Below are 144,179 nucleotides of genomic sequence, written 5' to 3' on the forward strand. Positions count from 1 at the left end.
ATATATATGTGTGTGTGTGTGTGTGTATATATATATATATATATATATATATATATAGAGAGAGAGAGAGAGAGAGAGAGAGCCAGGCATAGCTTTTCATCTCAGCTCTTGGAGACAGGTAGATCTCTGTAAGTTTGAGGCCAGTCCTGTCTACTTAATGAGTTCTAGCACATTCAGGGATATACAGAGAAACCTTGTCTCAAAAAAAAAAAAAAAAAAAGAAGATACATATAGAAACCTAAAAAGACAAATAACAAATAACAGTTCTAAGTAATTCCTGAGTTTTGTCTTGGATGAATAACTTTGATACAACAAACTGAGATTAAAAGAGCCATTGACACAATGACTGTTAAAAATCATACAAACAAAGGAGGAACTGAAAATACACCAACATTAATTTTCAGGATGAAGAGACCCTACAGAAAATATTTACACATATTTAAGGACCATCTGAAGCAAGATCCCAGTATGGATTTGGCAAAAGTAGATATGTGAGTTGTCAGAAAATGTAACAATCACTTTCTGTCTTGGCCAGGTTTTCTATTACTGTAATGAAAAACCAAGACCAAAAAGCAAGTTAGAAGGAAAGGATTTATTTGTTCCTTTTGTAGTCCATCATTGAAGGAAGTCAGGACAGGAACTCAAGCAGCTCAAGAACCTGGAAACAGGAGCTGACTGGCTTGCTCCTGATGGTTTGCTCAGCCTGGTTTTTGTTTTTTTTTTTTTGTTATTGTTGTTTTTTGTTTTTTGTTTTTAATAAAACCCAGAACCACCAGCCCAGATACAGCACCACTCACAATGGACTGGTTACTCCCCTATCAATCTCTAGTTAAGAAAATACCCTAATCTGGTTGGTGGTAGCACATACCTTTAATACCTGCACTTGGAAGGCAAAGGCAGACAGATCTCTGTAAGTTTGAGGCCAGCCTGGTCTATAGAGCTGGTTCCAGTGAAAGACACCCCCACCCCTGAAGAGAGACCCTCACCAAAGTCTCGGGATAATAGCAAACCCCCAAGAACTCACAAGAGACCAAGCTTGATGCAGACCACATGAGGCTTTATTCGGGGAAAGCCAGAGCTCTGGGAATGACTCGTATCCCACTCAGGGGTAGAGGAGTCAACCCCGAGGGGAAAGGGGTCCCAGTTTTTATAGGCCCTCAGGGGGCAAAGGAGAAGGAGGGAGTAGGGAATTTCCTGATCTAAACTATATCTATTCTCAAGAAATGGGTATAGGAGGAGTACAAGGAAAGAGTCTGGTGCAGGTGCAGCAACTCCAGATTGGCTCCGGCTGTGGTTGCTGGGGAGATTTTCTGACTCTTCTCCAGCAACCAATATCACAAACACCTGGCAATGGGCTTCATCAGTGGGCACACACATGGGATCAAGGAACGGTCAAAACATTGGCAGACACATGAGTTCAAGGAGTGGACAGAGCACTGTGCACCTCTATTTTTCTAAATCAGTGAAGCTAGTTCTGCTAACAATGAAATCTATTTTGCCAATTTCAGGACTTGTGACCTTTTATATTTTGTCAGGATCTTTCAAAGGCTGGGGGAAGGACACAGAAATGTTTACATAATCCAGGCCTGTCAATGAAATCAGAGAACCCAGCCACAAAGATTGCTCAATGGATAGAAGAACTTTTTGTGTGACCACACTGACTTGAGCTTAGTTTTCTGACCTCACAAGAAAGATAGATTCCTAAACACGTCCTCTGACCTTCACATATGTACAGTGGCACACACTTACAGGTGTGTGTGTGTGTGTGCATGCACACACATACATGGGGGTGGAGGGAGGGAGAGAAGAGAAAATCTGAATTTTCATACTAATTTGGACAAGAACTAGTAGTCTTACTTTTTAGGTAAATATTTTTTTGCTGTAATGATCTTTAAGAATATTTTTTTCAGCCGGGCGTGGTGGCGCACACCTTTAATCTCAGCACTCAGGAGTCAGAGGCAGGCAGATTTCTGAGTTCGAGACCAGCCTGGTCTACAAAGTGAGTTCCAGGACAGCCAGGGCTATACAGAGAAACCCTGTCTCAAAAAAACAAAAAAACAAAAAACAAAAAACAACAAAACAAAAAAAAGAAAGAAAGACAAAAGAAAAAAAAAATTAGGCCTTTAGGCCCAGGCTTGTGAATGTGACCTTTGTGACCCACTGCTCCAAGGCATGCTAATTATAAAACAGATAGCTGGCATTCCTTCACCCACCTGCTTCCTGGGTTCAGGGAGTGTTTGTCCAAAAAAAAGGTCACCCTGACCATTGCTGGATCCAGCTATGCAAATGTGCTATTGTTAGAGGCTCATAGAAACTGTCTTGAGAAATAACTCGCACAATTACCAGGTATTCCTTGTGATTCTTGTGACTTTTACTCCCTTGTGACTCTTAACTAGTATTTTTGGTATTTTCCAACAACACCCTCCCCACCCCCTTCAGTTGTGGTTTCTTCCTTTAAATAGCCCCTTTCCCAGCTACTTGGTGCCCACAGTCCTCTAACCCTGCGTGGTATATGACTGTGGGCCCCAGAGCATGCCTGGAATAAAGTCTTTTTGAGGTTTGCATCAGGACCGTTTCTTGTGAGTGATTTGGGGTGTCACCTCTCCTGAGTCAGAACGTGGGGGAGTCCTCCTGTTGTGGGTCTTTCAGTACTGGGGCTGAGTGACCAAAACTTTTGGATTTAGACTCCATATTAGGAAACCTGACCTAAGGTTAAACTCAGATTAATAACGGGCCTGTACCTAACACCAGTTTCCAGGTTACCTCCCAACAAATCTGCACCTACAGGTTACAAGCCTGCCCCTGACACTTCACTAACAACCACCAATCAGGAAGAAAGTATAAGTTAAATTTATGGTTTGGCTCCCAACACCAGCCAATTAATTATGTTAAAAGCCATAATGCCCTCCCACCCCCAATCAGATGTGTACTAGGCTAGATAACCTCTTTCTTGCTTTTATAAATGCTTGTGTAGGGCTGGTGAGATGGCTCAGCAGGTAAGAGCACCCGACTGCTCTTCCGAAGGTCCGGAGTTCAAATCCCAGCAACCACATGGTGGCTCACAACCATCCGTAACGAGATCTGACTCCCTCTTCTGGAGTGTCTGAAGACAGCTACAGTGGACTTACTTAAATAATAAATAAATCTTAAAAAAAAAAACTTTAAAAAAAAAAATAAAATAAATGCTTGTGTAAAACTAGATCCAGGGATCTACCTTCCTGCTGTGTCAGGGTTGGCAGGGTGCACCAAGCTAGAGCTTAAATAAAAAGAGACCCTTATGCGATTACATCTGAATCATCTCCTTGGTGGTCTTTTGGGGTTCACAAACGTTTCCTAGCTCAAGAGGTGCTTAATATTTTTGTTTGATTTTGGTGTGTCCATTCATTCTTCAGGACCCACCCAACTTAGGTTGTTTTGGAGACAGGGTAGGTTGTCTGGCCAGCAAGACTGTCTATCTCTGCCTCCTTAACACAGGATTACAAGTACATGCCACCCACCATGCACACCTGTTTTATAGGTGCCTGCAGGTTGGAACTCACATCTTTGTACATGCAAGGCAAGCACTTTATGAACTGAAGTGCCTCCCAAGCCCCTTAATAGGTTTTATTGTATTTTTTCCTGATTGCATGCCTACTTTTGACAGTGAAATGCTTTGTTGGTTCTTGTAAACAAATACAGCCCTGATGACTGTTTGAGTAAAGGACAGTCAATTGGGCGTATGAGTCTCTGTGAAAAGGTACATTTAAGTAACACTGCTGAAGTATGGTGATGTGATTAACTAAGAAGCAGCTATGACAGAGATCATGTGCTGAGACCAGAACTCCATGAAACAGAAGCCACTGGGATAAAGAGACAATTCTGGTACTTGCACCTAGAACCTCTCACATTTAAAAATCCTGTCGTCCACTGTCTTAGTTGAGGTTTTGTTGCTATAAAGAGACACCATGACAAGGCAAGTCTTATAAAGGAAAACATTTAATTAGGGCTTGCTTACAGTTTCTGGGGTCCAGTTCATTATCATCATGGTGGACGATGGTGGTGCACGCCTTTAATCCCAGCACTTGGGATTAAAAAAAAAAAAAGAAAGAAAGAAAGAAAAGAGACAAATAGACAACATTGTAGCATGACCCCAGCCAGTTCTGAGGTGAGTTTATTTTTTTCCAACCTACTTTTATACCATTTTAATTACACTCAAGTAATTAGGTCAGTTCTAGGTTAAGGAACAAGCAAGACAATAAATACAAATAGTCAAGGAACAATCAAAGCAACAAACAAGAATACCATGAACACTCCCGTGAACACTGTTTCTAAGGGCTTATCAGGATGACCAAGATACCTAAGCCTACTTCCCTGTCCTAGCCCAAAGTCAGATTCTTGACTTAAGCCTATTTCTTTGTTCTAGCCTAAAATTAGATTCCTGCCTGAATTTACTTCCTTGTCAAGGCACAATGTCAGATTCCTGCCTGGAGCCCATTTCTTTGTCCTTGGCCAATGTCAGATTCCTGCCTGGAGCCCATTTCTTTGTCCTTGGCCAATGTCAGATTCCTGCCAATAAGCTCTCTACAAGGGAGGTTCAGGAATGAGGGGCAGACAAAACCTTGAGATGGGGCATTACCTCTTCCAACCTTTTGATCTTGAAACATAACATCATTTACAAAAGTTCACACTCTGCACTGACTAGTTTTTTCAACTTTTCACAAACTGGAGTCATCACAGAGAAAGGAGCCTCAGTGGAGGAAATGCCTCCAGGACACGCAGGGCATTGTCTTAACTAGTGACCATGGGGAAGGGCCCAGCCCACTGTGGGTGGTGCCATCCCTGGGTTGGTAGTTCTGAATTCTATAAGAAGGCAGATGAGCAAGACGTGAGAAACAAGCCAGTAAGCAGCACCCCTCCAGGCCTTCTGCATCAGCTCCTGCATCCAGGTTTCAACACTATTTGAGTTCCTGTCCTGATTTCCTCCAACTATAGGAAGTATAAACCAAATAAACCCTTTCCTCCCCAACTTGCTTTGTGGTCATGGTGTTTTGTCATAGCAATAGACACACTCACTGTCATAGTCAGGGTTTTACTGCTGTGAACAGACACCATGACCAAGGCAAGTCTTGTAAGGGACAACATATAATCAGGGCTGCCTTACAGGTTCAGAGGTTCAGTCCATTATCATCAAGGCAGGAGCGTGGCAGCATCCAGGCAAGCATGGTACAGGAGGAGCTGTAGAAACATCTTCATCTTAAGGCTGATAATAGAATACTGGCTTTCAGACAGCTAGGACTCAGATCTTAGAACCCACACCCACAGTGACATACCTACTCCAACAGGGTCACACCTTCTAATAGTGCCACTCCCTAGGCCAAACGTATCCAAACCATAACACTCACACTCCAGAACTGCAAACAGATTACAAAAATGTTAGTTGGTGACAGGCTTAAATAACCTCCGCTTGCCTCAAACTCACTAGATAGTCAAAAGTCATCTTAAATATCTGATCACTGGCTACCATCTCCAGACTGTTGGAGTTAGAATTGTGTATGACTTCTCCCATGCTTATGGATTGGCAGGATTAATATAGTAAAGATGGCCATCTTGCCAAAATCTACTCAGTGCAATCCCCATCAAAATTTCAACTCAAGTCTTCATAGATTTAAAAAGAGCAATTTCCAAATTCATCTGTAATAACAAAAAACCCAGGATAGCAAAAACTATTCTCAACAATAAAAAAACCTCTGGCAGAATCACCATCCTTGACCTCAAGCTGTACTACCAAGCACTTGGGACAAAAACTGCATGGTATTGGTACAATGACAGGCAGGTAGATCAATGGAGTAGAATTGAAGAACCAGAAATGAATACACGCACCTATGGTCACTTGATCTTTGACAAAGGAGCTAAAACCATCCAGTGGAAAAAGGACAGCATTTTCAACAAATGGTGCTGGTTCAACTGGTGGTTAGCATGTAGAAGAAGGCAAATTGACCCATTCTTATCTCCTTGTAGAAAGGTCAAGTCCAAGTAGATCAAGGACCTTCACATAAAACCAGAGACACTGGAACTTATAGAAGAGAAAGTGGGGAAGAGCCTCGAACATACGGGCACAGGGAGAAAATTCCTGAACAGAACAGCAATGTCTGGTGCTGTAAGATCAAGAATCGACAAATGGGACCTCATAAAATTGCAAAGCTTCTGTAAGGCAAAGGACACTGTTAAGAAGACAAAAAGGTCACCAACAGATTGGGAAAGGATCTTTACCAATCCTATATCTGATAGAGGGATAATATCTAATATATACAAAGAACTCAAGAAGTTAGACTCCTGAGAAACAAATTACCTATTAAAAAATGGAGTACAGAGCTAAACAAAGAATTCTCAACTGAGGAATACTGAATGGCTGAGAAGTTCCTGAAAAAATATTCAACATCCTTAGTCATCAGAGAAATGCAAATCAAAACAACCCTAAGATTCTGCCTCACACCAGTCAGAATGGCTAAGATCAGAGACTCGGGTGACAGCAGATACTGGTGAGGATGTGGAAAAAGAGGAACACTCCTCCATTGCTGGTGGGATTGCAAACTGGTACAACCACTCTGGAAATCAGTTTGGTGGTTTCTCAGAAAGTTGGACATAGTACTACCTGAGGACCCAGCAATACCTCTCCTAGGCATAAACCCAGAAGATGTTCCTACATGTAATAAGGACATGTGCTCCACTATGTTCAGAGCAGCCTTATTGATAATAGCCAGAAGCTGGAAAGAACCCAGATGTCCCTCAACAGAGGAATGGATACAGAAAGTGTGGTACATTTACACAATGGAGTACTACTCAGCTATTAAAAACAATGAATTTATGAAATTGGTAGGCAAATGGATGGATCTGGTGTATATCATCCTGAGTGAGGTAACCCAATCACAAAAGAACACACACGATATGCACTCACTGATAAGTGGATATTAGCCCAGAAACTTTGAATACCCAAGATACAATTTGCAAAACACATGAAACTCAAGAGGAAGGAAGACCAAAGTGTGGATACTTTGTTCCTTCTTAGAATGGGGAACAAAATACCCATGGAAGGAGTTGCAGAGAAAAAGTATGGGGTAGAGACTGAAGAAATGACCATCTAGAGACTGACTCACCTGGGGATCCATCCCATTTACAATCACCAAACCCAGACACTGTTGTGGATGCCAACAACTGCTTGCTGACAGGAGCCAGATATAGCGCTCTCCTAAGAGGCTCTGCCAGTGCCTCACAAATACAGAGGTAGATGCTCACAGCCATCCATTGGACTGACATAGGATCCCCAATGAAGGAGCTAGAGTAAGTATCCAAGGAGATGAAGGGGTTTGCAGCCCCATAGGAAGAACAACAATATGAAGTAGCCAGTACCCACAAAGCTCCCAGGGACTAAACAACCAACCAAAGAGCACACATGGTGAGACTCATGGCTCCAGCTGCATATGCAGCAGAGGATGGCCTAGTCAGCCATCAATGGGAGGAGAGGCCCTTTGTCCTATGAAGACTGTATGCCCCAATGATGGGGAATGCCAGGGCCAGAAATCAAGAGTGGGTGGGTTGGTGAGCAGGGGAAGGGTGGGAAGGGGAGAGTGTTTTTCAGAGGGGAAACCAGAAAAGGGGATAACATTTGAAATGTAAATAAAGAAAATATCCAATAAAAAATATGTAGTGATTTAAAAAATAAAAAAAAGAAAAAAGAAAATATCTAAAAAAAATTAAAAATAAATAAATAAAAAGAAAAGAAAAAAGAAACAAACAACCATAAAAGAATTGTGTATGACCATACCTGATTATACAGGGTTAGGGCTCTGACCCACTGCTTTTCAGAAGTTAGGTGTGCACTCTACCAACTCAGCTACATCTAGTCTCTCACAGTGTTTAAGGAGTTTGGGTTGGGCTACCAAAACAAGAGTGGATCCGGATGCACAGGCCCAAGTGAGCACTGCCATCTAGTGGCGATGAACTTTACCCATCCACCCATCCTTTATACCTGTACAGCCTGTGTCTGGTCCTGTTTTATAGCAAACAACAAACCACAGACAGTGAGATTTCCACCCCACAGGGACATAGCAAACGTCTCACAGTGATTCCACCCTTCAACAACTGGCCTAGTTCAAGTGCATCACATTTGAAAGACATAACATACTGACCCATGGTTTGCTCTTGCTTGCTTGTTTGCTCACTGAGAAAGGATCTCATTGTGCACCCCAGGATAGCCTAGAACCTGCCTAACCATCCTACCGCAGCCTCCAACTGTGACCATTAAAAGCACGAACCAAACTAGTTCCATATTCACTAAGCAGTTCTGAAGAAAGACAGCTTGTAGGCCCCTCCAAGCATGGTTATCTGTGCCACCCCAACACCCTCCTCCAAGCTTCTGTTTAATGCTCATGGGCTTTTTGCCATTGAATACAAGGAAAAATAAAATAAACCTCTGGAGATATTTTAGAGTTTTTGGTTTTTTTGTTTTGTTTTGTTTTGTTTTTTTACAAAAACAAAAATAGACCAAAAGTTCAAAATCTTTCCTTCTGAACGTTCAATAATTGCCTATGCCATCACCCCGTGACAACGTGTATGCTTTGTGAGTGTGCCTGCATATTGATGCACAGAGCCTGGACTGAAGCCCTGCTACACTATTCTCCCTACCCTGCCTCATCCCCACCCACCCAAAACAAAACCTAAATCTACTCAAATAAATCAGCAGTAGACTTGCAGGATAAAAGATAAAGAGATTTATTAGCGTACATGGCATGGAAGACATAGAAAATATCAAACTCATAGGCAAGGGCTAGGTACCTGAAGTTAATATACTGCCTAGGAAGAAATGGGGCTTTAAGTTCTCAGAGGGTGAAGGTCACACACCACTGGTGCACAAGGAAGGAAAGGCAATGTGCTCCGGTAGGCATTGAACCTCTCAGATAATGTAGATTAGAACTTGTGTCATCAGGACAATCTCCAGACATAGTGTAGGTACTCTCTTTCTGGACCTCAGTAAGGCAGATACAGGACCTGGAGAAAGCCTGTTTGCACTGCCTTGGTCTCCACTGAGGCAGATGTCCTCTGAGGTCCTGCCTACAGAATGGCAGCTTTTCAGAGCAACTCCAGGCCTTCAGCCATCTAGAACATTTTAGAGAAGCACAAATTGTGTTTGCTATTCTACCCTCTCCCCACATTCCTTTGCAATTCCTTTTTGGTAGAAAAATGGAGTAGGGGAAGAAGGTTGGAGAAATGGCTCGGTGTTCAAGCACACTGGCTGTGGCTGGGCGGTGGTGGTGCACGCCTTTAATCCTAGCACTTGGGAGGCAGAGGCAGGTGGATTTCTGAGTTTGAGGCCAGCCTGGTCTACAAAGTGAGTTCCAGGACAGCCAGGGCTATACAGAGAAACCCTGTCTTAAAAAACCAAAAAAAAAAAAAAAAAAAAAAAAAAAAAGAAAGAAAGAAAAAGAAAAAAAAAAAAAAAAAAAGAAAACCACTGGCTGCTCTTGCAAATGACCCCAGTTGAGTTCCTAGCACCAAACAGGGGATCCAACAGCCTCTTCTGGCCTCCATGGGCGCTTGCATGTACAGACAGGCATGTCTTTCTGGAGAACAAAACCATCAGGAAAACTCAAGCATATATGTCTCTAAGGTTGATTTTCATATTAATTTAAAGATTAACAGTTGTTTGTTGAGAAAGCACTCAGAAATGACTGCTACATGATGTAGCCCTGTCAATGAAGAGATATTCTCCTGGGGTGGTGCATACACCTGTTGTCTCAGTATTCAAGAGGTAGAGGGAGGACTGCTACAAGTTCTAGGTAACAACAACTACACAGTGAGACCCTAAAAAACAAAACTTGGAACGTAAGGGAAGGAGGAGTTAAATGGCACGCAATGCCTAGTTAATATAAGTACACTGTAGCTGTCTTCAGAAACACCAGAAGAGGCATCAGATCTCATTACAGATGGTTGTGAGCCACCATGTGGTTGCTGGGATTTGAACTCAGGACCTTTATGGAAGAGCAGTCAGTGCTCTAAACCGCCGAGCCATCTCTCCAGCCTTACTACCTTTGTTTGTTTGTTTGTTTGGTTGGTTTTTGGTTTTGATTTTGTTTTTTAGAGACAGGGTTTCTCTGTATAGCCCTGGCTGTCCTGGAACTCACTCTGTAGACCAGGCTGGCATGGAACTCAAAAATCCGCCTGCCTCTGCCTCCCGAGTGCTGGGATTAAAGGCGTGTACCACCACGCCCGGCCTCACTACCTTTTTTAAAGTACATTTTTGAAATGCCAGGGATCAAACCCAGGGCCTTGCATATGCTAGGCAAACCGATCACTACTGAACTACATTTTAAGCTTTTGAGGTTTTGAAATAGGGTCTTGTTACGAAATCAAGAAACTCAAATACATGTAGTCCTCCTGCCTCAGCCTCTCAAGTGCTATACTGCAAGCATGAACCACCATATCTGGCTGTGTTTGTGTTTGGTTTGTGATTTGGGGTTTTGTTATGCTGATGGTAGTTGTGGTTTGGTTTGCTGTTTTGTTCTTTTTTGTTGAGGTTTTGTTTTTTATTTTGGTTTTTTTCCTGTTTGTTTTGTTTTGTTTTGTTTTGTTTTGTTTTGTTTTTAACAGGGTCCTGATGTATAAGCCAGGCTGGCTTCATTTATCCCACTTTTACTCTTTTGAAAGCAACCTTTTCTTTCCAGTCTCCCACCAAGACCTCCAGACCTCCAGACGTTAGAGTTCCTTATGTTCAAAATAAATAGAGCCTTGTTCTAGCTATGATAGAAATGATAGGGAGCAGGGAGCCCTTTACTGCTATATGGTGTTGATTTGCATTTGAACAAAAAAGAATGAAGCTTTGGGCCTGTAATCCCGGCTGCAGGCAGGAGGCTTATTGTGAGTTTAAGTACAACCAGGGCTATCTAGTAAGACCCTGTTTCAAAAAAGAAAAATTAATCTTTTTAAAATGAAGTTTTATCTGAGATGCAGGAAGCAGCAGATGGCTAAAGCATTTCTTTCCAGAAAGACACCCTTCCCCCACCCGACCCCCTCCCCACAGGAAGTCACCTCCTCACCTCCTTCTTTTTTTTTTGTTTGTTTTTTTTTGTTGTTGTTGTTGTTGTTGTTTTGTTTTTGTTTTTCGAGACAGGGTTTCTCTGTATAGCCCTGGCTGTCCTGGAACTCACTCTGTAGACCAGGCTGTCCTTGAACTCAGAAATCCGCCTGTCTCTGCATCCCAAGTGCTGGGATTAAAGGCATGCGCCACCACGTCCAGCGTCACCTCCTTCTTGTAAGAGGAAAAAACAGGCTCCTGTCCCCAGGTGGAAAGGCCTCAGCTTGCCTGTGTTGGAATTCAGAGCTCTCAGCCAGAAACTCCAGCCAAACCTGTCCTCTACCCCAGATTCGGGCAGGTTGAGACAAACAGCGTTCTCTAAGAAGAGTGAAATAAAACAAGGTGTACCTTGGAAACACCCATGCCTGAGGTCTATGGCGAAAAAGCAGCAACTACAGGGATCCTCAGAGGGAAGGTTTGAACTGAGTTCGTCCAGCTTCCCATTAGCTTGGGTTTTTATTGTTGTTTTTTACAAAAAGGCTCCTGATTTAGCTCGAGATGGCCTGGAATTCTACCCTCCTGCCTCAGCCTCCTGAGTGCTGGCCTTACAAGTGCGTGGCAGTGTGTGTTGGCTTAAGCCCCACTATGGAAGGCAGAAAGGCCGAAGTGCTTGACTCAGAACTAGCAAGTCTACAGAAATCTCTTCTCATATCAGAGCATCATCGTTTTGTTTGTTTGTTTGTTTGTTTGTTTTGTTTTGTTTTTCCAGACAGGGTTTCTCTGTGTAGCCCTGGCTGGACCAGGCTGGCCTCGAACTTAGAAATCTGCCTGTCTCTGCCTCCCAAGTTCTGGGATTAGAGGCCTGTGCCACCACTGGCCGGCAAGTGTCACCCTCGCTCTAGATCACAAACTCTCAGGCTCACCAAGAAACAGAATTGTCATCAAAACAGGGGATTCAGTGTAAAATGTTTCTTTCTTTCTTTTTAAAACTGTTCATTGGTGTTTTGCATGCATGTGTGTCTGAGGGTGTCAGAGCCCTGAAACTGGAGCTACAGACATGTGAGCTAGCATGTGATTGCTGGGTATTGAACCTGACCCTCTAGAAGAGCAGTCAGCGCTCTTAACTGCTGAGCCATTTCTCCAACCCAAGTGTAAAATTCTTACCCAAGGACAATGCGAGGTTTGTTTGTTTGTTTGTTTGTTTGTTTGTTTTTTCCGAGACAGGAAGTGTTCTTTATGTTCAGAGTAAATAGAATCTCCCTTACAAAATGTCACTCAGCACATGCAACCAATTGCCCAGTGATTGCTCAGTGGTTAGAGCACCAGCTGCTCTTGTAGAAATCTTAGGTTCAGTTCCCAGCACCCACACGGTGACTCATGTGATATGCACCAATACACAAAGGAAAACATTCACACACAAAAAATAAAATTAACTAAGTCCTTTAAAACCAGGGGGTATCCCGGACTTGCTCTCCTTGCATTTCGTTCACTGCCCTTCAGGGAAACCGTGATTTGAACCTGTATGTGGTGCTCTCTGTGGTAGGAAGGGCAGTGAGAGCTGGCCCAGAGGCCTGACCTCTGGGGTCGGTGCTTCTCACATTACATTATACTTCCCAAGCCTTTGAAGTTAGCATAGCCCTCTGTTAAGTACTTGGCAAACTGTAAAGCTTCCATCTGTGAAACCCTGGGCTCCCCCTTCCGCTCTCATTTACCTTTCACCTACTTTAAAAGAAACCACTCATTGTTTGAGAGGGAAAAATCCAATTTGTCCTCCCAAAAGTCATCTAGGAGGATTCATTGCAGTGCTGCCAGGGGGCTCGAAATGAGCTAAGGAATCTCGCCGGGGCAGCACCTTAAGCTTCACCGTGTAGGACTCTATCTATTCGGGCAGTGTTAGTACATTTTCTTGTGTATTTCCATTTGTTTCTGTATTAAAATAACGCCAGAAGATGTACAAAGATGTAGCAAGTTGCCCTGTAGCTTTTTTTTTTTTTTAACAGACTTAGCTTTCAGGCTTATTTGATATTTCCCAGATTTTCTCAATTGGAGAAGGCAAGAACTATTTTAAATATCCCTTAAGGGCTTGGGCTGTTGGTCAGTGGGACAGCACTTGCCTATCATACACAAGGCCCAGAGCTTGATTACCTCAGCACCACAAAAAAATAGATAATTAGCAAATTATTTAAAATATAAAACAAAAGACCTGTTTCATGTTTATCGTGGATGCCATGGGTGATATGAATAACAGAGAAATCATTTTGTTTTGTTTGAGAGTCTTCTCAGAGGTAGGCTGGCCCTAAATTTCCTGTCTTGATAATTCCCCTGCCTCCATCTCTGAAGGATGAGAATTACGGGCAGGCATCACCATGCCTGGATCTTTGTACAACATGAAGTAGACATTTCATACCTAGTGATGTGGCTGAGGGTCAAAGCATCCACCCACGTCCTGTCCATCATCTCCATGGGATGGTATATTTTGCGTGGCTCTGGATCCTTCTGGAGTCAGGGCCATGTGGAATGCAGTGGATCTCTGGGCTCCTGACTTTGATGTTTATAGCTTGGTCCTGCTTCCTGCTTGATCTTGATGTACCCAGATGTGAGCAAGTGGCCTTATCTCCTTGCTGCCACAGCTAAGAGGCCCTTCCAACACTGCCTTCCTGGCAGTGGCAGCCTGTGTGGTCAAACCATGAACCCAGACACAGCCTTCCTTAAGCTGCTCATTGGGCTTCTCTGCTGGACACACTGTCTGCAGCTGTATCACTCACACCTCACCCTGGAGCCTCTGCATTTTTAATGCTCCAGCCCCTGCCACTGAGGTTTTGCTTTCTACCTGCAATGCCTCTCTCCCTTAGAACATTCCACGAGGTTCCTGTTGTCTCTCATGAGTCAACTCAAATACCCCCTCCCCATTTATTACTTCCAGGTCTCCTACTTAAGTCAGCTTAGCTACTCTTTTGTCCTTGGGACCACAAACTCCTAAACATGCCTACAGAAGGGTCCCTCACAGTTCTCTGTAATTACCGATTTCTGTTTCTGTCTAGACTCTAGAGTGAGCTCCAGAGAATAGAGAGGGAACTGTGGTTGCTGTTGATAATATTTTAAGACAGGATTTCACATATCCAGGCTGGCTTTCAATTCACTATGTACCTGGGGATTATCCTGAACCTCTGTCCTTCCGGCTTCTACCTCCCAAATGCTAAGGTAACAGGCCTGGGTCACCAGACAGGACAGGGTTCGAGTTTCTCATAATGAAAATCCCATGGATTAGTCAGCACTCTCAGCTATGATGAAAGTGCTTAGGAAGCCGAGAGACAAGTACCCCCCACCCCACCCCCACCCCCGCTCTCTGGCAGTAGGAAGACTTCCAAAACAGTTCCCACTTAGCTTTAATCAGGAATCTCTCAGGAAATTCCACATAAAGAAAATACTACGTGGAAGTATTTGAGTCTGTATGAAAACAAACCAGGTCTTAAAGTGAGTTGTGGATCAGTGAGAGGTCTCAGAGGATGCTTGCAACTCAGCCTGAGAACCAGAGTTCAATCCTTGGAAGAAACCACATGGTGGGAAGAAAGAGTTGACTTCCTCAGGTTGTCCTCCACATGCATGCCAGGACACACCCACACACATACACACACACACACACACACACACACACACACACACACACACACACAAAAAGATGCAATGTAATAAAAATAAAACCTTTTAAAAGACAAAAACCAAAACCAAACAAAGCTTGGATCACAGCCAAGACTGAGCTCCTAGCCATGAGGGTAGCGGACAACTGAAAGATTATTGAAAGGATAGGGACACAACAGATTAAGATTATCACGCCAGTCTCAGGAAGAATACTTTCTCAAATTTGTGGTTCCTAGATCATATGTTGTCACATAAAATCACACATACATGTGTAGGTTAGGTTTGAGAACAGACATGATGTCATCAGCCGGGAGGTGTGGAACAAAGAGCTGATGGAGTTGGGGAAGGCATGTTCCATCTGTGTATCTCCTAGAAGAAAACAGATAGAAATGTTTAAAGAATAAAGAAAGATGTGGAGCTAAAACCAACATGTATTTACTACAGTGTTCTCTGGTAGAGTTTCAGGTAGTAAGCTATATGATGAGGATTCTGTTTTAGATGTCACTGGCCACTGTAGAGAGCAGATAAGATTACGGTACAGAAGGAGACAGAGGGGGGAGAAAGAGGGCATGCCAGATCATCCTACTGTCGGACAGATTTCAGTATGTCCACATGCTGGAGGCTGCTGGGGGTGAGGTCAGGTACGATTGACCCTCACTTATTGTTTCTGAGGAAACAGTGCCCAGGCCTCTAAGGTGATTTTCAATTGCATTTTTGGAGCATTACCCATCTGTGCTTTGGGACGGACTATTCTGGGAGCTAGAGCCCGAAGCCCCTCAAATGCCAGTTATAGTGAACGTTACTGTGAAGACAAGCATATATTTAGTAGTAGGAGTAGTAGTAGTAGTATGAATGTTTTGCCTGTATGCAGGCCTGGTGCTCAGGAAGGTCACTTCATGGCCCCTGGAATTGGAATTACAGATAGTTCTGAGCCACTATATAGGTGCTGATAATCAAATCTCTGGAAGAGCACATTATATATCTAAAGGAATCATCACTTTGCTGTAACAAATCAGCTGTGTACTGCTACCAATTTACTGCTCAGTAGGAATGGAGACCAATTCTTACACTTTCTTTGCCTGTCAACAAGTACAAAAGCTATCTCTTTTAGTAAATAACAAAAGCTGGGCTGGAGGCTGGGTGTGTGTTGGTAAAGGGCTTGCCCTGCATGCACAAATTGCTGTGCTTGAGCCCCAACACTGAATAAACTGGACATGGTGTCACACACCTGTAAGTTTAGTATTACAATGGGAGACAACCAGATGTCTAAGGTCATCCTTGCTTGGATAATTAAAGCTTCACTGAGGATATGACAGTTGATAGAGTATTTGTGTCCACAAAGCCCCAGTGAGGCAGCATAAACCAGGCTTGGCGGTTCATGCGTAAAAGTCTAGCACTAAGGAGGCTAAGGCAGGAGGATTAGATGTTTGATGATATACTGCTGTGGTGGTTTGACTAGGTATCCCCCCTCACCCCATAAACTTTGAATGCTTGGCCCACAGGTAATGGTACTCTTCAGAGGTGTGGCCTTGTTAGAGAAAGTGTGACACTGTAGGGGCAGGCTTTGAGGTCTCCTATGCTCAAGCTATGCCCAGTGTCATCCACAGCCTCCTTTCTGCTGCCTGTGGATCAAGATGTAGAACTCTCAGCTCCTTCTCCAGAATATTGTCTGCCCCCCTGCTGCCATGATTTCTGCAGTGATGATAATGGACTAAGCCTCTGAAAATATAAACCAGCTCCAATTAAATATTTTTCTTTATAAGAGTTGCCTTGGTCATGGTGTCTCTTTACAGCAAAATAAAAGTTAATAAAGACAACTGGGCTACATGAGACTCTGTATTATAAACACCAAGTAGACGATAAATCACAGTGTTCTTGTATCTTTGGCCATGAGCCTTGCCTTCTCTCAGAGAAGTCATCTCTCAGACCAATTACAGCATCCTTAAGTCTCAAACAACTGGAAGAGGATATGGAAAATGTCGATCAGGTATAAATAGGTAAAAGCCTGAAGGAAATGTATTTTACTGCCTTTGGGCTTAAAATAATTAGTTATCATTACACAAACTGTTTCAGAAGGAATATAATTATATCCAGTGCTTACAGTAAAAAGCTTCTATGTTCTCTGGAAGCAAGATTTTGGCTTACCCTTAAAGTAATTTACACTTAAGAGGCCTTATCTGCTGCCCTGTCCCAGGATCAGTCCCTACAGAAGCTTCTGACCCCAAGGCTAGTAATAACAGTCTTAAGTTACAATATAACCTAGATGGGATCACACTGACTGTGATAAGGAAATGAATGACTGCAAAGCTGTGGCCAGACCAGCTACTGGCAGGAGACAGCCTGTTTAGAATCAACTTGAGAAAACTGGAGCAGAAGACAGATATGAGAAGTTAGCTCATTAGCCCGGAGCAAAATAAAGGACTCAATAACTAGAAAACATAGCCAGGAGGTGTGGCAGACACCACTTGTGTGGTTTAAAGAAGTAAGGAAAAGTTAGGGAGTCGTGCTACACACTACATGAAATCAACTTTGTTGGAGAACACACTTATTTGTGTCTACCTCTTCATGCTCCAGTAGCGCCACAGCCTGGGGATTCAGCCTTCAACACATGGTCCATTGGGGATGTTCAAGAGCCAAAGCATGGCAGAGTGAAAGCAAGGCAGTGAGGTGAAGCAGAAGGCGGTAGTAGAAGTTTAGAAAAGTGGACTTTAATGAAGTTGCTAAAAAGAATATGCTGCCAAGGCTGACTGGGACGTCATGTACAGGAAGGCTGTTACCAATGGCACAGTATTTGCCAAAGTTATATAAGAAATGCACTAGTGATAGGGGACTAGCCTCATGCCTATGGTTTGAATATGTCTCCTTCCAAAGTCAGGTGTTACCAATGTGATAGCAAAAGAAGTGGGACCTTTAAGGTCATGAGACCATTACAGCTCTCTCCTTGTGTGTGAGACTACTAGAAAAGGTTTCTCACCATTTTCAACTAGCTTGCCTTTTTTTTAAAGATTTATTTATTATTATACATAAGTACACTGTAGCTATATTCAGATGCGCCAGAAGAGGGCATCAGATCTTATTACGGGTGGTTGCAAGCCACCATGTGGTTGCTGGGATTTGAACTTTAAGGAAGAGCAGTCAGTGCTCTTACCTGAAGAACCATCTCACCAGCCCAACTAGCTTCCCTTCATCTTCCCCCCAGGAGGATCACAACATTGAACTGGCCTGCACTGCCTTGAATTTCTTTTCCACAGCTGCAAGAATCAGCATCTGCAAACCCCTGTGACTATGAGTCAGCTATTTTGCTGTAGAAGCACTGACTGACAAGCTTCAGGGAGTTCAGTGATGGCTCTGCTGGACAGGACTGATGCAGAGACAAAGGATCTTTACAGAACAAAGGATCTTTCAGAACCCTGAGGAGGTTAGACCCTGAAGCAACAGGGTGGGGAGGCCTTCCTAGTAAGAAACAGAACTATGTTATTACTGTAATGACTGACAAGATCAGTAGGAATAGCCAAGGAAGCCCAAGCTGGGGAGTGACAGAAATGCTTAACAGAACAGTCTCCCCAGGGGCAAAATGCATGGATAGGCAACAAGGGTAAACCCTAGCCCTGCAGTTCAAAGAATCAATGTGAACAGAAAGGAAGCTGAAGCTGGTCATGGAGAAAGTCCCAACTCCTCTCTCTCTCTGTCTCTCTCTCTCTCTCTCTCTCTCTCTCTCTCTCTGTCTCTCTCTCTCTGTCTCTCTCTCTCTCTCTCTCTCTCTCTCTCTCGATTTATTTATTTATTTATTTTATGTATATGACTACTCTGTCATTGTCTTCAGACACACTAGAAGAGGGCAACTTATCCCATTACAGATGGTTGTGAGACACAATGTGGTTGCTAGGAATTGAACTCAGGACCTCTGGAAGAGCAGTCAGTGAACCATCTCCCAAACCCATTTTTCTTTCCTTTAATGGTGCTTTGTCTGCATGTAAATCTGTATACCTCATAAAGGCATCAGCCCCCCTCCCGCCCCCCTCCCGCCCCCCTCCTGCACCCCTCCTGCCCCCCTGCAAACTCTAGTTATGGATAGTTATGAGCCACTGCAAACTCTAGTTATGGATAGTTATGAGCCACCACAGACAGGGGTGCTGGGAATCAAACCTGGGTCTAGCATCCAGTGCTTTTAAACACTGAACCTGAAAGTAAGAAAACTAAATTCAAGACTTCAAAGCCCTAGCCAGAAAGTTTATTCAAGGTCCATGACTCATGCGGCTTACTAGTTAGGAGGGTTTTTTGGGCTCAGAGCAAAGAACAAAGGCTGCAAAGTCATTCCAGGAACCAACTAGCCATAAAGATAGGGAAGACATACAAGAATGTCCAGACTGGCCCGGCGCCTCCCTATCTCCTGCCCTTCTGACCTAAGTTAAATGTTAACCAGACGCTTTGCTGTTACCTCGATCTGCATGTACAGTCCGCTGATGTTTAAATGGACCAATCATGTGAAACCGCGCCAATTCCTCCCCCAGCCCCAGACCCTTTTCTATAAAAACCCCTAGCTTTCAAGCCTCAAGCCTCGTGGTCGAATCCACTGTCTCCTGCATGAGATACGTTTTGACCCGGAGCTGTGCCATTAAACTACCTCGTGTATTTACATCAAGATAGTCTGTTCGTGATTCTTGGGTGGACACTGAATCAGAAGTTGAGTGGGGGTTTCCCCACTAGGTTCTTTCAAACCATCTCTCTAGCCCCTGCATCAGTCTCAACTTAGAGAACCCTGACTGATAGAGAGAATGTGTCCTCAAGAGGCCTTGCCTGATGTACATTAATGGCAGAGTACTTGTCTTCATAGCAAGTTCTAGGCCTGGGCTACATGGAATTCTGTCTCAAAAGGGGGAAGGGGAAGGGAGTAGAAGAGATAACATGGGGGAGAGAGGGGATGTTGACAGTGGCTGAGAGTACAGAGTGCAAGCACACAGTGTTGGCCTTCAGAGTGTGAAGAATTCATGGTGAGACACCCCCACCATCCCGCCACCCCAGGAGCAAATGCAGGCATTAGGTGCTTTTGCTGTTAAGGGGTTGTGTATTTTCTCTTCTAGTGGCTTCTATTTATTAGTGAAAAAGGAATAAAAGTGACTGGCTAAGCACTGGTTTTATGCTCTGAGGGCTACCGCTCCACTGAAGCACTTGGAACAGAGCCATAACATACTCAGGCACAGCCCAGACACCAAGATTCAAGGTAGCGAGGGAGGTGAGAGAGAATGTGGGACTCGGGACCTTGCCAGGATACTTGATAAGACCAAGCTGGTCTGAGTTCCCAGTTTCTGGGCACTTGCCTGAGACTTAGGCAACTTCCTGCTCCCTGCCAGATACCTGGCCTGGAACATGTGCTGCACTCCCATGTTGGTCTTGTGTCCAGAACAGAGTTTTCATGTTAACGAGGTACCTAGAGGCCCGGAAGGGTTTAGCCAATCAGTTTCCCTCCCCAGGCACTCCTTCCTGCAAAAGGTATTTAATCTCTGGTCCACCCTGAGAAGATGGCATCCATTTTCCACAATGAACAGTCAATAAATGGTATTGATAAACATGGACTGTCTCTTTCATTGAGAACCCCAGTGGAGAGGATGGAGAAAGCCTTTGTCAACAGAGCCACAGCCTAAGTTTCCCATAGAAGGCCTCTCTGAGTGTCCAGTCAACTGCCACCAAGCTAAAGACAACTACCAGTAAGCTAAGCTGGAGCTCCCATTCTCTGTCCCCCACCCTCACCCCCACCCCAGCCCCTGCCATGAGCTAGATATTGTCCTCAGCTTGCAGTGTCAGACTCCCAATTCCTCAGGCAACTCAGTGATGCCTGGATGTCCAGGGGTTTAGGAACCCCCGGTCCTGGCTTCATGGCGGGCCCATAAGCACCCCCCCCCCACACACACACACTTCGTTCCTACCTTCTCTGTGCAGTTTTCTAGGGACTCCAGTCTCTGATGTCTATAGCATATACTTCTTAGATGAGAACTGAGCCTATCCCTAGATATGATAATGCCTAGCATGGTGAGGGTAATGTGTCCTAGGCACCTATGTTGATTCCGTAACCTATGGAGTTCTCCAGGAAGGAGAGAACTCTTCTTTTGCAAATGAAAAACAGACCCTAGAAGCCTGGGGATTAAATGGCAAGAGGTGATTTATCTCTGCAATAAGTCAAGCTGTTAACCTTGCTGCCTGTGAGCGACTTTAACTTATCTCCGAAAATTAACTAAATTTAAGTCATCTTTAAAATATTGTCTTCTGCTAAATAATTACCCTCAAATTGTAGCCTATCCTCAAGCCATCTTTCTTACCTCATATAGGGGTGGCCTAGCTGTTTGATTTTGCTGTTAAGTCTTTCCTGAAGTTACATTCGGATCCAGGTGGTATCTAGTCATAGAAAAGCTTGCCAGTGATGGAAGGATTTGCTTCCAAACCATCTCATGTTTATACCTGCCATGTTGGTGCTCCAAGCTAGCAAAAGACTCCAGTCCCCTGCCACCTAGAACTCAGCATGGAACAGCTTTAAGTATCCACATAGTACAGCAACTGATCTTCCCCAAAGTGAGCAACACAAGGAGGGAGGGGCAGAACTCACATTCTCTGCCTCCTAAGATCCAGTTCTGAAATATCCTATGGGTCACATAGGTCAGCCCCGTTTAGTGTGGGAGGAAACTACAGAAAGCGTGGACACTGGAGGTGAGACTCCCTTGGAGGCCAGTCTAGGAATCTGCAACCACCTCACTCTGAAACTACTCTGTCTCCCCCCCAAGTCTGTTTCAGAGCATTCCTTAAATCTACTCAGTTCTGAGGCTGTAGAGACGGCTGGGTCAGGAGCACTTGCTGCTCTTGTGGAGGACAGGACCTTTTCTGATTCAAATCCCCACACCATGGGTACAATGTCTGGATATGGAGTTCCAGAAGGTCAAGCTTGCACACAGTTGCATGTATGTATACAATCTTTTTTTTTGGGGGGGGGGCGTGTTTTTGAGACAGGGTTTCTCTGTATAACCCTGGTTGTCCTGGAACTCACTTTGTAGACCAGGCTGGCCTCGAACTCAGAAATCTGCCTGCCTCTGCCTCCGGAGTGCTGGGAATAAAGGCATGCACCACCACGCCCGGCTGTATGTATGCAATCTTTTTTTTTTTTTTTTTTTTTTTTTTGGTTTTTTCGAGACAGGCTTTCTCTGTGTAGTCTTGGCTGTCCTGGAACTCAGAAATCCGCCTGTCTCTGCTTCCCAAGTGCTGGGATTAAAGGCGTGCGCCACCACCGCCTGGCGTATGTATGCAATCTTAACAACAATTGTTTGTCTCCCCAATTTATGTGTTTTGTTGATTCTGAATGGCATTCTGAAGTTCATATGTGATACTCAATCTCCATATGTTGAAACTGTGGGAGACAATGCTATGGTTTGAATCTGAAATGTCCCCCAAGGGATCTCACATGCTGGAATCTTGGTGCGTGATCCTGCAGTGCTCAGGGAGGTGATTTGGTTATGAGGACTCTAACTTCATCAATGGATGAATTCACTGTTAAGCTGATTAATTTGTGTCCTAATTAGAAAATAATGGAGACTTTGGAAGGTCACTGGGGCACGTACACCTTCTCAAATAACATAACCATATCTTCACAGAAAGATTTATTTAAAAGGAAATTGTGAGGTATCCATGAGCAAAACAGAGGGCTGACCTTACCCAGGGGGTGAGGAAGTGTGAACTTGCTTAGTTTGTAGACTTTCATGGTGAGAATCTAGAGGGACCGCTGGCCTTTCCTGTCTATCAAGTCTCTATCAAGACTAGCCAAGTGATTTCCAAAAGTGTGAGACAGTAGCCAACTTCTTGGTTTTCAGATGTTTGGTTCTGATCTTGCCTTTGACAACTTGGCTAAAGTTAAATTTGATTTTTGGCAACTACCCCACTGTCTTAGTTAGGGTTTTACTGCTGTGAACAGACATCGTGACCAAGGCAAGTCTTATAAAAAACAACATTTAATTGGGGTTGGCTTACAGATTCAGAGGTTCAGTCCATTACCATCAAGGTGGGAGCTTGGCAGTAACCAGGTAGGCATGGCTCAGGCAGAGCTGAGAGTTCTACATCTTCATCCAAAGACTGCTAGTGGAAGACTGACTTCCAGGCACCTAGGGTGAGGATCTTATGCCCACACCCACAGTGACACACCTACTCCAACCAGGTCACACCTATTCCAACAAGGCCACACCTCCAAATGGTGCCACTCCCTGGCCCAAGAATATACAAACCACACCCACTCTCTCTTTGAAAAAAATTCATTTCAATGCCTGGGACATCGGCTCCATAGTCAGTTAGTGTAAATGAGCTAAAAAATTGTATCACTTGTGTGTAAATTAGAGAAATTATTTTTTCTCATTCACTCTACAACAAAAGGTGCTAAAAACCCAACAAAGAGAACCAAGAAGATGGCTTAACCAGGAAAACATCATAATAGCATGAGCACATGAGTAAACAGTCAGGTTTAATGGTGTGTATCTGAAACTTCAGTGCTGGGGAGTGGGGACAGAGGCAGATCCCAGAGCTCTTTGGCCAGCTGGCCTTGCCAAATCTGAGCTTCAGGTTCCATGTACACATCTGCACTCACTGACCAATGGATTTAAATGGGAACAAAAGTATTAATTATTAGCTAATCCTGAAAACGGCTGTTTCAAAAGCAGCATGTGAGGGTGTATGGTGCATCATTGAAGTAAGAGCATCTCAACTCACCTATCATCTAACAGAATGCCCAGGAGAGGCCTAACTATGCTAGCTTGCTTAGGGCTTCTAATCCAAGCCAGCCTGCTAGTCCAGGCCTGTGGCAGCTTCCTACTGCAAAGTCTGATAACACTTCCCATGGCCTCCTAGCTTTCTGAGCCTAGGAACACGACAAGCTGAAGAGAGTGGGGGAAAAAAAGTCTACAAATGGGGTAGTTCAAGGAAGAAAGTATAAAGATTTTTGTTTATGCTAAGAACTAAGGTTTACTTTTGGATTTAACATCTTAAGGTTATAGAGGAGCCATTAAAGCCAAACTCAGTCCTCAATATAGGGGAGAACTGACCATCTCATTAGTATCTGAGAATTTAGAATTATATAGTCTTACCTCAAATTTTTCCATTTGCTTTTTGAGATGCCAGAGGAAGTCATGTGACTCTTAGGTAGTATGCTAATGACTGTTTTATTTAGTACGGGGTGGGGGCTGTGGGGGTGGGGGGAGGATATCACATTACTTTAAAAATGCCAGATTCCGGGCTATGTTTTTGTGGTTTTATAAAGTAGGTAGTAGTCTTAGTAGCTGGATCAGGCCTTGCATATCCATATGACATCTAAGCAGGGAGATCTCAAAAACCTTCCTTAAAATCAGACCCTCTAAGACCCTCAGAGACCTCTTTCTGCTTCAGAATAACAATCCACAGTAAACGGTATTTACCATGCTTGTTTGCAAGGAGACCCAAACACACACACACACACACACACACACACACACACACACACACACACGCGCGCGCGCGCGCGCGCGCGCGCGATTCAGGCAAGTGGGTGGTTCCTGTTTGCATTCCCAGCATTTGAATTGGGATTGTCATGACTCTGATACAATGTGAATTGTCTTAATGAAATGAAACAAGATAAAGCTCTATGGCCCACATGCTATTATTTAGGTAGGTCTTTGTTCACAATCAGGCCTTTTCCAACTTCATTGTCTTCTTGATTCTTCATGGAAGGGCTTCTGTGTCAATTTGAGAACGGATTAGGCACAGGTTGGGGCGCGGCCAGAGTTCCCGCACCCTCCCATCAGTCCTGCCAGTTGCTTCCTCTAGGTGTACTTGTCTGACTCCTTACTGGACAGTAAGCCTGTGTAGTTTTCTGGCTGTTCGATCCGCAATTTTGGAAACAAGTGGATCCTTTGAGCCAATTGTTGATTCTGGAAGTATGTGGAAAAAAATAAACTAGCACTAATAAGTACCTGGCAGGGCTATGCATAAAGACAAACTAGATTATTTTTTCAGTCATCAAACAGCTGCACAAGGTAAGGATCAAATTAACCTCATTCTATGCGCAAGGGACACAAAAGCGGAATTACAGAAGTCTCAGGTCATTACTATGCCCTTCCCATAGCCAGGAGGAGCTCTACCGAGCTGGCCAGACGACTGGGCTGCTGAGGCCCTGCGCATGCGTAGTGCACAGGATTCCCCACCCCCCCTTCCCCCGGCACTTCAGGATGCCCCGCCCATACAGAACAGGGCCGCAGAGCAGAGCCTCCCGCAGGAAGGATTGACACAGAAGTCTTGCCCAGGCATACGGGAAATGCTATGAGAAACCAGGAAACTAGTCACAGTAGCCAGGAGGCATGGCAAAAAGTCACCCATAAATCTGAGCATGACTGTTTCCTCTCTATAGATGCCAAGCTGACAGACCTAGGTGCTGGAAGTGACTTCTCACTTATGGCAGAGGATGACTGTAAAACTCTAACCTTCCAGGGCAAGTTTTTTTTTTTTTTTTTTTTCCCTAGAATATTCACATGAGGTTTATTGAGAGAAAGAAGGGCAAGGTGGCAGTAGAAAGAGAGGAGGGGGGAGAGAGATCAAGGGAACATTTCTTTATAAATGGATGGTGAAATAGTCACAGGTAAAGGTGGGAGGTGAGGCAAGTGAATTCTGGGAATATGGTGGCTGTTGCCTTGACAACAGGTGTGTGGGTTGCGCCTATGCGATGTCACGGGTTTCGGAGGTCCTTAGAACAACATACCTCCTTTTTATTATTATAAAGAGAAGGCCGGGCAGGAAAAACCAAAAAGAAAAAAAAGATAAAGAGAAGAAAAGAAAGGGGGGGGGATGAGGGCGTCGCGTCTCTTAAGCTGCTTCCTGATGTCTAGGGGCGTCGTCAATTTTGGGGTGTAGCTGACTTTCACCATCGGGATCCACTTGGTAAACATTCACATCAGGTTCCTCTGTGGACAGAGTATCTTCTGTAGGCAGCAGCTGGTAATCCTGTAATAAGAGCTGATTAATAGTTTGATTAGAATTTTTTTGTATTTGTTGTTGGAGGAATGTAGAAACAAGATTAATGAGGCAGGGAGTGGATAAAAACACCAGGAGGATGACTAGAAAAGGCATTACAAAAGGAAGGATCCACTCCCATAGACGGTTTTTTAAAATCCCAGAACTGGAGGTCTCAGGTTGCCTTAAGTTTTTTGTTTTTGTTTTTTGATTTTTTTTTTTTTGAGATTTATTTATTTAGTTTATGTGAGTACACCGTAGCTGTTTTCAGACACACCACAAGAGGGCATCTGATCCCATTACAGATGGTTGTGAGCCACCATGTGGTTGCTGGGAATTGAACTCAGGACCTCTGGAAGAGCAGTCAGTGCTCTTAACTTCTGAGCCATCTCTCCAGCCCTCCCTGAAGTTCTTTATCTCTGTCTCCTGGATTTTCTCACTGTCTCGGATTGGTTGATATAGAAACAGCATTCTTCAAGGAGGAACAGGCAAAGTCCATCTTCTTTAGCTATCAGGACCTCTAGCCCCCATTGGTTCTGAAGCACCATGGCTGCTAAAGAATCCATCTGTTTCTGGATAGTGAGCACAGTTGCAGTCATTTCTTTAAGATTGTTTTCAAACTGGGAAGTGAATGTATTACATTGGGTCATCGAAGTCGTTATCCCTGCAGTTCCAGTACCAAAACCTATGGCTATTCCCATAGCGACCAAGAGTGGCACGACCTGAACTGCCCTCTTATGCTGGGCAGCTATCAGATCTACAGCTGGGATTGGCAGAGGTTCGTTTCCCTGGATTACTCCTAGTTCAGGGAAAAGGAGTACCAACGTGCAAACTCCTGACCAGCTGGAGGGTAGGCATTCTATGAGGGTGTGGTAAGGTATGGGGGAAGGGGACGTCTCAGTGGGCCCATGCTGAGGCATCCCTGCCCTGAGCGACCATGTACACGATGGTACAGTATAGAGTTTATTTAGGGCATGGGGAGGGGAGTTAGGAGAGTAGTAGAGGCAGAGAAAGGCAGAGAGAGGGAGTAGAGAAGTAGAGGCCAGCTATGACCACGTGGAAAGAGGGGAGAAGTGAATGGGGACAGAGGGGGACCAAGAGAGCAAGAGGCAAGAGAAACGCAAGAGTAAGAGAGAGACGAGGGGACAAGAAGCCCCTTTTATAGTGGGCCAGGCCTACCTGGCTCTTGCCAGGTTACTGTAGGGGTGGAGTCCAGACAGAATACCAACAGCAATTCCATGGGATTTGACCCCCGCAGGCACCTGGCATACATGTGGTATACTCTTATACACAGGTGAAACTTTTTGATTATGAATGAAAGCATTATATTAACATATATTAGCAATGGGCCTCTTGGGCTCTTGATTTTAGTTGAGCCTAACTGACCTTAAAATAGATTGTATCAGGAGAAATGCAACACTCCCTCACATAGAGCTCACTTATCTCTTGTCTACGCTAGACGGAGGCTTCTTGAACTTTCCTGCCTCCGACCCCACATGACTGTGAGATTGTACCAAACCCAGGCATATGGTATATAGACTAAGTATGCAAACCAAACATTTGCCATAATAAATCATAAAGATATTTACTTCCAGCAATGCTGTGGTGTACATAGACTTTTGCTGCTAATTAAAGATGAAACAAGTAAGCATCCTTATAATGTGTTCGCTTATTTTTTCATGAAGAATTGAATCCAAGCTGAGTATTTCCTACTCTACCTATAGAACACAATCAACATTTCTCTTAAGTTGACCCATATTTTAATTTTGTAGTTGTTAATCCTGAGAATGCTATTTTGCATCAATACATAGTACAAAATGATAACAGTAAGTTTGGGTCTATTTCAGAAATTGTTGGAAAATATGTCCTAGTCTCAAACAACAACTTATTGAATAGTTTTAAGAAACTCAAGTCAGCAGCTCAAAAAGAAGCTTTTAAGATCAAATATTCAAACACTACAAAAGCTAAAGACATATTAATAAGATGATTACATTCTGAGAAATGATGGTAGAAAAATATCCAAAGCCTTTACATTCTGTAAGAAACTATAATGCTTCTAATAAAGCAGATAACTTTGTATGCACAGTAGAAATACTGCAATTCAACTCATAGCCTGTGGTCATTGCCAGTCTCAGTCTTCGTGCTTCAAGCCAATCACTGGCATTGAGGGGTGTGACTGCCTTGCACAGTGCAAAGTGTGCAGCTTGCACACTTGTGCAAACACTACCACAGATGCTACACAGGTGAACTCTGTCAGAAACACCTTGGGTTCCTTATATGGCTCATCTTGAATCTTTGGACAAAGAGTGTTCAGACACCTTTCATTGCTGGAGACTTTTGGGTGCCCCTCACATTCAGTTACGCAGTGAGCCGGCGTGTTAAGGAGCTGCATTTCTTTGACGATCTGTTTCCTGGGTGGAGACAGTCACTTCCTGAGTCAGCCAGGTGTGTGAAGAAGCTTTGGGGTGCAGTAGCTGATAGCAAGGAAACCCTCTTCCCTTATGGGGGTCATCTCATCTTGTGGACCACAGAGAATAACTCTAGAATGCACCAGAGAAGTCTCAGCTTGAGAACAAGGAGGTTGCACTTTCTTTGTCTGGTTTCCAGCTAGAGCATCTTACTTCTACCATGCCTTCCCTCACTTCTTCCACATATATGTAAATATAACTGATTCAGAAAATAATCTGGTTTAAGTGTTTAGATTCAATACAGAGATCTGTATTAATCATATGTCTATAATCTTACTAGGGGGAGATTGAAGAGGGTATGAAACTGCACCTCAACCTGGGCTATCAAGCAGGGCCCTATGTCAACAAGAAACAAAAACAGGAGGAAGAGGGAGCTGAAGAAGAGGCTCAAGGTTAAGAGACCTTGGTGTTCCTGCAGAGCACCGTGGTTCAGTTCACAGCACTCAAACCATGGATCATAATTGTCTGGAACTCCAGTTTCAGAGGTTCCAACGGCCACTTCTGTCCTCCTTGGGAACCAGGCAGGGACTTGGTACACAGGTATATTATGCAGGCAACTCTCTCTGTCATTGTCGCTGTCTCTGTTTCTCTATCTTTCTCCCCAGAGACAGAAAGAGATTGATTGATTTTCTCTTTATCTTTGCGTGTTTTCTAAATCCTGAAAGTATAGGAACTGGGAACAGTTTTAACAGTCAAACTGCTGTATGATTCGTCCTTTAAAAGAAAAAAGGGGCTGGAGAGATGGCTCAGCAGTTAAGAGCACTGACTGCTCTTCTGAAGGTCCTGAGTTCAAATCTCAGCAACCACATGGTGGCTCACAACCATTCATAATGAGATCTGATGGCCTCTTCTGGTGTGTCTAAAGACAGCTACAGCAGGGTGTGGTGGCACATGCCTTTAATCCCAGCACTTGGGAGGCAGAGACAGGCAGATTTCTGAGTTCGAGGCCAGCCTGGTCTACAAAGTGAGTTCCAGGACAGCCAGAGCTATACAGAGAAACCCTGTCTCGAAGAAAAAAACAAAAAAACAAAACAAAACAAAAGACAGCTAAAATGTACTTAGAATAAAGAAATCTTTAGGCCTGGGAATGGAATGAGTGGGATCGACCAGAGCAAACAGAGGTCCAACCCAAAGTTATCAAAAAAGACAAGGAGGGACACTTCATACTCATCAAAGGTAATATCCCCCAAGAGGAACTCTCAATTCTGAATATCTATGCTCCAAATGCAAGGGCAGCCACATTCATTAAAGAAACTTTAGTAAAGCTCAAAGCACACATTGCACCTCACACAATAATAGTGGGAGACTTCAACACCCTACTTTCATCAATGGACAGATCGTGGAAACAGAAACTAAAAAGGGACACAGTGAAACTAACAGAATTTATGAAACAAGTGGATTTAACAGATATCTACAGAACATTTTATCCTAAAACAAAAGGATATATCTTCTTCTCAGCACCTCATGGTACCTTCTCCAAAGCTGACCATATAATTGGTCACAAAACAGGCCTCAGTACATACAAAAATACTGAAATTATCCCATGCATCCTATCAGATCACCATGGACTAAGGCTGATCTTCAATAACAACATAAATAATAGAAAGCCAACATTCACGTGGAAACTGAACAACACTCTTCTCAATGATACCTTGGTCAAGGAAGAAAGAAAGAAAGAAATTAAAGACTTTTTAGAGTTTAATGAAAATGAAGCCACAACATACCCAAACTTTATGGGACACAATGAAAGAATTTCTAAGAGGAAAACTCATAGTCCTGAGTGCCTCCAAAAAGAAGCTAGAGAGAGCACACACTAGCAGCTTGACAACATACTTAAAAGTTCTAGAACAAAAGGAAGCAAATTCACCCAAGAGGAGTAGAGGGCAGGAAATAATCAAACTCAGGGGCTAAATCGACCAAGTGGAAACAAGAAGAACTATTCAAAGAATCAACCAAACGAGGAGCTGGTTCTTTGAGAAAATCAACAAGATAGATAAACCCTTAGCCAGACTCACTAGAGGGCACAGGGACAGCATCCTAATTAACAAAATCAGAAATGAAAACGGAGACATAACAACAGATCCTGAAGAAATTCAAAACACCATCAGATCCTTCTACAAAAGTCTATACTCAACAAAACTGGAAAACCTGGACGAAATGGACAAATTTCTGGACAGATACCAGGTACCAAAGTTAAATCAGGATCAAGTTAATGATCTAAACAATCCCATATCCCCTAAAGAAATAGAAGCAGTCATTAATAGTCTCCCAACCAAAAAAAGCCCAGGACCAGATGGGTTTAGTGCAGAGTTCTATCAGACCTTCAAAGAAGATCTAATTCTAATTCTGCACAAACTATTCCACAAAATAAAGCAAAAGGTACTCTACCCAATTCATTCTATGAAGCCACAATTACTCTGATACCTAAACCACAGAAAGTCCCAACAAAGATAGAGAACTTCAGACTAATTTCCCTTATGAATATCGATGCAAAAATCCTCAATAAAATTCTCACTAAACGAATCCAAGAACACATCAAAACAATCATCCATCCTGACCAAGTAGGTTTCATTCCAGGGATGCAGGGATGGTTTAATAAAGGGAAATCCATCAACGCAATCCACTATATAAACAAACCCAAAGACAAAATCATCTCGTTAGATGCAGAAAAAGCATTTGACAAGATCCAACACCCATTCATGGTAAAAGTCTTGGAAAGATCAGGAATTCAAGGCCCATACCTAAACATGATAAAAGCAATCTTCAGCAAACCAGTAGCCAACACCAAAGTAAATGGTGAGAAGCTGGAAGCATTCACACTAAAATCAGGGACTAGACAAGGCTGCCCACTTTCTCCCTACCTATTCAACATTATATTTAAAGTCCTAGCCAGAGCAATTAGACAACAAAAGGAGATTAAGGGGACACAAATTGGAAAGGAAAAAGTAAAAATATCACTATTGGCAGATGATATGATAGTATATATAAGTGACCCTAGAAATTCCACCAGAGAACTCCTAAACCTGATAAACAGCTTCAGTGAAGTAGCTGGATATAAAATTAACTCAAACAAGTCAATGGCCTTTCTCTATACAAAGGATAAACAGGTTGAGAAAGAAATTAGGGAAACAACACCCTTCTCAATAGTCACAAATAATATAAAATACCTTGGCGTGATTCTAACTAAGGAAGTGAAAGATCTGTATGATAAGAACTTCAAGTCTCTGAAGAAAGAAATTAAAGAAGATCTCAGAAGATGAAAAGATCTCCCATGCTCATGGATTGGCAGGATCAATATAGTAAACATGGCTATCTTGCCAAAAGCAATCCACAGAGTCAATGCAATTCCCATCAAAATTCCAACTGAATTCTTCAATGAATTAGAAAGGGCAATCTGCAAATTCATCTAGAATAACAAAAAACCTAGGATAGCAAAAACTCTCCTCAAGGATAAAAGAACCTCTGGTGGAATTACCATGGTTGACCTAAAGCTGTACTACAGAGCAATTGTGATAAAAACTGCATGGTAATGGTATAGCGACAGACAAGTAGACCAATGGAATAGAATTGAAGACCAGAAATGAACCCACGCACCTATGGTCACTTAATCTTTGACAAGGGAGCTAAAACCATCCAGTGGAAAAAAGACAGCATTTTCAACAAATGGTGCTGACACAACTGGCGGTTATCATGTAGAAGAATGTGAATTGATCCATTCCTATCTCCTTGTACTAAGGTCAAATCTAAGTGGATCAAGGAACTCCACATAAAACCAGACACTGAAACTTATAGAGGAGAAAGTGGGGAAAAACCTTGAAGATATGGGCACAGGGGAAAAATTCCTGAATAGAACAGCAATGGCTTGTGCTGTAAGATCGAGAATCGATAAATGGGACCTCATAAAATTGCAAAGCTTCTATAAGGCAAAAAGACACCGTCAATAAGACAAAAAGGCTACCAACATATTGGGAAAGGATCTTTACCTATCCTAAATCAGATAGGGGACTAATATCCAATATATATAAAGAACTCAAGAAGGTGGACTCCAGAAAATCAAATAACCCCATTAAAAGTGGGGCTCAGATGTAAACAAAGAATTCTCACCTGAGGAATACCGAATGGCTGAAAAGCACCTGAAAAAATGTTCAGCATCCTTAATCATCAGGGAAATGGAAATCAAAACAACCCTGAGATTCCACCTCACACCAGTCAGAATGGCTAAGACCAAAAATTCAGGTGACAGCAGATGCTGGCGAGGATGTGGAGAAAGAGGAACACTCCTCCATTGTTGGTGGGATTGCAGGCTTGTACAACCACTCTGGAAATTAGTCTGGCAGTTCCTCTGAAAATTGGACATAGTACTACTGGAGGATCCAGCAATACCTCTCCTGGGCATATATCCAGAAGATGTCCCAACAGGTAATAAGGACAGATGCTCCACAATGTTCATAGCAGCCTTATTCATAATAGCCAGAATCTGGAAAGAACTCAGATGTCCCTCAACAGAGGAATGGATACAGAAAATGTGATACATTTACACAATGGAGTTCTACTCAGCTCTTAAAAAGAATGAATTTATGAAACTCCTAGGCAAATGGATGGACCTGGAGGGCATCATCCTGAGTGAGGTAACCCAATCAGAAAAGAACTCACATGATATGTACTCACTGATAAGTGGATATTAGCCCAGAAAGTTAGAATACCCAAGATATAAGATATAATTTGTGAAACACATGAACGAAGACCAAAGTGTGGACACTTTGCCCCTTCTTAGAATTGGAAACAAAACACCCATGGAAGGAGTTACAGAGATAAAGTTTGGAGCTGAGATGAAAGGATGGACCATCTAGAGACTGCCATATCTGGGGATCCATCCCATAATCAGCCTCCAAATGCTGACACCATTGCATACACTAGTGAGATTTTGCTGAAAGGACCCTGATATAGCTGTCTCTTGTGAGACTATGCCAGGGCCTAGCAAACACAGAAGTGGATGCTCACAGTCAGCTATTGGATGGAACACAGGGCCCACAATGGAGGAGTTTGAGAAAGTACCCAAGGAGCTAAAGGGATGTGCAACCCTATTGGTGGAACAACAATATGAACTAACCAGTACCCACCGGAGTTCATGTCTCTAGCTGCATATGTATCAGAAGTTGGCCTAGTTGGCCATCACTGGATAGAGAGGCCCATTGGTCGTGCAAACTATATGCCTCAGTAAAGGGGAACGCCAGGGCCAAGAAGTGGGAGTGGGTGGGTAGGGGAGTGGGGGGGGTGGAGTGTATGGGGGACTTTTGGGATAGCACTGGAAATGTAAATGAAGAAAATACCTAATTAAAAAAAAAAGAAACTAGTCCAATGAGCTTTCAGGTTAAGATTCATATAAACACTTGGGTCATACTCCCTGCGGTGCGTCGGCTCACTGGAAATATTTGGCTAAATGACAAACATGTGACTGAAAGTCAGATTCAGGATTTGGAATGAGCTAGGTCCCTTCATATGCTCAAACATCCATAGTACTTTAGCAGGTTCCCACAGCCAGAGACTTCAAAACTGGGGACCCTCAGAGAACATACATTTTCAAGGAGGTTTATCTTTGTTGAATTATAACCAGTCTAAAGCATATTAACCAAGCTGTTGGTAAGAGTTTTTAAAGATAAATCAGGAAAGTTTAAAAAATGTATTCTTCTCATTCTCACTGCAGAGCCAGCACCTTCTCCCAAGCGGACACTCATCCTCTCCTTCCTCGTTCTTCGAGACTCTGACTCATACCCTTAGCTGAACTGGAACTCACTATGTAGACCAGGCTGGCCTTAAACGCACAGAGATCCACCTGCCCTACCTTCTGAGTCCAGGATTAAAGAATTTCTTTCCTTTAAACAAAACAGAACAGAAGCTTTCTTTGAAAAGATTATTTTTTTAATGAAGTATTTCTTTAAAAATTTATTTATTATTATACATAAGTACACTGTAGCTGTCTTCAGACACCTGAAGAGGGCATCTGATCCCATTACAGATGGTTGTGAGCCATCATGTGGTTGTTGGGAATTGAACTCAGGACCTCCAGAAGAGCAGTCAGTGCTCTTACCCGCTGAGCCATCTCGCCAGCCCTAGATTAATTATTTTTATTTTATGTATATGAGTGATTTACTTGCATGTGTAGTGTACTATGTCCATGCGTGCCTGGTGCCTGGGAAGGCCAGAAGACAAAGTCAGATCCCTTGCAATTGGAGATGTATTTGAACCACTATATGGGTGCCAGGAGCCTGGGTTCTCTTTGAAAGTAGTCCACATTCTTTTTCTTTTTTGTTTTTTTTTCGAGACAGGGTTTCTCTGTATAGTCCTGGTTGTCCTGGAACTCACTTTGTAGACCAGGTTGTCCTTGAATTCAGAAATCCTCCTGCCTCTGTCTCCCAAGTGCTGGGATTAAAGGTGTGCACCACCACCTCCCGGCAGCAGTCCACCTTCTTAACTGCAGAGCCACTTCTCCAGCCCCACACTTTCCTTGTATAAAATACTACTTAAAAGTTAATTTAAGATACCCTCCCTGAATGTATCAATTGTCAACAGCTGACTGAATAACCTTGAAGAAAGCTAGTCACCATCTCCCTGTCCTTCTCCTAAACCTACTAACTCCAAACAAAGCGAACTAAGCTTCTATCACGTTTTAAAGCTTACCTCCATGCGATAATTCATGATTCCTTGTAGTTCTATTCCCGGGGGGTTCAGAGTCCTCTTTTGGCATCTGTGGGCATTGCACACACATGGTATGGAGACATATGTGCAGGCCAAACATTCATACACACAAAAATGAAATACAATTAAAGTGTTTATATATGTGTATTCTTTATTTTAAAGACTTATTTATTATTATTTTATCTAAGTACACTGTAGCTGTCTTCAGATGCACCAGAAAAGGGCGTCAGATCTCATTACAGATGGTTGTGAGTCACCATGTGGTTGCTGGGATTTGAACTCAGGACCTTCAGAAGAGCAGTCGGTGCTCTTAACCACTGAGCTGTCTCTCCAGCCCATGTGTGCATATTCATACATATATGTGTGTATGAAAGTGTGTGGTGTGTGTGTATGTATATCTAAACATATATATGTACACAAACATACACACACACCTCTCCAAAAATTGGCTCCTTGTGTAGGCTACATTGGAAGACTGCCATAGGCATCAAACTCTCATGAATTCTTTATTTTTTCATGATTTGTCTGCAATACCTAAGTGTTGGTTCTGAGGCCATTGGTTTTAGGTCAGAGTGGTGTTCTTCTAGGTTCAGTTCCCAGACCTACATCATGGGGCACAACTGTCTGTAACTTCAGGTGCAGGGGACACCGCTGTCTTCCGAGGGCACCAGCAGCAACGTGTAAACATCTCATACAGACACACACCTACACGTAATTTAAAAATAAATCTTTAAAAACATCAAAATAAAAGCAGAAAAGTACAGAGAGGAGGAGGAGGAGGAGGAAGAGGAGGAGGAGGAGGAGGAGGAGGATGAGGAGGACGAGGAGGAGGACGAGGAGGACGAGGAGGAGGAGGAGGGATTCCATGCTGGAAAGTAGATACACTCCTGAGGGATGCTGTGCTTTCTGCTTGACCTGAACTGATGCCAGGCGGGATCTGGGGGTGAGTGACTCTTGCCCACCTTTGTGTCCTTAAGTGAAAGAGGCCTTGTGAAGTCAGTTTGTCATTCTCACCTATGTGCAAAGGTGGGGCGGCCTTCTTGTCTGCAAACCCCCCCCCCCATGACCACTGCTAATTGAAGCTGAGATACCAGGAATTCCTTGGGGTAGTGCAAAAGAAATAACTCAAAGCTTGGGGTGGAGGGTAAGAAGGTTGGAGAGTGGGGGAGCTGTGGGGATGGGGCTAGGGCACCCTGCCACCCCTCTGGCCTTGGATCTGGAAAGACTCTAGGTCATTAGATTACTTCCCCAGCCCAGCACAGAGTGAAACTTATGTAAATAGAAATCTGTGTCATGCGTGGAAAACAAAGAACCTTGGAGTGAACTTTGAACTGACACCAAGATCTTGAGAGACACTGGGAAGAACAATCCAGCTTCTACCCCAGTTCCTTTCCAATGGGACAAAACCCATGATGCACCACTGGCAGAGGTCAGGCTGCAGGCAAGATGAGCAGCATTACAGATGCAGGTAGCAGGGGAAATGTGGTTCTCAGTGTGGTCTAACCCATGAGAACTGGCAGCCCTCTGTGGTCTACAGGCTCCCTACAAGCAAATTGTCCTGTGAAACAGCTCAGTGTGAGGGCACTGGAGAACTAAAGGCAGGAGGATTGGGAATTCAAAGCCTAGGCTACACAAAGATATATAAGACCACTATTCAAACTCAAACCAACCAACTATAGCCACCACAACAAAATACCCCAAACCACTCTAATTTTAAACCAAGGCCCATGCACAGCTTCAGCTGTTGCCCATCGGCCCCAGTGTCCCCAGGCCTCCATCAAGTTCCCATAGTAAAGAATTACATTAGCTAATTTTCTCGCTGCTGTAACAAAATACCTAACAAAGGCAGTTTGTGGGAGAGAAAGCTTGGTCTGACTCTGACTCTGACTCTGGGAGAGGAAAGGCCAACTCTCCTGTTTGTGGAGACAGTGTGTCTGCAATGGGAAACCTCATGGCAACAATGTAAGATCATGTGACAATCTTGCCATCCTTGGGCCAGAAGATGGGAGATGAATGCTGTTCAATTTGTTTTTTGCTCTCTTTGTGTAGTCAAGGTCCCTCGGTCCATAGGATGCACCCCACCCCCTCTTCCAAACACACATTCAGGGTGTCTCTTCTCTGCTCAGGTGAAGTTTTCTGGAAATGCCCTCAGAGATACACCTAAGGTGTATCTCCATGGAGATGCAAAATCTCATTATGCTGATAATTCCAATTCAACAGCTCAATTACGCTGCCAATGTGAAGAATAACAGGGCAAGTCTCACCTGCCACCCTTTCAGAGGGCTGCTGTCTGATGTTATTGCTAACAGTTATCAGAGAGAATGGGGAGAGATGTTACTCTGGACCTGCTCATCATGTCTTTTTGTTATCTCTCTTTTCCCACACCTGGTCCACCTTCAGGCTCTGAACCACTGGGATGGTGCTGGCCTCTATGCATCTGTTCTCTTTGGCATTTCTAATCCGAATTCATTGTCCTTCAGCAGGCAAGGCAATCCTTTTGCTGGGCTTGAGACAGGGTCTCACTCTGCAACTCTCGCTGGCCTGCAACTCCTATAGAGTAGCTTGCTCCCAGCCTCCCATGAATGCTATACAAGTGCTCTACCACATCCTCGCTCTCCCCAGAGATCTCTTTTGAACTATCTTGTAGGTATTCACCACACACTGGCTGAATAAAATACTAGCTTCTCCTATGGCTCTACCTCTTCTCAGCATAGGGGATGGTAACTCAGCACCATGACTCCCTGTCCCATCTTCAAGCTCTTCTAGAATGTCTGGCAGTGTTCTCAGCACCCCTTTATCAAGGCTCTTCTTTTCTTGAATAATACAATTTATTCTTTCAGAATTTTGTACAGGTACACTGTATTTTGATCGTACCATACCCCTCAGGCTTCCCACAGACTCTAGCCCTATTTGTCCCCTCCCAACTTTATGTCCTTTTCTCGTACAAGATGAATCAGTGTAGAGCCATCCATTGGAGCACAGCCACAGTGGTCACACTCTGAGAGAGAAGCGGCTCTTTCCCCCACACATCAGTTGCTAGTAGCTCACAGCAAGAGGTGAGGCCTCATAGTTGCTTTCTCATTTCATTTGCAGTTTTCCTGGCTTGATCTTGTTCTGCCGTGTATTCACAAGTGCAACAGCCACATCGCTTCCAAAGGACAGCATCTCATATCATTGCTTGCTGTCTACCTCACCTAGGTTCCTTCTGTCCCCACTTCCTGGTGCTCACTGAGCCTTGATGAGATTAATATAGATGTTTAGGACTCAGTGCCAGCCAGGGCTATCTCAGACTGTCTTAAAAATAAAATAATAAAAAGTTTTGAAAGAATATGGACAGCTTGTAAGTTAATATTTTTAAATCTCTTTTCTAAAATTACATGATGTTTGTATGTGGGTATGTGAAGTCCAGAAGAGGATGCTGGCCCCTTGGAGAAGAGTTATGGGTGACTGTGAACCACCTGATGTAGGTGCTGAGAACTTAACTTGTGTCCTCTGGAAGAACAGCATGCACCCTTAACCTCACAGCCACACCTCCAGCCTCTTGAAGCCTTTTGCTTTGGTCACAGTCAGTATCTGAGGTGCTGTTTTCTGCATATTTCCCCTTACCCCAGAGGGAAAGTCTGAGACCAGTTCCCAGTGGGTAGCACATAGTGGGACACCAACCTGACTGTACTAATTTATCATTTTCAGTAGCACAAAAATCAGAGCAATGAGAACTAGAAACCGGCAGGCCTGGGGATTCTGTTTCAGTAGCTTTGGAAAACTGATGAGTCAGTAATTTTTAGTTCAAATCAGTGTTAAAATTCTACCGCCATGCCCCCAAGACATGGCCAATAACTGGCCTCTCCACTCCAGGCCAAGATGTGGCCTCCCTCAGGAGCTTGTCCCGGTGAAGCTGGAATATAGGAGAACTGTGTTGCTCAATGGTTTGGATCACATCCTCTGCATATCCCAACCAGACTTTTATAGGCTGTGAGCAATTTACTGGAACTCAAGATTAGGAACATGTGACTTCAGGTTAGTCATCTGGCTACTCCTGAACATATCTTTACATCTCTTATAAACTCCAAGACAAGACTTAGTGAATGTTTAAGGCCTGCTCTTACAGAGGATGTGGGATTGGTACTTATAGCATCTCTATCAGGAAGCTCACCATAACTCTAGTTTTGGGGAATGCGTTGTTCTCTTCTGGCTTCCACAGGCACCTGCACTCAGGTACACATACACATAAAATTATTAATAATTTTAATTAAAAATAAGAAATTCCTAAGGCCTCCTGGGCAGTTGATAGCACAGGCCTTTAATCCTGGCAGAGGCAGAGAGGCAGTGGCAGAGCCAGGTGGATCTGAGTTCTCCAGGACAGCCTGTGCTACACACAGAAAACCTGTGTCTCAATAAACAAACAACAAAACCCCATAAACCCGAACATCTTGGCCAGAGACCAGCAGTTGCTGGTCAGGTCATGCAATGGCTCTTTGAGTAAAGGTGCTCGTTGCTAGGCCTGAGGACACTGAGTTAAGCCCCAGGATAGAAGAAAATGACTCAAAGTTGTCTTCCAGGGGCCACATGCATGCACACAAAGAATACACGTGTAAGTTGGTCACCTACACATCACTTAGGCCCTCCTGAGGCTCAACTTACTTTGGGTATCTGTTGAAACTCTGTCCCAGGAGCTCAACTTTGTATGTGTCTACCTATGTAAAGCAGAGAGGGTATCAGGTGTCCTGCTTTCCTTCCCTCCTTATTCTCCTAAGGTAGCTCTTGAGACAGTCTCTTACCGATCTTGGAGCTAAGCTAGTACCCAGAAAGCCGCAATCCTCCCATCTCTGTCCCCAAAGGCACTGGAGTTGTAGATGTGCATGTGGCTGCTGCAATTTTGAACTGAGGTCTGAGACAAGTGTCTATTACCTGCTGAGCCCCTCCCCTGTCCGAGTTTACATCAGTAGTGTACTTAAATGCAAGCTGCTGGGGGGGGGGGGATGATTTCCGTTAGGATCCCTCGGGACGGAATCATTGCCTTTGAACAGTTGGGCTCAGTAGCTTGTGCAGGCAGCAATGAAACCTCCCAGTGCTTATTCTAGGGGCTGGCATGCTTCCAAAGGGAAATTCTCTTTGCCACGTAGCAAGGCTACCACTGTAATTCTGTGTAGGGGAGATGGCTCAGTGGTTTGGAGTGCTTGCTTACGCAGGATTGAGGGCCAGCTTCAGATCCTCAGCACTCAAGTCAGACTTGAAGGTCAACAGATGTCTTTAGTGGAGGTAGAAGGCTGAGGCCTGTTGGGAGACAGTCTCAGTGTTGCCCAGAGTAGTGTCACAGTTGTGAACTCTGGCAATCCCCTGCCTCTGCCTCCTGTATAGCTGGGATTACAGGGCAGCACCCGGGTGCTCCACACTAATTTTCAACTCTGGAAGCAGCTAAGCTCTTAAATTGCAAAACAAACACTGACATACATTTAAAGTGCCAGGGGAGGCCCCAGAGGAGGACGCCCTCTTCTGGCTTCTTTAGGCAGCTGCACATACTTATCCAACAGATACATAAGTTACAAATAAACTGGGGTAGGACCACAGGGAGGACACTGCCAGAGCCGCATGAATCAGCATGAATGTGCCAACCCTGGAGTCAGAATAGCTTCCATATTTCCTCTCACAGAGCCCAGTTTAGGATGGTTGTTAGGGTCAGGGAGAGAGGTTGGCACGCCTTTAATCCCAGCACTTGGAGGGCAGAGGCAGGCAAATTTCTGAGTTCGAGGCCAGCCTGGTCTATAGAGTGAGTTCCAGGACAGCCAGGGCTACACAGAGAAACTGTGGCTCGAAAAACCACCCCCCCCCCAAAAAAAAAACCAAAAACATGGAGAAGCTGGTGGTGGTGCATACTTTTAACTATAGCCCTTGAGAGGTGGAGGCAGGTGGATCACTGTGAGTTGGAGATTAGCCTTGTCTACTGTTGGAAGAGTCAAAAAATGGTGGACAGTGAAGAGTGTGTGGCTCCAGGAAAACAGACAGAAGGCTTTTGACCTCAGAGGCATTTTGTTCCCTAGATTGTTTTTGGACGTGATTTCATGCCTTCTGGGACATTTACATTCAATTCCTAAGACGTTTAATTTTGTTGGCTGTCAGATCATAGCTAAAGAACCCAAACTGGTCAGCACACCCTGAACCTGCTCTGGCCTTCTGCCCTGCTTGCAAGCCTTCCCAGACATAACTTCCAGTCTGTGTCCCGGTTGTGTTTAAGTTGCTCAGTCCTAGAAAAGGGCTGCCACGCCGAGTGTTTACTGTGTATGTGCTTGCTGAGCTTTTACATGGCTTCCTAAACTCAACCACCCTCCTTGGAGCACTGCTTTGTTTCATCTGGGTATAAAACTCTACTGAAACCAAAGGAAAGCTGTCTACAGCATCAGGCTGTAGCTGTCGCCTGCCCATTCTTTAAGGTACTCAAATCCTAGGTCTTGAAGACATAGACCTGCATGGGTCAACAAAAGTTGATAGTCTACGGCATCGGCATGAGTTCCAGGACAACCAGAGCTACACAGAGAAACCAACCCGGGCTTGAAAATTCAAAACCAACCAAACCAAAAACCAACTTGGAGATTTTGGAAAGAATCGACAGCAATGATGAGATCCTTATAGCCATAATCCTTATAAACACCATGGCTGTCGACGGGCGTGCAATCCCAGCACTCGGGAGGCAGAGGCAGGCGGATTTCTGAGTTTGAGGCCAGCCTGGTCTACAGAGTGAGTTCCAGGATAGCCAGGGCTATACAGAGAAACCCTGTCTCGAAAAACAAAAACAAAAAACAAAACAAAAACCATGGTTGCCAAGATAAGATTCATCTTGTCCCTAAATGCACAAGCTCCAGAGCTGTCACAGATACTGCCTCAACTTTGAAGTTTCAAAACCAAATGGTACGGCTTCTCAAGTATTTAACTCATTAACGTTCTTTTTCAGTCTTCCACTGAAAAAGTGGAAGTGTTTTCTGTAAGGCACAATTTTTTTTTGCTTTTCTTTTCTTTTCTTTTTTTTTTGGTTTTTCAAGACAGAGTTTCTTTGTGTATCCCTGGCTGTCCTCGAACTCAGAAATCTGCCAGCCTCTGCCTCCCAAGTGCTAGGATTAAAGGCGTGCGCCACCACTGCCTGACTAAGGCATACTTTCATATTAACACTTATCACAGCAACATCGCACATTCCACAGCTGCTTCCTTGGGACCTTTTTTTCCTTCTCTTTAGAAGTTAAGTCTCTGCATTTAGGAAACAGTTATGAAACAGAACACTGCTTGCTCTGAAACCCCAACCAAACTCATCTTTTTTCCCCCAGAGAGACTCAGAAGTCCTAATTGAAAAGAACACAAATGTAAAAAAGTTGACACATTTTAAGATTATAAAAATTGGTTTATTGTAAAAGAAATTCAAGAATAACCAGTTAAGTTCTTACCTGTATGCTACCTACTACAGCCAGGAAGCATTAAACACTGCTGGACACAACAAGAAAGACTACGTTCAGGCCGTGATTCAAATTTAGTGAGAGTCAGGGTGCTTAAATCTCCCACAGTCAGCATGGAGGGTTTGATAAGGTCAGAGAGCACTGTCAGGCACCAGGGGCTGCTGGACATTGAGGTATAACAAGGCGCACCATGCTGAGGGAGGAGGAAGACGGCACATCCACCTTGTGGGGGAGGTTAAGCAGCTGCAAACTTAGGAACTTCTTTACTGAGAGCGAGATAAGTCTTTACTGAAGAGAAACAAGTTCATAAAAGCTTTTCTATATCATAGCCCGGTAACCTTTCAACAGCTCATGCCCACCTCCCCTCCCCCTCCCCACACTACAGCTAGTCTGCCCACAGAAGACGCCATCCTTTATTCTGCAGCTGCTGGCCAATCATAGGCGCTCGGCACGCCTATCATCTGCCCATTCCCCACGCACTGTTGTGGATCATCCATCTGCTCAATTGTCAACTAGAGTAGAATTTCATCTCTGTTCTACAGTCACTGCATCCTCCGGGAGGCCATTTCCCCAGACTTAATTCAAGGGTGAGTCTTCAACTAGTTTCTAATTAAAAGCCTTAGAGTCAATGGCCTCAAATGACTGACCTATGAATCACATATAATACACTGATTGTATTTTTTGAGCACTCAAAGTACTGAATAAAACTTTTCTACTTCATTCTTGTGCTATACTAAATCAAAGGGCCAAAAGATTTCTATCTTCCTAAGCTGAGGATTTTATAGTAGCAGCTTTAGCCAGGGGGGAAAATTGTTGTTCATTATGAACCCTTGAAAATAAGGGATTCTTCTAGAAGCACTCAAAGACCCTTAAATGACAGAGGTGCTAGCTGGTGCCACTATAATTCATAACCAACTATTACTTCATAGCTTATACACAGAGTTAATTCATGCCTATTTTGTTCCTTTAAAAAATACTCTTTGGAAACCATTATTACTCCTGGAGACACATACTCTAGTAATCTTGCAAAAATAAAGCCATAATCATGCTTCATTGTAGCTCTGCTCAGTCCAACTACCCCACACTTGCTAGTCTGATCACTTTACCTATGACCTCGCAGCATTCTGCACACTACCCCAGGGTCCACTCAGCAGACACGGGAGGAGGTTTCCTAAGCATGATCTTGTAGGTGACACTCAACCTGACCTCGTGGATTATCAGTCTCAGTATCTGAGTGTACACCCAAAGCTGAGGTGGAGGCAGAAGGCAGGCCTGCCTCTCTAAAGCTTACAGCTCAGACACTACATGGCATGAAATCAGGCTAAGGGAAGTAAGGCCACTCACTGTTGGCTTCTGTTGTCACCACAGTGCACAGAGGGCAAGAGGCGCCTCTTGGCTTTACCCACTAGAGCCCTTTCTATAACACTGCCCACCCTCCCTCAAACACCTGCAATTGCTCCAACCAGAATTTAAAGTATTTGTGAAACATAAACTACTGTGTCTAAATGTATATGTTCAAGGCTACCATTTAAAAAATAAACTGGAAAGGAAAGAAATGTTTATAAAGATATATTCTGCTATCACACTACCATAGACATAATAAGAGTGTGTATATATGTAGAGAGGAGATAACCAAGATTTAAGATTTAAATAGGATGTTAAAAAACCAAGAAATACAGATTTCCCACCAAAAGAATGGTATTGCCCACCCCAAGCTACAGCTATAAACGAATTCATTAATTTGCCTACGTTCCACCAAGACCAACCACAAAAAAGGGGGGGGGGGCAGAGAAAAACCAACCAAAACACCCACAGAAAATATTCATTCAAACCTAATCTAGAGTATGTGGTAATAATTAATATATTTCTATGGAAGCTGTCTCATGCCTCATAAGCGTCTAAGATAAGACCCAGGTCACTATGGCCTAACGGCATCGCTAACAGAAGAATGGAAAGTTCACCAGTCTTCAGCGTGGGTCCCCTCCGTCCTCCACGAGATCAGACGCAATGCCTCTGGCTTGTTGGACCCAAGGCAGCTGAAGAAACCACCTCTTGAACAATGTTCTAGAGCATTCAGTTCCCAGTCTGTGTGTTCAGTTAAAGTGATGGTGAAAGGACCACCGGACAAAAGGCAGAACATCCATTATCCAGCAGGCCATCCCCCAGCAATCCCAGAGAACGTAGTTATCATAGCAGAGTTAACAAAGGAATCTGTCTGCGGTTCGGGTTCTTTAGAGCCGGCCGTGAAGAGGTCAGCAACCAACGTAAGAGCAGCGACGGGCAGAGAAAAGCGGAACAACGATGGACACTGGTTCATCTGTTTTCTGTGTTAGCCAGAGAACCCCCACTGACTTATCTGAATTTCAGGCGTGCACATCTTAGGCTCTGTGGATCCCTCACAGACTCAGAGTGGCTCCCTGCAGCTCTATAACCACGTGAGAAAGCTTTCTTTATCTAGCTTGGTGGCAGCCAACACAGACTCCACGTCCAAGATTTCGGAACTCAGCGCTTCCTGCAGACTGGGCATCAGCTCCTCCCCTTCTATGTTCATTGCATCTCCTTCCAGTGTGCCAAGGTCCACATTTGTCCCAGGGAGGGCTTCCAGGTAGTCGGGGAAGCGGCTCTGCTGTGACGGCAGGGTGCTTTGGCTGATGGTGTCTCCTAGTTTTGAGGAGGGATGAACAAATGTTCTGTGAGAAGCGTCAGAGCTGCCTGTGTGAGCGTAGCTATACCCACACCAACTGAAGCACACAGTGTCAGAGCTGCCTGTGTGAGCGTAGCTATACCCATACCAACTGAAGCACACAGTGTCAGAGCTGCCTGTGTGAGCGTAGCTATACCCATACCAACTGAAGCACACAGTGTCAGAGCTGCCTGTGTGAGCGTAGCTATACCCATACCAACTGAAGCACACAGTGTCAGAGCTGCCTGTGTGAGCATAGCTATACCCATACCAACTGAAGCACACAGTGTCAGAGCTGCCTGTGTGAGCATAGCTATACCCATACCAACTGAAGCACACAGTGTCAGAGCTGCCTGTGTGAGCGTAGCTATACCCATACCAACTGAAGCACACAGTGTCAGAGCTGCCTGTGTGAGCGTAGCTATACCCACAGCAACTGAAGCACACAGCGTCAGAGCTGCCTGTGTGAGCGTAGCTATACCCATAGCAACTGAAGCACACAGTGTCAGAGCTGCCTGTGTGAGCGTAGCTATACCCACAGCAACTGAAGCACACAGTGTCTACCTTAGAACACCACACACAGAGATCACTTGGTAGCAATGCCAAGTCTCACGCGTCTCACCACTTCACAGACATGCAATATAAATATACAGCCTGGCTGCTTATCACAAAGTGTTAACTGACAGGCTATGAAACTTCCTTGGAATATGCAGCAGTGAAAAATGAAAACCACGCCTTCTTTCTTTCTCCTAGAAATGCACCACCATTTCTAGGTAGTCAGCATGTCAAGATGCAGCACCTTTTGTCTTAAGTTGTACTCCGGGACACTAACATTAAGCACTACAGACTCATACAGGCAACAGAAGAACAGCATTCCCAGGAGTCCTTGAAGACATGTGACCTCCCCAGACTTCTTTCTAAATTTCTTGCACTTACTGCCCAGAGCGCTTTTATCTATCCATGATATTAGCACTTCTTGGAGCTTTTGCCAGAACTTATATTCAGAAAAACAAACAGCCTTAAGTGCTACAAGGGGGCTGAAGAGGTGAGACATGACAGTTGGTGAGAGGGGCCAGGATGGGGCTAGGATGAGGTAGGCCCAAGTGGCTCCTAAACAGGATTTCTGATCTATGTAAACTCAGAGGAAGCAAGCGACAAGTTCTCAAAATCTCACCTTCATGTGTCAGATAAAAGCCGGCATGAAAGACTTCTGACACTGTGGAGAAAATGCATCCCTGTTCTGTGCTCTCCTCAGCCAAGGCAAGGAGGTCTTAGCTCCTCAATGCTTGTACAACTATTTCAACCATAAAGTCTAAGCCCCCTCCCCCAAATATGGTTTGCTAGCCCTGTAATACCTTAAACAACTCAGCTGAACCCAAAGTATTCAGAGAAAAGAAATAAATAGTGGATCACAAAAACGTATTAAAAATTAAGAACACAGATCTAAAACAAAAGAGTTCTAATAGGCCCAACTAACATGTTAAAAGAAAACAGGGTCAAACAATGGGCATGGTGGTGAGTGTCTGAAATCTCAGCATTCTGAAAGCAGAGCAGGAGGGTCACAAGGTCAGCATGGGCCACGGCAAAAACCTCATCTCAAAGGAAAACCCAGTGTGTCAGCTTGTGCCTGAATCCTAGAACTCAGGAGCCTCTAAGCTCCAGGCCAGCCTGTCCTAGCTACACTGTGACCCTGTCTAAGAAGGAAGGGAGGAGAAACACAACTAGTGATTATGTGCAGCCGAAAGGGAATCAATACTTGCCTGTATCCATTTCATCCACACTGTTGAGGAAGTCGTCTGGGGTCCGAGGGATGCTGTAGCTGCTCATGCTGAGGCCGCTGTCTGTGCTCTCATCTCGAGAGTGATAGGTGCCACTAGGAAAACAGTGAGAAGGCACGGAAAAGTTCAATCAACTCAGGGCAAAAATAAAGATGTGTTAAGCATGACCAAGATTGAGAGGAACAGCCAACAATCCTTGCCTTGCAGTGCCTCTGCAGAGCCCAACAGCCTCTGTACTGGAATCGGACAGATACACTGATCCTAACTAAAGTGGCAGCTGCTAAAGACAAAGCCATCTAAAGGTTCTGAGCTTGGAGAGAAAAGAAAGTGACAAGTCCCATTAACTATTTTGAAGCTTGGGGTCTCCAAGGTCTCAAGTCCCTCGGCCGAGGGGTCAAACCTGCATTAGGCTCATGCTCACTTTCCAGCTCCCAAGACGCCCAAGTTAAGCCATGGACAGCCCAAAGAAAGAGCCAGAATGTCTTTTTGACAAAATAGTCAACTCACTGGAGATAAAATTCCCACAACTAGATCTTCTTGCTTCTGTTGGGGGAGGGAACACCCCAACACCTCAGCACAGCTAAGAGGCCCAAGCTTCAGAAGAGAAGGGAGGTAAAGCAGAGAGAGGGCCTTCAGGAGAAACAGGAGGCAGCATGCATTGTTACTTAAGGCTGAATGCAAACTCTCAAGATTGATTCAAGAGCAGCAGAAAACAGCCTTGAAGCTTCCTGAAGAGGATACTTTCCTAAGTTATGACTGAAAATAGCTGCTATCAACTGGAAACCTAAATTCTACTAATACTAAAACCAACCAGCAAACCAGTAACCCCCACAACTCCAAGGGCAATCGCTACTCTTACCGGCTTCTGACCACAAATGTAGACTGGCTCTCTCACATGATGGACATTTAAAGTGTTTGTTAAAAAAAACAAAACCCTTACCAGATCCCAGCCCAGCAGTACAAATGTTTGATCCCAACCTTCTTCCTAATTAACTGTTCAATGCATTTGGTCCGTCCTCTCCTTCACTCTACATGATAAACACTGTTTTATGCCAACGACTCTGAAAAATTCAGCAGCCTCATATAAATCCAAGAAACATAAACTTGCCTGAGACTGTTGGTATATAACACAGCCATGTATATATTAGCCCAGGATGCCTGTTAGCTTCTACCGTGAATGGCAGGGACACTGTTCCCACATAGGGACACACAACAGACATTTGAGTCTGTTAAGCAGGTGACTTTAGACAAACCCCACCCCCAGTCCCAGAGAAGGCACAGAGGAGCCCACTGTGATGTACAGATAGTTCTTATTGTTTTCTTGGCAAAGATTGCTCTCCACTGAATCCCAACTAATTAATGCTGGCCCCTCACGCCCCTGAGCATCTAGGATAACCTGGCAGGCACCAGAGCAGCTCAGGGGACAAGGGGTTAAGATGTTTAAAAAATATAAACACATACACCATGGAACCACACCCCTGAGCTGTAGCAGCAGCAGCTGAGGGAGTGAAGAAGGGCCACTAACGTTATGTTTTAAAATTTTGGGTGGAGCATAGCATTCCCCCATCCTTCACTAACATCCTTGGGGGTAAGATGCTGTCTCTGCTTGCTTTTACAAAAAGGCATTCACTCTATCCTTCAAGACTAATTTTTACAGGCAGAAATAAGCATGTTGTGGCTTTGACCGAGATCCCTGCACAAGCCTGAACAGCTAGTCCCCTTTAATCCTTAGCTTTGACTGTGCTTGGCACCTGTGGAGAGATGGTTGACAGCTATGGGTTTTGGCCCACACGGATGTTCTACACAGCCATAAATCTCAAAGCAGAACAACAAAGCAAGGGTCTGTTCCAGATACTGGCCAGCATTCTCACTAACCTGTTAAGAAAGGGATCGGAACTATTGGTTGTCATTGTTCTCAATTCCTGAGACATCCCAGGAGAAGACACTGCATTCGGAGTCCCTCCATCCTGCTCCAGTGTAGGCAACTGGCTGCGCAGAGCTAATTCCTTAAACAAACAAACAAACAAAAGTAAAGAGAAAGTCTGCTGATTTACAAATTTATTGTTAGATTTAAAAGAGATACACAATACCACAAAAGGGGTAAATAGACACAAAAAAGGTAAAACATTAACATATATTTAAAATATTTTCTAATTAGAATAACCAATTTCTTCTATGCATTTTAAGTGCATAGAAGAAAGTAAGCTGGCCAGGCAGTGGTGGCGCATGCCTTTAATCCCAGCACTTGGGAGGCAGAGGCAGGCGGATTTCTGAATTCGAAGCCAGCCTGGTCAACAGAGTGAGTTCCAGGACAGCCAGGGCTACACAGAGAAACCCTGTCTCGAAAAAACAAACAAACAAACAAACAAACAAACAACCTGCAGACACTAACCCTCAAACACACATATAATTTATTCCATCTTACTATTCTTTACTTGCAAAGACCCCCAAATTTTCCCTTGGGACAGTTGGGCTTTAATGACAATTCTTAGATTTTGTTATTACTTACCGGCTCTGAAGGTTTGGGGCCAGCAGTGAAAACAGAATGGAAAGAACATGTGTGATTTGCTGTTAGACACCAGTCCCCCAACTCCCCACTGCTCACACCAAGTCTTACTGTCTTAGGGACTTCCTCCCAGAACTAAATAGAGCTGTGTTCTCTCCTCTGGGGACGGCGAGTCTGGGTTAACATTTCTTCAGGGATCAAACAGTGCTCAACAGAATCCTACCTGGAAATCTGCCTGCCACAGGCTGATGACAGGCCTCAGAGGTGCTTCATTCAGACATTGTGGACCAGGGTCTCTCACCAGTGCCCTCACCACCCTACCCTATAAATCGTGGGTTTGTTTCCTAAGCAGATGTCACCCCTGCTTGTTTGTGCACAGGCTTTTGCACTTGGTAACTGACTTGCAAGATGGAGTTTTCTATAAAGCATGCTTCCAGGTCTCTCTGCAGTTTCCCAGGCCCAAGGCTGCCTTTAAGGCACAGCTTCCTCCAGCCCCTCGAGCCACATCTTCACTCAGGGCCCAAGCCAGCAACACTTCTATTATACGTAAGTACACTGTAGCTGTCTTCAGACACTCCAGAGGGCGTCAGATCTTGTTACAGATGGTTGTGAGCCACCATGTGGTTGCTGGGATTTGAACTCCGGACCTTCGGAAGAGCAGTCGGGTGCTCTTACCCACTGAGCCATCTCACCAGCCCCCCAGCAACACTTCTTACTCTACACAGCACTGCTATGGTGTCTCCTCTCTTTTATTCAGGCTTATTTACATCCTCTGGCCTAACACCCTTCACACTGGGGCTTCTTACCTGGACGTGTACTGAGGACTCAGGTTTATGAACTTGTGTGGGGATGTTGGAGGGAAAGATCACCTTAAATTTTTGGTAAATTCAAACTCCAATTTAAGATTTTCTTCAATTATGAATGGACAATAACAATATTCGTTGTAGCTGATTTTTCACCAGTATTTCTGTAACTCATATTTCCGTAATACTCCTCAACCAGTAGGGAAAGGCAGGATCAAACTAGTCCACATTACTATCAAGAAAACCAACAACAAATGCTGTAAAGACAGAGAGGAGAGAAAGGAAGCCTGGTGTGCTGCTAGCGGACAAGTAAGTTAGTACAGAGCAAAGGCGCACTGGAAACGCAATGAGGACCATCAGACCAGAGAACCACTCCTGGGTAAACACCACAGGGAACCTAATTCCTTGAGACACTTGCACATCTATGTTTAATGTTGCTTTACTTACAACAGCCAAGGTTCTGAGGCAAAGTGGTCTAGAGGCCCAGCAACAGATGTGTAGATAAAGAAATGTGATATGAAATATGAACGAGAACTCATGGAAATGGGGGTGAACATAGTGTGCAAAGCAAGCCAAACTCAGACAAGTATCATATGGCTTCTCCTACTGAAAATCTCAATTAAAGTATATACACCAACAAAGGCATGAAAAGGAAAGGTGGCTTATTTGATGGGAGAGACTAACAAGGAGAGATCAAGAGGATGTGGTGAGGTATATATGAGGAAAGCACGCAATGACCAATATGTTTCATATATTAAACGTTTCATCCAGACCAGATTATCCTGAAACTCACCCTGTAGCTGAGGCTAGCCTTAAACTAAGAGATCTGCCTGCCTCTGACTCCCAAGTGCTGGGTTTAAAGGTGTGCGCCACCACTGCCTAGATAATGTGTAAGTATTGTGCGCCCCTACACTTTCTCATGAGTTTGTTTTCCATGTGTGGCTTCGGGAACCAGTTCTTGGATGACCTCACCTCCCACTTAACCCTTCACATTCCAGGCTCTTCCTGCTCTAGCCTTTCCTGGTTTCTTTTGTCCTCTCTCTACAAGTCCAAGACCTTTATCTTTCTAGGTGGGGTGTGTGTGTGTGTGTGTGTGTGTGTGCGTGCGTGCACACGCCGCCTGTCTTGCTCAGTTTCTGTCTGCATATTCTCTACAGGGTCAAGCCATTTCAACAAGAACACTGAGACTATCCGGCCCAGTCTTAGATCTTCTGGCTGTTTCTGCGGCCTCCTCTTGCTCTGCATAAAGGCCAACACTTTCTGTCGTGGTTGCAGTGATGCCCCATTTCTGTTTGACAGAATTCTCTCACTGATAACATTACCCTGAAAGGTAAGAAGTGACTCTATAATGGTGGCTTTCCTATGTGTGGCTTCTTGCTAAGACATCTTTTTTCTTTCTATTATTTAGGGTTCAAGAAAGGCAATGCTCTTTCCATGTTAACTCCTACAACAATCCCAGCTGCATTTTGAGATTGAATTTTGCAGGACATGTCTTTAAAACTCTGAACAGATAGCAGGCTCGTGGTGCTTAGCACGGCATATTAACCTATGCCCTGTAAGGACAGGGTGAAGAGACAGATGGAACACAGGGCCCCCAATGGAGGAGCTAGGGAAAGTACCCAAGAAGCTGAAGGGTCTGTAACCCTATAGGAGGAAAAACGATATGAACTAGCCAGTACCCCCAGGGCTGTGTCTCTAGCTGCATATGTAGCAGAAGATGGCCTAATCGGCCATCATTAGGAGGAGAGTCCCTTGGTCTTGCGAATTATATGCCCCAATACAGGGGAATGCCAGGGCCAGAAAAAGTGGGAATGAGTGGGTTGGGGAGCAGGGCAGGGAGAGGATATAAGGGACTTTCGGGATAGCATTTGAATTGTAAATGAAGAAAATATCTAATAAAAAATTGTTTAAATAAAAAATTAACAAAACCCAAAACAGTAGCAACACTGAGCCAGGGTTCTGTGACGTGCTAGGCAAGCAAGTACTGCCAATATCCATATCCCAGCACCTCAGAATGCATCTTATCAAAGACGCATATTTTTTGCCTGCCTTGTTTTGAATTCTGTTCAGTCAACAGCAGCATGGTCCATAGCTGACAAACAGTTAATAGAAATAACTGTAGTGTGCTGAATCTTCATATTTTAACAATATTTTATCTTGGCTCTTTTGAAGATTGTACTTTTCCAAGGTTACTGAATGGGTTAAAACTAGTAGCAGCCCTCTGTAGGTTGTAGTGAGCACTTGTACTTTTAATTCAGCACTCAGCAGAGGCAGAAGCAGAGGCAGGCCGGCTGAGGCAGGTCAGCCTGGTCTACAAGAATGAGTTCCAGAGAAATTGTCTCAAAGTATCTGTGTTTTTGCTGCTCTGAATTCTGATGCTCTTCTGCTTTTACTGGTCTACCTTTTTAATTTCTTTTTATCTCATGCACACTGGTGTTTTGCTTGTATGTTTAAGGGTGTAGGACCCTCTAGAACTAAAGTTATAGACAGCTATGCTCTACCATACATATATATATATATGTATATATATACATATATATATATATATATATATACATATATATATACATATATATATATATACATATATATATATATATATATACATATATATATATATATATATATATATATATATATATATATATATGGATGCTGGGAAATCCAGGTTCTAATTGCAACCAGTGCTCCTAACTGCTGAGCCCCCACTTCCGGACTCATTTAACAATTCAGTTTCTCCCACAGGCAGATGCCGCAGATCCAGCGGTCTAGAGTCACCAAGAAAGGCAACTTAGAGATATGAAGGCAGCTGTTCATTCCTAGTCACCCAAGGAGCCACCAGAAGGGTCCCTGAGCCATGATCAAAATCCAGCTACCCCGACCTTGATGGGATCAATAAGAGCAAGAGACAGTACTCTGGGCGACAGGGCTGGCAATGATTTGCAAGAAAGATCATAAGACATCCGTCCTGCGCGCACACAGATGATAGGCATTATACTCAAGGCAAGGTAAACTGGCTGAAATCTGAAACCTGGAAAACAGAACTGACTGAGCGGCACCTTAAATAGTTTTGAGAATTCACATTGAGACATCTGCTTCTTGTTCATTCCTTGCTTTGACTCAGGCAGGTCCACGCCTTCTTCTGTTTGTCAGCCCTTGCCCACCCCAACCCCGGCTGCCCTGGAACTCTCTGTAGACCAGGCTAGCCCAAAACTCACCTACCTCTGCCTCTTGAGTACTGGTATTAAAGGCATGTTCCAGCATCACCTGGCAGGTGATCGCACACACACGTCTGTTATTGTTCTAGCTATAGAACCAGCCTTGGTTTCTTCTGCTGCTGCCTTCTCTCCTGTCCTCAGAAAAGAAGGTTCTGGGCTTCCTGCCATTCTTTTTTTTTAATTTTTTTATTGTATTTTATTTAGGTATTTTCTTCATTTACATTTCCAATGCTATCTCAAAAGTCCCCCATACCCCCCCCCCCCGCCATTCTCTTAACACAATTTAGTTAAATCAAATTTTATATGAACAAACACACATGGTACTTACCCTTTTATTTAGTGTATACAATCACACACCCCTATGTAGACCTAAGCCAGGTGCCATGACGATGCACACCTGTAATTCTAGCACCCGGAAGGTTGAAGCAGAAGGATTTCAAGCCCTAAAGCCCAGGCTCTAACAGCCTTGTTTTAACAGTCAGATACAAACCCTAGAACTAGTCTAATCTCTGTCCTCTTCAATTTCTGACTGTTGCCACAGTGTTTATCTTTCATTTTTAAAAGATGACATCATATTTAATACGGAGCCACAGATCAATGGCTTTCCCTTCTTTCCAGGCTGTATTAAGGATCAAATCTAGTACTTCACACTTGCCAGCCATGCACTGTAAAAAATGACACTGAAGTCAGGGGCAGGAAACTCAACTTCATCCTGGAAAGCAGGCAGCGCCATCTTCCGTATCAGCCACCATGGAAAGCTCCCTCGCCATCAGGCTGGGACCACTGACTTTACTCACAGGGCAGGGCTCTAAACATGTCCCAGATTAGCTGAGATTCACAGGCTCACTGGGAAAAGCTACTGCATGTTTGAATTATTACAGAAGAAAATGCGCTAAAAATACTTACTTGATTTAGAAAAAGTCAAATACTCTAGTAGAAGAACTATTTGACCTCTGACACAGGGCAGAAGCCTGACCTGACTCTGGCCAAATTTCTTCTGACTTGCTTACTTCCCCATTTTTGAAAGACTTTCAAACTTTTCCAACTACCTTTGGGAAAAGAGAAGTTTAACAAGCTTGTATTTTTAGCTCAGTAGTCTAATTTTAGGCACTGTGTTCAAGATGAAATAATTCCACGTTCCTTGGAGACAGAGCAACTTGCAACATCTAATGCTTCGGGTGATATCACTCCTGTAGACCATCCAATTATGTCCCAGGCTTAAGTTGTAGCAGCTACCCACACTGACCCAGTTAAAGGACCATGGATGGATTTCTGTGCTGAGGACCAAACTGGAGAGAGGCAAACGCTGAACCAATGAAGCTACAGCCCAAGCAACAATCGTTATGATAGGACAGCTTACAGGTGATCTTTTGAAAAGTCAGCTCTAATTTCATGCTCACCCTCCTTCAGTAGCTGACTGATGGAGTAGGGTGCACCCCCACTCTTCCACTCATGTATTGAGAACTGCCCAAAGCCTTCTCAAAGGCTCTGACAACATGTAGAATGCTTTCTGTTCATTAAGTGTAACTGTCACATGCCGTAGCATAGTGTTGTTTGCTGAAAAAACATGCACACAGACTAAGAAACAGGAAACCCTGTAGCAACCTTGGCTCCAAGTGACATCTGACACAGGGTTCAGGGTGCACGTGAGTGTGCACAATGGTGCTCACATGCATGCAGGTTGATTTATATAGGAAGAGAAGCTGTTCTCAACGAATGCCCAAGACATGACTAAGAAAGAGGTGAGTAGGCAGGAAGCCAGGTGTGTGACTGTAATTATTAGTGGGGGGTAGAGGAAAAAGGACTACTTCTAGTGCAAGGCCAGGCTGGACCACAAAAAACAAAATATGACAAAAAAAAGAAAGAAAGAAAGAAAGAAAGAAAGAAAGAAAGAAAGAAAGAAAGGAAGGAAGGAAGGAAGGAAGGAAGGAAGGAAGGAAGGAAGAAAGGAAGAAAGCCAGCCAGCCAGCCAGCCAGCCAGCCAGCCAGCCAGGGAAACTGCATTATTTATGCAAAAATCCACTCCCCCATCATTTATGTGGAAAACACTCAACAACTGATCACTACTCTAGCTTTTGACAATTTCTTGAAGCCAGCAACAAACAGGTTTAACTTTACTGAATCCTATTTGCTGCATATGCAAATGCTAAGGGTAGCCAACGGTGGGTGCAGCCAAGTCAGTCGACTTCAGCAGTCCTGAGCTATGTGAAAAACATGTGCTTTAGGATACAGGCACGGGCAAGTTGACAATCATCTGTTTAAGGAGGGTCACCTTTGTGAAGGGAAAACTTAAACGTAGGAAATGAAAAATTAACTCCCCAAATACATATTCGTATAAACAGTCTGTCTTGGTGATAGCTGTCTGGACCACAATTCTGTTGTTGGTAGTTTTTTGGTTTTTTTCAGACAGGGTTTCTCTGTGTAGCCCTGGTTGTCCTTGAACTCAGAAATCTGCCTGTCTTTGCCTCCCAAGTGCTGGGATTAAAGGCATGGGCCACCACTGCCCGGCTAAACCAACAATTTATAAGCTGCAATTGTTCAAGGTCTTAGCCAGGTATGGTGGTGATCCAAGTTCAAGGTCAACCCTGATTCAAAAACTAAACCAAGACAGACCAGGGTCGTATTTGTCTCATTTCGCAACTCACCTTTAAGTCATAAAGTTCTTCATTATTTCTAAAATAAACATATTAAATTGGGCTGTTTCTGACAGATTTCTAGAGTTTGGTCTTTTTTGACTCAGAACTTAAAAAGCAAAAGCCAAACAAGAAAAAACCAGAAAGCTCTTTATGGCATCACTTCCTCAAGAGAATTTTAGTTAGTAAATCAAAGATGTAAACTATTAGCAGTGTACAGGGTGTAAGGGTAACTACTCTGCAATACCATTGTCTTACTATGTAGCCCTGAATGGCTTGGAATTCACCATGTAGACCAGGCTGGCCCTGAACTAATTAAATAAACCTAGGATTTATGAAAAATTAGGAATTCCAAGAGAAAAGAGATAATGTTGAAGAAAGTGTTAAAGAATTGTAAATTATGATTTCTGATGTCCGTTAACTTGGAAGACAGTTTTGAGTTGGGGGAAGTCAAATTCTTTGCTACTAAATTTTCAAGAAAGAAATGTCTTTGGCAATTATTTTTACATGGTTCTGAACAGTGATTTGATTTTGCGTAAATTGTTTGCTTAAAAATATAGAGCAGCACAGCCGGGCGTGGTGCCTCACGCCTTTAATCCCAGCACTCAGGAGGCAGAGGCAGGTGGATTTCTGAGTTTGAGGCCAGAGGTCTACAGAGTAAGTTCCAGGACAGCCAGGGCTACACAGAGAAACCCTGTCTCGAAAAACCTATATATATATATATATATATATATATATATATATATATATGGCAGCTGAACCTTTTTTCTATCAAGTGTTAATGTACATGTAGCTAGTCAAATCCTCCAATGCTACCACTCATTCACAGAGTCACTCCTGAGGCACCCTGAGCTGTGCCAGGAACAAGGACAATTGTCTCACCCAGCCACACAACACTGACACTGTCATTTCTATGAAGATTGACACTGACTTTTGATCTCCTAAGTCTGAGATAAGACATTTCTGTGATGTCTTGTTTCGGGCTCTTCAGCTTCTGATGAGGACACTCCTGGATGAGACCTGGCCTTAGAGAGAACACAAAGTCCTAGTTGGTAGGAGAGGGGACCAGCAAGGATCTCACCGATGAAAAGCAGCTTACCAAATATAGAGAAGTAATATGAAGTAATATAACCTGACCATGAAGCCTAAGGCTGCCAGCCTTTTAGGTGGGAGAGACCTCAGACACTCAGAACCCCATTTTCAACAGAGAAAGAGGGCAAAGTGTATCCAGAAAGATAATAACTTCTTCAATGTGTGTCTTCCAGACCTGTAACAAAGTTGGGAGTGTACAGGACTGCCTTGTGAGAGACCTAGATTTGCCACAGGTAGTGGGTACTCACACTCAGATATTTACACAGCTATGGTTTCTTTTGGGTTATAGAAATGAAAATTTAAGCTCTACATAAGAACAATTTCCTTCAATCCTATAAAGATACAATAATTTATGGTGAAAAGTTCCATATTTAGTTATGAAGATTTAAAAATACCTCAAAAGGTCTTTCTTCTGTCAATATGATTCATACCACATGCCTGCCTGAGGTTTTCATTAACCCATGAATGAGTACACACATGCTACAGGATTCCAGAATACAGACATGATTTGTTAGCCTCATTAAAAGTGCTAAAAACATTTTTTGACTGCAGTTATTTAAAAATGCTGACAGTGCTTGTACACATTTGTAATCCAGTAACTCAGGAGAGAGATCTTGAAACCTGCTAAGAGTCCAAGGCCAGCCTGGTCTAAGTAGTAAGTTCCAAAACAGCCAGAGCTACACAGCCACGGCCCTGTCTAAGTAAGTAAGTAAGTAAAACCAATGCACACTTGGGACTCTGGACCTGCTGACAATTGCATCCGCTGTGCTATGGCCGTAAATGAGACACATCTTTCTACTGCAGAAGTGAAAAAGCAACAACTATGGTGTCTACACAAAGTCTGCACGTCTTTAGCCCTTTCATGTCTGCCTAGACTGTTGAGCACTGTGTGGCTGACTTGACTCTCTCGTGCCTTGTAGGAAGCCCCCTCACCATCTTCCTGCCAGGGTGATGCTTTCATCTCAGCACTTGGGAGTCAGAGGCAAGTGGAGTTCTAGGACAATCAGGGCTACCCAGAGAAACCTGATGAACGAACACTCACTGCCCAGCACCGAACCAAAGCCTTCCTTGATACCGTGGCAGGCGTGGTGCTTAGGCAAGCTGACTGATCTGAAGAGGACAGAGGAAGCCCTTATAAGCCATGTCTCTTTTTGATCCTCTCCTGCCTGTCTTCCTCATGCACGCTCTCTTCCCTCAAAGGCAGTCCAGATTGAGAATTCCTTTTCTCCAAGTAGAGTCAGAGCAAATAAAATCATTCTCCTGCAGGGTTCATGAGGTCAGGCAACATTGCCTTTTCTCTTTCCTTGTCAAGGAAAGTCTCTAAGCCCCACTGCCCAGAGGGTGAGCGTATCGGCCCTGCTGAGTTGTGCTAGATGTGTGCCAACACTGCTTCTACTGCTCAGTCAACTGCACTGTCAATCTGCTTTTGCTGGGTCTCTGAGCTACCACTTTTGAAGGCTCTTGGGTAGTGAAAAACAGCTTAAATAAATTGGAAACCCTACTGTTGTGGTTTTTGTTATAGAAGCAATAGCTGTACCCTCTATGATATGAGAAACGTCACTTTTCTCTCCATATACAATGTCTTAAGGTCGTGGAGAATCTCTGTAGGATAAGAGAAAAAAAAACACCCTGAAGCTTCAATGTCAAGAGTTCACCACCACAGATCGACAGCTTCAAAACCATCAATCCAGATGCTGACAGCTAATTTTGTTTTAGAAAGGGTCTCATGTAAGCCCAGACCAGTCTTGAACTTGCTATGCAGCCAAGGTAGGCTCTGAAGTCTTCACTTGCCAGCACTCACTTCCCAAGTACAGGGACCACGGGTCTGTATAACCATACCCACAAAAACTGGTATTTTAAATCTTTAGCATGGGTAATGGCAGTTTCAAAATTTATCTCTCTCAAACATTTTTGATGTAAGACTATATAAATCTAAAGCATCTGCTCCAATTAAAACACCTTAAAAACTTTACTGTTGCGTTAGGAATTGAACCCAGAGCCTTGTACATACTGAGTGCATGGATGATCACTGACTTGGGCCCCTAGCTAAGCCAGGTGGCAAGACACACATCTGTAATCTGGACTTCGAGGCTGATGCAGAGGATCCATGAGAGTTCAAGGCCATCCTGGCCTATATATTTGGTGAAATCTTTTCTTTAAGACAAAACAATACATAAAGATTTTCTGTTCAAGAGTGAAATGAAGACCTGAAGGCATCTATATTTGCTAGATTTGGTTTCAGATATGAGCAAGAACGAATCTCTGCATTTATTTCTGACTTCTAGGACTTATGATATGAATGCAAATCTAAGGAGTTACCTTGTCTGTTGAGTGTCACGGACAGAAACCACTACTTTAGAGAAATAGAAGGAAAGACTGTCTTTGTGTGTAAGAGCCAGTGCTGTGCAGTTTTATAGCCAGCTGTGCATAGTGTCCCTTGCCTTCAGAATGACTGTGCTCTTTGCTCTAGTGTTTGCACTGCCTTCCTTGGTGCTCTGGTTAAATGAAGGCATCATGATAAAGAAAACAAGAGTTCAGGTCAGGCATCTTTAGTCCCAGGACGTGGAAGCAGAGGCAGGCAGATCTGCGGGTTCAAAAACCAGCCTAACCCAAAAATTGAAAAAAGAAAGAAAAAATACAGTTTATCTTCTTGATAAGGATGACATCTAACTTTATCACAAGTCCATTGGCATGTGCTCCCTCCACTTAGCCTAGAGGAGCTCCAAAGAGTGTGAGTTTGGCAGGACAGTGGTGGCGCACGCCTTTAACCCCAGCACTTGGGCGGCAGAGGCAGGTGGATTTCTGAGTTTGAGGCCAGCCTGGTCTACAGAGTGAGTTCCAGGACAGCCAGGGCTACACAGAGAAACCCTCTCTTGAGTCTGAGTTTGGCTGCTAATGTGGCAGCAATCTTATTAGCACTTGGGAGACTGAGGCAGGACAGCCATAGAAAAAACTGAAGCCAGCCTGGGTTATAATACAGTGATACCCCAAAAGAAAGAGAGGTCAAAGGGGTGGAGCAAGAGCTACTTCTGCTCATTTAAAAAAGGCACACGGGCTCTCTTCAACTCCAAATTTCTTTGAGTCTCTTAGAGCAGAAACATGTTGGATCCACACTGGTACCTAGACTGCCACTATTCACATAGCTCAGACAGGAGAGCAGCCACAGTAGTATCTGGTGCTTTTGTGACCAGTATGTCACCGAGGAGAATTGAAACACCAAGTGCTCAAGTGGAGGCAGCTTTGACATTTACAATGCCCTCCTTCAGAAGGGTTACTGAGAATAACATATTCATTAGGATTTCCAAAGATAGCCTGCAAGTATATAAACTAACTACTTTCTTTGCTATGGCTCAATTCACTGATTCTTTTAAAACGTTTTTAAAGAGAGTGAGAAATGAAAATCTATTTTAAGTTGCTTGAACAAAAATCATGCGCATTTGGAGGCTGGCAAAATGACCAGCGAGGCACACTGTGTATAATATAGGAAGTTCTGAGAGTCTCAAATGCCATACACCCTGGGAGAATCAGCACAGCCAGACAGTCGTCAGTCCCCTGGAAAAGTAATGCCACGTGTCTTGGGAGAAAGATGACTCAAACATATCCATTCTGGCTTATCTCCAATGAGAACAGGGCCAGGAACACGGTGTCTCTCTTTCCTAATTTAGTTATCTTTTTCCCCAATGCTAAAACATCATATAAGAGCCTACCTGACATTTTGGAGCATTTGCTGTGCTGGGATTGATATTCCGTATTGCCTAAGAGTAAAAAATAAGACGGATAAAAATTACTTTAAGCCACATGGTTTGGCTGTGTAGGCTGACTTATAAATTGTATCCAGACATCTCACCATAGCACAGAATTCCCAAGCTACCCAAGAAACAGCAGGCGAAGGAGGATAGGACCAGTTAAGTCACCACAGAACACACTGCCCCTCACAGTCCAGCAGCACTGAGGAGAGACAGCAAGACTTGATGCCAAGGCAAAGGCAAACTTAGTAACAGTCAGGTAGGCTTTGTTTCTGTGTTAGAGGGAGCTGGGAGAAATGATTTTCAATGTTTCAGTAATAAGACACAGCTGTGGATGGAAGACGTTCACAGGAAGCCAGAGATCTTAAGATGTACCCAATTTACAGATTGCTAAACAAACAGTTCTAAATTAAAATGCAGTCCATTAGCATCAGCACAGAGGAGTCTGACTTTTCAACAACGGGTGAGATGCCACAGTAGGCAGCAGAGAAAAAGCAGCAGAGGCCCCCTCTAAGGAAGGAAGGCCTCTCTGTTCAGAACCCCCCACCCAAGAACGGCCAGAAAAAGCAGCAGAGGCCACGTCTAAGGAAGGAAGGCCTCCCTGTTCAGAACCCAGCACCCAAGAACGGCCAGAAAAAGCAGCAGAGGCCACGTCTAAGGAAGGAAGGCCGCTCTGTTCAGAGCCCAGCACCCAAGAACGGCCAGAGAGCTTCTGTGGAAGGAAGCAGTTTACAAGGAGCAGAATCGGCCCAGGAAACCCTGGTTAGCTGACGTGACAGTGACAGAGGTGCATCTCCAGGTTAACAATGTGAGGACAGTAAGGGAGTTTCTTATTCTGTTAAGAACCTTGATTTTTGGCAGCCCACATGCATATGAAATTGCACTGTACACACACCAATCAGTCACATGGTCACAACAGAATAAAGACAACGAATCGGGCTTTCTTATTTTTATTCCTTGGAACTTGTGAATGCGCCTGTTCTTGGTGTTTTATATAACTGGGAAGTACCCTTCCCTCTGCAGAGTGAGAGATGGAGGGAGGAACACCTGTGTTAGTGTGCTTTCCCTGTGCAGCGATTGTAAGTGTCTTTCAAGACAATCGTCTGCTGGCACTAACCTTGTCAACACACCTGGATCACGGGGGCACATTATAAATGAGCACCAATAGCTTAAGTAGGAGGAGTCTGTCTGAGATTCCACGGCTTAAGTTAATCTTTCTTTAAGGTCAACATTCTAGGAACAGAAGTGTAATGTAAAACTAATTTTAAATATTCACAGTAGCTCTGATTTTAGAAAAGGCAATTTAGGAAGTACAGAAACTATTGTGTTGGTCAACATCTTAGGGGGTGAGGAAAGAAACTTTGTTATTTTACAACCAAAACAAAACTAGAGTCTCTGGGGGAAGGAGATTGTATTTCCTGGGTCCTCTCCTTTTGTACACTCTTGACCACTGTAATACGGTACCATTCATTCAAACAGTTTCTATACAAATTTGAAAAGATCTACTACTTAACCAAAGACCAACTTCCTACTATCATAACAATATCTTAAATACTTGAAGATAAATAAAATAATTGGGTGGGGCTAGGGATTTCCTGAACCCAGGACCCACACATGCTAGGAAAATCTCTCTTACTAGACTACAGCTCAGTCCCAAACCTTTCTTGAAATCATTTCTTCTTATTCAGCCTAATGACCAACATTGTTTTTTGAGGGAACTGGTCTCAAGTTCTTCACTGTCAGGTCCTCCTGCCCCTCAACGTGAAAAAACACACCAAACGAATCTAAGACACAGGATCTTATAAACTCGGGGATAATCTGTATAATGTTTTAAATGAAATTCTTTGACGTAGCAATACTGAAGCATTTGTCATTAAAAAAAAAAAAAAAACAACAATGTTTAACAGTATACTCTACAAATAATTAAATAATTCATTTAAGGTGGAAACTTTTTCTCCAAGGGATGGCCCAGGATTCCTCCATTGTGAAGCTCTCAGAACCAATGTCTGTAACCCACTCACACCTGGGAAGAAGCGTTCCTTCTTAACTGCAATGCCCAGTGCACAGGTGCTTTTCTCTTTTCTTTTTGAAATTGTCATGTAGCTCAGGCTAGCCCTCACATTACAATGTAGCTCAGGCTGGTCCTGAGCTCCTGATCTTTTTGCAATGGCCTCCCAAATTCTGGATGAGAGGGAGAGGTGTGCACCACCACTCTGGCTAATAGCTCTTTATGATGTAGGGCAATGAATTACAGAGCATGTGAGCCAAGGCTAGTCAAGGAACGGGACAAAGACAGGCAGACAGAGCCTACTTTCACAAACCAGACATTCCTTGGTAGCTGATTGAAGCTAAAATGAGAAACACAGACTTGTGGGACGGAAAGCCCAGAAGACAAAGGCTGCACTCTAACCTGTGGTCTCACCTGCCGAAATAATTCCTGTTGTTTCAACCGCAGTCTCTCCTTCTCCATCTGTAACTGCTGCAGCTGTATTTGCTGCTGCTGGTTGGAACTGCCTCCACCCAGGACGCCTCCCTGTGGGCTCTGGGGAGCCAAGGGTGGGGGCTGCTTCACTGGAGCACTCTGAGTGATCCTCTGGTTCATGGCTGAAATGAAACAAAGACTGTCCTCAGAGACTAGAAAAGGATCACTCGAGCATGCAAGGGGGATAGATGAGAAGGCACCATAAAAGTGATGGCTGTGACTCATGGCTGCCACAACTGTTACAGAAGCCTAAGGCAAATGGAACTTGTGTAGCATCAGAGAACAGGAATCAAAGCGGCAAGTTGTACAAATAGATTAAAGAGCCAGCAAGATACTCAGTGGATAAAGGTACTTGCCACCTAAGCCCTATAACATGAGTTTAATCAACAGAGGCCACAGATAAGCACAATTTGATGGCCCACATCTATTTTTTTTAAGTATGCATGTATGTATGTATGTATGTATGTATGTATGTATGTAGAGTACAGTGTAACTGTCTCACACCCCAGATGAGGGCATCAGATTCCATTACAGATGGTTGTGAGCCACCATGTGGTTGCTGGGATTTGAACTCAGAACCTCTGGAAGAGCAGCCAGTGCTCTTAACCACTGAGCCATCTCTCCAGCCCGGATGACCCACATGTACAATCCCAGCACTCCCGCTGTAAGGCAGAAGTAGGGGATCTCCCGGAAGCTGGTGGGTTACATAATCTAGGTTTCACAGAAAGAGAGAGACCTTCATATAGACCCTGCGGGGAGGAACGCCCTCACAACCAAACCACAGTCATTAAAACAAAGGATATGACTGAATCAACAGTTCAAAGACCACTTTCTGAGAACTTGACCAACAAGATAACCAACCCTGATTGTTAATGTATTTCCATAGTGAATGTGCTATGGGGACCTGGAGCGTGCACTTTCCAAGAGAACCTGCAAGCAGCTTTGCTATTGTTCAGTTTGCTGTAGTTTTCTTGGCCTGGTTGTATTTTGCTTGGTTGGAGACAGGGTTACATTCTCTAGAAGAGCTGGCCTGTCACTCACTACAACTCCAGCTTACCTTCTGTCTCTGGTGATCCTTCTGCCTCAGCTTCCCCAGTGCTGGGACTGCAGAAACAAAACACCATTCCCAGCCCAGTCTGTTGTCACCAAGTGTGCTTTATAGTAACGTAATCTATTATCACCAACAGTAATAAAAAAAAAAAGTGTAAAAAACTTGGTCATTTTCTATATTTTAATACATGAAATGCTTATGGGGTTTAGGTTCTGTTTTGATGCTTGTCATATTTCATAATCCCAGAACTTCTCAAAAATGAAAGGTCATTTTCTAGCACTATTCATCTATTTATTGAATAGTTTTTAGGTTCTAATAGTATTTTTTGTTTTGTCTGCATATATGTCAGTGTGCCACATGTGTCCTGTGCCTATGGAGGCCAGAAAAGGGGCAATGGCCCCCTGGAACTGGAAATACAGATGGTTGCGAAGCACGGTGTGGATGCTGGGAATCAAGCGTGGTCCTCTGGAGGAGTGGAAGGCGCTCATCCTGTGTCACCTGCCGAACCACTTGTTCTCTTTCAATTAATTATTAAATTAAGTATATCTGTGCACTACTTGTGTGTCTGGTGCCCTCAGAGGTCAGAAGTAGTTGTTGGATCCCCTGGAACTGGAGTTATAGATGGTTTCAGGTCACCTGTGGATGCTGTAAGAACAACCAGTGCTTTTTATAAGAGAAACAAGCTACATAAAACCTTGAGCTGTAAGTAGGAGTGACAAGAAGGAGAGCACTGCATTGACAGTGGCTATCCATGAGTTTAGCTGGGAATACCGTTTCCCAGGGACCTAATCACAGGTTTGACTGAAATCTGCAGGGACAAGGTGAGTTGAGTGGGAACACCCTTTCCTCAGGTCCCTGTCATTATAGCACTGGGACAAAACTCATAGAGGCTTCCACCAGCCAGAATGGTGCTTAAGTATCACCAGGCTACACACTGGGTACAATACACAGACTTACTGCCAGCCTGAAGATGATGTTGTGGAGCCAACTCGTCCTAAACAATATGTTCAAGTCGTGAATCAGACTAAAGAACTATCTTATTAAAACATTTAGATTTGAGTCTGATGCTTCCTGTGGACATTGTTCAGATTCTGTTTTGAACAAACTACATATTTTTATATCATGGCTGTGTGTGTGTGTACACCAAGAGACACTCTTATATACGAATGAATATATATAATCTTAAAAATTACTTTTAAAAGCTGACTGCTCTTCTGAAGGTCCTGAGTTCAAATCCCAGCAACCACATGGTGGCTTACAACCATCTGTAATGAGATCTGATCCCCTCTTCTGGTGCATGAAGACAGCTACAGTGTACTTACATATAATAATAAATAAATCTTAAAAAAAAAAAAGCTGAGGCCAAGAGCAAATGCCCACTGGAAAGAAAAGTGTCTTTAGTTGTAATTAATTGAAAGAGAACAAATGGTTCGGCAGGTGACACAGGATGAGCGCCTTCCACTCCTCCAGAGGACCACGCTTGATTCCCAGCATCCACACCGTGCTTCGCAACCATCTGTATTTCCAGTTCCAGGGGGCCATTGCCCCTTTTCTGGCCTCCATAGGCACAGGACACATGTGGCACACTGACATATATGCAGACAAAACAAAAAATACTATTAGAACCTAAAAACTATTCAATAAATAGATGAATAGTGCTAGAAAATGACCTTTCATTTTTGAGAAGTTCTGGGATTATGAAATATGACAAGCATCAAAACAGAACCTAAACCCCATAAGCATTTCATGTATTAAAATATAGAAAATGACCAAGTTTTTTACACTTTTTTTTTTTTATTACTGTTGGTGATAATAGATTACGTTACTATAAAGCACACTTGGTGACAACAGACTGGGCTGGGAATGGTGTTTTGTTTCTGCAGTCCCAGCACTGGGGAAGCTGAGGCAGAAGGATCACCAGAGACAGAAGGTAAGCTGGAGTTGTAGTGAGTGACAGGCCAGCTCTTCTAGAGAATGTAACCCTGTCTCCAACCAAGCAAAATACAACCAGGCCAAGAAAACTACAGCAAACTGAACAATAGCAAAGCTGCATTAAAAAAAAAAAGCTAAAAATAAATATACCCCTGTTTCTTACCACCAACTTCTAGAAGACCGCTCTAAACAGAATCAGTACCACAACAGTGACCCTCACTGCTGACTGCAGCACGCAACTAAAGCTGGATTGGTCAGCATGGATCTTCAGAACTAAGCTTAGCTGACTCTCGAAAGACACCAAAAGCAGAAAGACACCAAAAGCAGAAGAGACAGGACATCAAAAGCCCAGGCAGGACACAGCAAACTGAGATGGTCGTGTGACGGAGTGGGGGTGGGCGCCCTCTCATGCGCTCACCTCGCAGTGCTGTCTGGACACAGCTCACTCACCTCCTGGACATCTTGGACAACAAGACACAGGAGACACCAGTATACTCACACGGGGCGCAGCAGGGACCCCACAAGCAGCAAAGAAGACACAACACACTTTGTTTCCAGGGAGAGGGGGCGGAGCAGTGAGAGACAGACAGAGAAGCTCTTCAAATTTCTTCCCTGAAAAACAGCTCCTGAACCACCTACACCCACCTCCAGTTTTAATCAACTCAAAAATAGGCAAAGAGAAAATGTCAAAAACAAAAACGTGAACAAAAACACCACATACACACTCCCCGCTAAAATCCTGTCTGAGCTACTTGCACGGCAAAGGGTAACTGCCCCTAACTGCATTTCAATCTGTCTGACAGCAAACCAAACTACCCACGACTGTCGATAAAGGGCCAGGGCTCTCCACAAGTCTCCTTAGGCTATGAGTTTTCAGACTTAAGGTCACTTTTAAGGGGCAAGTGGGGAGCCAGGCGACCTGAAGTCAATCCTGGAGGACCACATGGTGGAAGGAAAGAACTGACTTCCGAAGTTGTCCTCTGATCAAGCATGCACTGGATAAAAATGTGATACAAATTTAACTTTTAGGTTTATAAAATCAGGTTTATAAACTCTCAAAACCATAGACTACTACTATAAATTACAGTGCTGGGCAGTGGTGGCGCATGCCTTTAATCCCAGCACTTGGGCAGCAGACACAGGCGAATTTCTGAGTTTGAAGCCAGCCTGGTCTACAGAGTGAGTTCCAAGACAGCCAGGGCTACACAGAGAAACCCTGTCTCAAAAAAAACAAAAATAAAAAAGAATTACAGAGGCGCTCGTCTTAGCTGCAGGATCATTAATTTCTAGTAACTTTAGTAAGTATAAAATTTAAAGCGTGAATTTTTTGTAACAAAAACATTAATCTACATTAATTCTTTTGAGGAAAAAAAAGGCATTTATGCTTGTTGAAGGAATGACCTTCTAAAACTACAGAAGAAAGAAATTTTTTTGTTGATTTTAAAGTACAAAACGCTCAGGGCTGGCTGTTAACATGATATAAGGGGCTGAATCAGCTACAAAAAAATTGCAGTAAGTTGGCACAGTAATTAATCTGCCCATCTGGCATTTTATAATACTGGTATTTCTCACTATGGAAATCTGTGGCATAGAAGGGATCAGGATCCACAGCAGGTGGTGGTACATGTCTGAAAATAGAGGCCAGTCTGGGCTACACAGTGAGATCCTGCCTCAAAGAGCTGGAGGGCGGGAAGGTAGGTGAATCATGCCCTTAACTAAGGTTATTATCAATGTATAGCTGGCTTGCCAACACTTAGTAAACCATACATCTAAGTCAGTAGTGATTTTCTTTTAACTAAGATAACTGAAGTAGCATCGAGACAGTGTTATTTTGAAAGGCCAGCTATACTGATGTGAACCAAGCTGGCAATCCACCTGCCTCCCAAGTGCTAGGGTTAAAGGCCCACTACACTCAGGCAAGTATTCCTATCCTTAACTGATTAGAATACGGACAACAATTAAGTAATTCAATCCATATCCCCTCCAACCTTCAAAAGGCTGACCTTTCCCCCCAGCAGCACGATTCGGATGGAACAAAAAGAAAAAGAAGCCAACAAAGCCGAATATCTCAGTGCACACCTGTGTGATCCAGTACACAGGAGACTGAGGCTAGGGTAGTGTCCTGAGAATAGGCCTCACAGACAGACAGACAGACATATTTGAAAGAAGAGCCCTCCCCTTAGCACCTCCTTCTGCACTCTGGAGAAGGAGATGGGAACTGGGATGAGATAGAGGGTGTGTTCTAACTGGTCTTCAGCTTTCTACCCACAGCTGCCACGTCACGTTTCTCCCTAACTATGGAAATGAGGTTGACAGTCTTATTTGGAAGAAAGGGTCAGACAGTGACAGACACTCAGTGGATTAGAGCACGTGTTAGACTCATAGCAGATTCCCCACCACATGGGCTTATCTCTGATTTCCACTTGATGCATTGCTATGGTGCCTTTCACCACAGCCAACCTCTGCCTGCCCGCCCCCCCCCCCCCCACACACACACCCTGGCCTGCGGCTCCTTTCCTTTTATTTTCCCCTGTCCTGTTTCTTCACCTTACTATTCCTTCACTGTGGGACACGGTAAATAACTAGTCCTGTCCTGAGCTGGTGACATGCTGCTGAGGGACAGACTAGAGTGTACGGGCTGACATTCTGAGGTGACCTGGGGTCAGGGTCACAAAGGAAAATGACAAGCAGTAAGACTAACGTTTGAGAGCACCCTAGTCGGACCCCCCAAATTTGCGACTTCTTTGAGTCTTTAAGCAGTAACTAGCCCATCTTCAGCACTGTTTAAAGTTGATGCAATCAGAATCTGAAACTCAACCTTTTTCTTTTTGAAACATTATTTACTGGGGGTGGGGGAATATAAGCAAACTGCCTGCCAACTTAAAAGGAGTCAGTTCTCTCCTTCTACCACGTGGGTCATAGGGATTGAACTCAGGTCACCAAGGCAGGTAAGCTCCTTTAACAATGAGCCATCTTGCTGGCCCCCAGAACTATTTGGATATTTAATAATCTTTTTTTTTAATTAATTAATTTATTATATGTAAGTACACTGTAGCTGTCTTCAGACACTCCAGAAGAGGGAGTCAGATCTCTTTACGGATGGTTTTGAGCCACCATGTGGATGCTGGGATTTGAACTCAGGACCTTTGGAAGAGCAGTCAGTGTTCTTACCCGCTGAGCCATCTCACCAGCCCCCTTGGATATTTAATAATCTTATGTATCAAAGTACTCATGTCAAGAAATGCTTAAGGTAAAGAAGGGCTGGGAGATTGACAGGACTTACTTATGGCAGTTGTTGTGTCATGGTGGTCTCATGTAAGTTCTAAATGTAGAAAAAGGCAGGTCTGTGACAAGTTCACCTTTAGGCAGTGGGGCCAACCCTGCTAAGGACACCAGTATAGTCTGCTCTGCTCCACCAGCAGCACCCCTCATCCTCACCAGCCATTTGCCAGGACTTTTCCTGGAGATAGGGCTTATCGCTAGATGAAAGATTAACATAACAGAGCCTGGCTCCTCTTCAAAGTAAGCCCCAGCTGTGCCCAAAAGGCCACAGTAGGCCTTATGTGGCTGGCCTCTGAAAACCAGAGCCCTCAGCATCCAGTTGTTAACTGCACGCAAGGGTCCAGATGCAGATGTTTCTTTCCTTTTTCCTATGCTTGATATCTCACACAGTGCACAGATATGCAGAAGGGCAAAACTGTCATATATGTGAAGTAAAAATAATCAATTCATTTAAAAAAAAGGGGGTGGGTGGGGGGGGGGGGGATACTTTTAACCCCAGCATTCAGGAGGCAAAAATCAGAGATCTCTTTGAGGCCAGCCTAGTCTACATAATGATTTCCAGGCCAGACAGGGGTGCACAGCAAGACCTATCTGACACAAAACAAAAACACAAGCACAGATTCCTCATGTTTGAACTAAAAGTGCTTTACTCACTGAGCCATCTATATCCCTAGCCTAAAATATGACATAATTTAATATCGGCACAAATACAACAAGACCCATATTCTTTAATGCAGTTAAAAAGCCACCAGCCTCTTGTAGCAACCAGCATTAACATTGACAGAGACTCATCTTTCACAAGCATATGCTAACCATGCATAAAAAACAAGATGTAAAAAACACACACACCACACACAAATCTAAATAAGTGGGAAGTTGCTATTTGAAGCGGGCAATACATTATAGCTTCTCCTCCATCCTAAAAGACTGAAAGACCTTTCTGCCTTTCTGTTTGGCTAGCTAAGACTTAGTCGTTGTCTTACTATGGATCTGGAGAACACAGAGAAGCAAACTCCACATGCATGGAAGCAATAGCTGACACCATGTGCTTGTATCTGCATGGCCCCAGGGTCAGAAACGAGAGGGGGCAGTTTATATTTCTTTGGCAGAGATAAAACACTACCCATTACAGCAAACTTTGGGTTTCAAGGCAAGAGTGAACTCCAGCAGCTAACAGCTTGCTTCTCTCTGCTGTTACTCTACATCAGAGAAGCCCACTAAGTTCTTCTCCCCGCCCCCTCAGTTACACTCCAGCTCTGACTGAAAAGGTCTGGAACAGATTACAAACCGGGCCACAAAATAAAAGGCTCTGGCATGCAGTCAAGCCTGTCTGGAATACACATACACAGTAGGCCCGAGAAGGGGAAGGGATGGCAGGGAGGAGGGGACCTTAGTCGGGATCTCTGTCACTTGCATGTGCTGGGGTGTGTGTGTGTGTGTGTGTGTGTGTGTGTGTGTGTGTGTGTGTGCGCGCGCGCGTATATTTTTTTTCCCACCCCAAAATACCCACTCTTTCCTTAAAAACCCAGCTGTAGGTATGATCAACAGATAAAACTAAGTCCACAGCCAAGATTCTCTTCACTGCTAATGCTTTTCCCACTTTCTTCTTTCTCTCTCTCTTAAAAACAACACACACACCACGGGCACACACATACACAGTTAAAAGTTACAGGGAGTGGTACAGCACAATTCTTCCAAGCTTTCCAAGGGCAGATGAACTGAATCATCAAATATGCTTTAAGGAAATGTGGCTCTTATCATTCCGTTTGACACTAGTGCAGCATTTAAGGATTTCCTACCTCAAAGTGTCCTGCTTGAACCACAAAGGTTTATTCAAGTATTAACAGAATTTGAAGTTGCAAACTGCTAACATGTATGTTGCTTTCTTAACACCACAATGGGTCTTGAAGCACAAACACTATCTGTCAAATATGATGGCCTAGGCTACAACCCCACCTTTGATTTTTCTGGAGGAAGGGGTGAAGGGCGCGAGGGGGAGGGGGGCACTTAACTAGCCAATAAAGCTGACATTTGAGGTAAATCCAAACACTGCTTTTTATTGTTGTGCTGTCTGTTTCCAAGTAAACAGATGGCACTGGAGGATTGTATCTGAGGCTCTAAGTCTCTCTCCGGGGAAGTTATTTTTACTCGGCCTCAGCGTTGTGTTTTAGTGGCATTCACAGAGTTAACTCTCCTTTCCAGTAAAGCCCGTGGCGTGGTCAGGTCAGCCCCCGGGAAGCTTCAAAGGCTCCACACGGTGTCTGACTGCTCAGGTCCGAGTCTGACCCGTTCACTGGTCCGCACATTGTTTCCATTAAGCAGCACCAGGCGGGGCCGAGACGAGTGCTCAAACCACATTATATGTTCCTTTTGAGCTCCATTTTCCATGCTTTGCAAGGAAAAGTTCAGAAAGCCAACAGATGAAACTACAAACAGGACAAAAAGGCCGCGAGTGGGAATGGAGACCCTTAGCTACCCGAGCACATTGGGAGGAGGCCTCTGCTTTGCTTCCCATTTCCTAAGTAAAGAGTGAAGGAAAAGACCTTAATGTAAAACTATGTTAAAAAGCCCCACCAATTGTAAACCGCTTTCCTTAGGCCTGTTCTCTTGCTCAGAGCCTTTCTCTACCTTCAGCCCTGATGGTGCAGCACACGGAGCACGCATGCACATCTCTGGGGAAAACAAACTCAGTTCCAGTTTGTAGAACACAGCGGGCATGTTTCCAACAAGATCACCACATGAATGAAGCAATGACTCCGGCCTGGAGCTTTACTGAATTCACCACCCAGGCTCAGGCTGGAATGCTAATTTGGACCTAGATTTCTTAGGTTTAAAAAAATGAAACACTTAAACAAAAAACAGCAAAAACCCAGCAAGGAAAGAAGTTGGGTATACAGCATTTGCTACTAAAGGTGTTGCAGATTCTGTTTTGTTTTTTTAAGTTTTCTTAAGTCTCCCTAGCCCCCACACTAACATCAAAATAACCACAAAGGTTCTGAGTAAACCTTTACCAAAACGAGGGTCCAGCCTTGGGTCCAGCCAGGATGTGGTCTTGTTCTTATGGTTTATGTAGTAAACTTCTCCATCCTGAGTCATGGCTTGCTCCCATCCATCAGGAAGAGGTCCTACAAAACAGAAATCAGACTAGTTGGTTTTGATCTGGTGCACCTCAAAAAGTTGAGAGGTGCTCCTTTAAAAAAGAACAGACACAATCAGATAAAAAGCAGTGCATTAAGACAGATTACAGCCTATGTAAGAGAAAATAAGGCAGGGCCACCTAACTGATTATCCACCAGGAAAATCAAATCATTGTGAAAATCAAATCAGTAGTGAAATTGGCATCCCCAAAGGCACAGGTGAGAACTTTAAGTGGTCAGACTAAAAGCACACTTTAGCTGACAGCCACGGTCCATTATTTACGGGACTACCTCACACCAAGAAACCCAGACTATAGATTCAACTCCAAGTACTGGACTACAAAGTCTGCTAGCACGAGAGGATTATAGCTGAAATTGTGAGTGTGCTGGCAGGACAGAGAGTTTTTGAAAGGTGACACCTACTGTGAGGTAAAAAGAATGTCCTATTTTCATAGAAGTAAGGAAGTGTCTGCGAAGTATCGAATGGAAAGAGCCCAGAATGAAAATGATGGGTGGAAGAAGCACCCACATCACCCACGAGACACACAGACCAACCAAACCTCTAACCAAGAAGGCGGCTCACTCCGGAGGTATTTTTGAAAATACCTTTTAAAAGGTCAGAGTCCTGAGACACTGAGTGACTGAGACACACGGTGATTTCTTAGTGCTTGCTCACCTGACCTCTGGCCACCATCCCGCCATCAGCCATCAGCCAGAAGAACCAGCAGCTCCATCCTGGCCTCTGTGCTCAGAGTCCACCCTAAAGACTGCACTAATGTTCTGTTTAGCTCGTCTGAGAACCCATCAGCCCAAGGGAAGCAACAGGCAGTGACCGTTCATTTCCACTTTTAAAACCACACAATGATTTCACCTTGTCCCCACACAGATGAACAATCAGGTGTGCCCAGGGTAGTCTGAATTCATGTTCCACTTCTGTTTCCATTTCTGCTTCCTGGCACTATAAATCTGCTAGCCCAAACTCTTGTCTGCATTCCTAGATTACAAGAAACTGTCAAGCTTTTGCTCATTGTTAATTTCACTAAGAATGGTAGCTTTACAAGAACTAAGTGCAAGTCAGGTATAGTCCCTACACACATGCAATCTCAATGATTCAGGAGACTGAGGCCACTTCACACAACCACAAATTCAAAGCCAGCACTAATTTAGTGAACCTTATCTTTAAAACAATTTTAGAGGGTAAGCAATATAAGCCAATGGGTGAGATCTTGCGCAGTACATGTTAGATCCTGGGTTTGATTTCTAGTTTTGAAAACAAACATGGGCTGGAGAGATGGCTCTGCGGTTAAGAGCACCGACTGCTCTTCTGAAGGTCCTCAGTTCAAATCCCAGAAACCACATGGTGGCTCACAACCATTCGTAACAAAATCTGACGCCCTCTTCTGGAGTGTCTGAAGACAGCTACAGTAATACTCACATATAATAAATGAATATTTAAGAAAAAAAAAAGGAAAAGAAAACAAACATTAGTTCAGAAAGTTTTCTACTAATATCAGTCTACCATTCAAAAGTTGAATGAAAACCTTGAAAGAGAGTTACAGATGTGAATGAGGGTGCAAGATAAGTTGGAATTGCATTTTCTCTCCCCTTATCAATTAATTACAAATGAAACCATGTATTTACCTTAAAGATAACAGCCTTATGTGCACTCCATATCAAAATGTAACTTTAAAGCAGAAAAAACTACCTATTTATCTCTGTCTCTCACATGTGCTGTGTAGAACTAGAACGTTGTGTGGACACAGGCTGAATTATAAACAGGTAGGTATGATGCTCGGCTACAGCCCTGAGGTCAGGTGCTCACCTAGCCAAAACATGTCCAAGAGTGTCAGTCAGCCAACGTGTTCACAGATGAAAATAAAGATCTGTAACTAAAAAAATTCAGGAAAACAATACAATCTGGACTTCAGTAGACGTGGTCCTGAAGGGGAGTTTGGTCCATTGGGTGTAGAAAAGATGATGTTGTTTTCAAAACTAGACGACCATGCCTGATTCCTCATACCAAAGTCATTTAGGTGAGACGATAAATATTGAAGGGAAAAGAAGATGGAGAACGAGACCAATATTTTAAATGAGATGAAAGAAGAGGGTTTAAAAAAAGGCAGAATTAGAATAAACAAGAAAAACGATTAAAAATAATTTAAAATTTAGATTTATCCTCAGGAAAATACAATTTTATACAGAATTTGCCAATATTATTTGATCTATAATTATCTTCTAGAACAAAATCTAACTTCTTGAAGTATTTTAAACAACTTAAGATAAAATAGACTGCAACACAGGAGACTCAACCTCCTGTTCCTGCCTGTGTGGTCTTGCCTTGGTAATAATTCAGGAAAACTATTTGCATTTCTACCCAACAGCAAAGTCTTCACCGACCCTGTGTTAGACCAGCCCCTCCTCACCTGCCTGAGTCAGAAATCGCAGAGGACAATGAGAGGCTGGCCGCACACATCCTGGGCATAGTAACTGCCTTAGAAAGTACTTCCAGGAGGAAGTGGCTCTAAAATCTAGGCCAATTTCAAATGAGTATATGCTGCTGTCACTACACAGCAGGCAGTTCTGCACTCTTTGCAAGCAACTATTAACTCAATTAAAAAGCTCACAACCTAGAAACAATTATCTACCACCTAAGTCAGAAAGTGGCAGACTTGGGACTCAAAGCCAGTCGAGTTCTCTAGAACACTGCAAACTTGACCAACAGCAGTCAAAGCTGCTCTGCTCATTTTTTAAATTTCTTTCTGAAACTTGAAAACATCTCAGACATTATGGGTTATATAGACCACTTCCCCTTTAAAGCATTGCACAAGTTAATACTAAGTCCCTCTCCCATATTCAGAATGTGGAGGGGGGAGGAGGGGGGGAAGAGAGGGAGGGAGAGAGCGAGCGAGCATAAAATCCTTTTGCCTCAATTTCTGTAGTATCATTTTTCTGCACAAGCTTAGATGTTTGAATCTAAAACAATCACAAACAAACTGATGAACCCAAGTGCCCAATGTATTATCAGAACCCCACCCTACCCCCATGACTCTCAAATGTCACTGAGGCCTTGCTTGGTGTGCCTCAGCACCCTTCTAGACTGCCAATGGCAGTGAGAGACAAGCACGTGGACCACATACTGAAAGCTCAAGGTGGAATCCTGCTGCTTTCCAGTGTCCTATATCTTGAGCTTACAACTTGGCCTATTCTTGGCTAAACATTTATTAACCTTCTAATCTTGGGCAAGCTCCTTAACAGTGATGGTTCCTTTTATCTTCAGAATGTAGATGAACACGCCTAAATAAGGAAGAAAGCTCCACACAGAATGCTTATTGTAGGTGCTCTAGAACAAAGTGGTCCTGCTTCTAGAAAAGCAACCACTCTGGTCCACTGAGTCATCTCTCCAGCCAAGAGTCGTGTTTGTTTGGTTTTAATGGAATTCTCAGAATGTTCAGAAGACTCCAAACTCCTCCCAGGTATTGTGACGTGTCTTCTGTCTGTTCCTGGACTCTGCTGTGTTTCAGGTCTCAGCAGGTGCTCTCACAACTAACCTACCTTTCCTTCCCTCTCACTAAACTGTTCACCAGGTCCAAAATCAAGCACTCCTTCTCCCATTCACTACTTACACCCTGCCATCCTCCATGACTCCAAATGGCCTCCTTGCTAACTTTGACTGGCTCCTCCAGTTGACGTCACTGTTTTCCCAGCATATGGCTCAATGGGAAAACCATACCCTGCTTGGATTCTTTCCCTTTCCTCCGCATAGATGGGGGGCTCCCCCTTGAGTCTACCTAGGCCCACGGCTACAGGAGCTACAGAAAAATCCACGAGAGGCTATCTCCCTCCAGCCCTTCATCACTTAAGGTTGTAACTAGTTATCCTCCCCTTTGCCGTTTTAACAACAGGAAAATATAATGTGTCTGTCTATAACCTGCTCTTGTGATTTAAGCAGTGGCTGGCATGCAGGAAGGGCTTGAATAATGGCCGAGGGTGGGAATGAAACTCTGCTCCCCTTGGTGAGCCCTTCGCGACAGCCATCATCTACTGCTTCCTGCGTTTGCTCTGCTGGCTCAGCAAGGGAATCACCTGTGTAACTCTGTTGTGATTTTGTTACAGAAAAGGCAACATTTGCTGGTATTTGTTGAATCAATGACTTTGGAAGGGCAGTGTCTAGTCTCAAGGGACAGCAGTGACAACTGTCAAATCTCACATATTAGTATCATGGAATACCAGAGCACCTGGGACATGCCACTCACGAAACTCAGGCTCAGATAAAAACACTGCTGTACTCATGGCATCCTGACCTTGTCCACACCAGCACTCCTCCCTTCACGAGCTAACTCGCCAAGGGGCTGGAAAGATGGCTTAGAGGTTTAGGGTACTGGCTGCTCTTCCAGAGGACCTGGGTTGGGTTTCCAGCATCCAGATGACGGCTCACAACCATCTCTAACCCAGTTCTGGGGGATTGATAGCCTCTTCTGGCTTCCAAGGTTACCATGTTACACAGACATACATGCAGGTAAAATACCATACTCATTTTAAAAAAGAAAAGTGACTTGAGTCCCAGTTGAGTGGGCATGGGTACAGGCTTGGAGAGGACAACCTCAGGGGCCACACCAATGAAGAAAAATGACTCCTTCCCCAGCAGCCAACTGCCAGTGCCCCTCCTCACACCCATGCTGGAATATGAACGGGCTTCATCTTCTGCAAGTTGCCACAGGCTGTTGTGTGAGCTTTTGCATTTAAGAGCCATGTCAGGTCCACAGCGCTCACAGCATAGCAGCATTTCACAACACTCCTCCCTATTCTTTTGGCTCTTATAGTTTTTCTACCCCATCTTAAATGATGTTCCACAAGACTTAAGAGGACATGGGTCTGTTATGTATGTCCCACTTAGGGTTATGCATTAAGTATCAGTTTTGAACTTAATTCAACAGCTCAGTGATTTGGTAAGATCAGTTTTCTCAAAGCGCTCATGTAGACTTCAAACTGGCAAAGTAAAACAATCTCTTTCGTTAACACCAAAGGAAAGTTTTACCCACTGATTATTCTTACATAAATGGTTTTTATGTAAAAAAATATGTAATATACTGCAGGATTTAATCCATTTCACTTACATTCCTGTCTATATATGGTAGTCTAGATGCCATTTTTGAAAAATTAACATCTTAAATCTTTCACAAATACTCCTTCCATGAGTCACAAAAGCTGTTGGAGCAATAGTGACCAGAAGGATTTAAAAATCGGTGGAAAAGACAAAAATAAAATCCTAGGACTAACCGAGGGAGGAAATAAAACAGGATTTCATTTGGTCCTCAAATGCAAATAATTTAATCTCTTTCCACAAAGTTTCCAAAACATCTACAAAAAATACTGGAGAATAAGTTTAACATGGACATTTCTATCTTCGAGTCTTAATATTTAACGACTTGTTTTCCTCAGGAGAATTGGCTAATGGCAATTAACACAGGGACAGCTTCCCCTGGCGTTCTCTGAGTTTGCTCCTGCTCTGCTCTTTCCCCTGGAGGGCCAGGTAACAAAAGTTTACATTTGTTGCTTTTACAAGATCAGAATTTACACCTAACAGTAACTATCAGAGTTCAAATAACTCCTAAATATATGGAAAGCATTGCTGATGCGTGCTCCCAGGACAGATCAAGGGTGCTCCCTTTGGTTGAACTCAAAGCTTGGAAATGTCTCACCTGCAATAGTTAGATCTCAAAGCAAACAAAAACCCTGCAGCAAGGTATCTAGCACCAGCCTATAACCCTTGATACTTGGGACACAGGGAGAAAGGTCCAAAGTCCAAGCCTAGTCTGGGTTATAAAATCCTATCAAGGCTGGCTAGATAGACCCTAAAAGCTCTGGCTGAGCTCAGCTCCCAGCACCCACTCCAGACCCAGGGATCCAGGGCCTCTTTGTATGCAAGTGATACAAATATATACACTCACACACACATAGTAAGTCAAGAAACAAAAATTTAAAACTGTTGATTAGAAAATAAAAAGATTAGCAGGATGGTTTAGTAAATAGGGTCCTGCTGTCAAAACTAAAACCTGAGTTTGGTCCCCAGGTCCCACATAGTAGGGGAAAATGATTCCCACAAGCTGTGCACCACACCCCCCCCCCTATTTTGGAAGGGGACGAGAGAGGGGGAGAAGGGGAAATAGGGAGAGGAAGAAGGGGTAGAAGAGAGGGAGAAAGCAGCATTATTAAAGACACTGAAAAACAATTAACCAGTGTCCACCCCAGCATTCAGAAGCCAGGTCAAGATATATTCCAAGTTTGAGGCCAGCTTGGTGCTGCAGTTGGATCTGCATCAAAAAACAAACAAAACACAAGAAAGTTACTTACAAATTCAACTCAATACAACTACTCTGGTATGTACAAAAGGAGAAAAGAAAACTTGAGTAGCAGCACTGGGCTATGTCAAAGGCCCTGATCCAGAGTGCATGAGCAGCTCTGAGCAGAGTAAAGTCAGCTTTGTGCTGGCTAGTGTCAGGATTAACAAGCTTCAGGATTCCTGGTACTGGAGACTAAGGCCATCTGCAAACTGACTGGCCATTTTATCTTTGGGTGATTGACAGTTTCTATTTCAGCAAGAAGTTTGAAAATCTTTGTGCTTCTTTCAAGCTGCTTATTTGCACTTATAGAATGGGGGTTGGGAGCAGGAACAGGATGAGCTGGGGGGGTCAGTGCTGGGAATAAAATCTTGAGCAAGGTTCTATAAGTACAATAAGTCCAATCCTTGACCCACATTATTATGTAAGAATAGTGGTTAGTTCTAAATTACTAACCAAGGTGCATGAATGGTTGGGTTTCCAGTTCAGCAATAAAGTCTAAGCCTGGCTCAAATGAAGTCTTGGGTTTGATCCACAGCACAAAAAATAAATTAATAAAAATAAAATAAAATAAAATAAAATAAAACAGGCTGTTAAAGCAAACCAAATCCCCCCCAAACACAAACACACCACCACCACCACCACCATCACCACCGCTGCCGCCTTTCGACATAGGTCTCATATAATCCAGGATGGCATCTGAACTATGTGGCTGAGCTAGTCTTAATGCCTGACCTTCCTGACACCATCTGCAGAGTAAAGGGTTGGTTATACAGGCTGAACACCACTTCTAAGGGTTACAGATGACCATGTTTATGCTAATGTAGCTCCCCAAGACCACGCTTCTTCCCTCCCTGTCTTCCTACCTCCTCTTTTGTAAACACCCCAAAACTTTTCCCATTTCAACTTGTCATTTCTCAGATTATCTGAATTGCCTTGTATGAAAAGAAAAACATAGCCATTTTACTTAAAAACTTTGTGAAGAGTTATTTGTGAGATGTCAGGAATAACTAACAAGACAAATAAATTGGTTCCTTATTGCACTGACTGTGGGCTTCACTCAAATATTATTCCTGCTTGAATTTTTACTAATACAGTCTTGTTAGCATAGTACTACACTCATTAATATAGTGTTACGATGTTGAGATTTTATCTTAAAATAACCAAAAGGAAAAAAGATATCTGAATATGCAACACTGTACTGTCTGATTAAAGTAGAAAATAAGCTCACTACTTAACTAAAAAGCTTAAGGCCTTGATCACAGAAAGCTTCAAAGAAACAGTTCATCTTTGTCATGGTTGACAGGTGTTTTAAATTACTTTAAATGAAGTAATAACCAGCTACCAGTAATTACAAATAGTTTATAAAATATTAATCTTTTTTATACCTTTTGTTTTTTGAGATAATCTAATTATATCATTACCCCTTTCCCTCCAAATCCCCATATACCCCAATCAGGGTTGCCTTTCAAAGACACATGCCTCTAGATTGAAATTTTAACAGACCATTATGCCCATCATTTTACGTGGGCACAAGGTTAGCTGAGATTAAAGCTTCCTGGGGGTTGCAGCTCAGGGTAAGGGCACGAGCAGGGATTTGTTTTGATCTCCTGGTCCAAGATTGTATAGCTCTTCTAATTTTCATTTCAAAACATTTATTTCACTCTGAAATGTCTACATGGAGAAGGACTAAAATATTCTTTAATTTATGTGAAGTAGCTGGGGATGGTAGCTCACATCTCAGCACCTGAGAGGAAGAAGATGAAGGAGTTCAGAGCCAGCTTTGGCTACTTAGTACAAGGCCAGGTAGGGATACACAAGACATGATCTCAAATGAGAGTATGTATGTATGTGCTGAAGCCCCAGTGTAAGTGGAGGAGGGGAAGACGGGGGCTGGGGGAGTGGACACGGGGACAATGTTCAGTGGAAGAGTCTTTCCCACATCTGGGTGAGGCCAGGAACTCAATTCTCTATTGGGAGAAAACAAAAAACCTCCAGATTTAGTCACACCACACACACCACCAGTGTCATCAGCACTGAATAGACCAAGTAGCATGGTCTCTGGCTAAAATTTGTTTTATTCTGGAGACTTCCACATATAATAGGCTCCCACGATCCCCAAGTTTTAGGTGCATTGATTAAACCATCAATGTATAAAAAAAAATTAAATAAAAAATTAAAACTGTATATTAAAATGTATAGATATTTTGTTACTTCACAGTAATCCAGTATAACCAACTACTTACATGGTTAGAGACCATTTACAGCACACACTAGTTTAAAGCTTGCCATTTAAAACACTCCTGTATTCTATAGGTGACCTGGACAGTTCTGACTTGGTATCCCTGGAGTCTTGAACACAATTGTGTGTGTGTGTGTGTGTGTGTGTGTGTGTGTGTGTGTGTGTAGGGAGCACTAGGTCTCACTGCAGCCATCCCCCTGCCTCTGCTCTTGCAGTGTTGGCTTCCTGGCATGTGTCATTACACAGCTTCCTTCTGAAGTAGTTGGTGATTATATTTTTAAGGCCTTTGTTTCAGCACAGCTGTAGACCTATCTCTTCCTAGCTCACTGTACCGTCTAACCACAAAGTCCTCCTTAAAGGACAGTGTAATTACTAGAAACAAATCTCTATGAGCAAACCATAGTTTCTGGTCTCCAATGTCACCCTGTCCTCTTTTGTCCCCTCTGCCACTTATCACATGGTTTAGAGACTAGGAGTGGGGTCTTAAGAGCTCCTAGCAAGTTCTAAATACAGACTTCTATCACCTGAAAACCAGCTGCTGTTACACCTCTGACTCTCAGTGGGAGGCTGCAGGGGAGAACATAGGGCTCAGCTGGTAAAGCCTCCCAAGCTTGATACTTGAGCTCAACTCTTAGACCTGAGGCAGAAGAGAATCCAACCCCAAACCTTATGCTCTGACACACTGAAGCCTCTCCCCCATACATAATAACAAACAATCAAAATATAATTTTTATTGACGGGCATGGTCACAGACACTTTTAATCCCAGCACTAGGGAGGCAGAGGCAGGTGGAACTTTGTGAGTTTGGATAGTCAGGGCTCCATGGAGAAACTCTTTCAAAAGAATCAAACCAAAAAATGGAAGGGTAAGGATAAACAAATGGATGAACCACTGTGATAAAACAGTGTTCTAAAAGGAGTCAACCAACTTCAGTGAACACAGGCTGCCCTCATCTTCCACAGTAAGGAAGTGTCTGCTACTGACTTTTATTTGAAATCTGGTAGTTAAAGAAAAAAAAAGTTACCAAAGTAAAACTACCAGTGAAAAATACCCACGTCATTTTCACCTTTTAAACTCTAGGATTTAAATCAAATAGATTCTGAGAGTGCCAAAGTCTATGCCAGCTGTGGGACCTTATTCTTCAGCAAGTCACCTTTATAATTAGCATTGCTCAACCCCACATTCTACCCTAACTTTCATTTTCAGCCATCACCTTTTAAAGCTTGTTTTCAACCAAAGCAGGCGTGAGGTTAGGGCAGGAGGAGGTCTCACATCTGCAAACCCTCCAGTCAAGTCTGCTACCAGATTCCTGCCCACTGTTAGAAGCTCCAGTTAGGCAGCTGTGTGTGGCCTTGGACCCATTCAACAAAGAGAAAGGCTCACTGCACCTGATTGGGGGCAAGGAAGAGGCTTTTGCTTACTACCTGTCATTTAAGCCAAAAGCTTTCTTTCTATGGGGCTGGAGAGATGACTCAGGGGTTAAAAGCCCCTACTGCTCTTGCAGAGGAACCAGGATGGGTTCCCAGCACCCATGCGGTGGCTTATAACCATCTCTAACTGCTGTTTCCAGATGTGCCCTCCATGGCCACCTATGTACATGGTATGTCATACATACATACAGGCAAAACCTATACATTTCAACTAAAAACATTATTTAAAAATCAAATAAAAAAATCTCATATACAGAAAAGAAACTTAAACACATAAGGGCTTTAAATGAATCGATAACTTCCTGTAGCATCCATCTCTCCTCTAGTGAGTAGGATTACTGCTCATTATGCAAACAAGGAAAAGCTGTAGTCACATAACTGTGTTTGCTTTTGTTTGGTTGAGACAGCGTGCACTATGGAGCCTTGGCTGTTCTGGAAATCACTCTGTAGACCAGGCTGGCCTCAAACTCACAGAGCTCTGCCTCCTGAGTACCGGGATTAAAGGGTCCCCTCACTGCACCCAGCAGTGAAGACGGTTTAGCAATGCATGCTGCTACATCTAGAAGTAAGAGGGGTAGGTGCTCAGTGGTTTATGGCACACAGTATCCTTATAGGTTCTGTCAAGGTAATACAAACATCTGCTTTAAAAAGAGTTTGAATCTAGCAAGATGGCACACAAACAGGCAGAGGCAGGCAAGTTTGAGGCTAGTTTCTGGCAGATCCCATCTCAAAACCAAACAAATAAAAAGGGAGTTTTGAATACCAAAGCTTGGACTCTAACACCCCTAAGGCAATCGTGCCATACAGCTGTGCTCTTCTCATCCTTAAAGCATTAAAATAAACTACGTGCTTTCTATTCATATTACAAATGCATGAGTCAAGGCCATCATAGATCCTGGACGGAAGACAGCAGCACTCAAACACAAACTCACAGGGTGGTAGAGGCAGGAGGAGCGGGGCTTCTGGGTCAGCCATCACTACATTAGACCATCTCAGGAATGCTTTGGGGAAGGGGGCGTTCAGGGGTAAAGGTGCTTTGCTGCCATGTCTACCGACCTGAGTGTGATCCTTGAGTGTCACGTGATGGTAGGAGAACAGACTCTCTAAAGCTGTTGTCATATGCCATTGTGTAAGTACACACACACACAACAAACAAATATGATGTCAAAAACCAAAAGTAAAAACACCAAACAACTTACAACCACATGACTACAGGAAGCCTGAGCTTTAGAAAACTCCTGTCCAATTATCAGTCTCCTCAATGGATTAAGACTAAATGCATGCTACTTTAACTTCAACTGGCTCTGGGTAGAAAGGAAGACAAGGATACAAACAGCATGCACGTGGCTCTCCCAACAGGGTGGTGCTCACCTGAGGCAGAATTCATCAGCGTCTGGGGCACCGCTGGGCTGGCAGGCGCAGGAACGTTCAGTTGCGAAAGCATGGCCTTCCGGGGGTCCTGCCATGTTGTTGTCTGATCGTTGTGACTGAGACAAAGCAGAGTAAAAGTCAAACCGTCACCCCTAAGAAGCCTCATACAGAGAATGGCTGAATCCTCAGCAGAATCAGAGCTCACTCTGCCTTCCCACCCTGGACAAGTCACTGAATTACCGGTAATTTCTATTTGTTGGTATGATGTCTGAGTGCTTTACCACTGAACAAGTGTGTGTCCTTTTAGAAGTCTCTATGTTAAAACCCAAGCTACAGGGGACAGGGGAGATGCCATACTAGCATAAAGATCTGACCTCCATACTTGAGGGAGGGAAACAGACGGACTCCCTAGAGCTCAGTGGCCAGCCAGTCCAGTCAAGACAAGATCAGGACTTAGTGAGAACCTGTCTCGAGACAGGAAGCAATGGAGGAAGACATCCAATGTCAACTCTGGCCTCCTCCATACATGCAAGAGTGCACATGTGAACACACATTCACAAGTATAGTGCACACACACAAAATTCAAAACCCCAAAGAGCCCTAACAAAGACTGTAATCTGGATTACGTGGGTATGTTTGGGCAACCTGCTTAATCTTCACAAAGGGGTAGTGGAGACTGTTTTATTTACTTCCCAGAGTTTTGAGAATCAACTTCATATTTAAAAGCCACTGGACCTGTGGCTCCTATAAAAGGCTGTGAGCCTGGCATAGTGGTGCACACTTTTAATTCCAGGACCCAGGAGGCTGAGACAGGAGGATCTCTGTGAGTTCAAGGCCAGCCTAGTTCACCTAGTAAGTACCAGTTTCCCAGTACCCATCTATCAAGCAGTCTGGGTCAGAAACGACTGTAACTACAGATCTTCAGAATTCTGTTGTTTTTCTGGCCTCTGTGGGCACATACATATACTCACACACAAATTTAAAAACAAATCTTTTATTAAAGGAAAAAGAATAATGTAGGTGTAAGAGAGATAGAAAGGTCTAGAGGTTTCAGATGGCTGTCACCTGGTAGGGGATAAAGTGATAACACAAAGATTCAGTAAAAATGTTTCTAGAGGCTAGAGAGAGATGGCTCAGAGGTTAGGAGCACTGGCTGTTCTACCAAAGGTCCTGAGATCAATCCCCAGCAACCACATGACGGCTTAGCACCATCTATAATGAGATCTGGTGGCCTCCTCTGGCATGCAGACCTACATGTAGGCAGAGTACGATATACATAATAAACAAACCTAAAAGAAAGTTTCTAGTCAATTAATTCAACCAACATCAAGCTTAGAATTAACTATGAGCTAGGAAACAAAACAAGCAAACACAGATACACTGTCTCCTCAGAAAGAATCCCAAAATAGTAACTGTAGGAAACCTCTGAACAGAGAGTTCTTCTTTTTTTTTTTTTTTCCTAAAAAAAGAATTGTTTATTTATTATCTATAAGTACACTGTAGCTATCTTCAGACACACCAGAAGAGGGCATCAGATCTCATTACAGATAGTTTTAAGCCACCATGTGGTTGCTGGGATTTGAACTCAGGACCTCTGGAAGAGCATCTCTAGAAGAGCATCTCTCCAGCCTGGACAAAGAGTTCTTGCTTACAACATAACATGGTCAATTTGCAAATCAAGGCAAAGAATAAGCAAGTACCAATCAAAAGATGTGCCCAGTAACTCTTAGTGCTTTTCAAAATCTTGATTTTGGAGTCAGTAAGCTGGCTCAGGGGGCTAAACATACACAGGCCTGACAACCCAAGTTCAATCCCACACATGTAAAGGTGGACCCTCAAAGGCTGGGCATAGTGGGAGTATTTAATATCAGTACTTGGGAGGCAGAGGCAAGAAGAGCTCGAGTTTGACACCAGCTTGATCTACATAGTGATGCACTACACAGATATGTACATAGTTCTGGCATCCTATGTGTACATCATTTTATCTTTATTGGGAAATATAAGTAGTTTTAACTGTTGAAAAGCACCCTACCATAGCCCGATAAAGAGATAGCTTAGTTCACAGAGATGCAGGCTGCCAGAGCAGGCTACCCCAAACACAGTGCAACTCCTTTCCTCTTTAATAGCAAGTCTTGAAAGTGACTTCCAGGTTAAATTAAACATGTAATATGTGTTTTAAATGTTTGTATTCATCAAGTTTATAGATTACACCATTACCCTGAATCTCACAATGGGGCCGGCTGTGGGTGAAATGGAAGACTAAAATGGGCAGAGAAGCAGATAACATGAGCAGGCACTCGCGCACACATACACATGCATGCACGTGCATGTACACACAAGTTTTTAATAGAAAAGTGTGAAAATCTGCACTTAAATATAAGACTAGTGAATTGTCTAATGAGAAGTCAAGTGACTGACTTGACTACAAAGTTGACTTAGGGTTGATGTGTTAGCGCACACCATTAATCCCAGGACCCGGAAAGATGTGAGTTCCAGGCCGGCGAGGAATCTGGTGAAGGATATATAGGGAGGGAGACCCTGACTTTAGAAAACGTGCAAGTCTGTTTTTGAAACTGGCTGTGAAGACTGCTTGTGTGTTGAGCGTCTACCTAGTGGTAGTGCTAGGGAGGTTCCCTGTACCTTATCAAACCTACACACTGTGAAAGAGTGGAATGTTAGTTACAGTCACGTGCTAGAGGACACTCTTGTCCAGGGAAACCTATGCGCTTTACTGATTCTAGAGCAAGGATATACAGTCCAGCCTAGTGCTCCTACAGCTCCAGTTCTGAGACCATAGCCAATCCTTTTATGAACTCACCACGTACTGTTTAGAACTCTCAAGGGCTCAGAGAGACACATAGCATAATTCTCTGATAAAGATGAGACAATTTATACACTTTTCTTCTATGGTAAGTTTTTCAGTATTGTCAGAAATCAAAATCTAAGACTGGAGTTCAAAGTCCTGGGTTGTCGGTAAAGTGCTCAAAAATGTGTGGGCAGAAACCCTAATCTTCAGTCACATGGTTCCCCTCCAAATCAACACGTTTTTCATAATGATATATCAATCGACACCACTTCTCCCAAGCTCACAATTTGATTTTTCCCCCTTTTATTATACAGAAAATGACAGAGTCAGCATAGCATGAGCTGAGAACAAAAGCCAGAATTCAAGATTCATGAGTCTCCAAATAAAGTCTCCAAAGACCTTCCCTAACTGTCATTGTGCCAGCCCCAAGAAGTCTAAAATCTCAGGAAGTCTATCCAAGTGGAGTCTCCCAATAACTTGCAGATTTACCAGGGTTGGTGAGCATGGCTTGGTTGTTAAGAGCAGGTCTGCCACTCAGCACTCCTTGAGACTCCAGGATCCACCCAAGTACACACACGCACGCATGCATGCATGCACTCGCGCGTGCGCACACACACAGACACACACACACACACACACACAGAGTTAGATGTGGCATCCTGTGAAGCTCCAGCACGCAGGAGGCTGAGGCTGGAAGACTGTGATGAACTGAAAACCAGCCTGGGCTACTTAGTGTTCCAGGCCAGCCTGGGCTCCAAAGTCAGACCTGTTTCAAAAACCAAAGGAAGGAAGCAAAAAGAAAGAAAAGAGGTTGACCCCTAACAATTTTAAATATTCTCTTAAATCTACTTCTAGACATGCTGTTTTAACAACAAAAAAGCCAGATTAGGACCTCTCTGCTTCACAGATGTATTGGAGTTAAATAAACTGATAGGCCCGAGTAAATGGTATTTAAATGCAACTACAGCATGCCAGAAAAAAGTAGCTTTGTTTTAGAGATGAAAGGCAACATTAACTTTTGATTTTATGTCTGTCAGTCCGGGAGGGGAGACTGAAGGTCAGAAGCAAGGACGTTCAATTCAGACCCAGGCCTCCCTCACCCTCCTTTGCTGTGACAGGAATCCACCCTGAGGCCCTAGAGCAGGGCCAGGAAGACAAGTTTAGGCAGCCCATCCAAGCTCTGACCAGCTCTTGGTGGCCGCCCACAGCAGACCAGCCCAGGGAACTAGGAACTAGCTCTGACCAGCTCTTGGTGGCCGCCCACAGCAGACCAGCCCAGGGAACTAGCTCACATCTACTGCAAATAAAGGCCTTTGGGCATGCCGGCTCCCAAACATACTTTAAGGGAAGTCATCTTACTAAAGACCTGGGATTACATCCACTGTATATTACGGCTACACTGACATTTTAACTGCTAACAATACAAGATTTTAGCCACCCAAACTGCTAAGACAGATGAGTCTATTAGGTTTTAAGCATTCCCCAAATGGTAGAAGAGACACTAAGTAGGAAAGTGGCAATTCATATGAACTTTGGCTAATAAACCAGCTCCCACTGAGCCTAACAAAATAATATTAAAATAGTATTTTTTTTCGGGGTGTGGAAGTGAATGACTTTAATCCTAGCACTCCAGGGGCAGGGGCAGATCAGATCTCTGTGAGTTCAAGGCTAGCTTGGTTTACAAAGTGAGTTCCAGGACAGCTAGGACTATTACATAGAGAAACCCTATCTTGAAAAACAAACAAAAACAAACAAAAAAAGTATTTCCTGGTTGAAAGGCTGATCACTGGGACAATGCTCACATGCGTTGTCATGATCACATTTGATGATTGCTGGATCATGTGCTGATTTTGTGTTCAGTTTTATCTTGAGGAGCTTTGAAACCTTCTACTTAGAGTGTTTTTCATTTCAGCAATGCACAAAGCTAGCGCTTGCTTAGGAGTGTGGGGGAGGGGTAAAGCTGAAACATGGGAACGGGAACAAGAGATGAGGAGTTACATACTATATGTACGTTTTGTTTGTTTTCTCTACCTAACTAGTGACTTCAGGTTATTTATTTTTATAGTTTTGTAATTTGTGTAGTATGTCTCTGTGTGACTGCATGGGGCATGTGCTGATGGTGTTAGAGGCCAGCAGAGGGCATCAGATCCCTTGGAGCTGGGGTTATAGAAGATTGGGTGTAGGAATTCAATTCTGGTCCTCTGCAAGGACAGCAAGAACTTGATGTAGGATTAAAAAAGAAAACTAATGGCTTGCTTATAGAGATTGAAAATCTGTTGTTAAGTCCTAGCATTCAGTTACCTCATAGATCATCTTTGTCTCCTGCAAAGCAGTGTTAGTATGTTTCAGAATGTAGTGCGATTTCTTAGTCACTGACTTGAAGGCTCAGAGAAGAAAGGTATAAATAATGTCAATTGTGGTAGGATTGTGTTGCAGTTGTGTTGTAAACTGGGTAGGGTCCTAGTATTTTACCTGAACAAATATCCTGATTCTAGGCAACTACAAAGTGACTTTTCCCTTTCTAATTTACTAAGTGTGTAAACTTACATCAGACAAAAGGAAGACATTAATCAGTATTTAAAATTTAGTGTTGAAAGTTCACTAATATTCTACATAACAGCCCTACATTCTTGGCTTGGATGAGAGTCTATCATTCACTTTCTTAAAAAGAAACAATGTGATTCCAGGCTTGTTACTCAGTAATGAGCCCAAACCGCACCGCTGACATCAGACACTTTTAAAGGAAGGAAAAGCACTTCGAGTAGGAGAGTGGGAGAGGGGTAAAGATGCTACTGGGAACTTCCTAAAAAGTCTGCATCGTTCTCAACTCCTCATGTGTCTGTCACGCAGAGGAAGATAAGAGCTCAAAACAGAATAGTGGTATAGGTCAGTAGCGGAGCAACAGCTTATAACATGTGATTCCCTGGGCTTCATCCCCAACACAAGAAAAGGAAAGAGACCTACCTGCGAGAGTTCTAACACCCTTTGCAATGCCTGCCATGAAGAAACTACATGTCTTCCAAGATCTGAAGCAAGCGCTAGCTTTGTGCACTGCTGAAATGAAAAACACTGCTAAGTAGAAGGTTTCAAAGCTCCTCAAGATAAAACTGAACACAAAATCAGCACATGATTCAGCAATCTATTTCTAGACCCACCGGAAAGACTCAGGCTCTTGTGCGCTCATGTTAAAGCAGTGTTATTCACAGTAGCTCATGGGGAGACAACTCAAACGTCCACTAGCAAACCAACAGCAAAATATGGTATACACAAACATTGGTAGGCAGCCAGGTAAAAGGAATACTGGCTAGTGAGACAGTTCTTAGGGCAACGGCACTCCTGCCAAGTTTAACAACTCAAGTTTGAGTCAACTGACCCACTTGGTAGGAGAGAACTGACTCCTAAAGTTGTTCTCTACATCGGGGCACATAAGCACACAAGCTTTAACTAGACCAGCTTTTTAACTCTCGGGGCATAGTCTCAGATTTAAGCCAGGCTAGCCTTGAAAGTGAAGAATCTCTCTGCCTCAGTGTACATGTGGGCACACACACAAACAAACATAAGCAAGTATGAAAACTAAGTTACAAACCACAACATAACATACACATTGAGGGAAACAATACCTACACTCCAGGGTGAGACTAAAAACAAGGTCACATTTGGATGTACTCTACTCATGAGCTGCTAGTGGGAGAGGAACAGTGACCTTTTACTGAAGAACTACTGGGTAATATCCAAAGTCTATAATTCAAACAGCCTGAAAATACACAGCCAAGTGATATCCATGAGCCATGCGATAAGGAATTATTTATTCTTTTCACCTCGCAGTGTTTTCCACTCCCCACCCCCACAGTAAACATCAGTTACTTGTACAATAAGACTATACAATAGGTAGAAAATAAGGACCTTAGACAATAGTGTGATGTTCAGAGAACATAAGACACTATTTAAAAAAACATTCTCAGAAGAGATGTCATGCAAAAACCAACATTTGGGAGGCTAAGGAGTCTATCAAGTTAAAGGCTAGCCTGGTTTAATTGGGAGGCTATTAAAAGAAGACAAAAAAGAAAGAAGGGAAAGCAAGAGGGAAAAGGGCTGGTCAAAAAAGCCACAATGGAAGGGATAACCCATTCCCCAAAGCAGACTGTCTTCTGACCTCCCAGAACATTCATGTGAACACCCAAAAAAAGTTGAAAACAGAGCCAATCAAGGAAAAACCCCTCCAGTCTACTGTGGGGTAGGGGCACATACACTTGGAGCATAGAGGATCAGGAGTTCACAACACTCCTGGCAAGATATAGACTCCACAACACACCCTAGAAGTTAGCCTGGGATAAGTTAGTCCCTGTTTCAAAAACTAAATTACAGTAAAAACAAAACCTACATCACATCTCAACATGATTCTAATGTTATATGGCTAACCCCAAATTTTAAACACTCATAGGATCCTTTATCTGCCACTGGGCGTCTTGCCCTTGACTTTGACTTGAGACGTATCTGCAGACTTTTGTCTCCTGTAGAAACAGCTGTAACAGATGCCCTCACCTCAGCTTTCCAGTCAGTACTCTGCTTGGCTCCCCAAAAGCCTATATTGGTGGCTGTTCATAAGCAAACCAGAGACTGCTTGCAGGTAGAGCAAGTTTAATCTGTTAAGTCAACCCAGAGCCAACACTTTTTTATAAGGCCAGCATACCGCTCACCATGTAGAACTTAAAATTCCATGGCACAGCCTTTAACGCCAGCACTAAGGAGGCCGAGGCCACAGCAGGTGGATCTCTGAGTTGGAGGGCAGAACTTGGTCTACAGTGATTCCAGGAATACCAGGACTGTACTGAGAAACCCTGTCTCAAACAAACAAACACCAAGCAAGTAAGCAAGCAAGCAAGCAAACTAACAAGAAGCCATAAAAAATTCTAAGTCAGAGTAAATCACTACTCTAAACAGTTAAGGATAACCATGAAGTTAATGAGACAAATGGTTTATACTAAATATTAAATATTTATAAATACATATATAAGATGATAGGGAGTTTGAGAAATGTTCACCCTGTGCACCAGCTGTCTTGAAACTCCCTGTGAGGGCTGGCGAGATGGCTCAGTGAGTAAGAGCACTGACTGTTCTTCCAGAGGTCCTGAGTTCAAATCCCAGCAACCACATAGTGGTTGTAATGAGATCTGTAATCAGATCTGTAATGAGATCTGACTCTTTCCTCTGGTGCATCTGAAGACAGCTACAGTGTACTATGTATAATAATAAATAAATCTTTGGACTGGAGCAAACGGGACCAACCAGAGTGAGCAGAGGTCCTAAAAGTTCAATTCTCAACAACCATATGAACAACCAGCACACTGTACAGCTACAGTGTACTCATATACATAAAGTAAAATAAATAAATCTTTGTAAGAAAAGAAACTCCTGGGGGGGGGGGGGGCGCGGCGGCTACTTTCTGGGCTGGAAAGATGGCTCAGTGGTTAAGAGCACTGAGTCCTCTTCCAGATGTCCTGAGTTCAATTCCCATCACCCACACGGTAGTTCAACCTTCTGTAATGGATCTGATACCCTCTTCTGGTGTGCCTCAAGACAGCTACAGGGTACTTCTATAAATAAAATAAATAAATTAAAAGAAAAGAAAAGAGAAACTCACTACGTAGCCCAAGCTGATCTCATACTCTCATGGCAGTATCTCAGCATCCGGCATGCCAAGATTACAGGCAGGAAGCACCAAGCTTGGCAAGAGTGAAGTCTGGAGTGAGAGCTCTTCAGTGTTAAGTTCCATAAAGAACCAACAGACAGACGCATGGGCATTTTAAAGACAATTCACTGGTATCATAAGAGCATAGAAAAATTTAAAAATGGTATCTACAAAATATAATAAATAGGAAAAAGAAAAAATGCTCTCACTAAAATTCTAAAGCTAACAGCAGAACAATCTGCTTGCTTGGAAGTCCATTTTGGGAAGCAAAGATGCACGGTCGAGAGATGAATCATGAAGTCCTTAATCCCTTAGCCATGCTCTCTCCACGTCCATCAGGGTCAATGCCAACTCCCTTGTGTAGAGAAGATGTCAGGTCACTTCCTGTAGAGTCTATATTGATTACAGCAAGTGAAATTTAATCACTTAGCGACACTGAAAGACCAACTAACTTATCAACCTTGTACAGGAAGTTACTTTGTGATTTCTTTATAGTATCAAGTGCTGGGATCTGGATGCAACCCTGACCAGGCCTGGCAGAGTGTCCTGTTCCATCTCTGAATCGCTGCGATGAGACTAAACAAGAAATTCAGCAAAAATCAAGAGCTAATGCTAATGAAATACAAATTACACATTAGTATATGCTATGACTCCAGGAAGGTACCTGGGTTCCAGATTGCTGTCTCAAAATCCTGCCAACATTGGCCAGCTTTCTGTGGTTCTGTTAGCCAGAGAGCAGAGAGATAAAAGTCCTCTCAGCTCACTAGAGATATTATCAGGTAGGCTTCTCTATTTTGTGTCCTCCTGACTTTGAAACAGGCCCTTCATGCCCAGCATTAAGAAAACCCTAAACTTCAGAGGTAAAATATCAAAGCTATACATATTAGAGCTGAAGAAATGCTATACGAACAAATACTCATGGCCAATGTGATGGCATGCCAGGTCAGAGGATGCACAACTCAGCCTTCACCTCTCATGTGCTGGGGTTGCAGGGTGTGCCAAGAGTTCAAGATCGTCTGACCCACATGCACAGTAACTTCCAGGCTAGCTTAGACTACATAGCAAGACCCTGTCCCCAAGAACTTACAAACGTCTTAGTCTGGGAGGAGGTGAGGACGAATATACTCAAAATCCATTGAATGAAATTCTCAAAGAATCAAAGCATTATGTATTAAAAATGCCTTGTAGACATCCTAAAGTTATGTGCCTCAAGCACTACTCCTTTTAGGCTCAATTTCCCTATCAGTTCATTGTTTATAAGGCTTAAGTTTCTTATTATGAGACTGAAATGACACATTTATTAGGTATTTCTTTTCTTCTCAGTTTCACCTACCAACAGAAGCCTCTTTCTACTTTCAGAACTCACGTTGGGGAGAGGGAGAGGGAGAGGTAGGTCACAAACATTAGTGCATTTTCAATGTGTCAGGGAACCTTTCTGAGCCTCTCTACCTCCTCTCACCCCCTCATATCCATTCAGAACCCAGCAAGAGCGAGCAACAAGTGTATCTGGGGTGCTGACCCACTGCTGGAGAAAGGCTATTCTTAGGAAACAGCAGGGGTTGGCTCAGAAGTAACACTGCACTAGAGGTCACCGTCTCAGATTTCAGATGTGAGCTCCAGTTCCCAATTCCTGTGCAGAACAGCTCAAGGGGCTTTAGGAAGCCTCCTCAATGTCAAGAGCCTGTAGGACTTCAAATCTAAATACAGGGATAGACTGGGTAAATAGGGTGTGCTGTTTCATGCCTGAAGCCACAGCTTTCAGGAGACTGAGGCAGGAGAATCACTGTGGGTTTGAAACCAGCCTGGGATACAGAGTAAAATCCTGCCAACAAAAAAAGAAAAAAAAAAAAAAAAAAAAAAAAAAAACCATGGACACACTAATCTTTCTTTTAAACAAAAGCCCATGCTTAGAAACAGTTAAAGAGAGGCTGTGTATATGTCCTAGCCAAAGGTAGGATAAATGAATTATATTTCATAACTATACTGTCACAGGTTTTTAAACACAGACCTATTCTAAAAAAGGTCCGCTTAATATCAGCCTTATTCAAAGTAAGCTGCTGATCTCTAAATGTTTCTATTAAATTATTTCACTTTCAGCCAGGGTGGTGAACTAAAAATACAGGCAACATTGTTGGAGATGAGAGAGCCTATCAAGTGATTTCACGTAGACAGACAAGCACACAACTCAGACAGGGAGGCACCAGGCGATTAGCAACCCTTTACAAAAATAGATAAATAATGCTGCAATGCACAAACTGCCATCCAGAATGCTAGGCTGTATTCCTGAAAGTACAAGTATAATCCGTACTTGAAGAGGCACCAGAATAAAATCAAGTAAGGCACTAGGAGACTGTTCAAAGTATTTTCAGAGACACAAGTATCAGAATGCAAGTTTCTTTCCTTAGAACTTTTTTCTCTATTTAAAATTGATTCCTTTACTAACACAATAACAGAAAAGACATTCCACATTAAGACCATGATGAAACTTGAGCTAATTCTATATACAAACTGAGAAAGGCTTGTAAAATTTTTATATGTGAAGCTAAAAATGTTTAAAATATCACTGCTTTTCAGACAAAGTAAAACTTCTCCTTTAAAAAACTAAGAGGACATTTATATGGCTCCTTAACGATTTCGTGGTACTCTCATGCACAATCATGTATCTGTATAAAATGATACAGAAAATGTTTATCTAGCAGGAGTAGTAGAAGCCTAGGACAGGGGAAGGAGATGGGAGTGAAGGGCTGCCTATCTGCTGAGGCTTCTAAAACTATGTCTACCTCTAGCTTGACCCTGTTTGATGACAGAAAAAAGTAGACAGATAACAAGGACTTACTGAATTTTGAGAATTTTCCATTCATTCCACCGCTCCTTGACAAATGAATGTACACATCTGAATTACTAGGGAGCCTTTGAACCAGCAGTTATTTTGAAGGACATAGTAGGTGTCTTGGCTTAATTAATTTAGCAAGTACTTATAATCACTTAACAAGATAAAATGAGACCCGTGGGAGATACGGAAAGTTCTGCCCTACTCTATAAAAAGCTCTTCTAAGACAAACCCAAAACAATATATATAGACTTTAACTGCTGAAAAGCAGCAGTCTAGATGGACAGAGGCTGCCCACGCTTTCCATCAAACAGACTCACAGGTAAAACATCTTTTTATATAACAGTACTGTGTAGTAACACTTGCAAGAACATTAATATGCACACGGGCAAATATCTAAGGCTGATCTGCCAAATCAGGCATAGTATACACAGCACATACACAGATCTGCAGATATAAAAAGTGATCACCCAACTTAAGTATCTTAGTAACTGTAAATGTATTAAATAATACCAGCAACTTTAGGAAAAACACAATAAAGTTCATTTATAGGCTTTCTATGAATTAAAATGAACAAACAGCCACCATTCATCTATACCATATCAGTTTCTTAAAAAAACATAAAATGCTTGTTTTCCCCTTAGGGAAACTACTCAATAATCAACTATGAGTACGAATATTTGGCTACTTATACTTAGTCAATTAATTAATTAATATATCTCCATATCTGTCCCCCATGCAGGGTCTCTCTTGTATAGCCCTGGCTAGCCTGAAACTCGCTTTGTAGACCAGGCCTTAAACTCATAAAAGATCTACCTGCCTCTGTCACCAAGTGCTGGGTGATATTCAGCATGTACTACAATCTCTGGCAGATTTGTTTTTAGGGTAGTCCTATGTTCTAGAGAAAATCTAAGCTGGTATAGCCTGAATGTGCACCTCATTAACTATGACCCAACACTACTTACACTACTTACAGCTTAAGAAACAAAAGCTTTAGTTAAATGGCCTTGCATTTTCTTCTAACTATATCTTTTGGCTGCTTGAGATTTTTTGTTTATATCAGCAGAAAGTTAAAATTGTAGATAGCTGTCCTGTCGGGCAGTGGTGGCGCACACCTTTAATCCCAGCACTTGGGAGGCAGAGACAGGGGGATTTCTGAGTTCGAGGCCAGCCTGGCCTACAGAGTGAGTTCCAGCCAAGGCTATACAAAGAAACCCTGTCTCGAAAAACAAAGCAAAACAAAGCAAAACAAAAAATTGTAGATAGTTAGGAAACTACAATATAGATGGCTTGTGCTGATTAGACAGTTCACATCACTGTTCACGTTATGGTAATGGATTTGCTGTTCAGAAGGCATCGCCTGGCCAGAGGGTAGATGGAGAGGTGTGCAGAAGGTGTGGGTGTGGTGACGCAGGCCTCTAGTCTTGACACTCAGGAGACAGAGGCAGGTGGGTGTCTGAGTTTGAGGCCACCCTGGTTTATAGAAAGTTCTAGAATATCCAGCACTATACAGAGAAAACCTGTTTCAAAAAACAATAATAATAATAGAAATTATTGTAATATATATATATATATATATATATATATGAAAGTGGTGTAATATACACACACACAAAGTAGAACCTAGTTATATACCTACTCCTTAAAGTAAAATGTTGAAATATAATGTATTATTTAGGATTATATAATTGTCTAGACTTCAAAACTGTGCTATGTATTAAGAAATTTGATTACTCTGAATATTTTCAAGCCTTTAAAAGAAATTTTGACTATGTGGGGGAAAAGAATACATGTGTATGCTAGGAATTCTACAGTCTCATTGTCGACTGAACTTGTTTTTACTGTGTATTCACACAGGGAAAGAGACAACAAAAGCAAAAATCCTTTCAAACACTACTTTTCATAAATACCTCTGCCTCAAAATTTAATTATGGAAATTTCAAGCATATAGTAAGATTGGAAGAATTCCAAATGAAAGGTCACAGACATATCAGGGCCCAAGTTCTCTGCCCGTATACATGTGGGTGAACCTGCTAAACTAACAAGCTCAACTCCTTTACTGCCAACAAATAACACTACAGGGTCATCAACTGAAAAAACGAACACTCCACAACTTTGTAGGATGGGACTTATAATAATAGATTAATAAATCAATCGAGATTAACTTGATTCTGTCAATGCTAAGCCTCTGGAGCCTGAAGCTGGGAACAATAAACACCAGAACTAAGTTCCAACCACGCTGGTTGACTCCAAATCTTTAATGTACTTTTGGCATCAAAACTAGAAAGCAAGAATGATGATGTTCATACGATTTCCACATACTGGAAGGCTCAGAGATACCAACTTTCAAAAAGGTGTGTGGCAACCTCATGCCTTCAGGAAGTCCTTAGCAGAGTTTGACGGGTTAATTCTCAAACCTGACGGCCACACATCACAACAGTACAGTGCAGGATGAGTAAGTGGGATCTTCACCACCAGCAAGTTCCTAACTCTGTAACCATGGAGACAAGGCAGGACAGAGCACCAGACGCCAGTGTGTACTGAGGATGGAAGCAGACCACCCCCCATCACTCAGAGGGGTGAGCATTGCAGATGACACTTTCAGGGAAATCTTTGGTTGGTTAGTTGGTTTTGTTTGTTTTTCAAGAGGGTTTCTCTGTGTAACCCTAACTGTATTGGAGCTCACTCTGTCGACGAAGCTGGCCTCTAACTCAGAGAGATCTGCCTGCCTCTGCCTCCCGAGTCCTGGAATTAAAGGCAAACACCACACCACTCCCCAGTAAGAACAACTAGGATCCTCTCACTCATCAAATTCATAAAAGGAAATCTAAGCTCAAAGATAGCTAAGTTAGTGAAGTTTGCCTTGTAGGAAATAGGACATGAGTCTGGTTCCTCAGAACTTACATTAAAAAGTGTGTGTGGTGGTGCATACCTATAACCCAAGCACTGATGAGGTGGAAGGCAGAGACAGGAGGGTCCTGATAGGTTTGGATACAGAATGTTAGTAAATAAGTACAAATAAAGATACATATGCTGTATGTCCCACTGCAATTGCATTCTGAGTGAGTCCAGACACTTGATTCCTATGCACATCCTTGTAGATCCTGCCTAGGCACATGAACACTGTGCAACACTATTACTTAACAACCTCATGTTTCTTCATAGTACAACAGTTAAGCCTGTAGTCTAGTCAAACAACAGATCCATACTGCTATAGAAATATCTGAACTTAGCCAGCCAGGCCTGGTGGTCCGAGTCGATAATCCCAGTCATGTGGGAGACTGAGACTAAGGTCAAGGCCAGCTTGGGAAACTTAAATCACGGCTCAGAATGAAAATACTGCTAAGGATAGAGTTGGGTTGACTGACAGACCCTCAGGAGTCCCCAGGTAAAATCTTGGGTGGAAAAGATTCACTGAATTCATGCAGTGATGCAAAGAGCTATGCTGATATTTGTAAGTCTCATAAAAGCGATCAAAGAAGTAAATAAGAACCCTGGCATGGTGACTCCACAGCATGGTGACACAGGTCTGTAATTAATTCCAGATGGACCTTCAGAGGTTGAGGGGACAGGAGAGGAAAGACTGACAGCTCAAGGTCAGCCTGGAACCATATAACAAGACTATTTTAAAAATAAACAGCCGGGCGTGGTGGCGCACACCTTTAATCCCAGCACTCAGGAGGCAGAGGCAGGCGGATTTCTGAGTTCGAGGCCAGCCTGGTCTACAAAGTGAGTTCCAGGACAGCCAGGGCTACACAGAGAAACCCTGTCTCGAAAAACCAAAAAAAAAAAAAAAAAAAAACACATAAAGCAGGTGTGGTGGTACACACCTGCAACCCCAATACTACAGAGTAGGAAGAGGCTGCTCCAATGCTCCCAATTCAAGACCAGTTTTGTCTACTTAGCAAGGTCATACCATCTCAAAACAAACGGGGGGGACGACTTGAAAGATGGTTCAGGTTAAGAGCATTTATTGTTCTTACAGAGAACTGGAGTTCTGTTCCCAGTACCCACACAGTGGCTTACCACCACCAGTTTCAGGGAATCTGAAGCCCTCTTATGATTTGTGTGGACGCCAAGGATACATGCTATCCATACATATGCATACAGGCTAAACACTGGTACAGATAAAATTTTAAAGTGAAAGAAAAACAACCTCGTTTCTGTGATTGGACTTGTGCTGGCTTATAGTGAACAACTGGCCTAACGGATAAAAAGGAATTTCCAAGATTAACAGGGCAAGATCACCCTCTATTCAACTGCCATTTAAGAAATAAACTGGCCCTGGGAACAGGGAACACGGAGATGGGAGGATCTTGGGTTTCAAAACAGCCTGGGCAATACAACGAAGCTCTGCCTCAAAACTGAAACAATTGGGTTGGGGTATAGTCAGTTAGTAGAATACTTGTTAACACACCTGGCTCCGGGTCAGAGCACTCAGGAGGAAGATCAGCAGGAAGATCGGGAGTTCAAGGTCATGCTCATGCTACGTAGGGAGTTCACAGCCAGGCTGTGATACAGAATAAGAATGGGAGAGGAAGATAAGAAATGACAAAATTATTTTTAGAAGCTAGCTGTAGTAATAACCCTTGCCTATAATCCTAGAACCTGGGAAACGGAGGCAGGAAGATAATCAGGAGTTCAAAAACTGTCTTTGGAAAAAAAATTACAGGAAGTAAAATATTCCAGTTACCTTGGTTGTTTGGATGTGAACTGCCCCCACAAGTTCACATATTTGAACACTGCTACCCAGCTAGCAGCTAAAGTTTAGGGAGGTTGTGGCACCTTTGAGCTTGGGACATTATCTGGGAGAGAGTTAAGGTCAGAGGGCTCTGGCTCTCTGCTTACTGGTTAGTTGACAGGTAAGTCAGGCACCTCGTGCTCCCACTGCCAGGAAAGCAGTCATGCCTTCCCCACTGTCCAACTGTGAACTGGATGAGTCCTCTTTCCCCTACAGGTACTGTCTCAGTGATGAGACAACCTACACAGTTGCTCCATAGTGCTTTCAGAAAGGTGTGTTAGCATCAAACCACACAACTTTGGAGAATAAGGACAACAATTACACCAGGACCATAGGTATCAACCAGGATGACCACTGATCAATAGCCCCAAACTAATGAGCAAATCTAGGAGGCATCTTTTGCCTTTAGAGAGCTTATAGCTAAGTAAGCCCACAGTGAGGAACACCAAACATGTTGACATACGGTAGAGGTTCCATGGCTCCAAGTTAGTGAGTGGCATCCAGCAAGCCCTTAACATTGCCTGTGACATAAAGACCACAAGCTTATGAAACAAGCAGACAATGGAGCACACATGAGTGCAAAGAAAAGCATTTAACGATTCAGGAAGAAAGCCTGAAATCTCCGCAGCTCGAGGCAGCAGTGGGACGACTGCTGTCAGCCTGGGCGCTATGTAGTGTGCAGATCAGTCTAAAATCAACCTGGTCTTAAAAAACCAAGAGATGAGCAGGAAGAAACTATTAACACATCAAAATGAGCAAACTAAGAAATGCCAGAGAGTGGGTTTTCTGTGGTAAAAAAACTGTGTGGTCTGAAGTAAAGCGGGTTCCCCTACTGAGAGCTATGCTCTTATGTGCCTATATGCAGATACATAGTGCTCTAAGTGGGACTTGGATATTCCTCTATCCCTGAACCACACACCCCACCTCCAAGCCCAGGTATATAGTCTTTTAAAACTGTATTAAACGTGTGTGCTGTGTCTCTCTGTGACACACACCTGTGGAAGTTACAGAACAACTTGTGAGAGTTGGCTCTCTTCTTCTACCATGTCTGGCAATTAGATGCCTTTCCCAGGTAAACTGAAGTATGTCAGTACTAACTCAAAAGTGCAGCACACACAGGCGTCCCCGAGCAAGCTTGTCCTCAGGCACAGTGGCTTTGTTTTCCACCCGAAAGAGATTTAGTAACTAGTCCAACAGGACAGTCCATGCCCTACTCCAGCAGATGAGTGGCATACAACACCCAGTTTCATCACCTGGAGCCCATCCAAGCTGCAGGATTTCAGAAACACAGCTGGTATCAGTCTAAGCATGTGTAGAAAAAAACAGAAACATATGCATTTCAACAGCTCCCCACCTCTTTTGTGGGGAATTTTCTTTTCATCTTATAAACAAACAAAGCGGTAGGTCATGTCTTATCATCTGAGGCAGAGGTGGACAGATCTCTGAGTTTGAAGCAAGTTCCAGAACAGCCAGGACTACATAGAGAAACCCTGTCAAAAACCTAAAACCAACCAACCACAAAGCCCCACAGAAGCACTTGGAGGTGTGCCTGTCACTGCTGCTCATCTTTCCAAGCATGTCCTGGAATGTCTCCTTCGAAGGAAGTGCAGACAACGGTGTTTCACTGACCCACACTCCCATAGTCACACCAGTCAATACTTTATTCTCACAGCTGGTCATCTCCCCCAGAGCATTTTCTGACAACAGCCATGATTCTGGGTGGCATTCATCCCCTGGATGGCATTCCCCCACTGAACAAAATGGAGATGAGACCGATTCAAGTGACATGGACACATTTAACTTGAGATTCCTGAACCTCTAAAGCGCTCTCCAAAAATGCCTCTATGGCCATGGGTGGGGCAGGACACTAGTCTGAGAAAGTGACAATGGTCCATAAGACTGAGCATAAGCGACTTCATTGAGTTGACCATTAAAAAGCACTCGGGGGGGGGGGGGGGGGCTGGTGAGATGGCTCAGTGGGTAAGAGCACCCAACTGCTCTTCCGAAGGTCCAGAGTTCAAATCCCAGCAACCACATGGTGGCTCACAACCATCTGTAACAAGATCTGACGCCCTCTTCTGGAGTGTCTGAAGACAGCTACAGTGTACTTACATATAATAAATAAATAAATCTTTCAAAAAAAAAAAAAAAGCACTCGGGGCGGGGGTTGGGAATAAGAATTTGGTTAATAAGAATAAGAGAGGGGTGTTTTGAGTTTGATCCCCAGACCCCAGAGGAGAAAAGGTAGGTACCCAAGGGTGACAAAGCTTAGACAGGTGAGTGGGTCCCTCAGGCTCCCTGGCCAGACAGTCTAGCCCACTCAGAACAAGAATGACTCCTCTGGTCTCTGCACACATATGTGGACCCAAAAAAGGAAGCATGTCCACCATAGAAAGTAGAACACAGGGTGCACAACTAGTTAAACACACAGCAGCGCCTTTCCTACCATCATCTGCTCCATGGAAGAACTCATACAAACACAAGAAACGAACCCAAAGAGGGTCCCCTGATATCCAGCTACCTAGCATTCATGTACTCATGTGTGTACATGAATACACACACGTACACATATGCATTTGTAGTAGTTCACAAAGAGAAGACACTTAGAGATACATTCATTCTTCACTCATTTTTTTGTAATGACCACCAACTATATACCAAGCATGGTCATGGGATTCAGAGGCAGAGAGGGCAACTGTGACCTCTGTGTCCTCACAGCTCTTACAAGCATGGAGTGGCAGGGTTATATTTCTAGCACTTGGAAGGCTGACACAGAAAGACTGCCCAGAGTTCAAGGCTAGACTGGACTACAGAGTGATCTTAGGCCAGGCCAACCTATGTGGGACCCTGTCTTAATAAGCAGGACACATGTCTTTAATACAAGCATTTGGGAGGCAGGCAGATAAATCTCTGAATTTGAAGACAGCCTGGTCTACACTCACAGTTCTGGGGCATGTCCTTTCTGAAAACAAAACCAAACGGAAACCAAGGCGCTCTGCCAAGTCCTGACAACCTGAGTTCCACCCCTGAAGCCAGGACGAGGAGAGGAGAGGAAAGAACCATGTCCTACAGGTTGCCATGTGACCTAAACACATGGACACTAAATAAATGTGACTTAGTAAACATAATAATAAAATCTCTACCAAGTCAAAGCTAAAGTTGAGATGTCCATTTGTGTTCCCCAGTGGGGCCAGAGGCTCTGTGTCCTTTCATTGAGTACAACCAAGAACAAGGATGAAGCCACTGATCACTTGCAGAACACTGGTACTCAACCCAGTGTCACACCAGTCACATCACTCAAGGCCACTAGAGAAAAGACTAATAGACTTTCATTTAGAGAAACAGGCTAGAAGCAGGAGTAACGACAATACCAAATTCCCAGTCTTGGCCAGCCTCAAAGTCTTGGTACCGTGAAGCCAAGAAGGCAAAGGAAACTGTAAAGAGGGCAATGAGACAGCCCAGAGGTGAAGGTGCATCACAGTAAACTCAGAAATGGGACCCCAAAATCAAGAAGAAGTGCACTCTCCTACTCTTGCATGCACGCTTCCCCGCCCTCACCCCTGTCTGTCTGTGTCTTCTGGAGGGTTCACTTGTAGTCAGGGCTGGCCTCAAACAACAATCCTCCTGCCTCAGCTTCCCAAGTGCTGGGATTACAACCATATACTACCATGCCTAGCAAAAATAAGTATCTTTTTTGTTTGTTTGTTTTTGTTGTTGTTTTGGAGACAGAGTTTCTCTGTGTAGCCCTGGCTGTCCTGGAACTCACTCTGTAGACCAGGCTGGCCTCAAACTCAGAAATTCGCCTGCCTCAGCCTCCCAAGTGCTGGGATTAAAGGTATAAGCCACCACAAGTGGGACAAAAACCAACTAAACCATTAAAAGCCAAAGTTGAAGAAGTTTTGGGATTGATAAGAAAATCAAAGATCAGGACTGGAGAGACAGATCGGCAGGTAAGAGCACTGAACATTTCCAGAGCAGCCGCACCATGGTTCAATTCCCAGCCTGCACCATGGTTCAATTCCCAGCCTGCACCATGGTTCAATTCCCAGCCTGCACCATGGTTCAATTCCCAGGGCCCATACTTATGGAGTAGCTCACAGTTCCAGGGTATCTGGCAAGTTCACACAGACACACATGTAGGCAAAACACTAATGCACATAAAAATCACTAAAAGGAAAGAAACCAACACAACCAAACGAATTAAATCAAAGATCCTGACAAAGCCCAGGAATATAGGAGGACTCTGGGAACCAGGAGACACTTTCCAGCCTGCAGGTCAAGAGCTGCACTTCAAAACCATGAGGGGCCTCCCTCACACTGACCTGGGCTCTTCCTGAGAGACCACAAAAACTAGAGTTCCTAAGGGCTGTGGAAAAGTAGCTTTAACTTATCAGTAAAACTAGAAACTAGCGAAAAATAGAATCTAGCCCTCAAAATTCTACAACCCAAACTGCTGATTAAAAAAGTTAAGCGTCTCAGTCACTGGCTGTGAGTCTCGGCACTTTTCTCTGCAGATTGCTGAACAGAGAGCTCGAGTGACCAAACCAAGGGAGGGAATTAGAGTCCAACTAAGCAAGCAGTGTCTGGCAGTGGCAGCCCACAGCCAGCCCCTAGGACTCTAAAGCCACAAACTCAAGTAATCCAGATTGGGGACACAAAGAACTCTTGGCAAGCGTCCAAGGAAGGGGAAAAAGCAACAGTTCTAAAGAAAATGGGGGAAGGGGGGGGGTATGGGAGACTTTTGGGATAGCATTCTAAATGTAATTGAGGAAAATACGTAATAATAAAAAATATTAAAAAAAAAAAAAAGAAAATTGGGGGGTGGGGGTTCCACAGTGAGCCGGGCGAGGTGGCCCATGCACGCCTTTAATCCCAGCACTCGGGAGGCAGAGGCAGGCGTATTTCTGAATTTGAGACCAGCCTAGTCTACAAAGTAAATTCCAGGACAGCCTGTCTCAAAAAAAAAAAAAAAAAAAAAAAAAAAAAAAATTCACAGTAGTTATTATACATATCTGCAATAGGAAAACCCCAAATAAATAATCCTAACAATATTAAAAAAAAACAATACATACATACATAAATATCTAGCAGTTACTCCAAGAGGGCAAAGGAAGGGGGTGAGAAAAACAAAACAGACGAACAGCACATTTTATGAAATTTATAAGGGCAGGCTAGCAATGGTCCTGTCAGTGAGGTGGCTACCACCCAACTCTCAATGCAGAAAGTCAGGTGTGGAGCTGCTTCTGCAGGAGGCTAGAGGAGTCCTGGGGCTCCAGGTCAGCAAGAAACAGAGCCTGCCTTGAGGATGCTGACGCACGAACACGCACAAACACACACACCCCACCAAACCAACCCTAGGTTTATAGAGGGGAAAAAAAAAAAAAAAACAACTAAAAGGCTCACAAGTGTTCACCTCTAGAGAACGCAAACCAAAGGAGGGCTGCTGCCCTTTCATCTGACAGAAAAGGACTGAGGCCCTTTGTTAATTGACCTCTAACTCCCTTCAAATTAAACCCCAAACTATTGGCTTATAAATAAAACTATAGCCGGGCGTGGTGGCGCACGCCTTTAATCCCAGCACTCGGGAGGCAGAGGCGGGTGGATTTCTGAGTTCAAGGCCAGCCTGGTCTACAAAGTGAGTTCCAGGACAGCCAGGGCTACACAGAGAAACCCTATCTCAAAAAACAAAACAAAACAAAAAAACCTATGGGAAACAAATATCTTCAAAGTACTCTCACCAGGAGGCCCAGAAGTGCTTGTTCTCAGCCATGCCTTTTGCTCAGCCCTCTGCCTCTTCCCAGGAGCGTTATCTCGGTTACTAAAAGCAATATACTTTGAATTTACCACAAGGTCCACCCATCTAGGTTCCCATGTGGTAAAGGAAGAGAACTAATTTACAAATGCTCTGATCTCCGTATACAATACACCATGACAAGAATATACATTTACATGCACGGACTCACGCCTGTCCGTTTCATGAAGGAGAAAGGGAAGTGAGGGCAGTGCCATGAATGCAAAAAAAATGACTACTATTTTTTTTTCTTTACAAAAAGCCCATCTTCTCTTGCCCCACCTCTTTGACAGCTGCCCATGCTCTCTTCAAAGGCAGCTCCATATTCCAGTCACAAGAGCCTACAGAAGTCGAGTCTGTCAAAACAACACTCTAAAAATGCACTCAACTAGACATGGTGACACCCACTGGTAACCAGTGACGGGAGGATTAACAGGAGTTCAAGGTCATCATGGGATGCTTGGACAGTAAAGGAGGTTACCCTGGGCACTCACAAGATCTTAACCTCAAACAAACATATAACTTAGAGTCTAACACAAAGAAAAACCAGAGCTAACCTCTACCCCAGAGCCTTAAGGCAGAAAACCACGTGAGTAGATCAGAACCATTAAGGGTCTAATTTACATTCTTTCTCTAACTGCAATTAAAAATATTCCTTTACATTACTAAAGAGCTGATTTCAGGGTTTCAGAAAGGTTTTGTTTTACATTGTTTTAAAGTGTCAACTACTGCTAGTGTGGGTGGTCCATACCTTTAATCTCAGTAACTGGAAAAGGCAGAGGTATTGGCCTGAGTTTGAAGCCAGCCTGGTCTACAGAGTGAATTCTAGGAGAGCCAGAGCCACATAATTAGACTCTGGCTTAAACATCCCCTAACACACACACACACACACACACACACAGACTCTGGCTTAAACATCCCCTAACACACACACACACACACACACACACACACACTGACTCTGGCTTAAACATCCCCTAACACACACACACACACACACACATACACACGCACGCACGCACGCACGAATTAAGAAAAAGTGTCAACTACTAAAACACTACTCATTAGGCAGGGATGGTTTGTGTTGGTACGCAGCTAAGCTAAATGCTGAGCAACTCGCAAAAAATCTGAGAAAATAACCCTTTGAAATGATGGAATGAGATACTCTAGTTAATAACTTGTACATACTTTTAAAAAAGCCATTCAAAACCTTAATCCATTTAATTTATCCTTTCTATCTTACCTATTTTTTTTTGAGCAGAGTGAATTTTTTTTTTTTTAAGACAGGGTCTCTTCATGCAGCCTGGCCCCAAACTCAGACATCCACCTGTTTCCCTGTTTCTACTGGGTACGCTACGGTAGCTGGTTCCTAGCTTTTTTTTCCAAAATTGACCATTACTCTGTATTGGTGAGAGATGAGAGACAGTGAGAGACACTAAAAATGTGGCCCTGTGGAGATCAGTCAACTCTGGGGAGATGTTTCTCCTCCTACCTTGGATCTAGAAATTGAAGTCAGATCATTAGTTTGCTGAACATGGATTTTATCCGCCAAACCATCTCACTGCCTTTATCTGCACCTCCCACCACATTCTGCCCTAGGTGGCCTGGAAAGCTTGAGCAATCTCGGGCCTTATGCTTGCTGTAGCAGAACTATATATTCCCATCCTCTACAATACTGTACAACTTTCAACAAAACACAGCCCTAAGAACTTTGAATCTCAAAGACTATAAACACTAGAACTGGTTCTATTCAGAAAATCTCTCACACACACACACACACACACACACACACATCTTTTTAAAACTATTAGAGCCGGGCATGGTGGCACACGCCTTTAATCCCAGCACTCGGGAGGCAGAGGCAGGTGGATTTCTGAGTTCGAGGCCAGCCTGATCTACAAAGTTAAGTTCCAGGACAGCCAGGGCTATAGAGAAAAACCCTGTCTCAAAAAAAAAACCAAACCAAAACAAAACAAAACAAAAAAACCAAAAAAACAAAAAAAACAACAACAACAAAAAAAACAAAACAAAAAAACCTATTAGAACATTATTAAAACATTGTATATGTACAAATGTATTAAATTACTGGATCACATCTGGCACATCAAATTCCGACGCCTCCGTGGTACACAGTTTACAATATGTTCTTTATACTGGCAATGGTTACAAGGTACCAGATTCAATAAAATAGACTGAAAAGTAGAAGCACCCCTTGTAACCAAAGATATTATAGAATGCTAATTCAGGAAGTTATTCAGCAGCTTATAAAAGAAATAGGAAGTTGTTGACCAACTACTTGAAGAACTATTTCCTACAGGAAAACCTGCAGAAGTGCTGAGCTATAAAGGGAATTGATTCTTTTAAAATCAAAACTTAAGATGAAATTAGTTTCAAACAGTAAGTCATTAAGTTCAGTGGCCAAGATGTAATATCTACAAAGACTGAGCCTTTTCAGGCACAGCATCATGTCCAGAGTCTAGGTTCCTGTCCAGAATGAAGGTGCCTGAATGATAGATCCACCCCTATCATTTCCAATATAAAGTCCAAGTCTTTAGATCTCACTGACCTAGGGTGGGTTTTAACACCAATCACAGCAATTAGACAGATGGCCGTGAAACTGGAGGATGGGCCAAGTGACTTCCAAACTCATTCATCTATAGTCACAAGGCAACAATTAGCTGTTCCCTAGTCAACAATTCTCCCAGATCTCTCAAATGACATCATCTTGCCAGCTTGGACCATTTGGGGTTAGAATTCTTCCTGCCAAGTACAAATCTCAAGAAAGGCCATACTTTGTAACTTAAAAGTTAGTTCCAATAAGTACCTGAAAAGATAAAGGGAAGGGTCACTTAGTTTTCATGGCTGGAATGAGCTCAAGTTCAGAAGGTAGTCCAGCTCTTCATCCCACAGCTGGGCAGGAGTCTCCTTCTGAAATGTTATTACAGCTACTGCTTATGCATCTCTGGGTGCACATGCGTGTGAATATGGACACATCACAGCAGTCCCTTCCTTCCATCACATGGGACTTTATAAGAACCTCAAACAAAAGTAAAGTATTCTAAAAACGAAGATAGCTACTTGGCACCAAAAGCTGTTGTCTCCTACTCAGTCAGGAAGATGTTAACATGCATCCATTCGGTGCCTAACAGCTCCTTATGGCAACTACACTTAACACCAGTGAAAGCAGCTGAAAGAGAAAAAGTTCTGCTTCACATCGATTTTCCAAACCGCATACTGTTGACAAAGCAACTACCAAGACTACACTAGACATCTAATTCTCAGAGGTCTCCACGTGATCTTTATCAGATCCAGTGACTCAGTTCACCTGCTGTCAGGTCACCCCTCAGGCCAAAGCCTTCTACTTCAGAGCACAGTGTGAAAAGGCTCTGCAGAACCAAAGGCCCATTCATTTATCACAGACTTCCACTGGCAACCTCAGAAACAGTGTTTCCTCACTTCCTGCTGTGTTTGCTTCTTCTATAGAAGTCAGAGTTTAACCTACTTTACCTTCTTTCCAGCAGCCTTGAAAAAGAGTGAGGGTTGCAGAGTGGGGAGATGGAGCCAGTATGCAGTAACTACACAAATCCATCTACAAAGCAATTACTTTTTGTGGAAAGAATCATCCAAAGTTCTTAAAAGCAAGAATCTACAATGAGGCTTACTACAGCTCCAAAAAAATGACCGCTCACTCAAATAATGAAAATGTAGGGCTGGCGAGATGGCTCAATGGGTAAGAGCACTGACTGCTGGTCCTGAGTTCAAATCCCAGCAACCACATGGTGGCTCACAACCACCTGTAATGAGATCTGATGCCCTCTTCTGGTGTGTCGGAAGACAGCTACAGTGTACTTACATATAATAAATAATAAATCTTTTAAAAAAATGCAGATGTCAACAAACAAGCAATTTTAAGAAAACACAAACGAGTAAAACCAGCATAAACGCTCTTTAGCTAAACGCTCACAGCCGCAGCCACAACTGAAGGCCTGCAGGCTATTAAGCTGTTTAAAACCTCCCCAGGTCAGCATGGGACCCAGCAGGGAGGAGTTCAGCAAGCCTTTCTTTTTCTCCCTAACAACCTGGTTTGTTTCCCCTCCCTTCCCCTTCAGGACTATCTCTCACAGCCAGCCTCTCTTCCAAGTCATTTACTTCGGAGGCTGTTTAAAGCAGGACCGGTCTGGCTCCTGTGGGTCCCTGTGGATGAGTTTACCAGGCTCGTGTGTACTTCCCAGTCTCTGGCCCTTTATTGTTCTCCTTGAAACCTGATCCTTTGACATGGGTACCAGCACATCAGGAAAGGTTTTTAAAAAAGACAAAGTTACAGGGTGCAAAATAGCAACAACAACAAAACAAACAAACAAACAAACAAACAAACAAGGGTGGAGGTGGGGTCCCTTTCCAAAATCAAGATCAAATCTCTTCCAGTCCCCCTGATATCTATCCTGAGTCTGTATCCTTACATTATAAAGTAGTAATAAGCAAAGTGGGGCATCTTGTACAAGCCTTTAAGCTCAGCACTTGGGAGGCAGAGGCAGGACAATCTGAGTTTGAGACTAACCTGGTCTACAGAGCAAGTTCCAGAGAAACCCTGCCTGGAAAACCAAAATTAAACACAAAGTATCAGCAACTCACTCAAGATAATCAACTGAAAATAGAGATCCAGTCAGGGGTGGGAGAGGCTGGAGGGAGGGGTGTCACACACGAAACAAGGTTGTCACTGGGGTCCGATCCAATAACCGCTACATTTCCCATGGATAGTCAGACAAATCTGAATCAAATGAGCGCTGTTCGTCACTGCATTATCTCAACCCAGTTAACCAATTCTAATAACAATACAATAATCTTCAGTCTGTAACAACCAGTCAGGGATACTTTGTACACTCTTAATTTAAATAAGCTCTAGAAAATTAGTTTTACTTCCAATGTCAAAAGTAGAGGGGATAAAATTTAATTTTGTCCTTTTCAGATGAATGTAATTTTGCATTTTGTTGTGGAGTGGGAGTGGGCCTTAGTAACGAGGAAGTTTTGCTTACATTTTCCCAGAGCAGACACTGCTTTTGAAGGCAAAGTGTGTCACCTCATGATTGGAGGCCAAACCTGACAACTAATGTTTTCTTCACATTTTGAGGGGAAAATCTGTTAAATGACATCAAAAATATTGCTAAAGTATTTGTTGTTTCACAATTTAAGGACTGTAACGTCATCTCTTCCCTAAGTCCCTATATTCCCTTCTCTACCAATCATTTATGCTGAAAGAATGCACAAGGTCCTGGTTTAAAGCCCCCCCCCCACCACCACCACCACACACACACACACACACACACACACACAGAAACAGATGGACACAAACATGGGGGGCACACAAAAGAGATAATAGAACACATGTCTATGCCAGGTTTGGTGGTTTGTTTTGTTTTGTTTTGTGCCAGGCTAATTAGCAAATCTGGTACAAATTCAAAATGAAATTATCTCATTTTGCCACAAAAGTCTGCAAAAAGGCTCTGAACTAAGAATAAATCAGGCTTTCAAGATATGACCAACCCTAAAGAGAGAGAGTGAGAGAGACAGAGTGTGCATATGTGTGTGTGTGTATGTGTGTGTGTGTGTGTATAGAGAGAGACACACACAGAGCGAGTGAGCTGGGGTGCAGCTCAATGATAAAGTATGCTGGTTTACCATTTATAAGGCTGAGTTCCATGTTTAGCAACAGCAAAGTAATAAATAATTGAATACTGTTTTGAAAAAGACAATAAATGAATAAAGCCACTCCCACACTGCCTCTTCCCAGCGCTGTCTTCACTTACTTTAAGAAGTATCTTTGACCAGAAGATGTCTTGGCCATCTCCCAGCCTGCTGGCAGTGGTACATCATCAGGGATCTCAAAGGAGGACTGCCGGAGATGCTGAGCTGCAGGGGCAGCGGCAGGGCCAGAGACAACGCCACTGGCTGTGAGTGTCCCAGGAGAAACGGCACCCAGCTGCAGGGAGGCTGGAGAGGAGTGAGCTCGAACATGCTGTGGAGTCAGAGCTCCCGCAGTACCTGCATCAGTACTGGCCTATCAGGAATAGCAAAATGAAAATTAACAATAGAGACAACAGCACCTACCCCTAACTTCCAAACAGTATGTCACGGCAACCAAATATCTAAGTATCAAATGTAAACTTTAATGTTTAATTTCTTACACAACAGGAACACACCAGACCAAATAGACCATTACAAAAATTTAATAGGCATTATAAATGTTATTTTACTGATGAACAGTCCATCTGGATGAATGTCTACCTCCTAGACAGTGTGAAAACAACAAATACTAGGCATAATAACTTTATTTAGTGGTAAAGAATAATGCTCATCCTACATAACTCAAAATAATCAGTACTTTTCTAAGCAGTGTGGTTACTTTTCCAGGTTCTAGAACAAAACCTGGGGAACGACTGGGCACTTTTTTCTTTGTTGTAAATGTCTAATGTTCCCCCATCTTTCACTTTTTTGACTGTAAACAAATGTGATAAGTCAGCCATTATAAATTATACAACATTTAATAAATTCAAACTCTCAGAACTGCACCAATGCTAAAAGCTCCTCAATGAAGAGAATAATAGGCTAGCCCTTTTTGTGCCTAGAGAAAGACTTTTTCAATTCAATTATAATTTGTGGATTCACACACTTATAATAGCTGGGTGAGGGACAAAAGAAAAATCTGCAAAGACCCCAATGATTCAAATTTGGGTCCAATCAGACCAGTGTTAAGACAGGGGTCAGGAATAAACTTGTGTGTAAATGAGCTTTTCCAAGCGAGAGGATATAGGGCTAGAAGACTTCTCAGGCAGGGGCCTGTGGATGATTATTTACTAACTCTGATACATACCATTCACAGTCCAATCCTTTTATTGGAATTAGGGTTTCTCAAAACGTTTTTCTAGATTTATGTTGATAAGGAAACTGAAAAGACCCAGCAGTCATTTAAAGCCCCATAGGAAAACCCCGTTTTTGAGTTTCCAGATAGATTGAATTTTAGGAAACCATTAGCGCACAGAAAAGGTAAATTTATTGACGAACAGCTCTCTTAAAACGCTTAGAGAGAATGCAAATGTACCCACGAACGGCCCAGTGGAAGCCAGTATTACAAGTACACTTTCCCGGGTTCATTCCTTCTGACTTCTAAGTGCTACAAAATGGAGCGTTCAATCTGTGTATTCCTTCAAAGTTGCCCCAGCGGTTTCTCGATTGCATGTCACATACGTTTAGTTCAGCGAGTACAGAAACTCACTTGTGGGGGAGGGAGCAAATAGTATCTAGGTCTACTGTTGTTACAAATTAAGAGTTTATTTAGCCGAGCAGCTAGATAACTTTTCCTTCCTTCTTAAGAGGCTTTTTGTAGGGAGGTTAATCGAGATTTTCGAAGCTTCAAAAACCCCGTTCTACAACAAGCCTGCCTAGGAGGGGGGGCTGGAGTGGGGGCGGCAACTCTTCTTTCCACTCAAGTTACAGCCCGAGTGGGCTAACGACATGGCAGTGTTTGGAAAACCAATTAAGTTTTGGGCAAAGTTCCTGTGCTGCTTTAGCCTAAAGCAAGTTCTTTAAAAATTAAGTAATTAAAAGCGGGGGGAGCGACACTAAAGAAATCTACCAGGACCTATCGGAATGTTAATACTTTGAAACGGTTTCACTTCTGTGCTGGATCCAGTTGGGAAAATAACCAGGCGTCGTGGATACGGATAAGCAGCCATGTTCACATCCGCAGTCAGTTAAAGAGCAATGGCGAGCTTGGAATTAGTCATTGCTTCCCAAACATTACCTTTAATCACAGTTGAGCCGGGCAGAACTCGGCCTATGAGTCAACCTGCAACGCGCTATCAAAGGCCGGCGCAGAAACCTCTGCACCGTGAGCGCAGCCGAGCTCCTGCGCAACACACAGACGTGGCTCATTTAAAAGCTTTCGGGCCGAACAGTAAATAATAGGTTACGATTTAGGAAAAGGACACGTGAGCCCACCGAGTGTGAAAGGATCCCGCCCGCGCGAGTTCCAGGGCACGGCGGAGGCGAGTGGGGGGTCGAGGGAGCTTCGCTCGGGCTGGGGAGCCCGAACCCTGCATCCGGAGAGCGCCTGGGCCGCGAGAACAGAAAAGCTTTCGGGAGAGGGAGGGGGAGGGGACCGGGAGAAGGAACCAGAAACTCAATGGACCAGTTCAACCCCCACCCCTCACCGGCACGCGAAAACAAGAGGGCAGTTAACACAGCTCCACCGGAGACTGCAGTGGCGCGGGAAGGGGAGATCGGGTACCCCCGGCTGGGGTCCCGCACAAGACGCCGGCCCCCTCCCCCTCCTCCCCTCCCCCTCGTCAGAGCGAAGGTGCGGAGCGGAGGCGCGCGCATTGTGCACCCCCCCTGCGGCCAACTCCGCGAAAACAACCCCCAGCACCGCACCCCCACGCGGCCCCGCGCCCCCGGGATACCCTTACCTGTCGCGAGTGGGACTTGGGCTCAGGCGGCTTGAAGAAGGAGTCGGGCAGCTTGCGAAGCCGCATGGGCACGGTCTGAGGCACGTTGGCCGTCTTGGGGTTCATGACGGCATTGAAGAGCGCCTCCAAGTCGGTCTCCGAGTCCCCGCGGACGTGCACGACCTGGTGGCCGGCCGGGGGTGCGGGCGGGGCCGCGGGGGTCCCGGCCGGAGACACGGACGGCGGCGCGGGGCCTTGCGGGGCCGGCTGGGGCGGCGGCTGTTGCGCGGGCTCCATGGCTGCGGCCTCGTTCGACGCTCGGGGCACTGCGCTCAGGTTCGGGGGGCTGCGACGCGCGCCCGCATCGCCCTGCACTCCTTGCCCGAGGCCGCCTCCCCTCTCCTCCCCTCCCCTCCGCGAGCTCCTTCCTTCCTCCCTTTCTTTGCCCCCGGCCGCGGCGGCGTCCCAACTGAGACAGAAACTTTGGCTCCAGACGCCCAAACTAAAAAGTTGCGAGGAGCGCCCGCCCGCGCGCCTCGCGGGCTCCGCCTCCTCGACGCTCTTCCTTCCTCTGCGCGCCCGCCCGCACCGAATCCGCGGCCCGCGGCCCCCGGGGAAACTTTCCCTGCGCGTCGCTACATTCCTGCAGACTCCCGGCCGCACGTGACCCGGGGGCGACCGCGCTGCGTGCGCACCCACCGGCCGGCCCCGAGCCGCTCGGCTGCGGGCGCAGATCCTGCCGGACCCGCGCGCAACGCCAAGGCCGCGAGGAATCGGGACAACCGGCTTGGTAGGGTGGATGCAAAGGCCACACTGTTCACCCGCACTAAGGTTAATCCGGTCCGCGTTTTAACATTGATTCCATTTACCACCAAGTTTGAAGAAGAAACAACAAAACACTTGAGGGCGGGTGCAAATGATTTCAAAGTGAAGCTTGGAAACCAGGAGTTGCACTGGGAGTACCTTACAAAAGGAAACAGTATTACTTTTTAAATTTTGTTTTAAACAGGCTTTACTCTGTAGTCAAGGATATCCTCCAACTCTTTGTGCCACAGCTTCCACAGACAGCTAGGATTCCAAGCCAGGGCCTCTGCTAGCCCGGTTTTTGTAGGTTCATAGGTTCGTCCTTTTTCTTTTCTTTTTTCTTTTTTTTCTTTTCTTTCTTCCTTCCTTCCGCTCCCCCTTTCTCCCTCTCCTTCCTTTTTCTTCCTTTTTGTGTTTCTAATTATGTACAAGTGAGCACAGGTGAAGGTCAGAGGACCATTTGTGGGATCTGTTTTCTTCTTGGTTGTGGGTCCCAGAAATCGAGCTCAGGTACCCTGAACCATCCATCTCATGTTGACTACCCTATTTTGCTGTTTTGAGTCAGGTTCCTATGTAGCTAAGGCTTTCCTCCAATTCACTACATAACTGAGGCTAGCTTAAAATTTCTGCTCCCCCTACCTCAGCCTATAAAGGGCTCAAATAACAAATGTGGGGCACCTTGCTCAGCAAACTTTTTTTTTTTTTAAGTGAAAAGTCAATTTTTTAACACCAAAACTTGACATTTCTTTGGGAACTTCAACTCAAAACATAAGTCACTGTTTAACCTCATGGAGCATTGTGGGTTTTCCTCTTGTGTTTAGTACAAGGGTAAACAATGCAGGGTAGACTAAGAAATGAACCTCAATGGAGATTACCTTAGCCCCTGATTCTCTGTGTGTCAGTCTTTTATCTATCAGGAGCCTATCTGGAATCACTCCAAAAATGATAAAAATCTGTTCGTGTTTTTTAAGTTAATTATTTTGTATTGGGTGTTTTGCCTGAGTTTATGTCTTTGCCTTGGTTCCACAGAGGTCCAAAAGATGGTATTAGATTCCATGGAATTGGAGTACAACTGGTTGTGAACAGCCACGTGGGTACAGGGATTCGAACCTGAGCCTTCTTAGGAACCAGTACTTTTAGTGACCGGCCCTCTCCTCAGCCCCTTGTTGAAGTCATGAGCTACAAAACAAGAACTGGTTTTAATGAGGTATAACTGACATAACTATATAGTCTTCCACTTAAGCAGTTTGGTGCTTTTTGAGTGTATTCCCAGAGTTGTGCAACACTGACTTTAAACACACAAATTTCTTCTCCAGAAATCTGGTTTCTTGTTCTAATGATTTTGTCTGCAGTGTGAGTGAAACGGGTATAAATAGGATTAAGCAAAGAAAGGACCCTTGAGCAAAAAGATAATCTCTTCCTCTAGTTAAGACACGCCCGGAAGAATTCTGAGCAGCAGTCTATCGCTTTGTGTGGTAGAGTAGGGTGAGCTAGCTTCAGACAGGTAAGATTTGAATCAACTATTTAGGAGCCTCAGTTTCCTGTCCTAGAGAGGAAGAAGGGTAAATGTCTCCCTAAGACTGATTCCAGGATTGGTTCACACCAAGTGCCACAAGACCACACTCTTGTGGGCTCTGGAGTTTAGAGTTCAGGTCCCAGTTACCCACACAGGAGCTGTGTGATAGTGAGCAAGCTACTTCCTGCTCTTTCATTTTGTAATTACATCCACCTCATGTCTCTTATGTCGTTGAGACATTAAATGAGTCAATGGATATAAAGTACTTGGCCCAGTTTGTGGCACAAGGCGAGGTCTTAGTAGTTGTCAGCTATTATCAATGCCCTGTGTTTACAGATTACTTCACTGGTAGTGGCCTAGCCTGTTGGGCCACAACCGTTTTAGAACCTTGACAGCACTCCCTCCTTCTCAAACCCAGCGGTTAATCCACAAACAAAACATTTGGGCAAAATATCTGCAGTAGAAAGTTGAAATGGCAGGCAGTGCTGGTGCATGCCTTTAGTCCTTACACTCAGGAGACCAAGGCAGGCAGATCTCTGTGTGGACTTGGGGATGGGGTGAACTGAAGACAGATTTGGTGCTGCATTCCTTTAATCCAGAACTAGAGAGGTAGAGGCAGCTTCCAGGTCAGGCTGCTCTACATGGTGGATTTCAGGCCAGCTAGGGCTACACAGACTCTGTTAAAAAAAAAAAAAAAAAAGAACTAAAATTCTACCTACAGGTGGAAGGCAGGTAGGAGAATTGCCACAACTTCTAGGCTGGGGTGAGCTACATCGGATACTGTCTCAAGTGGGCATGGTGGGAACCAGCAGGTCAAAAGTTTAAGGCCAGTCTCATTTTAAATGCAAATGTGGCTATATGAGATCCTGTCTCGAAATAGCAAAACTTACACCTGAAAGGAAACAAAAGTGACTAACCACAGGTTGCAATGAAAGCTGTCCCCTAACTACAGCTCTACTAGATTGGGCACTGTCAATTAATGGGCTTGTGTGCTTTGGTCAATATTGTTTCACCAGCCTTTAAATTGAGAACACACTTGCTATGATAACTGGATCAAGACTCTCCCTTACCATTTGTCTTAGTCAGGGTTTCCATTGCTGTGGAGAGACACCATGACCAAAACAACTCTCTCTCTTTTTTTTTTTTTTTTTTTGGTTTTTTCCAGACAGGGTTCTCTGTGTAGTCCTGGCTGTCCTGGTCCTGGACCAAGGCTGGCCTTGAACTGAGAAATCCACCTCTGTCTCCCAAGTGCTGGGATTAGAGGCGTGTGCCACCACGCCCGGCTAGAGGAGGGTCTTAAAGCCTACTTCCACCGTGACACTCTTCCTCTAAGGCCACATCTACTCCAACAGGGTCACAGCTCCTAATAGTGCCTCTCCCTGGGCCAAGGATATACAAACCACCACACCATTGTTTCTCATATTTCAGTCAGAAGTTAGTAAGAGATGAGGACAAATGGACATTCAGTCTTTTGTCCCTTGCCTGATTCCCCCCCCCCCCTTTTTTGAGTTATTTTAAACCCCCTTGAGGCTGAAAGGTAGCTTTTCTTTGTATGTGATTTCCTAAGATAAGATCTCAAGCTCTAGTCCAGAATGGTCTTGAACTCACAATCTCCCTGCCTCAGCCTCCTGTTTGCTAAGTTTAAAAGCATGTACTACCATGCCCCACTTGGGAGGTATCTTCATACATAGACCCTCCATTGGGGGCTGGAGGCATGATGCAGGAGGGGTTAAATGCACTGGCTACTCTTCAGGGGCCTGGGGGTTGATTCCTAGCATCTATCTACATAGCAGCTCACAACTCCTGTAACCAAGCATTTGGTACTTGGTTATAGAGGCTAGATACTACCATCCCACAAGTAGGACTGCACTTTGCATGAAGTCATTCACTGTAGAACTTTAAATTCTGTCCCATCATCAGATGGCACTATCTATGGCTCATTATGAATTTGTCTTGTAAGAACATTCTCTAACTGCCTAGTGACTGGCACACTATTTCATGTATGGATTTATCATGCGTTAAAGGCATTAAACTGTAAATATTTAGGAGCCAAGCTCATGAGGGTAATCCCAGTATTTGGGAGGCTGAAGGAGGAGGATTTCAGCAAGTGCAAGGTCAGCCTGTGCTACCTAATTAATTCTAGGCTAGCCTGGCTACAGAATGAGACTCCATTTCAAACAAATAAACAATGATAAAATAAACAGCCAAGAATGGTAGTGCCTGTCTGTAATTCTCACATGGGAGATTGACTCAGAAGGATGGCCACAAGTTAGAGGCCAGCCTGAGAAATGAATTCCAGGAGATCTGGGTTACATAGGGATATTCTGGATTAAAAAAAAAAAAATCAAAAGTAGCCAGGCAGTGGTGGAGCACTTCTTAATCTCAGCAATAGGGAGGTAGGAAGAGGCAAGCTGATCTCTGAGTTCAAAGCCAGCTTGGTCTACAGAGTGAGTACCAGGACAGCCAGAGCTACACAGAGAAACCCTGCCTTGAATTAAAAAAAAAAAAAAAAGTAACTATTTGGTTTGGTAATGCTTTCTTAGTGTGATGGCATGCCTAAATACACCAAGAAGGAAGAGGAGGAAGAGGAGGAAGAGGAGGAAGAGGAGGAGGAGAAGAAGGAGAAGGAGAAGGAGAAGGAGAAGGAGAAGAAGAAGAAGAAGAAGAAGAAGAAGAAGAAGAAGAAGAAGAAGAAGGCTGATACCCCAGATTGTGGGGCAAATGAAAGGATACCCACAATTAGGTGGATTGGTGCCCCCACATCAATGATGTTTAACCATATATCCTGGTATCTGTAGGTAGCTACTTCTCACACCCTTCTTTATTTATTACACACTTATTCTTTACTTTTTTTCCCCTCTAAAAGTGGCTTCATGAGCATCTGCACTGAGACCCAAGGCTGCCCTTTGTCAGTCTCCCTTGAACCTGCAGAACCTCCTGCAGCCAGGGTTTGCCATGCCACAGCTGGTGCTGGGAAAGCTAGCCTAGAGGTGCTAGGTTTATGCTCCTCACCTTTGCTCGTTCCCCTGCCAGCTGAGCATTTTACTCCCAATCCCCCTAGAGCTCCAGCAGCACACCTTCCCACCCACATCCCTCTGGCTCACCATGTTAAGGCTAGCACAATTCATCCATTTGTTCAAGCAGAGAACTTAATCACCTCCATCAACAACCTTCAACACTTCCTAAAGTTTTTTTTTTTTTTTTGGTTTTTCGAGACAGGGTTTCTCTGTGTAGCCCTGGCTGTCCTGGAACTCACTTTGTAGACCAGGCTGGCCTCGAACTCAGAAATCTGCCTGCTTCTGCCTCCTGAGTGCTGGGATTAAAGGCGGGTTAACTTTCTGTTGAAGCTCTGAAAATCTGCCAGTCAACTCCAAATGCCCGTGTACTGGCTGGTTTTGTGTTAACTTAACACAAGCTGGAGTTATCACAGAGAAAGGAATCTCCCTTGAGGAAATGCCTCCATGAGATCCAGCTGTAAGGTATTTTCTCAATTATGGGGCCCTTGTAGGTGGTACCATCTCTGGGCTGGTAGTCTTGGGTTCTATAAGAAAGCAAGCTGAGCAAGCCAGGGGAAGCAAGCCATAAGAAACATCCCTCCATGGCCTCTGCATCAACTCCTGCTTCCTGACCTGCTTGAGTTCCAGTCCTGACTTCCTTGGTGATGAACAGCAACATGGAAGTGTAAGCTGAATAAACCCTTTCCTCAACAACTGCTTCTTGATCATGATGTTTGCTCAGGAATAGAAATCCTGACTAAGACAGCCCGTTTCTACTTTCTGCTCTACTCCTTGCTGTAGATGCTCAATAAATGTAAAAGTAGGAACAAGGGAGGGAGGGAGGGAGGGAGACAGAGAATATGAGAAAGAGAGAGAGAGAGAGAGAGAGAGAGAGAGAGAGAGAGAGAGAGAAGCAAGACAAACAGACAGAATATGAGGATCCCTGAGCCCATGGTAAAGTTTCAGGCTTGAATCTCAAATGTCTTGCTATCTACTGTATTCTTGAGACTGTTTGAAGCTTCCAGGCCTTATGCCTGCAACATATCATACTAAGTGTTGGAGAATTTTGCTCAAGTTTTTATTATTTTTTTCAGTGCTGGGATTCAAACACAGGCAGGCCAAGTGCTCTAATATTGATCTCCCTCCCTCCTAATCTTCAAATTTTTTGATGTAATAAAAGTAAAAGTAACAATTAATACTGTGATAGTTACTGCAGGTGTGGTGAGAAGAGGACCCTAGTCAGTGCTTCGAGGAGTATAAACTAGGGCAGCCATGATGGAGCAGTAGAGATTTCTCACAGCCCAGAAGAGAGAACTGCCACCTGACCCAGCCCTATGCCTCCTAGTCTTATGCTTTGAAGGACTGCATATCGTTGTGCAGAGATGCTTGGGCATCTGTTTTTATTGCAGCTACATTCACAGTAGCAAGAAACTAGAACTATCCTTGCTGTCCATCAACTGATGATGAAAATGTTTAAATCTACAAAGAGACCAGGCATGCTGCCTCGTGCTTACCGCTCAGCTACTTGAGGAGCGCAGGCAGGAGGACTGAGGGTCACGGATTTTCAGACAAGGTCCTGTAATATAGACTGCCCTCAAGCATAAGATCTTCCCTCAGCCTGCTCAGTGCTGAGGTTGCTGATGTGACCCCGTACCTATGGAAGAATCTAACTGGAAAAGAAGTTTTTAAATAAAAACAACAACAACAAAAAATTAGGTTGGAGATGCAGCTCAGTGGTAGCATGCTTGCCCACCATACATAAGGCCTTGGCTTTGACTCCTAGCATCACAGACAAAGCCAAAAACTGACCTGAAATGAATTGGAAGGTTATCAACTAAGTATTTTCAACAATCAACTATATATATTATTTATTTATTTTTGGGTTTTTGAGACAGGGTTTCTCTGTATAGCCCTCGCTGTCCTGGAACTCACTCTGTAGGCCAAGCTGGCCTCAAACTCAGAAATCTGCCTGCCTCTGCCTCCCGAGTGCTGGGATTAAAGGCTTGCGCCACCACACCTGGCAACTAACTATATATTATGTACTAGATATAAACATTTCTGAGATAAATGATGAGGTGATGCAGTTATACAGTTAAAGTATTTACTCTGCTGCATAAAATTTATACAAGTGATTTTTTTTTTAATTTTAAGAACAAAACAATGTAGAATATTTTATAGTGTATTGTTTTTCCGGTGTTAGCATATAAAGGAATTACCATAATAAAACCCAGTTTGCAGATGTGAATGGTGGTATATGCCTGCCAGGAATTGACGAAAGCCTGAGCTATGTAGACTGAGCTCAAGACCTGGATCACAAATCTGAACCCTGTCTCAATACAGAGCAAACAAGAATTCTAGTGGAAAATTATACTATAGCATATATAACTTTTTGCTATTGTTTTCTGAGAAAAGATCTCTCTCTCTCTAGCCCAAGCTGGCTTTGAGCTTGCTGCAAGCAATTCTTTTCCTGCCTCAGCTCCCATATATAACTATTTTACAGAGGCGGCCTGCATGCATCTATAGTTGTTATAATGCTAAACAACAGACAAGTTTGAAAGGAGTGGGCCTTTTTTTAACAGGCTGGACATCAACATACAGAAGAGCAAGACTACAGGTTAGCCAGTCACACAGATCTGTGTCAGCAAACCAAGTTAAGAGAGCAAAACCCAACCGGGCATGGTGGTGCACGCCTTTAATCCCAGCACTCAGGAGGCAGAGGCAGGCAGATTTCTGAGTTTGAGGCCAGCCTGGTCTACAAAGTGAGTTCCAGGACAGCCAGGGCTATACAGAGAAACCCTGTTCTGAAAAAAGAAACAAACAAAAAGAGAGCAAAACCCTTGGGTTAAAATAGATTTATTTATCTTTATGTGTATGAGTCTTGCCTGTATGTATGTCTCTCTACGTAGCCATAGTTCTCCTGAAACTCACTATATAGACCAGGTTGGCCTTAAACTCACAGATACAAGCCCATCTCTGCCTCCAAAGTGCTGGGACTAAAGATGTACGGCACTATTCCCAGCTATTTGCAGTTTTAATAGGTATAATATAGGTGTGGTTTGACATAGGCATGTCTTTAACATAACCTATGGTTCAGAAATGTCTTTAGAGCTATTTAATTAGGGCTGAAGAGATGGCTCAGCAGTTAAGAACACTTATTGTTCTTCCAGAGGCCCTAAGTTCCATTCCCAGCATCTACATGATGGTGTACCACCATCTGTAACTGCAGTTATACAGGGTATGGCACGCTCCCCTGGACTTTGCAAGTCCCAGACAAGCACTTGGTACACAGTACCTGTAGGTAAAACACCCAAGCACACAAAGTAAAGTTTATTTGTTTTTAACAAATAAAAAATTAATTAAAAACTGTATTTCAGGCAGGGCTGAGGAGATGGCTCCATAGTTTATTGTACTTGCTATGCTTGCAGAGGACCAGAGTCCAGACTCCAGCACTCATAGAGCTTCAGCTCCAGGTAATCTGTTTGCAGATTCATCTTCACAAAGATGCACAGGCATGTACACATAAAACACGCGCACATGCATACATGCATACACACTAAAATAAAAATTTGTTATTATAATTATTATTTTTTTATTATTATTACTTGAGACAGAGTTTCTCTGTGTAGCCTGTCTGTCCTAGCACTTGGTCTGTAAACCAGACTGGCTTCAAATTCTGAGATCTGCCTCCTCTGCCTCTGGAGTATTGCTATTAAAGGTGTGTGACACCACTGCCTGACTAAAAAATAAATCTTTTGGGGCTGGAGAGATGGCTCAGAGGTTAAAAGCACTGACTGCTCTTTCAGAGGTCCTGAGTTCAAATTCCAGCAACCACATGGTGGCTCACAACCATCCGTAATGAGATCTGATACCCTCGTATGTGGTGTGTGAAGACAGCTACAGTGTATTTACTTAAAATAAATAAATTAAAAAAAAATAAATCTTTTAAATCAAAAGCTAAACGTCTTTTGAAATTTTTAAAATGCCAAACTCTGGAAATGCCCTTGTAATGCCTCGGGTTCTGGTGGATCAATAACGAATGGCTGATGCTATTGAATCACCTCCCATGCTAGAACACCATGGTAAAAGCCATCTATCTTTTTCTCGTGTGCTAGCACACCATAGTAAAGTTCAGCTGTCTTTTTCTCTTAATAGCAGTTACATAACCCTGACTCCGGCCACTCCTCAACCCTTGTCATCCTGCTACAGTTCTGAGTCCTCTTCAGCTAATGGCACGGAGTACACACCATCATTTATACTGATTACTCCATGTCTGCTTCTCTATCTGCACAAACTCACATCACATTCTCCAGTAATCTGTTTTTGGGGGGACGTAAGAGCTTGCTTTCTTCTGTGAAGCCCATGCATTTGCTACGAGTTGGAATGGCAGTGCTTTGTAACTAAAAGGCAAGCAAGCTCGGAGGCAGAACCTTAAGTTCCAGGAAGTTGTTCAGTGCTGTTTGATAGGACAGCTGCTCAAGGCACTTGGAACTTCATCCATGTGGCTGCCACTGAGGCATTGTGTAGGGCTTATATGGGACAATTCCCTTCGTCACAGAGGCTTCTTGGATATACTGCTGTGTGTGATTTGCTCAGATCATAGAGCTCTTCAGTGATGAAGAAGAATTCCTGGTTCTAAGGTACTTCACTAGAAAGAAAAAAACAAAATCACTTCTCTAGCTGGGTGTGGTGGTACACGTCTGCAATCACAGCATCCAGGAAGCAGAGGCAGGAGGATTATCGTGAACTGGAGGTCAGATTACTTTTCTATTACACAAACATTCGTTCAGTTTCTATACAAAAGCGTCTCTGGCACCAATCCTGACCTAAATAGGCTGCTTTAAGAGGCAGAGAGATGGTTCAGGTAGGATTGCTGTCTACATAGAAAATGGTAGATGGGATGTGCCTATTGCTGTGTGTGCTGCTGAGGGTCCTGCTGATCTTCTCAGGGACATCAGCCCCTTCTCAACTCACACCTCAGTTTCCCCAGTCAGTTTCTGGCTGCTCTTCCAGCCTCCATCTCATCTTTCCTATTCCCATCAATCTTTCACCATCCCACCCCAGTTCTCTCAAAGGGTGCTCATCCTTGCTCGCCCACTGAAAACTGTGGTAGCTCCTACTGCATGCCTCCCAGTAACATCAGCTGTGAAGACGTTAACAGTGGGGACATCACGTGCACACTTGTACAGTTCCCAAGGCTCCCACACACATAGTATCCTGTCCCATTAACTCCAGTCCCACTTGATCTCAAAGCCTTTGTTCAGTGTTGTTGCCACACTAATTTCCGATTGGTCTAAATCAGCAGCACAGAAATCTCCTTGACATCCACCAGCAAATCACAGCGCTTCTGGGTTCAAGGGCGCATCTGACACACGTCCACTTTCCTCCATATGTTATTTTGGAAGGCTCTCACAGCAAACTATGCAGACTTGGGAAATTGAAGAACAAAAACTTTCCCCACAGTCCTAGAGGCCTGAAGCCCGAGGTCCAGGCCTTTATGAGACTGGTTTCTTGTGAGGTTTAATCCTTGTATTTTATTCCTGGTTTCTACACATTCTTCCCTTTTAGTCTATATTCTTTTTTAAAAAATACATTACTGGTGTGCATGGATGTGTGTGGTATGTCTGTGTGTCTCTGTATGTGTATATGTAACACACATTGTGACACATATTGTGAAAGCCATAGGATCTAACTTTATTTTATTTATTTATTTATTTATTTATTTATTTTTGATTTTTTTTTGAGACAGGGTTTCTCTGTATAGCCCTGGCTGTCCTGGAATTCACTTTGTAGACCAGGCTGGCCTCGAACTCAGAAATCTGCTTGCCTCTGCCTCCCGAGTGTTGGGATTAAAGGTGCTCACCACTACATTCGGTCTAACTTTATTTTAATAATCTCTTTACAAGCACTATCTCCAAATACCTTATAGGGCACTAGCTGTTAAAAACTGTAAGACAAAGTTGGGGAGAGGGTCCAGTTCTTTCTATCTCCATCTTCACTGAAGCTCATGACACTTTTCTTAGTTATTAGTTCAGATACTGTTTTCCCACTTTATGTGGTGTTGGGCTCCATTTTGGCCCTGGTTTGGGCTTTGAGACCTGTCTTGGTCACTTCTGTATGGGGTGACTCAGCAAGCCCTGTTTGGCCCTGCCTCTGTCCCACTGTTGCTGATGTAAAGCTTTGCCATTGGCCCTGTCAGTCACTCCATACCCTCTGTCACTCTTCTCCACCTCCTACATCATCTCACCCCACCAAAAGTTATATAAGCAAGAGGCTGATGCCATAAAGTTGAGTTTCTGCTTCGGCAAGACTCCCGGCTTGTTTTGAGCCATCCTACTCAGACCCAGAGATACCCCAGTGGGACCAGGACCTCTCTCCTCTCGCCTGGACCTGCCAGCAAGGAGCTGGCAGTGTGGCCTCTTGAACTCATTTACCACATAATGGTCACAGGGACTTTTCAAAGTGTGCAAAACTCCCTTAAAAGTGACATCAGAGCTGAAGAGAGAGCACGGGGATTAAGGATGTGTAAGCACTCGTGCAGAGGACAGATTCAATTCCCAGCACTCACACGGGGCTGCTTAAAACTACCTGAACTTCAGCTTCAGGGAATCTGACACCCTTTTGGCCTCCATGAACACTTGAATAACACACACACACAAAGATAAAATACACCTTTAAAATTTTATTAAATTTTAACCTATTTTTGTAGGGGATAGGCAGAACAAGAGGAAAGTATACTCTTTTTTTTTTTTTTTTTTTTTTTTCTCGAGAAAAGGTTTCTCTGTGTAGCCCTGGCTGTCCTGGAACTCACTCTATAGACCAGGCTGGCCTCGAATTCAGAAATCCGCCTGCCTCTGCCTCCCAAGTGCTGGGATTAAAGGCGTGCGCCACCACCGCCCGCCTGAGAGTATACTCTTTGGAAACCTTTTTTTAAAATGTATGTATAATTCGTGAATGTGTGCACATGCAGGCAGGTGCCTGGGTAGGTCAAAGAGGGTATGGATCCCCTGGAAGTAGGGTTACAGATGGCTGTGAGCATCCTGACATGGTTGCTGGGCACCCATTCAGGGCGTTCTTAAGAGCAGCAATTCCGATTAACCCTTAAGTCAGTTCTCCAGCCTCGTATTGTTTTTAGTCAAGGCACTGTTTTGCAGACTCTGGGGCCTCACTTGCAGTAACACCCCTTCTCCTGAGTGCCTTGACCTCTCTAATATGAGACTCTTGTGACTCACCGCTCTAAAATATTATTCATATATAATATGTGGACCATGGCTAGAACATAGTAGGCAATTATAATAAACATCCATGGGATGACTGCAAGGTTTTTGTTTTGTTTTTTTGTTTTTGTGGCAGGGTTTCTCTGTGTAGCCCTGGCTGTCTTGGAACTCACTCTTGTAGTCCAGGATTGCCTCAAACTACCAGAGATCTACCTACCTGCCTCTGCCTCCTGAGTACAAGATTTTGTTTATTTTGAGATAGAGGCTCACTCTATATCCCAGGCTGGCCTGGAACTCACACATCTCAAGTGTTAGGATTATAGGTTTGAGCCACCACACCCAGCTATATTAGTTTGTAACATTTAGTGGTGATTAATTGAGTAAGAGAATTTAGGATATCTTTTTCCTTAAGAAGCCTCCAACCAAGCCGGGCATGGTGGCGCATGTCTTAAATCCCAGCACTTGGGAGGCAGAGGCAGGTGGATTTCTGAGTTCGAGGCCAGCCTGGTCTACAGAGTGAGTTCCAGGACAGCTAGGGCTATACAGGAAAACCCTGTTTCAAAAAAAAAAAAAAAAAAAAAAAAAAAAAAAGAAGAAGAAGAAGCCTCCAACCAGCTTTTAGGATCTGCAAACCTGTTTTGAAAACAGGGATCATGCTGGTTGAGTATGTTTTCGAACAATGCCCACAGGCCTGTGAATCTGAGCATTGAGGCCTGAGAATAAAGAAAAAGGGAGGGACAGCTGAGGGATTCCCCGTCTAACCACAATTTCCTCCCACAAATACCACTTCCGGGTTCTTCAAGCCCTGTCACCTCAGAACTCATTCAGTTTGCTTACCCTTCCTCTTTTGGGCCACACTGGATTTTGTCTTACTGTTATTTTTTTTTTTTTTTTTTTTTTTTACAGTGCTGGGATTGAACCTAGGACCTTATACAACCCAGGCAAGTACTCTAGCATGGGGCTGTGCTCCCAGCCCTGATTTAAAGTTTTAAAATTACATTTGGAAGGTTGTTTCACCCCTCCCCCACACGACCCTCGGTCCTTCTCCCTGAGCCCGGTGGTTTCCCAGCCTCGGGCTTGGTCCACCCCACGGTCCACCCCAGCCTGAGACTAAGGAGCACTGCTAGGCTTCTTGTTTCGTGCTGCCAGCTTGTGGGAGGCTAAGCCACCGCGCCATCTCGCTGGCTGTCCCCACCCCTCACCCCCCACAAAATGGGACACCTCGATCCCCCCCCGCGCCCCCCCCCGCGCCCCCCCCCCCAGTGCGGAGGCTCGATCTGCCTGGCTCGCCACATGTCCCCAGGATCGCTTGTGATCCTCTATCAAAGAAATTGCCCAGTCCTCTCTGCTGACCCCTGAGCCGAGCGCCCCTCCCCACCTCCGCTGTCCCACAGGGGTCCCCTCTCTGCTCCACCAGACTCATCAGTTAATGGAATAAATGTACGAAAGATTAAAAAAAATACATTTATTTACCTATCTATCTATCTATCTATCTATCTATCTATCTATCTATCTATCTATCTATCTATCTATTTGGTGTTTCAAGACGGTTTCTCTGTGTAGCCCTGACTGTCCTGGAACTCACTCTGTAGACCAGGCTGGCCTTGAACTCAGAAATCTGCCTGCCTCTGCCTCCCAAGTGCTGGGATTAAAGGCCTGTGCCACCACCACCTGGCTAATTACATGTATTTATCGTGTGTTGTTTATAAGCATTAGCTGTGGTATGGGTGTGGAGGACAGAGGACACCTTGCAATTGTCTCCTTACATTGCTAGGTCAATCTTATCAGCAAGCATCTTTCAGCACAGGGTCATCATTTCCATGTTGTTGCTGGGTTTTGTTTTCTTTGTTGTTAGTTTTGTTTGGAGATAGGATTCCTGTCTTCCATGCTGGCCTCAAGATCAGTATAGAGCTGCAGATGACTTTGAGTTCGTGGTTCCTGCTTGCACATCTCTGGTTTCTGAGGGCTTTTTTGCCTGCTAAGAATCACTCTACCAAATGAGCTCCGTCCCCAGCCTGATTTGTTTTTCCTGAGTATTCATTCACTGTTTTTAACTCATGTTAGCCAGACAGCGGGTAGTTGGTATAAATTTAAAGTTGGCCAATCTGCTGCTTTGACAGCTCCAAGCATCTCTCTGGTCTCTGGACTTTGTTTAGTGAGAGTAATCTTTGTAAGGCACCACTTTATGATGTGACTATGACACTCTGTCATCTGATGGTGGCTACATACCGCCTAAGACAGCCAGAAATTTCTCAGCACCATGGCTCTGACTTCAGTGAGGAGGTCCCTAGGAAGCTGCCTTCCCATGTACACGGAGTCCTGAACAGGGCGCCACAGTGTCAGGCACCCTCTCAGGTGCCCATGAGCTTCCCAAGCCTCCTGTGCCTATGCCTGTATCTTCATTTGCTTTCATGGGAACTACAGTGTCCAGCATTTCCCAGATTTCCCTATGTCTCTATCTAATGTCCAAATTATAATTCTGAGACCTTCTTCCTTAAGTAGCATCTGGGATTTTTGAAGAATGTTTTGAAGTCCCAGAATACCATTCATATGACACTGGTCATGTTTGCTGTCACATCGCCAGCTGTCTGAACCTTGACAACCTTTCTCAGTTGACTCAGCTTGCATTTTTTTTTTAAATGGCTTCTATAGGCTGTTGCTATTTTCCAGGGACCGTGGGGCCTGAGGCATGTTCCCAGGCTCCATATCGTACCCTACACTGCACAATTAATACAGGTTCTGACAGTTCAAAAACTTCAGCAAGCCGAGCGGTGGTGGCGCATGCCTTTAATCCCAGCACTTGGGAGGCAGAGGCAGGCAGATTTCTGAGTTCGAGGCTAGCCTGGTCTACAGAGTGAGTTCCAGGACAGCCAGGGCCACACAGAGAAACCCTGTCTCGAAAAAACAAAAACAAAAAACAAACAAACAAACAAAAACCTTCAGCAAACACTTGGGGATGACTGGAGGGACTGGAGGGACTGAGCAGAGAGCTTAAGACGTACATGTAGGCATGGCTGGCTTGAGAGCTGGTAAGCCTGCAGAGGGGGTCTGTCTTTGTGACCCCTGCTCCTAAGGGACCTCTGCCTCACTGCACATGCTCAACAAGTTCACTCTAAGGAATAGCTTCTCTTCTCAAATGACCTGTCAGCCAGGGTATATAAAGCAGACAAGGCAGCTGCTGTGGCACCACACTCCTGCGTCCCTGTGCTCTGAAGGCAGCAGCAAGCTGTAGGCCAGCCTGGTCTATGTAGTGAGTTCCAACCTACTGTGAGAACCTTCTTTAAACAAACCCTCCACATATAAAACAAACAAACAAACAAACAAACAAACAAGCATAAAACACAACTAGACACGGGCCCTGTTTTATGAGAAGTAAATATTAAACAAATTAGTGAACTAAAATAATTTAGTCCAGGAACTGGAGAGATGGCTCAGTGGTTCAGAGCACTGACTGTTCTTCCAGAAGTTCTGAGTTCAATTCCCAGCAACCACAAGGTGGCTCACACTAGCTGTAATGGGATCTGATGCTCTCTTCTGGTGTGTGTCTGAAGACAGCTACAGTGTACTCATATATATTAAATAAGTAATATTTTAAAAATAGTTTAGTCCAAATGTACAAAAGGTGGCAGGGTCTAGAGAGAGGACTCAGCAGCTAAGAGCTCTTACTGCTCCTGCAGAGGTTCCAGATTCAGTTAAGCTGGCAGTGGCTCCACTTGTGGGTGTCCTGACCCCCTCTTCTGGCCTTCCGGGGCATAAACATTGTGTTCAGAAACAAATGCAGACTTATATACATTTTTTAAAAGATTTATTTATTTATTTATTTACTTTATGTATATGAGTACACTGTAGCTGTACAGATGGTTGTGAGCCTTCATGTGATTGTTGGGAATTGAATTTTAGGACCTCTGCTCGCTCTGCTCAACCCTACTCTTTCTAGTCAGCCCTGCATGCTCCGGTTAACTCCACTCACTCAGTCCCTACTTGCCCAAAGATTTATTTATTATTTACATAAGTACACTGTATCTGTCTTCAGACATGCCAGAAGAGGGCATCAGATCTCTTATGGGTGGTTGTGAGCCACCATGTGGTTGCTGGGATTTGAACTCAGGACCTCTGGAAGAGCAGTCAGTGCTCTTACCTGCTGAGCCATCTCACCAGCCTCACATTTTTTAAAATGACAATAACGGACTGTTTGGTATCCAAGTTCACTGGGGAGCTTACACTCTCTGGGCCCAGGGAGAGACGCAGCAAGATTCCCTCTGTTTACATGCTAGGCTAAGGAATCTGTACAGAAGCAATGCTGACCCCAAGAAAGCTAGCAGATAATCTGCTTCTCAGATTTTTGTTTTGTTTTGCTTTGTTTTATTTGAATTTCCCTAATTGAGCATGAGTATAGCCTTAAACTATACACGTGGTAGCATTGTATATTTGAGATATATTGTAGTCTTTATAATTTATGAAGGGATCTTACTATTTCTTCCATTTTACAGAAAAGGCAACTAAAGAAAGAAAGGTTACATTGTCCCCTCAGGGTCACAGAATAATTGTAGAATTAAAATTCAAGGACTAGATAGTTCTTGGTGGCCTATAAGTGTAACCCTGGCACTTAGGATATAGGGGCAGGAAGATCAAGAGTTCAAGGTCATCCTTGGTTGGAGGCCATACTGACCTTGTGCAGACATCACAGTGAGTAGAGCAATTGCCTAGCACTCATACAATGCTGGGTTTCAGTATTAGCAACACCTGCCATGTGCCAGATAGTATATGCATCACTACTTTGTATCAATTAGAAACTGGGTGACAGCCAGAGTTTTAACTTGCTATATAATAAGAATTTACAGTTATTTTTAAAAATGTATTTATTTTTATTTTATGTACATTGGTGTTTGGTCAGGTCCCCTGGAAGCAGAGTTACAGACAGTTGTGCATTGCCTTATGGGTACTGGGAACTGAACTGGAGTTGCCTGGAGGAGCAGTCAGTGCTCTTAACCACAGAGCCATTTCTGTAGCCCAAAGAGTTTACAACTATTTTTAACTGACGATTTTAAGTGGAAAAATAAAGCAAAAGAATTCTATGTTTATCCTATCTGTAGAGATATAAACCTTTTTTACTTTTCAAGACAGGGTTTCTCTGTGTAGCCCTGACTATCCTAGAACTTGCTCTGTAGACCAGGCTGGCCTTGAACTCATAGAGAACCGCTGCTATTCCCTCGAGTATCACGCCAACAAGACATAAACCTTTCTGCAATTATAAAAATGTAATTACATGAACTGAAGTCAAATAGTCATATTAATTCACATTAATGGCTGGTGGTGGAGATGTTTAATGTTTCTATTCTAATCCAGAGACAATTAGCTTCTCAAAGGCCAGGCCTGGTGGTCCATGTTTGTATTACAATGCTCAAAAGGTAGAGGCACGATGATCAGGAGTTCAAGACCAGCCTTACCTACAAAGTAAGTTCAAGGCTCACCTATCCTAGGGTAAATGAGACAGATCTTCAAAAAAACTAAAAACAACTTTTAAAAAAGGAAATTAGGAATGTGGCTGAATCTTAATAGAACAAACATGACCTTGTGACTTTCTACTTTGTACAGAATCTATCCGGGATTCCAGCACAAGTATGCTGGGAAAATTGAGAAAAGGGCACTTTGGTGTTTGTTCTCTTCAGCTCAATATGGGCTCTTTACAGTGGCCTTTGATTGGTCTGCAAAGAGCCCATAGATCTACCTGTTCGTGCTGACACAGAGACACAGTGAAGTAAAGAACAGTATAATAGATGGCTTAAACAATCCTAAGCCATGTGCCCTACACCATAGCAGTGGTACAGGACATTCACATGACGCTTGATGGGGTCCACAACAAAATACGAGAATGTCTGCTCATGCTCTTTAGGTGAAGGGTAGCACACACCAACAGAGTCCTGAAAAGAGAAGCTGTAATTAGTTAGTATTCAACCACATTAAAGTCTTTGACTATCATACATAATTCTGCCCAAGCATCATGAAACTTAGCCAGGTATAATAGCATACAACTTTAATCCCAGTCCTTTGGAGGCTGCGGCAGAAGGACTGAGTTTGAGGCAAGATGTCTGTCTCAATAAACAAAGACAAATAATTAAACATATATAAAAATTTTAGATAATAAATTGGCAATAAACCACCAATAGTATTATTAATAGTACAAATCTATTACACATGTGTATCATAACTGTACCTCTTGCTCTTAAGGAATGTATAAATCATAGTCTTTCCATGGAACTTTTGCTCTTTCGTTGTGCTTTATTTAACTGTATACCCCAGGCTGGCCTCAAACTCATGGCAATACTACCTTAGTGCTGGAATACAGATGTGAGCCACCATGTCTGGCTTGCTTTTTTCTTATTTAGGGGTATGTGTATATTGAGATAGGGTTTCATTAGGTAGTCCAGGCTACACTATAGCTTGATAGCCTTCTGCCTCAGTTCCCTGAGTGCTAGGATTCTAGCTTGTACCTTTTCCTCACCTGTCAGTCTAAGAGAAGCACGCTCTGGACTAATGAGACACTTGTGAGTCCACATGCCTGCCACATGTTGTCGTCAATTTGGTCCAAACCTAGACTAGCTTTGGGAAGAGAGGATCTCTCTTAAGGGATTACTTCCATCAGACTTGTGTGTGGGTATGTCTGTCTGGGGGGCGTTATCTCCATTAATAATGGATGACGGAGGAACCTAGCCCACCATGGGTAGTGCCAACACTGGACAAGTGGTCTGTATCATATGAGAGAGCAGGCTGAACAAGACAAGAGGCGAAGTAGTAAGTCACACTTTCCCATGGAATCCGCTTTAGCTCCTGCCTCGGCTTCCCTCAGTAGTGAACTGGGACTGTAAGGCAAAGAACCTTCTCCTCCCCTGAGATGGCTCAGGTCCGTGCTCCATCGCAACAGCGGCAAGCAAATGAGTAGAGAAGGTGGTGCCACAATAGTGGGTACTGCTGTGCCAGAGCTGAGCATGTTGTTTTGGGAAGGATTGGGGAAAGAGGTTGGAACTGTGGGAGAGCTGGGTATTCTCCCAGGTCTTGAAGACAGAACTGAGAGTGCAGCACTAAGTAGCATCCCTTCAGAGTCTGCTTCTCTCTTCCTGAGAGCAGGCTGCTGCCATGGCTCCCCATGAAGCTGTCACATTTGATTCTCATAAGTACTTAGCACCATCCTAACAAACACACACACAACAGTGGATAGCATAAGCCTCAAGGATAGCAACTGTATTTGTAATGAGCAATTAACAAGCTCAATACTCACGTAGGCTTTTACTTTAAAGACAGAAGAGGTAATTTGTATTTCCTTGGTTCGAGGATGTTTCCGAACACTAAGATGGGGAAAAAGGGCACATTTAAAATATGATAAGCCTGGGGCTGGAGAGAGCTCAGTGGTTCAGATAACCCAGTGTTCTGGCAGAGGATCTGGGTTCTGTCCCTGGAGTCTGTATCAGGAGGCTGTAACTCCCGTAACTCCAGCTCCAGGGGATACAGCATCTCTTCTGCCCTCACTGGACTTGTACATGCATACATAGACAAATAAATCATAAAAATAAGATGCCATCAGTTCGCTTGTTCTTTTTATGAATTGCTGTTACTCTTCAGATCTTTAAAAAATTTTAACACACAAAAATGTAAACGAGGGCAATACATCTAAAGTATATTACATACATTTATAATTAAGTCATCTTGATGAAACCCATTATTATGTCTAACTAAGAGATGCTAACAGAACCTTTTTAAAATATAAAGGAGGTTGCAAATTAGACTACAAGGTGTCTAAGAGACAGAGTATTTCTGTAGTGTTTAAGTTCCAGAGTTGTTTGTCTCAAATATCTCAGTGAACCCTTCTCCACTGCACATGGCAGTGAGACATTCCACAGGCTGGTGTGGCTAGTGTGGTTCAGTGGTAGTGTGTGCATGCATGGCGGGCTGCAGAGAGGAAGACGCCAGTCTCCTCGGTTTACACGAATGACAAGTGGGCAGAACACGCTCGACTATTTGGTGGTCATGCATGCTTTTCTTAAATGTTTTCTTTTTCCTTTCTTTCTTTCTCACAGCACCAGTGTGGCGGTCAGAGGTCAACATGATGGAATCTGTTCTCTCCTCCTTTCCATGGGTTTCCAGGGACGGAACTCAGTTTGTCTAGCTAGCGTAGCAAGAGCCTTTCCCTGTCAAGCCATCGTGCTGCCTTTGTTTCCCTGACCTGTCCTGGAATCAGAATTTAGACCATGTTAGCCTAGCACCTGCAGTGATCCCCATGCCTCTGCCTCTTCAGGGCTGGAATTATAGGCATGGCCCCAATTCATAATCTTGAAATTATGTTTTTTAAAAGATTGATTTATATTTTATATGTATAAATGTTTGCTTCTATGCATGTATGTATACTATATGTATGTAGTGCTCATAGAAACCAGAAGAAGGCACCATATGCCCTGGAACTGGAGTTACAGGTGGTTGTAAGCTCCCCTGTGGTTTCTGGGACAAGCTGGGAACCTTTTGGATAAGTAGCAGACTCTCTTATGTGCTGAGCCATCTCTTCAGGCTCAAGTTTATAGTCTGCTCTTGAACTGAGATTCAAAAAGTAAAGAAGGGTAGGATGGTGGGAAGGTGGGAGATAGGGAGGGTGTGCCTAGTAGAATACTAAAATTAACTACATGTCTTTGGCATTAACTTGGAAGGGTAAAGATTATGTCTAAATGAAAATTCTACTTATTTAGAATAAAGGTTTTACAACTCTCCCCTGCCTTTCTTCCCCGTACACACACACCCTTTGTGATCTCTCCTGTTCCTTCAGTATTTAAGGGAGGGTGGGTGGAGGAAGAGGGATGGGATGTGGCAGTTGCTATCACAGCAACTGGATGGGACAGAGCGAGTGCCAGGTTTGAATGAGAGAAGGACAAGAATGAAAAGACTGGGAACTAAGTCTGGGGATCTGGGCACCAGAGGATACCAGCACTTGGGCTGCTGATGCAGGGAGACTGCCTGGACTGCAGAGTGAGTTCTAAGGCAGCTTGAGTTGCAGTGTAAGACTGTCTCACAGGACAAGACAAACCAAACCACATAAGAACTGATAAGAACCCTAAAGCCAGGGCTGCTGCCTCAATGGTAGAATGCTTGCCTATGGATTCAATACCAGCACTGGGAAGAAAAAAATCATCCCCTGAACAAATAAACAAAAGCAAAAACAAGCCACAGTCATGAAATCCTTGCTTCCAAAAGCCAGAGGCAAACTACAAAAGGACCAATGCAGTTGCCAATATGAACATGAGCAACACTGGGTGGTTCCACCTGCTTACAATTAAATTTCACAGTGAGAACATTACCTCACCAGATCCTTATAGATCAGCTTAGCTGTCTCCAGATATGGCTTTAGCACATCTTCATACTGACAAAGGGACCCTCCGAGGCAGAGATGCTTAAAAAGACAGAACAGAAACTCTTCCCTTTCCACTGGGCTAAAGACTTCATATTTTTCAGAGTCTTCCATGAGCAAAACCTAAGATTAAAAAAATCATCTTAATACAATGTAATGTATTGAATTAATTTATGGTTATGATTTTAAGCTTTGGGAGTTTTAACATACACTTTAAATGATTATTTTAAACTTAGTACTTTTTGTGTACTGGGGATCACACAGTCATGTTTCTGACAGTGCATGCTCCACCTTTTAACTACACTTCCAGACCAACCTTATGCTTATTTGGAGAACCAATCATGGCCGTGGTGTAGTGGTGCATTCAGTAAACCCAGTATCATGGGGTAGGAACAGGATCAGAAGGTCAAGGCCACCCTAAACTACTAGTTTAATTGGCATATGCCACCCTGCCATGTTTATGCAGGACTAGGAAATCAAGCACAAGGTATTGTGCATACTTCAGTCCCAAGGAGTCTGATGCTGCCCTCTGACTAGATCGCGTACTCTCCCAACAGTGCTATGTCCCAAGCTCCATATTTAGTTTAGTTTTGTTGGTTTTGTTTTTGAGACAGGTCTCACTATGTAGCCCAGTATAGGCTATAACTACGTAGGCCCGGCTGGCCTTGAACTCCTGATCCCTTGCCTTGCCTCTACCTTTTAAGTGCTAAGATTACAGGCATGTGGCACTATAACTAATCTTACATAAATATTCTTCATATTCATTTGATTTAAAGACTCCTACAGAAGACAATAGCTACTCCTTGAATAGGTCAGAATTTCTCTACCTGTGAATTGTAGACTGAGCCAGATGAGTGTTGAGAGGGGCTGTCTTATGAATGTCTAGTGGTAGCCAAGTTTTTACTCTCACAGGTCAGTAACATCTGACTGGCAGATACAAACTGCTAAGTACACACACTAAGAACAAACAGCATTGGTCATATCGACTAGCTAGAGGTAGCGTAAGAGTTTTACTCAGGCTCTGGGTTTTGATATTTTATATTTCCTTCAATAAAGTTCCACTGTGAAATTTTAAAGTTCTTTACTTACTTTTCTCAGTTCGTCTGAAATGAGAAACGGATCACAGAAAGAATCTAGGCATTTGACAATGTGTCCACTTTCTCGTACAATATTTTCATCGTATAAGCGTTGGAAAAATGACATTGAAAGTTGTGTGCATGGAACATTTATAGCTTCAATTTTTTTCACTTCAGATCCTGAAAAAAGATATTTTGTAAAGAACAAAGATGCAAAAGTGAATTTAGTGATTTCAGGTATTTCCTTTTTTTTTTTTTTTTTTTTTTTTTTTTTTTTTTTTGGTTTTTCGAGAGACAGGGTTTCTCTGTGTAGCCCTGGCTATCCTAGAAGTCACTTTGTAGACCAGGCTGGCCTGGAACTCAGAAATCAGCCTGCCTCTGCCTCCCAAGTGCTACGATTAAAGGCGTGCACCACCACTGCCCGGCAATTTCAGTTATTTCTAAGCCTTTTAAAAAGGATGTATTTTCCCATGAAAGGAGTTACAGAGACAAAGTTTGGAGCTAAGATGAAAGGATGGACTATCCAGAGACTACCCCACCTGGGGACCCATCCCATAACCAGCCACCAAACCCAGACACTATTGCATATGCCAGAAAGATTTTGCTGAAAGGACCCTGATATAGCTGTCTCGTATGAGGCTATGCCAATGCCTGGCAAACAGAGAAGTGGATGCTCACAGTCAGCTATTGGATGGATCACAGGTCCCCCAATGGGGGAGCTAGAGAAAGCACTCAAGGAGCTGAAGGGGTCTGCAACCCTATAGGTGGAACAACAATATGAACTAACCAGTACCCACAGAGCTCGTATCTCTAGCTGCATATGTATCAAAAGATGGCCTAGTTGGCCATCACTGGGAAGAAAGGCCCCTTGGTATTGCAAACTTTATATGCCCCAGTACAGGGGAACACCAGGGCCAAGAAGCTGGAGTGGGTGGGTAGGGGAGCAGGGTGGGGGGAGGGTATAGGGAACTTTTGGGATAGCATTTGAAATGTATATAAAGAAAACATCTAATAAAAAATCAGAAAAAAGGATGTATTTTTATGTATGTGTATATGTGGTATCTGTGTATCTGGTATGTGTGTACTGGTGCCCATGGAGGTCAGAATGCAGCATCAGATCCCCTGGAGCTGGAGCAACAAGCAGTTATGAACATATGACTTGGATTCAAATTCCATTCCTCTCGGTTTTTTTTTTTTTTCTTTGTTTTGTTTTGTTTTTTGAGTCAAAGTCTTGGTATGTAGCCTTGGTTGTCCTAGAACTCACTATGTAGACTTGGCTGGCCTCAAACTCACAGACAGTTGCCTTTCATTGAGAGCTGAGATTAAAGATGTGTGCTACTATGACTGGCTGGGGCCCCCATTTTTTAGTTATTTCTAAAATCAACCATTATGTACAGATTCTAAGAAGTAACCAAATGTAACTCATCTCTCCCTGGCTCAGTGGTGGAAAGTGCTGCACAGGGTCATGAGTTTAGTCCCTGACTACCACGAAAAGACAAAACCCACCTCCAAGGTACTTTCTGTGACACATGCACACAGATATATAGACACACTATTACTACTACCAATACATTTTAAATTGAAATAAAGTTTAGGGATCAGTGGTTAAGAATAGTTGCTGCTCTTCCAGAGGACCATTGTTTAGATCCAACAACCCACGTCAGGTGGCTCACCTATAACTAACTCCAAGGAGATTTTAGTAGGTAACCCACACCAACACGTAGATATAAAATAAAAGAAGAAATCTATCTATCTATCTATCTATCTATCTATCTTTCTTTCTTTCTTTCTTTCTTTCTTTTTCTTTCCTTCTTCTTCTTCTTCTCCTCCTCCTCCTCCTCTTCCTTTTTTATTTTTTATTTTTGAGACAGGGTTTCTCTGTGTAATCCTGTTTGTTCTAGAACTCCCTCTACATCTAAAGACTAGGCTGGCCTTGAACTCTGAAATCTGACTGCCTCTGCTTTCCTTGTAGTGGGATTAAAGGCATGTGTTCTACAAGGAGATGGAGAATAAATCTTAACACACACACACACATACACACTTTAGAGCCAATCTCAGCATTCAGAAGGGTAACACAAGAGAATTGCCACAAGTCTGAAGATGGGCTGGGTTGCATAGTATGTTCTAAACCAGTATAGGCTTTAGGGTGATACTCAAGTTTTAAAAAGCTAAAACTAAAAAAACAATTTATAATAAATTCTTATTTCAAAACTAGGTGACCATAAACTAGAGAATACCTTACAGCAAAATACTTTGTGTGCTTATCAAGAGATTATAGACAGCTCTGTGTGTGTTGTGTGTGTGTGCCTTTGTGTGCTTATCAAGAGATTTATAGACAGCTCTGTGTGTGTTGTGTGTGTGTGTGTGTGTGCCTTTGTGTGCTTATCAAGAGACTTATAGACAGCTCTGTGTGTGTTGTGTGTGTGTGCCTTTGTGTGCTTATCAAGAGACTTATAGACAGCTCTGTGTGTGTTGTGTGTGTGTGCCTTTGTGTGCTTATCAAGAGACTTATAGACAGCTCTGTGTGTGTTGTGTGTGTGTGCCTTTGTGTGCTTATCAAGAGACTTATAGACAGCTCTGTGTGTGTTGTGTGTGTGTGCCTTTGTGTGCTTATCAAGAGACTTATAGACAGCTCTGTGTGTGTTGTGTGTGTGTGTGTGTGTGTGTGTGTGTGTGCCTTTGTGTGCTTATCAAGAGATTTATAGACAGCTCTGTGTGTGTGTGCCTTTGTGTGCTTATCAAGAGACTTATAGACAGCTCTGTGTGTGTTGTGTGTGTGTGTGTGTGTGCCTTTGTGTGCTTATCAAGAGATTTATAGACAGCTCTGTGTGTGTTGTGTGTGTGTGTGTGTGTGTGTGTTGTGTGTGTGTGCCTTTGTGTGCTTATCAAGAGACTTATAGACAGCTCTGTGTGTGTTGTGTGTGCCTTTGTGTGCTTATCAAGAGATTTATAGACAGCTCTGTGTGTGTTGTGTGTGTGTGTGTGTGTGTGCCTTTGTGTGCTTATCAAGAGACTTATAGACAGCTCTGTGTGTGTTGTGTGTGTGTGCCTTTGTGTGCTTATCAAGAGACTTATAGACAGCTCTGTGTGTGTTGTGTGTGTGTGCCTTTGTGTGCTTATCAAGAGACTTATAGACAGCTCTGTGTGTGTTGTGTGTGTGTGCCTTTGTGTGCTTATCAAGAGACTTATAGACAGCTCTGTGTGTGTTGTGTGTGTGTGCCTTTGTGTGCTTATCAAGAGACTTATAGACAGCTCTGTGTGTGTTGTGTGTGTGTGTGTGTGTGTGTGTGTGTGCCTTTGTGTGCTTATCAAGAGATTTATAGACAGCTCTGTGTGTGTGTGCCTTTGTGTGCTTATCAAGAGACTTATAGACAGCTCTGTGTGTGTTGTGTGTGTGTGTGTGTGTGCCTTTGTGTGCTTATCAAGAGATTTATAGACAGCTCTGTGTGTGTTGTGTGTGTGTGTGTGTGTGTGTGTGTGTTGTGTGTGTGTGCCTTTGTGTGCTTATCAAGAGACTTATAGACAGCTCTGTGTGTGTTGTGTGTGCCTTTGTGTGCTTATCAAGAGATTTATAGACAGCTCTGTGTGTGTTGTGTGTGTGTGTGTGTGTGTGCCTTTGTGTGCGCCTGTTGGTACAGGGACAAAGGTTCATGTAATACATGTTAACCATGACATTACCATGTAGCAGAGGATGACCTTGACCCTCTGACCTTCTGCTTCTGCCTCTGTGGTAGGATTACAGGTATGCACAACCATGCCCAGCATTATTTGGTGCCAGGGACAGAATCCAGGGGTGCTGCATGCCAGCATGGGCTCTACTGAAACTCCAATGTCAGAACCGCCTATAAAACTTTGCCTTTTGGCAAAGATCATGTGTAGAATTGCCCATGAAAGCATAAGACTCCTTCACATATTTTGGATTTTCATAATTCTAAATGCTCTATAATTTATATTACACAAATTTAGAGCTAGATATCATAGCACATACCTATAGCCTAGCTTTCTTGGACAGGCTAGCCTGAGCTTCAAAATGAAACCATGTCTCAAAACAGGTGGGTGTGGGTGAGATAGGGCTCGTCTGAAGAGATAGATGTCTCTGTGGTTTAGAATATGTACTGCTCTTATAGAGGACATGAGTTCAGTTCCCAGCACCCATAGTAGATGGCTCACAAGACCCGTTAACTCCAGCTTCCAGGAGACCTGACACCTCTGACCTCCATAGACAGGTATATTCAAACCCACACACCCACACAGACTTGAGTATAATTGGAAGGCAGAGGCAGGCAGATTTCTGAGTTTGATGCCAGCCTGGGCTAAACAGAGAAATGATGTCTCGGAAAAAAAAAAAAAAAAGCCCCCCCCTCCCCGCCAACACACACACACACTGTCTTAGTCAGGGTTTCTATTCCTGCACAAACATCATGACCAAGAAGTAAGTTGGGGAGGAAAGGGTTTATTCAGCTTACACTTCCATGTTGCTGTTCATCACCAAAGGAAGTCAGGACTGGAACTCAAGAAGGTCAGAAAGCAGGAGCTGATGCAGAAGCCATGGAGGGATGTTCTATACTGGCTTGCTTCCCCTGGCTTGCTCAGCCTGCTCTCTTATAGAACCAAGACTACGAGCCCAGAGATGGTCCCACCCACAAGGGGCCTTTCCCCCTTGATCACTAATTGAGAAAATGCCTTACAGTTGGATCTCATGGAGGCATTTCCTCAACTGAAGCTCCTTTCTCTGTGATAACTCCAGCTGTGTCAAGTTGACAGAAAACTAGCCAGTACACACACACACACACACACACACACGCACACACACACACACACACACACACACACATACACACACACACACACACACATCAAACCAAAGCACCAAGGGTTGGCACAATGGGGTCAGTGGATAAAGGTGTTTGCTACCAATTCTGATGACCTAAATTCAATCTATTGGACCCACAGGAAAAAAAAAACTGAACCAACTCTTGAAAATTATCCTAGGGCATGTGTGCACACATAAATGCTAACAAAAAGCTGAGCATTGTGGTGGCTTCTATCTACAGTTTTATCACTTGAAGCAAAGGCAGGAGGATAGATCAATGTAGCAAATTCCAACTAGGGCTGCAGTGAGACCTTGTTTCAGAAAACAAAACATGAAAACCAAAACAATAATTTAATTAATTATCATCTGTGAAGTCTTTGAGGATGCCTTGAAATGTTTTCTCTTCATTACAAAGTCTCCTTTAGGTCTCACTGACAGCATGTATGACACAAAGTTTTCCAGGCCAAGGTAAAACTTAGAGCAGCTCTGACCAAGTCTCCGCATGTCCAAAGGGAAGTGTGGATTAATTAACTGCATTGGGCTCTGCTTCCGGTATGGCCATGGCTCCTCCCTCTTTGCCTCCCAGTCCCCAGGCTACACTTATTCCTTGAATATTTCTTCTAGAAATAGAATTTTCACCAGCATGGTGGTGATACAAGTCTTTAATCCTAGCAGAATGGAAGCAGAGGCAGGTGGATCTCTACCTGCTAGCCTGGTTTATAGAAGGCAGCCAGGGCTACACAGAGAAACCCTGTCTCAAAACAAAAACAAAAACAAAAAAACAAAAAAACAAAAAAACAAAAAAAAACCCCACAAAGATCTTTCTGTTAGTACAAATTAAGTTATACAGCTATAAAGGTGAAGACAAATATTTTTATTATTATCATTTCAATCAATGTCTCCCCTTGCCCCCTTTTACCCTACATACATGGTCTTATATAAGATGATCTTCCTTTGTCTTCTGACCACCCTGCTGTTTTTAAGGTCTTGGGACCTGAACCCAGGGCCCCCTACATGCTACTGCTGAGGCCCACCTTACGGGCCCACTGCTGTATCACCAGCCTGAGAAATGCCAGGACTTCAAAGTAACCCTGGCAACCGTCGGCACTTTGTGTTTTGGCTACCCACCAGCTCATGTTGGAACCTGTCACTGCAGGTTACAATCCTAGACATGGGGCCTAGAAAGATGCCTGAAGCTAGGAACTGTGTGTGCTTCAGTGACTTCAAAAGCTGTGCTGCAGAGGGAAGGGCCTGCTGTTTCTGAGGCCCAACCCTCTTGGGAGCAGATAAAGTAAAAAGCCTACAGACTACGATGGAATAACTCTGGGCGCTTCAGAAAGACCCAAGGGCCTTGAGGAAAGCCTGGCAGATCCATGGCACTGGCTGGTAGACACTGCATGGGAGAAGCAGTGACATGTGCAGTGTGCATGCGGAGATAGTTTTTGTAAACCAGGCTGGCCCTGAACTGGCAACAACCTGCATCTGCCACCCCTACTCCTCATCATGAAGGGTCTACTGGTGCATACCCCAACCTGGCGAGCATGTCATTTTAGTAAGTCTGACTTACTAAATTAAATTCAGATTTGAAGGTGTGAAAGAGTATCTGCCATGGACTGGTGCATTCTATCAGTTCACAGGATGATGGCCTAACTGCATTCTGAGCAAGGGATGCTGGGAAGTAACTGAGAACAGATGAAGTCAGGGCAATGCAATTTAGGATTGTATATTATACAAAATAGGATTTTGTCCCTTGTTCCTAAATTCAGTTTCCTCACATGAAAAATACTACTTATCCTTCCTCAAAAGATTCCAGATTTTACCTCATTAAGGCTCAACGTTTTGTCTAAATTGGAGACAAGTAAGACAGAGGTAGAGTTTACTCTGAGACAATACTCCTAAAATACACTTGTGGTACAAACCTTTAATCCCAGCACTCAGAAGGCAGGGGCAGGTGGATCTCTGATTTCCAGGCCAGCCTGGTCTACAGAGTGAGAAATCCAAGATAAGATAAAATAAAATAAAATAAAATAAATAAAATACAGCAATGGGATGAACAT

General features: G+C 43.6%; 2 protein-coding genes across 15 annotated transcripts in view; both read right to left on the reverse strand.

The window, feature by feature from the left end:
* Positions 1–42,220: 42,220 nt before the first annotated feature.
* On the reverse strand, positions 42,221–114,860 carry Yap1 (yes-associated protein 1). Of its 10 annotated transcripts, none has more exons than XM_006509852.3 (9): positions 114,337–114,860; positions 111,679–111,929; positions 84,018–84,133; positions 72,505–72,624; positions 63,163–63,356; positions 60,714–60,761; positions 48,630–48,760; positions 46,737–46,849; positions 42,221–44,954 (listed from the first exon to the last, which is right to left on the reverse strand). In XM_006509852.3, the coding sequence occupies exons 1-9, from the start codon at positions 114,610–114,612 to the stop codon at positions 44,719–44,721; spliced, it is 1,485 nt and encodes a 494-aa protein (XP_006509915.1). In that variant the 5' UTR covers positions 114,613–114,860; the 3' UTR covers positions 42,221–44,718. The 10 variants fall into 10 exon arrangements, with proteins under 10 accessions (XP_006509915.1, NP_001164618.1, NP_033560.1 ...); NM_001171147.1 differs by having other exon boundaries at positions 63,175–63,356; positions 72,511–72,624; positions 114,337–114,818; XM_006509854.4 differs by having other exon boundaries at positions 43,835–44,954; positions 63,175–63,356.
* Positions 114,861–131,893: 17,033 nt separating this feature from the next.
* The window catches only part of Cfap300 (cilia and flagella associated protein 300), a 21,204-nt gene continuing 8,918 nt past the window's right edge, over positions 131,894–144,179 (reverse strand). Inside the window, exons 4-7 of one of the 5 annotated variants that reach the window (NM_199017.3) lie at positions 137,323–137,489; positions 136,184–136,356; positions 134,122–134,188; positions 131,894–132,766 (exon numbers count right to left, since the gene is read on the reverse strand). In NM_199017.3, coding sequence (NP_950182.1) covers positions 132,638–132,766; positions 134,122–134,188; positions 136,184–136,356; positions 137,323–137,489 — 536 coding nt within the window. In that variant the 3' untranslated portion in view covers positions 131,894–132,637. The remainder of the gene's footprint in view (positions 132,767–134,121; positions 134,189–136,183; positions 136,357–137,322; positions 137,490–144,179) is intronic. The other 4 variants (XM_006509861.1, NM_001358295.1, NR_152396.1 and 1 more) reach the window with 4 other exon arrangements.

The sequence above is a fragment of the Mus musculus genome, chromosome 9 (genome assembly GCF_000001635.26).
Source record: "Mus musculus strain C57BL/6J chromosome 9, GRCm38.p6 C57BL/6J".
NCBI lineage: Eukaryota > Metazoa > Chordata > Mammalia > Rodentia > Muridae > Mus > Mus musculus.

Excerpts from the sequence above, each read along its gene's own strand:
- Yap1 (XM_006509852.3), bottom strand. The coding sequence starts at position 114,612 with ATGGAGCCCGCGCAACAGCCGCCGCCCCAGCCGGCCCCGCAAGGCCCC. Across the intron at positions 60,762-63,162 it reads TTCGGCAGGTGAGACCACAG|GCAATACGGAATATCAATCC; the intron begins GTTAGAGTGCAG and ends TTTTACTCTTAG. Across the intron at positions 48,761-60,713 it reads CAAATGCTCCAAAATGTCAG|GAATTAGCTCTGCGCAGCCA; the intron begins GTAGGCTCTTAT and ends TGTTTGTTTAAG.